This window comes from Maylandia zebra, linkage group LG2, assembly GCF_041146795.1.
Source record: "Maylandia zebra isolate NMK-2024a linkage group LG2, Mzebra_GT3a, whole genome shotgun sequence".
NCBI classification, from domain to species: domain Eukaryota; kingdom Metazoa; phylum Chordata; class Actinopteri; order Cichliformes; family Cichlidae; genus Maylandia; species Maylandia zebra.
In genome coordinates, this window is record NC_135168.1 from 33,251,432 (window position 1) to 33,395,065 (window position 143,634).

The 143,634-nt window shown below is 42.6% G+C and overlaps 6 protein-coding genes across 11 annotated transcripts in view; 1 reads left to right on the forward strand and 5 right to left on the reverse strand.

Moving 5' to 3' along the window:
* Positions 1 to 17,673: 17,673 nt before the first annotated feature.
* efnb1 (ephrin-B1) lies at positions 17,674 to 76,262 on the reverse strand. Its single transcript, XM_004563272.5, has 5 exons — positions 75,203 to 76,262; positions 49,496 to 49,773; positions 28,268 to 28,360; positions 22,937 to 23,047; positions 17,674 to 20,713 (listed from the first exon to the last, which is right to left on the reverse strand). The coding sequence occupies exons 1-5, from the start codon at positions 75,316 to 75,318 to the stop codon at positions 20,322 to 20,324; spliced, it is 990 nt and encodes a 329-aa protein (XP_004563329.1). The 5' UTR covers positions 75,319 to 76,262; the 3' UTR covers positions 17,674 to 20,321.
* Positions 76,263 to 88,280: 12,018 nt separating this feature from the next.
* On the reverse strand, positions 88,281 to 113,671 carry stag2b (STAG2 cohesin complex component b). Of its 3 annotated transcripts, none has more exons than XM_023154539.3 (34): positions 113,470 to 113,671; positions 111,297 to 111,421; positions 111,140 to 111,221; positions 110,881 to 111,024; positions 110,680 to 110,776; positions 110,392 to 110,468; positions 109,999 to 110,203; positions 108,720 to 108,871; positions 105,349 to 105,422; positions 105,116 to 105,239; positions 104,878 to 104,976; positions 104,638 to 104,717; positions 104,369 to 104,476; positions 104,123 to 104,234; positions 103,891 to 104,008; positions 103,689 to 103,792; positions 102,766 to 102,858; positions 102,578 to 102,667; positions 102,238 to 102,441; positions 101,813 to 101,883; positions 101,612 to 101,699; positions 101,389 to 101,469; positions 101,198 to 101,290; positions 100,726 to 100,900; positions 100,496 to 100,635; positions 100,185 to 100,286; positions 99,922 to 100,070; positions 96,619 to 96,747; positions 96,163 to 96,389; positions 94,943 to 95,165; positions 93,704 to 93,808; positions 93,493 to 93,622; positions 92,520 to 92,594; positions 88,281 to 90,224 (listed from the first exon to the last, which is right to left on the reverse strand). In XM_023154539.3, exons 2-34 carry the CDS (start codon positions 111,335 to 111,337, stop codon positions 90,201 to 90,203), a joined length of 3,816 nt encoding a protein of 1,271 aa, XP_023010307.1. In that variant the 5' UTR covers positions 111,338 to 111,421; positions 113,470 to 113,671; the 3' UTR covers positions 88,281 to 90,200. The 3 variants fall into 3 exon arrangements, with proteins under 3 accessions (XP_023010307.1, XP_004541208.1, XP_076747438.1); XM_004541151.4 differs by having other exon boundaries at positions 93,493 to 93,619; positions 113,470 to 113,670; XM_076891323.1 differs by lacking the exon at positions 113,470 to 113,671 and adding an exon at positions 113,113 to 113,359.
* Positions 113,672 to 114,415: 744 nt separating this feature from the next.
* Positions 114,416 to 119,235, reverse strand: xiap (X-linked inhibitor of apoptosis). The gene is made up of 7 exons (XM_004541149.6): positions 119,078 to 119,235; positions 116,782 to 117,070; positions 116,122 to 116,671; positions 115,907 to 116,006; positions 115,697 to 115,775; positions 115,222 to 115,261; positions 114,416 to 115,130 (listed from the first exon to the last, which is right to left on the reverse strand). The coding sequence occupies exons 2-7, from the start codon at positions 117,019 to 117,021 to the stop codon at positions 114,937 to 114,939; spliced, it is 1,203 nt and encodes a 400-aa protein (XP_004541206.1). The 5' UTR covers positions 117,022 to 117,070; positions 119,078 to 119,235; the 3' UTR covers positions 114,416 to 114,936.
* Positions 119,236 to 122,436: 3,201 nt separating this feature from the next.
* Positions 122,437 to 128,640, reverse strand: psmd10 (proteasome 26S subunit, non-ATPase 10). 4 transcript variants are annotated; one of them, XM_014412098.3, is made up of 7 exons: positions 128,465 to 128,640; positions 128,243 to 128,338; positions 127,192 to 127,290; positions 126,896 to 127,042; positions 124,867 to 124,917; positions 123,089 to 123,255; positions 122,437 to 122,862 (listed from the first exon to the last, which is right to left on the reverse strand). In XM_014412098.3, exons 3-7 carry the CDS (start codon positions 127,219 to 127,221, stop codon positions 122,709 to 122,711), a joined length of 549 nt encoding a protein of 182 aa, XP_014267584.1. In that variant the 5' UTR covers positions 127,222 to 127,290; positions 128,243 to 128,338; positions 128,465 to 128,640; the 3' UTR covers positions 122,437 to 122,708. The 4 variants fall into 4 exon arrangements, with proteins under 4 accessions (XP_014267584.1, XP_076747441.1, XP_014267582.1 ...); XM_076891326.1 differs by lacking the exon at positions 128,243 to 128,338; XM_014412096.4 differs by lacking the exons at positions 128,243 to 128,338; positions 128,465 to 128,640 and adding an exon at positions 127,399 to 127,664.
* nxt2 (nuclear transport factor 2-like export factor 2) lies at positions 127,846 to 136,317 on the forward strand. Its single transcript, XM_012924710.3, has 4 exons — positions 127,846 to 128,015; positions 128,100 to 128,186; positions 135,734 to 135,878; positions 136,018 to 136,317. The coding sequence occupies exons 1-4, from the start codon at positions 128,001 to 128,003 to the stop codon at positions 136,200 to 136,202; spliced, it is 432 nt and encodes a 143-aa protein (XP_012780164.1). The 5' UTR covers positions 127,846 to 128,000; the 3' UTR covers positions 136,203 to 136,317.
* The window catches only part of acsl4a (acyl-CoA synthetase long chain family member 4a), a 9,835-nt gene continuing 2,514 nt past the window's right edge, over positions 136,314 to 143,634 (reverse strand). The window contains exons 3-15 of the mRNA XM_004541146.5: positions 143,395 to 143,572; positions 143,158 to 143,267; positions 142,632 to 142,770; positions 142,395 to 142,545; positions 142,064 to 142,187; positions 141,416 to 141,487; positions 141,175 to 141,314; positions 140,906 to 141,078; positions 140,548 to 140,622; positions 140,265 to 140,453; positions 139,993 to 140,107; positions 137,694 to 137,851; positions 136,314 to 137,592 (exon numbers count right to left, since the gene is read on the reverse strand). Coding sequence (XP_004541203.1) covers positions 137,435 to 137,592; positions 137,694 to 137,851; positions 139,993 to 140,107; positions 140,265 to 140,453; positions 140,548 to 140,622; positions 140,906 to 141,078; positions 141,175 to 141,314; positions 141,416 to 141,487; positions 142,064 to 142,187; positions 142,395 to 142,545; positions 142,632 to 142,770; positions 143,158 to 143,267; positions 143,395 to 143,572 — 1,782 coding nt within the window. The 3' untranslated portion in view covers positions 136,314 to 137,434. The remainder of the gene's footprint in view (positions 137,593 to 137,693; positions 137,852 to 139,992; positions 140,108 to 140,264; positions 140,454 to 140,547; positions 140,623 to 140,905; positions 141,079 to 141,174; positions 141,315 to 141,415; positions 141,488 to 142,063; positions 142,188 to 142,394; positions 142,546 to 142,631; positions 142,771 to 143,157; positions 143,268 to 143,394; positions 143,573 to 143,634) is intronic.

A 143,634-nucleotide genomic window follows, 5' to 3' on the forward strand; every position in this document is an offset into this window, starting at 1 on the left:
GTAGAGTGAGCGAAGTTTAAAACACACCGATACCCAACGCAAAAGCTGGAAATAACATACCGTGGATGCGTCGCCATTAAAGCGAAATATATGCAAGCGCACAGCATGGAATGTACCAGTGTAAAGTTAATAGAGTTACATTTAGAATAACAAGCTCGCTCAACCTTGTCATGGTTCGGTCGACGCGAAACTGCACCCAGAGCTGTGTCTCTAACAAGGCTCTGTCTTTGGAGATATTTTATGTAGATTAGTTATATGCTAATTTGAAGCATGACCTCACTGTTTGCCAGAGAAAGTCTGTCTCTCTTTTTGATCTGCATATTAATGCCCAAAGAGTCGATGGAAGTTGAGACATGAAAAGGTTTAATAAAATCAGCAGGTAAAACGCGGCCTCATAATTAATCCAGCAAAGAGGAAGTCTTCTGCAGACAATGGCTGCACCTCAGATTCATAATTAGGCCCTTTATTGATATTCCACAGCCTCTCTGGCACATCACCTGAAACAGTGATTAATCTTTCGCGGTAAGAAAAAAGCGAGACGTGCTTAACTTCCTCCTGTACGACTGGCTTAACCGAGCAGAATCCTGAATTATCTTGACCAGAGTCATAATACACCCCCCTCATCCCCCGATCCCCATGCGATAAATACACAAACTAGCAAAACTACTAACCAAACTCATTTTTCAGCTCCAAGCCCAAACGTAGATGGAGTTCACGGGACGGTGCAGCGGCTTTGTGTGTCATTGCGTTTGCTCTGCCTAACCTTTCCTGACACCTGGAGTCAGGGACCCCCCTCTAAATGTGTAATATTCAATCTTCCTGACAGCTCTGCTAATGACCAGAAGGAACCAAAACAGAGGTAATAGGTGAGCCTCAAAATTGCTTTCAAATTATCCCTGATAATGATTCCCGTCCAAGTAATAAACTCTGCTGTGTGAGCGAGTGTGTGAGTGGCGGTGTGTTTATGTCGAGGGGGGAATGTTAGAATGGCAGGGCTAATTATCAGCACTATTAAAGGTAAGTACATCCAGCTGCATCCCGGACAAGTCCTAATGAAGGACAGCAGACGAGCTGGACTCTTTCATCTGTCTGCTGTTGTTGGTCAATATCCACACCTCTGGACCACCGGTGTCTGTGCCACTCTGCTCCGACTTGGAGGAGAGAATTAAACATTGCGCGGTGACAGGGGTCGTATTTCTTCAGCGCCTGCTTTCTTTTCCACTTGTCAAGCAAAGGGCGATTTTGTGATGGATTATAAAGTTTTCAAATGAAAAACTTGTTGTGTTAGGTTGATTAATTCTCTTTTGTCCTCTTTTTTACCTTCTTCACTGGTGGATATAATACAGCCAGCCTGACTTTGTCTATCTGTGGTTTATTCTTTATTTATTATTACTTATTTATTTATTTTTGACAATGGCGTTAAAAACGTACTGTCGTCACTCTTGAGTTGGGTTGCTTTCCCTATAATTAAACCATTAAAAACCCCAGTCTGCACTACATAAGAGTAAAACTGTACTTTATCTGTTGAGCATTTAAAATTGCTCTTTAAAGTCCTATGATTTATATATATATCATAACTGGATCAAGATTTTAATATACCTAGACAATTAGAATGCAATACAAAGGTATTTGGTGCTTGTATAATTTTGTCATCTGTCCAAAATTACTTCCATAAGCTTTCAGATGGTGCCTCACCAAACAGCTCCAATAGAAGGATTTTATTAGCTGTGTAAAGTTTGGAGGACAAGCACAAGAAAACACGTGAAATATGTAAGCGTATAAATAAATGTACCCCAGTAATATTTTATAGACAAGGTGCACATATATACATATATAGTAAAATCGTGTTTCCCAAATGCTTTGTGCTCTGTAAAAAGCCCCTGTAGGCTGTGGAGCCTTGGTCTCTTTATCTTTTTTGATAGGGGATTTAAGGCGTAACACAATAGGCAAAAAATGAAGCGTACAAAAGTGAAACACACAGACTTCCACAGACATAAAACCAGTGTTACTGTTGGAAACATGTCATGAAGTATTCAGTTACGAAAAATGGTGTAATGTCAGAGTCCTCATTAAGACCCTGAGAGGCTACGATACTCAGTGTATACCTCCAGAAGTCTGATGCAGGGTATTGTACTGTAAGCACTGTACAGCTAAAAAAAAGGAAGAAAAAAGGCTGATCTGGTAGCTGTTTGGAGTGTGGCTCGACATGTTCTTACATCTGCTATTTTCCTGATCCGCCACCCTTGGTATTGAATTCTGGGGTACGTGTGATTTTTCTCATTTTGCCTTTTCAGATAGCGCTCCCATCCCGTTACCATCACTTTCCAACATCTCCAAAATTGTTTTTTCTTCCCTTTTAAAAACATTCACGGCCTATTTGTGTTTTCTGATCCGTCACCTCTGTGAGATTATCATTTATAAAGAATTGGCCAGGTTTAAACACAACAAGCGTTCAGAGGCTGTGCTCAGTGTTAAACAGACACCGACACGGATTGTTGGTAGCGGACAGGAAATAGCAATTTTTGGTGCAAAGTCTAATTTTTGATTCGTCACACTATTTCCACCTCTGCCTCTGAGAGAGGGAGCAGTCATGAGGCAGGATGCTTGTCAGGAAAATGTGCATTTCAACCAACCCAACAAATGGGAGCTTCAACCAAGTTGTTGAGTAGTGACCCATAATGCCGCAGTGCCACGCCAAGCACACAAATCCCAGGTAACACTCAGTCAGAGGCTGTAAGTGTTAGTTAAGCTTACAGCACTTTGTTTGTTCTACTTGGAAGCCTGCAAATGTTTTTCATCAGGGTCATGGGTGAATATGGGGTCAGGAAGTTGTTTTACTTCCAAAATCTATGCAATACACTGATTTTTTTGTGCGCTGCAAATGATAACAAAAACACTTATTCCCCTTTAGATAGTGTTACATGACTATATAGGAAGTCCTGGCTTAAGATATCTTGTTCCACTGTGTAAAGCCTGCAGATCTTTTCCCACTATCTTCTTGTAGGGTATGTTTGGTGCCAAAAAAGTAAAGAAATAGCTTTTAAAAAATAGCCCTGTTTCTTCTGGACCGCAGCTCATTGTATTTACAGTGCTTCACTGTAGTTCGTAAGCCAAACAGCAATCCATCAGTCTCTATTTCTCCTCTAATGCATGTAATGTAGCAGTTTGTACATTTCTAATCAGTGCTGTGTATACATCACTGTCAGCATTCAGCACCCCACCGACTTGTTTCTTTTCTCAGATTACAACCGTTGTAGTCGGTCGTATATTTCCAGAGCTCGTGAATTATGAATGATAGGAAATATTTAAAAAAAACCAGCACAGAGCAACAGTAGAAAGAGCTTCTCGATCAGTCGTGTATGCATGTGGTCTGTACTTACCTAAATGAGCCCAGAGCTGTGCACAGTCTAACTGTCTGACCTCTACGCTGCACATTTATTTTCCAAACATATGTTGGCTATTTCGGCAGCTCTGGACTGTGAAACTGAGACAGGAGGAGAGAGGTCTGTCGAACATGTGAGCATGATCTAACTGGCTGTGAATACGGGGCAAATGGACCAGCGGTTAGCGGTTGAGGAGAAAAGCTAGCAAACTGACTGACATGTTTTTGTGATCCAATGCAGATTTTGCAGAAGTGCTCTGTAGGACTGCGTAACCCCGGGCCTTGGGGCTATGAACTTCCAATCATTTCCGAAAATGCATGAGCGCACACGCACACACAGCCACACACAATCCCCACCAGCATAAACACTCATGAGGTACAGCTGTTCTACTGTGTCTGATATTAAATGACAAGGTGACTTGGTGTCCTGTGGGCCACCTGAGAAGTAGGGCTCTGCAAGGGGGACACAGCAATCTATTCTCCTCAGTACTGAGAGGAACTTACTCAAGCAGAGCAGCAGTTATTTCCCCACTCTGCTCTGCCCCTGATCCCTCCCCGTTTGCCTTCAAGTCAGCACCAGTTAGCAGTTCCTTCAGTGTGTGCACGCGCGTGAGCATGTGTATGCGAGACCGCGCGCCGGGCTAATTTCTACCGCCGTGCACTGCAGTGTGTTACGAGCATTCTCCGGGATATTGATGTGCTGCATATTAGGGAGCCGAGTGAATCAGTGCTGTGCGCTGTAAATATTCTATTGTCACTTTAATGCCTCTGTCAATGGCTTTGTCCGGGGTAATTCTGTCCCCCGTAGCGTCCACACACTTCATGCGCACACATGCAGACACTGAGACTGAAACAGAGAAAATGAAGGAAGAGAGATGGAGAGGATACACACACACATACACTTTGCCTGAGGTTTTTTTTCTTGCCGTCACAGATGATCAGGCCCAGCTCTGGCTTTAGCACAGCTCTGGCCAACCCCGGGTCCTGAAGCCAAACTGTTAAAAGACATTAAGTCAGCACAGAGACGCGCCACTGCTTCCTCTCTCTGCTAACCACAGGACAACTAAAAGTGTGTGTGTGCATGTGCGCATGTGTCTGCGCTATGAAAACGGAGAGACTTTGGGGCTAAGATCTGCACACATGTGTATCCTAATGAGTCTTTGCATGTACTACCGCATGTGTAGCCCTCTCCTTGCTGAGGTCAGATAAAGCGGGGGGTTTGGTGGGGGGGTGGCAGAATATTTGGAGCAGCCTTCCGGTCTCTCTGGGCTCACCACATGCCTGTCGCAGCTCAGTGAGCAGACTGTGAAAAGCTTATGTAAATGACGAGCCGCTCAGATGTGAAATCAGCTCTGTATTAAATTGTTTTGTTCCACTTGTCAGAGCTGATTAGTCCAAAAGCTCTCCAAAAGCTGCACAGGTATTGTGTTGATTGTATTCATATAGGAGCGAGTGCAGAAAGAAATGCGTGGAACACCTCGGGGAAGAGCATCTGTGTAGGTAGCGGGGTACAATTGCCCTCTCAAGTGTGATCACTAGTCAGATATCCGATGGCAGATTAGTAGATTCTGAAGATGCTGGATGGCCCCTCACAGATGCACACTGATTGAGATCTGCCCCCATACGAATCCAGAAACACTCCACTTGTCTCTTCAAAAGAGGCCGTTTTCACTCCATTACAAAGCCCCAGATCACAGGCTCCATTAGTCTAACCTTAGTTCACTTCTGAGAGAGCCTCAGAGCTACATCCCCCTACCTTGCCTTCCTCTGTTGCTCTCTCTCTCACACGCACATGCACGTACACGCTTCTGGGATGCAGCACAGGTGACATTGTTTTTTCAACTGAGTATTCGAATAGTGGGGGAGAAATTAGAGTGAAAGAGTGGGAGAAAGCGGGGAAGCAGGTCTAAGAGACGTGTGCAGAGAGAAAGAAAGAGAGGGGGAGAGAGAGAGGCAGTGAGAAGATTGCAGCACTACGTCTGGAGGGCTCCCAGCATAAAGCAGGTCTTTGAAAAGGGCAGACAAAGAGAAAAGGTCTCGGCCAAATACCTGAAAGAATGTAGAGAGGAAAGAGGAGCGCGGCCAGAGGGAGATAAGGCAGTTAGCCGCACACTGAGGCCAGCTCCTGTGTCATTGGATCGGGTTACTCCTGCTCGCGTTCGCATGTGCGTGTGTCTTCGCATGTGCTCATCTGCGCGCTCGTCCATTTGAGCCGGCCGAGCTCGATGCCGACATTCCAGAGTGGTCTGCCTCTGTTCACGGTCCAGTGAGGTCGCTGACAAAGCTGTGATGGGCAAGGATGTGTGTGGCGCCTCCGGGGCGAGCCCAGGTTGGTCAGACAAGACCCCCGCGCTGCAGATGTGAGCATCAGGCCAGACTACAGGGTAAAAGAGGTTTAACAAAGTCTCAATATTTCTGTTAAACCCAAGAGAATCTAGGTTCCTGTGCGTCACTTTTTTCTTTTTTTCCAAGCTCTTCTCCTGGGCTTCAAAGCATCTAAAGATGAGAGCCTTCTTTGAAAATGATTTTCAAGTCTGGGCTTTATCGGTGTGTGGGAAATCACCCTCTAGCTATTTTGTAAAGCTTAGGCACCTTTGAATATACTAACAGAGCCTAAGGATAAAGGGATCTACTGAGCTACCATACTGGCAAGGCAAAACGAGGTGCAGACCAGCTTCTCCCCGTGTTGGGGTGGCAATGACAACAAATCCGTCAGGATATTAGAAGTGGATAATATGAGTATCGAAACAAATCTAAGCAGTTATTAGTTGTGATTGAGGTCTGATAGCAATTAGTCTCGCTCCGGCACACAGACTGACTCCTGTCTAATGATGTCATTGACCTTGTCACCTACTCGAGGTCAAAGTGTCCATGTTAAACCATGCGTAATGGTTCCGTGTTTAGACTACAAGGGCCCGTCCAGCTAAATAGTGATGGATCGCTTCTTCTCGCTGCTGGTGGTGTGTGTTGCATCAGATGATACGGGTCTCAACATGATACGCAGTTGATTAAATCAATACTCCAAGGAAATATGTGGTGAGCTCAATTTCAGTCCAATAACACAGGGGTTTTAGGTGCACATGTGAGAGCGCGCGTGTCTGCGCATGTATGTCTCTCCACGCGCTCCCCTGAGGAGCATTTCCACAGCACACAGAATAAAGGACAAGGACATTGTGTTTGTTTGCAATATGCTTTTTCAAATGAGGTCATCAGCAGGAAAAAAAAGAAAAAGCTATCAGTGATCATCTGAAAACACATGAAAACAAAATTCCCTTCCCTATCAGCCATGACAGAGCGGATGACAGCGTGGTTATTTACTGCCCGGGGTGTCAAAATCATAAAGGCGAGATGGAAAAATTACAAAAAACCCAAAGTCGGCTTATGCAAAAATTGGAGAATATTTTGCTATTTTCTCTCGCTTGCTCATTAGATTTGCTTGTGTGAACTGAATGAGGGAGGCAGTACATAAAGGATGCCAAATTTGGATGCAGAATAGCAGATCTGAAAGAATTTCCACCCATATGGCCACTGCTTTCTGTCTGTGAGCCGGACAGGTGCTGCCCTTAGGCAGTGAACGTTAACGAATGCAGGCACGCTGTTCAAAACACGAGCAAAACAGGGCTAAAAACAAGAACAATCATTTGTGCTATTTTAGTCCTTACCTGTATTTTGTTGTTTTCTCTCTTCCCTTTTTTCTGCCTCAGCCCAGCGGTGACCCACAGCAACCCTCAGCCTAATGACTGCTGCAGTTTAACACTCATTAAAGGTGGTCAATTAACCAGAGGGCTCAGAGTCACTTTCATTAGGCGACTTGTAAAGGTCTATTTTAGTCTGGCTTTAAATACAAACATAAGGGGGGCAGACAGGACGGGTTGCTCGGTGCCTTGACCTCCAGTGCTTGTAGCTTTAGATGCAAGAAAATAAGGGTTGGAGAGGGGGTCGGTTAAAAACCTGCAAGAGGAAGAAAAAGAACCTCAGGAGAGTCATTTGTTTTGTTTATTATTTGTTTTGTTGAACTGGATTCTGTTGGTGTTTTATGGAAACAAACTCAAATGGTAAAAAAAACAAAAAAGCAGAGAAATTGCTGAACAGAGCACAGAAAATGAGATCTCATGAGAGTGAAGATGAAAAACAGAGCCATCTGCGCCGAGGGTTGGCTCTCTAAAGACGATCTGGTCTCATTTCAATCCTTTGTATCACTCCTTTATAGTAAATCAAGAGAGAGACTTTTTTTTTCTGTGGTTTTTAAGTTTTTGCGTGCGCGCGTACTTATAGATGCTCGCGCTCGACACAAGACCAACCACGTTAAGGGGGAATGACTGTTTTTTTCCCCCATTCCTGTAACACATCTTAGAGAGAGAGTGTGCGTGTGAGAGGGGAATGTGCGGATCTGGTTTTAGGCAGAAAGCGTCTCCTGGTCCCAGGCCTCTGGAGTCATCAGCCTGTGAAGGTCAAGTCTGATTCAGAAAGAGACAAGGCAGATTGGCATGGAAATGGAATCTGCTGTCTCTGTGCCAAACGTCCAGACTGACTGACTGGCCTCAGCCTCTCATCACATCCAAGTCTATCCTCTCATCGCACCGTGCACTCCTCCTCCTCCTCTCGCGGACGCCTCTGCATACCAATATCAGAATAAGACAGCGGAGGACGGGCTCTGAAACAGGCCTGTTTTATAATCACGATGTCAAACAACGTCCGCATGAAAAGGAAACACGAATACAGCTGTTAGTCGCAGCTAGGAACCATCTGCTAAAAGCAAAACTGTCTCTTCTTGCTGCCTTTTTTTTTTTTCTTTTGCATATGGCAGATTTAGCCTTAAGACATTTCTGAGGCAGTTATTTCATAATGAAACAAGAAATGCACTTATTGTGCTAATGGATTCATAAGCAGCTGCTGCTAAAAGATATTGTTCAAATGTTTATTATATCTTTATGAGAGACAGCAAGTTAGATGAGTTGCACGATGGCTAATGGCTGGTGTGCGAGTGTGTGTGTTCTGCTGTTGTATGTAATGAGCATGCGCTTTTGATATGAATGAGTGCAGTGAGGCATGAGATGAGTATGTGCCTGCTGGTATGGAACGAGTCCTTGCACTTCTTGCGTGTGTGTGTGTGTGTGTGTGTGTGTGTGTGTGTGTGTGTGTGTGTGTGTGTGTGTGTGTGTGTAAGCGAAGGAGAGAGGGAGAGTGTTCACTGGGCTGAAATGGGTCCCTGCCCTTCATGAATATTCAGCTGCTCTCCCCCCACCACGTTCTACTGATGTCTCACTGATGTCAGCTTGCGTGTGGGAAAACGAGTTGGCCCAGTAAAACAGCACTCCCCTAAAGCTGTTCTTGCTGCTGCAAAAAAAGGGGATGTGCTCTCTAGGTCATCCCTGAAAATGCAGAAAAAAAGGGAGAAAAAAAAGTGTGCCGGTGCAGAGCCAGTAACAACATACAGATGAGTGAAATGTTCTTGATCTCATGTGGCACTCCTAAATCTAGGGCAGCACTTAGGTCACATGTTTAGGTCAGTCACCCTTCACTCAGAGATCCTCTAATGCATCCTGTCAAGCATCGCGCAGCCGCGGCACGTCTGCGGACGCTCTCTTGATACTTCCCGGCTGCTCTTCTCCGTTTTTCATTTTTTTCTCTGTGTTTGTTAAGCTAACAAGCGCCGATACATACGCTGTCTTCAAGTCGGGTGACATTGAGAGATCCTTCACCGTGCTGCTGACTCAGAGACGTTATTATTCTGTCACTGTCGTTGAGGAACAGATTTCCAGACAAAAACACAGTGGCATGCACAGACACACACTCCACTCTGCCCCCACAGATGTTGTTCAGTATTTAGGTCAGTTAGTGTGCAGATGGGTGGTCAGCGACGCTTGTATTAGCTCGGGTTTACAGGAACTGATACAATAGGCCAGTCAGCTCTCAGTTGCCACCCTGGAGAGACCGGAAGTGCAGCTCTTTATAATCACAACGGACAGTGTTTGCTCACGGACACCAAACAGCATTAAGGACCAGTTAATGACTGTAGCCAGAAGATTTAGACTGCTGTGAAAATTTAATATACTTCTACAGTACTGTAGCTGTGGAAATAAGATTGCTCATATGACTAAGTACAGCTTACAGCATGTTCCTAGAGGTAGGCTATTCCTTTTTTTGGTATTACTCTGCACGGGGGCCATAAATGCACAGACCACTAAGCAGAGACTGGCATGCGGTAGAGGACAAAACATTATTACTGTGTGCTGAGGAAACTGGCAATCAAATACAAATGGAAATGCAAAGCTATGAGAGAGAAATCTGTGCGATAAACTAGGACAAATTTTTCATTTAAAAAAATTATCCCACAGGTTTGTATGTGTGATATGAAGTTATAGAACAAGATACATAAATGAAATCCTATGCCAGCAATTCTCAACGAGTCATCACAGAGCCATATACAAACCAAAAAGATATGGAATACTTTGAGGACTGGCGTTGGCTGTTAAATGCATTGCATTGGGATGGTGGCGTTAGTCATGCGTTTGCACAAGCATGACCGCAATGATTCTTCCTCGGGCTCAGCTTTGTGAGGTTTATCTGTGGTGACACTGTCACTGTGTGACCAGAAAGCAACCACCCATCCATTTTGCAAATGGACTATGTAAAGGTCATGCATGTAGTGCTGGCTGACTGGCAAATGCACAGCCTGGACATGGAGGGGTTAGAAAATACATATAGGAGACAGACTGGTCAAAGGGGCCTGAAGTCTATGACAGAGAAGAAAGCAAATATTAATCGACCACCGATGCATAGCAGAAGGTAGGGATGCAAAAAAAGTGACAGGAAGAAAAGAGTCCAAACTACTATACAAACATGAATGTAGCTGAAACAGTAACTCATACACAATGTAGGCAAACATCTGGACTAATTATTTGCAGCTTAATGCAGCATTTATCAAACACAATGATGGTAAGGACATAATGCTGAAATATGTCAAGTACATATAGAAGGCAAATTACAGGTAACTTTAACAGTCTCAGTAAGGTGCTGGACAACAATGTGCTGCCGGCATTGATTCTCTAGTGCAGTGCTAGAAGGATGAAAGACCACTCGTCCAAATAATATTCCCTCATTTGGTGTTTTGATGTTGTGTGCAGACAGCATAGTGCACCGTGTGTTGCGCTAATTAAATCTGATGCAATCTAGTGGCTGCAAAGGGCATACCCACCGGCCACTTCATTAGGTACTATCACTGGGTTAAACCCCCTTTGCCTTCAGAACTGTCTTAATTCTTTGTGGCACAGAGTCAACAAAGTGCTGGAAACATGGCTCAGAGGTTCTTGTTCATTCTTACATCATATCACTCAGTTGCTGCAGATGTGTCAGCCAGCACATCCCATTTCCATCCCATGGAGGGCATTTAAGTACAGCGAACGCCCCATCCTGTTTTTAATATTATAACTTTATTATTTTTAATCTCTGCCTCTCTTCCACAGCACATATTTTCTCCTGTCTCTCTCCATTCACCCACAACCAGTTGTGGCAGGTCAATGCTGCTACCTCTCTTCCTGTCAAAAGGCAGTTTTTCCTTCCCACTGTTGCCAAGTACTTTTTCATAGGGGGTTACAACATACAGCACCTTGAGGTGACCATGTTAAGGTTCTTACTCAAAAAAGTAACATATTACACAGTACTCTTAAACACAGTGGAGTAGGTTATTCAATTGCTCGCTGGAGAAAAAGTAATGCACTGTTAAATGCACTCTCTCATAATTACTAGTTTACAATATTAACCTGAGGCTACAGTCCCACACACCAACACAAATGGGTACCCCTTTTTTTTGTGTTCATGTATGAACACAAAGCCAACAGCACAAAGCAAAAATGAAAACCAACCCAAGAAGAACTCAAAACAATCGCCACAGTGATTCTACTTTAAACACATGAACAGGTAGAAACGGAGACTTTAGCCCAACTGCTCATCAACTTGTTACCTGTTGAAGTTGAGGGTCTGGCTGCTGGGCAGGGGTCAGGATTCACTCAGCTTTAACATCTCTCTAGGCTCTTGGTTAGCTTAGCATTAGCATGCTGCCTGTGCAGATGCTTGCAAATAGAGGAAGTTGCATAACACAGGTGTTTCTGTCCTGGATGCAGATTACATTCTACTGTTGTTATCCTTTTGTTGAATAAAAATAAAAAGTAGTGTCCACATCTCCACTCCTGAAAAAATGCACATCACTCTGTCATTTTTGTCCTCCTGGCACATAAACTGAAATCAGTGCACAGGAAGAAAAGAACGCATGCTTGTTTGCTGTTTTTCTTTCTTTCTTTCTTTCTTTGCTCCCTGCGTGCAGATACTTTGTAACGAAAGTAGCAATATAATTGTAACAGTTTCTAATGCATTACACTCCACACATGTGGGAGGCTGTGGTGTTTAAATGATGCTCAGATGGTACTAAGGGGCCCAAAGTGTGCCAAGAAACTATCCCCACACCATTACACCACCACCATCCACATTGACTGTTGATATAAGGAAAGAAGGGCGCATGTTTTCACATTGTAGCAGAAATCGAAACTCAACAGACAAGGCAATGTTTATGCAGTCCTCTGTTGTCCAGTTTTTAGTAAGCCTTTGCTGCTTGTACCCTGAGTTTCCTGTTCTTACAGGAGCGGCGCATGGCGTGGTCTTCTGCTGCTGTAGGAGAACTGTTTCAAGGTTTGATGTGTTGGCTGTTCAGAGATGCTCTTCTGCATGTACCTTGGTGGTAACAAGTGGTTATTTGAGTTACTGTTGCCTTTCTATCAGCTCAAGCCAGTTGGACCATTCTCCTTTGGGATCAACAAAGCTTTCTCACCCAGAGAGCTGCTGCTCAACTGGATATTTTCTTCTTTCCAACCCTTCTCTGTAAACCCCAGTAGATCAGCAGTTTCTGAAATATTCAGACCAACCCATCTGGCATCAACTTTTCTTCCCCATCTGATGCTTCTGTTGCTTCTGTTTGGTCGACATGCCTAACAAAACGACTGGTGAGTGTATATGATTTAGCCATTATGTGACATTAATGCCATACGGATAGGAGCATTGCTGTTTTAGAGACATCTTAGAGTTTCATTAAAGGTTAAAGGTCATCACTTACATAAATTTGTATTGATTTCCCCTCTTTCTATGGGGTGTGCCAGCAAATGCTCCCCAAAGACTTACGGAGCCGTCAGATCCCCTCACTGAATGCACCCAGAGTTAATCTTCCCCACTTTTCAGCCTGTATTTAATTTGTGTTTAATATTTTTTGGTAATTATATTTTTTTGTATATTTTTGTAGAGTATTCTCAAGGGTTCTGGAGACTTTGTGAAACATTCAATTCATTCATTATTCACTTCAGATTAAATACCCTCAGGTTTTTGAGCCACTAGTTGATGGTTTTTGTTTAATAGTTTCTTATTGCTATTCAAAATCTCATTTTAATGTTTATTTAGTCAAAAAAGTTTCTATTTCATTCAATGTTTCTTGTATTTCTTCAATGTTGTAAAGTTTTTGTTTAATTTCACTTAATATTCTCATGTTTTTGGCTCAGTTGGGCATTTGAGCAGTGATTTTTTTGTCATGTTTGTCGTTCTTCAGTGCCCTCGAGTTCTTACTCTTTCAGTAATCTCCATTTTTTATGATTAGGCATTTTCAGATTTTTGTTTATCACTCATGCAGACTCAGGAAATGTAAACATTTCTCAAATATTCTGGTGTTTTAATTCCAATTTTTTTATTCCCCAGGCATTCTTTAAGATTTAAGTTTTCTTTCTTGCTACCCATCAGTCACAGGGGGCCAGGGCGCAAATGATTAAGCTCGAGGTCCTGAAAGTAAAGTTTCGTAAACACCAGCAACACATGAAGAGAAAAAAAGGTGCCATTATTTAAAAGTAGAAATGTATGTCTGTATTTGCAGGGGTGACTCTTTTGTAGTGTTACACATCAAGAGCGGTTTGAGTGAAAAGGGGGGAAATGAGAGAGACAGAACGAACCAAAGCTTCAAGGCATAATACTGTAATTGGAAAATTGTGCAAATGCGTTTTGGAGTCATGTTATATAAATGGCCAGCAGAGATAATGCCTGAGATTCGAGGCATGGCCTAATTGAGAGTAGGAGATGGAGGAGGAGAGGGGTGTTGATGCTGAGGGGGCAAATGAAGTGTGGGTTTTAAATTGGGAGAAGAAAATGTGGATGGAAATGGCGTTTTCAAAGACATGGGAGGGCGGCACAGGGAGAAAAAGAGCCGTTTCTCTTTAAAGGGGAGAGGAGGGAAAGAAAGAAAGGGAATAATTCCCACTTTCTCCCTTGCTCTCCACACCTGTGACCCAGCAGCCAAGCGGCCCCAGCTATTTCTCCAGGTTTTTTCTTTTTTTTTTAATGCATACAAGTCTCTTTGGTTCCCTCACTCTGTATGATTGATGAGTCTCGGTTAGACCTGGATCCCTGCCACGGCCCAGGTCTGATCAGGCATGTTCTGGTCATAACAATGCCATCAATATGTGGCTGACGGCTGTGCTTGTGCATGTGTGTGTGTCTGTGCATATGTGAACGTGTGTTTATAGTGAAGCATAAAATAGAAACATACTATAACCCTTAAGAACCAAGATGCTTTAGTGGAATTTCCGTTTCCTGCCCCTCCGAGGGATTAAAGAGGAATGTTGTTTAGACACAGTTCCCCCCACTGATTGGAATTTGAATCACATTAATGAGCCCTTTCATGAATGATCTAAATGTTACTGTTTGACTAATGAACTCTCTTTTCATGTCTCCCCTTCCCCTCCCCTCTCGGTTTCCCCTTTCTTTGTGCCATCTCAGGTTTCCTCCGTAACTCTGAGATTGAGCAAAAATCTGCTTGATATTTGATGAGCAGCATGTGATGAAAGGCATTAGAAGGCCTGCATTATTTATGAATGGCGAGTGATGCATTAAGTCATTAAATATGTATATGTACATTACATGAGAAAGAACATGTCCCATTGCATGTCATATTGATTCTGGTCTGAGTTACGAGTCTTCTGTATGATCCCTATGAAAAAACATTAAGAGATCGCACACCAAAATCAGTTAAGAGCTCTATTGACCGCCTTTCCCTCTGGATCCCCCGGTCACAGTCGAAAAGTTGCAGAGTTCTGAACTCACTTGCTTCACCAGATCAAGGGTAGCATCTGCACGCGCAGCAGATTTTGTGAGCGAGCGGATTGTGTGAAATAACGTGAGGGGGGGGGACTAAGATGCGGTGCCAGCTTACACCGTTTGAGGAATCGCACCAATGTTCCTAAATTCTTTCCATCATCTGGCGCGGTGTCGCTTTTCTTCTCCAACTTTATTTTTCCATCTGTGGCTTCGTGGCCTTGTCAGAACTGCAAAAGGCTTGCCTAGTAGACAGCGACGTAGTAAGCGAAATGATAAAAATCTGAGGGAGATAACCACCAGCAGAACTGAAAATAAATTACTTAGTGCAAAGGGAGAAAAAAAAACCATTAAGCAGTGCTTCTTCACCTTAAAAGACCCTGCTCTTGTTTAGTTTACATCACTGGTGACAATAATTAGTATGGTGGCCGCACGCTGTGAATTTCTTAATGCATTTTTTTTGTCAGCTTGAAAATAAAGTTCAACTCCATTTCACAAATAAGACGTGAGTTTGCTTGTTGGGCTTGCTGACTAAGTGTGACGTTAGACTCTCCAATAATTCAAATCTTTTCCACAGTCAAAAAGAAAAATCTTCCTTGGAAGTCTTCTTCTGAATTAGTATTCATGGTCATGGATGAATATGTAAGTTAAATTGTTCCCAAGCCACCACAAGCTGCTGGCAGTTTCTGCTTTCCCAGGTGACTTGTTTCATCTATAAAGATGTTCCAGCCGCCATGCTACACGATTAAAAAACATAAGACATGCACATACTTACATCAAGTGGGAACTCGTGAGGACGGGGTTCAGCTGCTGACAAGTAAATAGACAATACCGAGATGCAATCAAAAGGATGAATTACTGCACACTACAACCACTGTATGCTGCCAGAGAGTCTCCTAATGCTGCAGCAACATATGCAGCGAGGACACGAGGCTAATATTTGATTTAAGGAATGACGAGGAAAAATGCTGCAGTGCACGCTGCAATGCTATTTTTTCCCTAGGATTTTTTTTCGTGTGTGTGTGTGTGTGTGTTAGTGAAAACAACAGAAGAACCCCCGTGGCAAATCCGTGCACACACACACACAAACACACACTTGCAGAGTCACAAACACAGAGACATACACAGAAAAAACATGCAGTCACACACAGTAGCTCAGTGGGGGGAAGGATTTAATAAACCCACAGTAACATGGATCTACGGGGGTGTCTCGGGACCGAGCCAGGAAACCAGATGAATGTACCTGCCCTCGGGCACAGAAGGAAACAGCAAGGGTTGGGTGGGTGGACTGAAGTGAAGGGCTATGGTGTGTGTGTGCATGTGCATGGGGGGGGGGGGGGGGGGGGGGGAGTGAAGCCACAGGCACATTAAGCCTCTCATTGCCCTGACTTTTTCTTTCTTCTGCCATCAGTCTCTTCACTCGCCCACTCTGTCTCTGCTCACATCATCAGCCACAACGAAAGCCATGCCCACAAACACTGATGTGTTTGTCAGAGAAAATGCCCAATCACTTTAATAGCATTTCATGCCATCTCCACTTTCACCAAGGACTTGGAGTTTGCTCCTCAGTCGGATAAATGGGGACTGTAATTTCAGACAAACGCAATGGAAATGCCGAGTGCAGCCAATCAGATGTAATCATGTATGAAGAAATGTAATTCTGGAGGACACTGGGGCAGAGCGGGTTGATATGGATATTAGTTACTATGCAAAAAGGCGTGTCCATACTCCCCGAATATGAATTTATGAAGCCTGCTTGTGATTTCAATCTGACTAATGTATCAGAACAAACCCATCTGTGCAGCACTGACCCCTGAGGTGAGGGTTTTTGGAGGGGTTTGGAGAGGAGGGGGCACTGAGGGGGAAATGCTTCGAGCGTGGGCGACTGGTTTGTGCTCCCACCATGTACGAAGGTGGTCAGTGGGAAGGCAAATTAAATCTTTTGCCCACATTCATAAGGCTTTGAAGAAGGGGGGATGACAAAATGAAAAGAAAAAACATCACTCCAGACCAAGTTCCATGGGAAAAATTTTATTTATCAATATGCGGTAGTTTCCAAACTGGTGGAACGTTATTTCCATTGTAGCTGGTGCCAACAGGTTATGCTGAGAAGCTGCAGAAAAAAAAAGTGAACGGCAAAATGAAATAAAAAACAAAAACTCGACAGCTGTGATTCAAACAAAGGGAAACGAATTCAACAGGTTCTGCTTACACATGCACATTGAAAAATAATACTGTGGCTTTGAACAATAGCAGAAATCAACCTACAGTGAGGCTCGTGCCACGAGCGACCAGCATCCTTGTGCTAAATTGGGAAGGGAGTGATGACAAAGGAGAGGGGCGGAGGGAGGGAAAGAGAAGGAGAGAGCATCTTTAAAACAAAGGACCGCCTGGGAGATAATGAGTGGTGTAAACCAGATGATTTATTGGCGAGCGCAGTACGGCCACACACTCATACATGGCCTCCTTTTCTCCTCCTTTCTCTCCCGCTCTCTCTACATCTCTCTCTCTTTCTCAGTCTGGCCGGACAGACTTATTAAAACTGAGGAAAGATTCATCTTTGCGGGCCCAGAGTGTTTTACATCTTATAATGGAGTGGAAGGTGCAGGTAACTCAAAGGCAGTGGAATAACAGTCTTCATATGCAGAGTTAAGTGGCGTCTCCAACAGGGAAGGGCCTTATCACTCACAGCTTCAGCGTGACGCATCCTTTTCAAAGCCACTCTGTGACAAAGCTTCAGTCCTGAACAGCTTCTAGTACAATTTGTGTTTAATGGCAATGTAAAAAATAAAATAAAATAAAAATCTGAACCCCATTTTTTTCTTTTTAAAACACATGTGGTAACAAAGACTTTTCTTTATTTTGACAATACTGGACAAAGCTGCACAAAAAAAGGCAGCTCATGTGAACTTTTGCAATATTAACTCTAAAGGAAAAAGTAAATAAAAACATGTTGCAGAGACCAAACAAAAAAAAAAATGCAAGGATTCATACAAAACACACTTTAAAAAGACAGCTATTTACAAACATCCTCCATTACAAAAATCTAATCTTAATTTTTTTGTCCTTGTGAGCAGTGTTCGGGTGAAATTACATCTTAAATTGGGCTCTATCCATATATTTACATTTACTGTTTTATACCCCTCCCACCCCGCCCACCCCGCCCCCCCCCAAAAAAAAAAAAAAAACTCGAATAACATTAAGTGGTTTACTAGAATGAATGAAAATGAGATATGGGTTTGTGGTAATTTGGTAATGACTCCCTAAGCTGGTGTAGGTGAACGGATGCGCGGCGATCCGAAACAAAAATATTTGATCTAGATGTGTTTCGCAGAGGGCCGCTGAGGGCTGCATGCTGAGTTAAAACACAGGACCACAAAAGCACAAGCAGCTGTTTAGGTTGTTAACTCTGAGGTTAACGACACGCACAAAAAAAAAAAGCCACTGGAGTCTTCCCAGAGTCTTCAAGCTGGGCTGCCTTTTAACTCAGCAGTGTCTGTCGGTGGATGGCAACGGTATGTGGCAGCGGATGATGGGTGTCTCTACCGGTGAATAAACATTAACCGGCAGCCTGACCGTTTGACTGGAGATAAACCTGGACCCGTCAGTCTTGGTGTGTTTGTGTGTGTGTGTGTGTGTGCGCGCGCGCACATGTGCGTCAAACGTCAGCTCATGTCTGCGTGCCGAGGAATGGCTGTCCTTATCTGCTCCCCTCTCCTCTCGCACATCATTAACCGGGACTGCGGCACTCTGTACTTTGGCAGCCACACTGTTTGGAGCACCTACTTCCACAGTCCCAAAAAAAAAAAAAGTCTGTTCAGAGGCTGGACCACAGAAGGGTACACTTACACACACTCACACATGTGCGCATACGTACAGAAATAAACTGCAAATATAAGCACAAATAAGCACTCACACATATGAGCACCTACACACATCCAGCAGCAGTAAATCCTGTTTCGGTGCCGCTGCCCTGGGCTGTGTGATAGCTGGTCTGCAGTGTCCTCGCTGGCTGAACACCTTGACTGTGGAATAATTTGCGCAGCATTTTTATTCACAGCACAACTGGCGAGAGGATGGAGGGGGGTGAACGCTAAAAAAGCTACCTCCGCCTCACCCGTCACCCCCTCGTTCCCACCGCCATCACCCTCGCAGGTTAAAGCCAAGTCACAGGAACATTTTCTCTTCTAGCCGCCGCTCTCACTCTCTCTGCTCCCCGGCTGGTGAGTGTGGGCATGGAGATGGCACACAGATTAGTCACACGCTGGCGACACCGCTAACTGTGCACTCCACTGACTCATCCACAGATGGCAGCCAATTGGCATCTGATAATACTGTAGCTCTGTGTTCAGCTGTAGCTCTCCATCCAACTTATATATAGGGCATCCTACCTATGTAGGCCAGCCAATCAGTGCCAGCCTACGCCCACCTTGCCCAGGCAGCGAGCATGAAATTGTTTGATGCTTACACTGTGGCTCCAAAAGCTAGAATAAACAAATATCAACCTGCCTGCTGTCTTAAAAACAATCGCCCTGAAAGCTCATCAGACACAGTAAAGATCAGTGCCAACTGGAGCACTGAAAGGGTTTTGCAAGAGCTCGGGCTTGTCTCTCTGCAGGCGCGTCGTTCTGTCTGTGTGTGTCATTTTTGAAGCTTGCAACAGTAACCTAGTGTTCTACCTCTAAGCCAATAAGGCTTCTCAGATACCAAACGGGTCTGGACATGTCCAAACACACTAATGGAAGACACGCCCTGATAAAACACACACACAGAGAAGTTGTAATGGTAAAGCTCATATCAGGCCAGCAGAGATAGGAGTATTCCTGGAAACATACATACTCACGCATACACACCTTGACATCAGCAGTCCAGGTCAAGGTAATTCCTTACGGGGAAGGAAAAGAAAATAAGAAAAAAAATGGGAGCAGTGGATGATATGGGCGATGAGAAGATGTAACTCTATACATTGTGCACTTGTAGGAAAAGTCTAACAAAATACAACTGCTTTGTGAACTGAATCGGGGTTCAAGGAAATCCTCCATCAAAAATAGTAAGGCAAACATCAGAGGTGCGAAGGGAGAGGAACACATTATTTCACACACTGTGTCTGATACCTGAGCTATCTGGAGAGTTTCCTGGCCCAGCACGGAGCCCCGACTAACACACACGCGCGCGCACACATGCACAGAAATGCACGCATACACACACACACACACAAACACACACGTTTGTTTTGTAGTTTGTTTTTTTCCAACACTTGCACACAAACTGCAGGCCGAGCGGTGTTCGGGCCTGCGTCTGCCTGCTCCTGCCTTAGTGTGCTAGGGTGGTGTGTTTAATTGGGTGTAGAGCAGACTTTGGGGAACTGAGATAAGTTATATCCCGTCCCCACAAAGGGACAGCGAACGACGAAGTTTGAGTTCCATCTGTTGGTGTCTCTCCCCCCCCCCCGCAACCCCACCCTCCTCGCGGTCAGAACACAGCTGGGAGAACGGTACGGGAGGTGGGAGGTGAGGCAAAGTGGGGGGGAGGAGGAGGAGGGAAGAAGGTGGGGATTGTCAGGCAAGCCAAACAAACAGAATAAACCTCTGTCTCTTATCCGTCAGCTCCTAACCCCGCTGGTTACTGGTCAGTGCACGGTTCTCCAGATTTGTGCAGCAGGTGGTAGAAATAACACGGGCTTGAAGAAACAAGTTCCCCGAAAATGCAAAAGGAAAGTGTCCTTCCCACGAACATAAGTCAAGCGCTCCTCTCTTTTTTTTCCTTCTCTCTCTCTCTTTCTATCTCCTGACCGCGACACCGGCTGCGCAAAAGCGCGTCAGACTTTGTAGTAGATGTTGGCGGGGCTCTGCGGCGGCATCTCCTGGACGATGTAGACCGGGTGGCCATAGTCGCCGCTCACCTTCTCATAGTGAGGGCAGTAGTTGTTCTCTGTCCGCAGCGGAATGATGATGTCGCTGGGCTCCGTCCCAGCCGTGCCCCCCGGCAGCTTGGGGTTGGACAGGGTGCTGAGGGACAGCGCGGAGGGGCGGGGCTGCGAGTGGGCGTTTTTCCTGGCCCGCTTGCGCATCTTAATGAGGAGGATAACGAGGAGGAGGATGAGCAGGAGGAAGATGATGCAGCCGACCCCGATGACGGAGAACAGGGCCGCTTTGGACCTGAGGATGCCCTCTGAATCTGAAGACCCGGACTGGTCCTGATTCATGTGGTCTGGAAAACACACATAAAAAGAGAAAAAGGGGGTTTAGGGACTGTATAAAAAAATTATTACAGTGGATAGAAGGTCAGGAAAATCGAGAATATCGTAATTTATACTTTTTTCCGTCTGACTTCTTGCAGAAAAAAACGACAAGTCTTTTTATCTTTTTTGGGGGGGCCCATATTTCTGCTATTTCACATTTTGCATTTGTGAGATTTATTATTCAAAAAGATCAAATGCATACATGAGAAACCTGCTTGTCATGCGCTCTGCAGAGTTGCATTTGGCCATGTGTAAAGAATATGTGGTGGTGGTTGTGTGCTTTCCATTCGGGGAGGAGGTGCAAAGCTATCGCCTCTTGTTGCTTCACTCATTTGGTGGCTGGAATCGGCCTAATCTCACTATATTCAGAAGTACACAGTAGGGGGGGCTGGGGGTAACAGTGTGCAATGAACATATTAATAAAAGCATCAAGCTTATTCCGTTTTCCTTTTTTTTGGTGGTGAATAAGGCTGAGCACCCACCACCACCACTGTAATTTTCATATAGTCCCTTAGAGACTGCAGACCATTTACAGTAAGCCCGTCCTGTCGTGTGCACATCTTGCAGTCTGAATCGACTGCGAGCACGGCTCAGTTTGTTGTTTGCTCAACATGACTAACAGCCCCATTGATGTAATCTAATTGAATCAGCTCAATCAAGAATAGGCCTCTAATGAAATCTGTAGTCATCACTCAACATAACAAAGATTCCGGCCATGATAGGATTTGTGCCTGGGCAAGTCGTACGACATGTCAAGGTTTATATGGCAAAGGCCAAATGAGATATGGAAAAAAATGAGCATCTGATTTTATTTGATCCCTTTGTTTAAGGGGTTCAGGGTGGAGGGGGAGGCGAGGTTGGTTGTTACTGGTTGGAAAAGAGAATGACTGGCTCCTCCAGTGACTGAAATATGAGAAGAACCAAATCTGTTTTCCATGTATGCATGCAGCTGCTGCCAAAGAGCAGCACTCGCCCCTCTCCCAGCACCACCTTTTTACTGTCCGTGACCCCCGCACAGGCACACAAAAGTCTCATAACTCCAGAGACTGCCATCCCCGCTTAATGACTGTGTCTCCGCAATCATCTGGCCACTCCTGGACTTAACCATTTAGCGAAGGAGGGGCTGGCTCTGCTTTTGTTTTCAAACTTTTTTTTCATGCCTTATCGCAACCAAATGGCATCAAGGAAAGCTACCAGTTCTGGCCTTATCAGCGAAATCAGAAACTGGAGGAATTTTCTACACTCTGGTTGCTGGAGAAAGCTGGAAAAAGAGGCTGTCAGAAATGTCATTCCTGAAATATCTGCCCCTCAAACCGCATTGCCTCGTCCTTCATTCCGCCCTCCACTTCTTCACTTGACATAATCACTGATCTAACAATGGCAGACAGGCAAAAGCCCAGGTATGAGGAAAAGTGACATTAGGAAATCTTTTTATAGAGCAACTAGTGTCAAATAAGCAATTATTAAATGAGGACAGCTTATCACATTGGGACAGGCAGAACAGTCTGTACTTGGAGGAAGTTTGTAGCATCGAAAGTTGTGGAGTAAGTCAAAAAGTTAGCACGGGGAGTGATCAAAAAAAGAAAAAGAAAGCAGTCCCTCCTGTGGGAAGCAGCTATGAAAGGTGCTGGTAAAAACAGGAAACAAGGAGGGCCCAGAGCATCCGAGGAGGCTCATATGACTTCTTCAATTATCGCTGCCTCTAATCTTCATTTATCTGCAATTCTAATGAGGTTTAAAAAGATATATAATAAAAAAAAGTGTGTCTTTGAGTCTCCTTGGGTGCAGTACACCCTGTGTGTACAGCATGAATAAGTAAAGTGAGCTGTATTTGTTTTACGGTGGCGTTTCATGTTGTTGGACTGCACCTGTACTTTTGGGGAGTTTTATTACCTGTGATTTTACAAGTATGTTAGCATGCTGACCCCCAAAATCAAAGGACTGCTGGAGGGGTGAAAAATCCATATGAGAGAATTCAGACTTCATTTTTTACTTTCTCTTTTGAGGCTAAATGTGACTAATTATGAAGAAGCCTGGAGGCTGTGAATATTCTCTCCCTCTCTACTTTTATTTTCTTTTACATTTCACAAACCTTTATTTTACTAAAATATTTGCACTCGAGAAACTAGAAAGCATTTTTAATGAAGTGTTAAGCTGCAGTTTATGGTAATAATATCAGTCAGTCTGCTCACCAGTGTTTCCTGGTATCTCTGCTCCCGGCCGATCCTGGTCAGGCAGACTGGGACTGGACTCGGGTATGGTGTTGTCTGGAACCTCCGGCACGGCAGGGTTTGCATTTGGAACTGTAGGAAATAAAACGCACACAGAAAAACTTAGCCTTGACGAGCTGCATATGCTGAATTACAATGACTTGTTCTCTGCGACGCCACGGATTACTTTTATTATCTTTTGATATATCTTTTGTGTTGGGAGAAGGTTATCTTTGCGTGTGTTGAAAGCGTTTCACAGGCAAAGATGAAAGCACAAAAAGAGGAAGGACAAGTTAGCAAGTGTCTGTGAAACACGCCAACATCCCTGTCCTGCTGTAAAAAACCCAAAAAAACGAGCTCACATCTACATCAGCAGCTCCTTCAGCAAACACTCAGACAGCCATTTCCAACACTGACACATTCATGAGACACACACACACACCGCCATGCGCACACACCAATGCACACACCTACAATATACTTACAATACACTTAGGCATGGCAGAATGAGGGTAAAGTAGTTATATATTAACTTTTTATTGTTTTACATTATTCATCACGTTAAAAGGCCATAATATGCCTTATTTATTGCTTCGGCTTTAACTCTGCCAGAAAGAGGCAGACTTCTGAGGAGAAGAGAATAGAAGGACAGGAAAGAAAATGGGGGAGACAAGGAGAGGAAGGGATTGCATAAGCTTTGAGGTGAGGCGCAAAGGAAAGAGACAGTTTATCTCTCTGTCTGTTGTGATCTCAGCCAACACACTTTGAAGTCTTTGTGCAGTAAACACTGGTGGGTCCACAGCGTGGTTTTTACAAGGGCAGGGTCGGCAGACAGAAGACAGTTATAAGCTATTACCGTAGCCAGCCAGATGGATGCCACAGTACACTATCAGATGCTTCTTCTCTATCAGGCCTTATCTGCATCTGCCCAAAGGGCTGTTCAAGGGGCGTGTGTGCGAAATAGAGAGGAGGGCGTGTGAGGAGGCAATTTACATTCGAGTCCCCCATGGCAAGTTTGTGTGTGTGTGTGTGTGTGTGTGTGTGTGTGTGTGTGTGTGTGTGTGTGTGTGTGTGTGTGTGTGTGTGTGTGTGTGTGAGTGAAAAGAGCCTTTCAGTCTAGGAGTGTACTTCCTATTTCCACCCCAGCTTGGCCAAATCAAACTAGAGAATGAGCAGCGTGGGGAGTGCAGGGGGAGGTGGTGGTTTTGGGGGGCGTCTGGCAGATATGATAGAAGATAAAGGAAAACAAAGAAGGAAAGAAATATGAGAGCGTTAATTCGTTTTCTTCTTCTTCTGTTTTTTGGAGCATAAACCGCACTGTTCCCCCATGTTCTCCATGTCCACACCAGCCCATCGCTGCTTACTGATTGCAGCGGTGGTGAACCTTAGGCGTGAGCTGTTGTGCGCTGTCAATAATTGATGAGGAAAGACAGGAGTGAGAAGTGGGAACATTCACGCATGGCAGAGGATATGAGAGGACACAGTGATCTGATTCACTCCATGAATATAGCCACAACACTGTGTCAACCACTGAGCATGTGCAGGGAGTGTTCTAATGTTCTGACCCATTTTTCGAGCGTGTACTGCTGACATTTCCCTTAGCTATGCAGACAGCAACTACCTCAGAACTGCCAACCCACCAGAAGGAGGAGGAAGGTGGGGGACGAGGAGGAGAACGCGAGTGAGTGAGGGAGACAATGATGGAGCGATAGAAGGGAAAGACAGATTTTGCTGGGGAGAGAAGAAGAGAGGGAGAGAAAACATGAGGGGGAGATGCGATCGAGGCGGTGAGTCAACACATTTCTAATGAGCACATGAGTGACACGAGTGTAGCGGAGGGGATAAGAGCGTGCTGAACAGCAGCGTAGGTATAAAAAATAGGCTTCCTGCTTCCCCTCGAACGCCCCCCCTCCAATCGGCTTCTCTTCTTTTTGAAGACAAAGGAAAGAATGCGAGGCATTTAAAAAACAATTAAATATCAATGTGTCAGAGACGGATGACTCGACGTGACTCTGCCCAGACGTGTTGTCACAGTGAAATGGAAATGCAATGCAAATGTAGCATTAGAAGAATGTGCACATATCTCACAGTGGAGTGAGTCACCAGAATACAATCGTGGTGAAAGTGCAAAAGGAGTACAAGGGGACATATGGGAAGATCTTGGGGATCTGGCAAGAGGAGGAGCTGGCATTCGAGCTACAGATACGCAGGGAATGTGAAGCAAACAGTCAAACACGGCAGCATCTGGGGTCAGAAGCAAGCGGAGCCCAGGTTTTAGCATTTGCTAAAGCAAAGCCTTATGTGACTGCAGAAGATACGAGTATAGGAGTGTAAATAAGGCCTGCTTTCTGTAATGATTAGTCCACTGAAGATTTTAAAGCTGAGTCATTTAAATGTCAAGATACTGCAGAAATTACATTTAACCATGGAGTAGATCAATCTCTGAGCCAAATGTATTCAATTTGTGTATTAATTTAAAAACTGATTTCTTTAGTAATTTAATTCCAAGTCCATGAATTTGTGTTAAAGCCTGTCGATATGGATAAAGTGGTGTGTTATTAGCTGAATATACTCCAGTATTCAGCACTAATAATTGTTCGCTGGATTACAGATGGTGAAGGTAATATCTTAAAGTTAACACTGCAGAGTATGCACATTATTTATTTTTATATATATACATACATATACACACACACACACACACACACACATATACATATACACATATATACATATATATATATATCAGATAGAGAGATTCATCTGTCTTTAGTGAAAAAAGAATAATAATGTGAAAAAGTACACAGCAGCAAAATCAAAGTTCCTGTCAACGCTCTAATTTCTCGAGGACCTTCTTCAAATAGTTACTGGGTTGGACGGGAACATTATACATCAAAAGTTCCGCCCGCAGAAATAGATTTAAAAGTAGTAGCAGCAGAGCCAACAGCATCTTTTCTATCAAGGTTTTTAGGGCACATTGATTGTGAGTGACAGCTCGCTATGGACCATTTTGGAAAATGAGCGCATCGCTCTGGCGAAGTTGAGGAACAGCCAGGAGGTACAGGAACACACTCCGGCTGAGACAAACTTTCCTCGAACTTTCCTCGAAAAGGACATTTCCTTTCAACTTTGATTAACGTTAAACGATGAAATTGTTTCCCCCCCAGTTAATAGCGTGGCGTAAAACCCCGCACTCATGCATCCGTGTTGTCATTCTGCGAGGGGATTGCAATCCCAGGCTATTGGATGCTCAAATTGACCTACATGGAAAGATAATGCAACGGCTGTCTCCTTGTGAGATTGCTGTGGGTATTTTTCACTGTATTTGCTGAATTTGTTCCCACTCAGACCTTGCTAGCATCAGCAGCTTGTTAGCTTCTATTCTCTCTCTCTCTCTTTCTCTGGCTGCCAGGATATGCTGCTGTCATCTCGCAAGCCAGAATTCAAATATCTGCACACAAATTTGCAGACACACACACACACACACACACACACACACACTGGAGATTTCTCAGCGAGACTGAGCGAGTTTATTTTTGACGGGATGTTGGGATCGAGCTTTTAAGCTGGAATCAGATCACTGTGGCAGGCAGATGTTCCTCTCAGATGGTGGTTAGTGTCTCTTTCGGTCAAAACAACCAAACTGAGGATTGGGGAAATGTTTACAGAGTAACACATCTGTGTACTGTATTCTGTCAAACTCAGGATATGGATGTCCACATATCAAGTAAAACTGCGTATAAAAGTGAAATGTATGATGCAAACCAAATGTTGCGACCAAAGATATCCAAACAAAGTGAGCTTGTTTACTTCTAGCATTTTTAGATGACTTGCCCCGACCGTGCACTTACATACCAATTTCAAACACATTTTCGTTCTGTGATTACTGTATAAGAATCACAGCCGAGGAACATCAGAGGCCGTTTTTTACAATTTGGAACTGGAGTCATTCCTCATAGATGTTTCTCATTTGGTTGTTATTCCTCCGGGATCTCATTTTCCACACTGTGCAAAAACTGTTTGTGGATATTTAAGATGTATTCAAAAAAATTCAAAGTGTACGAGTGTAGAGATGAGCTAATGGATAAAATCAACCATTAGGGTAAATGTAACTTTATATGGTAATGACAATCTATATTGAGGTAGTGCTTTCTTTCTTTCTTTTTTTTTTGCTCTGTTCAAGTGAAAATGATGACAGGAATTCAATGGGTGGCAAATCAGGTCAGTGACGCACGAATCCTGAAAATTCAATAGTGTAATCTATAAAGTAGTCCTGGTTATTGATTTACAATATTGCCTGTAACTATGTAATGCAACACAGATATCAAAGGGGTAATAACTGCAGTATTTCAGCCTGCCCTAGAGTCCAAAATGAATCAATATCTACTGATTTTAAAGTGATGCCTAAAACTGAAATTTATTTTTTTGTAATAATTAAACGTTTTCTTAAATTGTGTTTAAAAAATACGCAATTTTGTAACAATTAATTGAAAGCTACAAACGACTTCACATGCAAAGCTTCCATAACAGCTCATCAAATAACTGATGAAATATAATAAAATACAACACTTCTTCTGATAAAAGCTACAAGATACGAAAGAAAGTATCAAATAATTATTTCCAAGGTCAAGATTAATTCAAAGTTTAACATGTTTGAATGAAATTTGAAAACGACTGGAATTAACTTTCAGCATAACTGTAAACAATTTGTATTTAATTAGCCTAAATATCTTTTTTTTTAACTATTTGGTAAGTTTTTTGTTTTTTTTAAGAAAATTGTTCATATTGATGATCTCACCGTGTTTTTATTATCTTCTTTTACAACTATATTTTTTCTAAACTACCACAAAATACTGCTTTAACAATACTATTTTGATTTTTTTCTTAAATATTTTAGAATAATAAACACAAAAAAAATAATAACAGGTTAATATCAGATCATCTTTTCCTCATTATACACAGAAAAGTCCAAATCTAGTTTGTAAATGTTAATTTCATTTTATCTGGAGCAGCTCGTTTAGATGTCAACATTTTATCGAGTCCCATCATCGCCACGTCGCTCAAACTCAATAAATTAGGTACTTCCCTCAAAGAAGTCAAATAAAAAAATGACAATAATATTAACCTTGGTGGCCAATCTATTTTCTAGCGTAACTTAACAGCTCCGCAGAGCAGGTCTGGTCGGAGGCCGGAGGCAGTCGTGTCACACTAGTAACGCACGGCGTTAAATGAAAATGTCACACCAAAGTGAAACATCGCTTTGAGGCAGAAGCGCTGTATTGTGTTCTACATGTGAGGTGAGCGCACATTTACCTTGCCCGACTTTCATGATGACTTTCATGGCTCGGCTCTTGCACACGCCTCCCTCCCGGTTCTCGAGGCCCTCGACTGTACCGTTGGAGGTTGCTGGAGGGTAAGAAGGAGAAAGTGGGGGGGAAAAAAGAGAGGGAGAGAGAATGAGAAGAAGTGGGAGGACGTTGATGGAGGGTAAAGAAGAGAAAAGTGGGGGTGGGGGTGGGGGGAGAGAAGATGACACACCGGTTAATGAGCACGTCCATAACGCACAGAACTAATCAATATTTACGACAAGCACTGATTAGCTGTTCCAGTGATTAGCCGTTCTCATCCTCAATCAACCGCCGGCTTCTCTCAACGGTGTGTCTCATTAACACAATAAAGTGAAGTCAAATGAATGGAACAACATTAGAGTCTACTGAGGGAGGTGGGTGCTGAGGTGAAGAGAAGAAACATGGTCAAACCTGCGTGTGTGTGTGTGTGTGTTTCTACTTGTGCATAGTTTAGCAGTGAGGCATGCCAGCAAGACTTCCAGCTGCTTGCCAACTCCTCCAGCAGCTTACTCCCTCTGAGCCACATGTGTCACTACTTGCTGGTATTGCAGCGAGCTAAATGCCTCCCTCAGTGTGTGTGTGTGTCCATTTTTATATTGGTGCATGTGTGCGTGTCAGCCTCTCTGCATTTGTTTCAAAGCGCACGCTCGTTCCCTAAGTTGAGCGAGGAGCTCAGGGTTGAGGGCTGTTTATTCAATGTCACATTCACTTCAGACACCGCGATACAATTGGCCGTCTATTTTAGGGCCCATGATAATGACCTAGGGAGACAGAGTGTGACTCTGACCTTAACACTGGGCAGCTAAGCACACGGCTGTATGCGTGCTCGAGTGTGTGTGTGTGTGTGTGGGCATGCGCCTGTGTGGGTGCATATGATGGCAGCTCTAATTTTGGAATTCCCCAAATGATCTCCATCTCCGCTTAGTCTGCCGTTTCAACTCACTCCCTTCCTCTGAAATGCTTTTGTTTCTCTTCCTCGCATTATCCGTCTTGCTCTCTCTTTCCCTGCTTTTTTTCCCCTCCGCTCACTTCATTTAGTTTTTTTTAAGTCTTCTTTTTTTATCAGCACTATCTGGCTCTACCCCTCCCCTTCCCTCCCTCTTAACTCAATGACCATCTCCCTGGGTGATTGCCTCAGATGGCACCCTCATTATGATGAGATAGTCTTGGAGAGGCTGCTTATCTAATGATGACACAAAGAGAAGCAGACTTGGCAACAGGCAGGGGAGTTGGGTGGGTCCAAACAATGCACTACAAACACGGCTGGCACGGTGCATCAGTGTTTCTACACGCGTTCCCCTGCTAGAAACTGATGTTGTATCGCTCTGTGTTGAAATTTGGCTCCGGAGCGACGTAAAAGCTCATCTAGCTGATTCATGTCCCATCACTCCTAAGTGTTATTAATGTTGACATTTTGTTGCCCTGTGGGATTTCAGCTTTGTGCTTCGGCAAAATTGAAGAAAACCAAATAATGAATTGCACTAATATTATGCTACATTATCAGATCGCACTCAAGAGTCGGCGGCAAATTTACAACGAGAACCACAACATTTTGTCAGCGTGGCCGGAGAACTCGATAATTTGCAAGAATGATTGTGATAACATCATGTCAGGGGCTCTTTGGCAAAATCCCCCTCGCTGTAGACTCAACACGACTGAGTGAACCGGACACCGAAATATATACGAGGGGGCCAGAGGAGCCCGGCGCTGCGCAGGACCAGAAAAAAAATAAGAGCGAGAGAGACTTGAAATTTACGTGGGGCATTAATGTGAAAGAACACTCACGACTAAGTGAGTCTTATGATTTATGTAAAGTCTACACAGGGACTGTGTCTCTTCTAAAGGGAACATTCAAAGACAGTGAGGTGAACAGGCCTGTTTCCAGTCTTGAAGGCGCACACCCGTCTCCCAGCCCCCGAATGGCCCAGACGCTGCCACAAATGCTAACCTCATCCTGCCATTTTCCACCCAATTTCTTCTCTTCGTTCAATTTTTAAATTTCCAGGGCAAGGTTATACAAAAAAATGAGCTCTTTGAAGATCAAGCTCAAAGGCGCTTGAATAATCTGACTAACAGTGAGCTTCATGCTATGAATTTTATATCCTCTCCAGGAGAGCAAATCTACTCAGTGTTAACTTACTCCTGTCATCTAAATTAACTATTCCTTCAGGCTGGCTGAACGGGCCTGTGCAGTACTGATGTGGCATAATGATAAGTTGCCCCTCTGGGGCCTCTGTTTAGCCAAACAACTGAGACTGAAAACAGAGCAGGATTTATAAAGAGATGATTGCTTTATATGTTGTTTGCATTCAGGCCATTTAAAAGTCAAATAATTCAGCCCTTTACTGTACCAGTGGAAACTCATAATCCGATTAAATGTGTCCAATTTTAACCACATTTCCTTATGTGAATCATTTTTAAGTATTATTCAAGATGGAAATCAACTAAAGAGACAACTGTTGAGCGCATTTAAAAACCTGCACTAAATCTCGAAACTCGCACACCGTTAAGAAACGTGCATTCCTGTGTTGCTTGATATCGGTGCATTCACATCTATCATGTCAAAGATCAGAGGAAAAAAACCTGCCAGCCATGTTTCTCAGAACCCCCAACCTTACTCTGCAAATAAAGACATACTGCCAGCTTCCTCCTCTTTAAATCTAAAAGCCTTTCGCTCATTCTATCACTTCTTCCTCTCACTCAATTTGTCCTCCCCTCTTTAACCCTCCCTCTCTTTCATTTCATCCCTCGCATACTGACGTTAATCCAAATCTGGATTTTCAGATATTAAAAGGCCGACGGTCGTGTCGCATTTTGGAAAGAGGAAACTGGGGAATTGGGTCTTCCCGTGTGTCTCGGGCAGAGATAAAAACACACGGGGATAAAGGAACGACAGCATGAAGAACAAAGAAACTCCCAGTCTGCTGCTAATGATTTGGGGGAACAAACTGTTTCAGAGTGCAGCGGTTCAGAATACAGAAAGAGCTGGTCATTGCATGAAGGAATGTTGCTTTTTTTTAATAAAGCCGACGGCTCCAAAGAATGGCTTTTGTATGATTTAAGGCCCTTTTTGTGGGTGTGGATCACTGGCCACAGAGTGACTAGTGGGGGGAACAAAAGATCTACAGCTGCTGAAGTCATAAGAGAAACCAGGTGCCAAATGTTGATGTTGGGAAATATCCACAGCACGAATGTATCGGCCAAGGAGAAGCATTACGGGGGTAAAAAAAAGAAAAAAAAAAGAGCTGGCCTGGAAGAAAGGCTCCCGTTCCAACGCTACACACGTACAACTACTGCACACATTACCTAAAGCATAACCCATTAACATGCATATGTGAATGTAGGCGCTTGCAAATACACCAGTGCACACAGACTTCACAAGGACATACAGGGTAGAGTGGAAGGGCTGCTCCCCGAGGTGCTCTGAAGAGAAGAGTGGGAGAAGTGTGAGAGGCGCACCACTGACTGGCCAAGACAACGCGAGCTAAGGCTAGAGTGCGAAGCGGTGGTCTATATTTATTCTCAGGTCTGCTAAATGAGGTCACTCAGGTGGTCCTGCTGAATACATTCCCCATCTCTATCATGAATCATCTGCTGCTTATTATTCCTGTCCAGCCCGGGGGGGGGGGCTTGCTTTCATACAGCGCAATGGGCTGTGTGTCCGCGAGTGTGCGTAACGCTGCTGTGTGTGTGTCTATGCGTGCAACATCTGCCCAAAGCACCAAACCAGGGGATGGATAGAGCCCATGTGACAGACAGAGAGCAGGTTGTTTAATGAGAAAGTGGATGAGAGGTGACATTCATTGGCTACCTTTCACACACACCACCGACAACACTCCCCACCCCCCCACTTCCATTCTCTACAGCATTCAGACTTCCACTTAGACGAGCTGAGCAGGCACTGGGTAGTCACAGTAACCACCAGTAATAATGTCTATATTTTCAAAAAAAAAGCTAAATACATAAACAGGCACAACCACAATCTGATCATTTACACTTAGCATCAAGGAAAAACACCAGCACAAAGAGCTTTTTCATCAATTTGAGGCAAAAGCAGGGAGCTAACGCAGCTGTGGCAGGTATGAGTGTCTGCATCAAACAGAGCGTCACAGCAGAAATGGCTATTTCTCATACCTGCGACTTTCCTATCTCGGCTTTTGTTTACATTACCGAACCAGAATCAAAGTGGTGAGAAGGAAAAGAGGGCCTATTTGCACAAAATATTTCACTCCTGAATAAGCACAGAGAGGGTTAGATTAGGTTTATGCGCCTGATTCCAGAGATAACCCACCCCAGCAGATCTGGCATGCATGCAAGAATGCATGCACACACTCACACACACTCTTCCACAGACACAAACACAAAGTGAGGTTGGCAGACTGGAAATAATACTGGGGGATCTAGATGTTTGCACTTTGAACCTTTTCTAATCCTTAGTATTAGGGCATGGCTAAAGCCTGATTATGGTGGAATGAAATGGATCTAAATAGATGTCCCAACCCATCAGCCTTCCATTTCTTTGTCCTAGAAATAGAAATGGAAATAAGTAATCAACCTCCAACCTCTCACTGGCCGACTCTCCCACGTAGCCTCCTCCGCAGGTTTGGCACCAGCAAAGAAAATTCATTCAGACTTTTCACATCATCTCTGATGAATTGGGTGCTCTCTCAGCCTGGCCGAGGCTTTTTTTTTAAATTCCCGTGTTTCTTTTCAGTAATAAAACCTGACAGACAATATAAAATAGTGATATCTTCAACGCTAGTCCCGCGCATTTTTTATGCCATTTTGGAAATTCAATATTGAATTTAGGTTAGAATGAATGTGGTTTTGAGTAATGAGGGTGGACACAGATGATTTTCTCATCTTCACATTCAAAAGCTTTTTTTTTTTTTTTTTACAATTTACTCTTGCAAGCATCACCATGCACCAGCTCTGGCATTACCACGTGCTGTCTGCTCTCAGGAGCCACTTTGCTGAGGGTACAGAGAGCAGGTAGCAGCAGCGTTAGAGACGAGGTTTGAGGCTGGTTAGCGGCCCAGTGCACACAACTGTTGCTTAGCTCACTGCTTCAGTATACAGCCAGAGGGGGAGCTCCTCTCCTGTGCCCTCATTAGAATCCTCTCTCTCTCTCTCTCTCACACACACACACACACACACACACACACACACACACACACACACACACACACACACACACACACACTTGAAATGGTTGCAAGAAATATATATACAGACATGTAAGAACTTGGGCCTACAGAAGTGAACAGAGATGATGCATACACTCACACACACACACACACACACACACACACACACACACACACACACACACACACACACACACACACACACACACACAGGCTGCCTGTGTAGCCAAAAGATCAGGCGGGACTTAAGAGCTCCTCCGGCACCAAAATTACAGGGTACCTCTAAATCCTCCCAGCAGAGAGCACTATGGGATGGCGCAGGGTGGGGGGAGGATGAGGAGGAGGGGGTGGGTGAGGTGCTGTGGGGCTGTGAGAGAGGGAGGTGAAGTGGAGAGGTGTGTGTGTGAGCACATGTGTGGTGATCAGGGAAGGGATGGAAAGAGGAGTGCGTGCAGGGGTGCGAGGAGGGGCGGGAGACGAAGCTGGAGATTCCGAGAGAGTGTGCGAGCTGGACAGGGGTGAGATTTGATCTGTCTGAAGTGTGCGTGTGTAGGGGTTTGCAGGATGGGTGTGCGTGCATATGCCGGTGAGGGAATATGGAAGGAGGTGATGAAGTGAGGAGTTGAGAAGGAGGAGGAGGAGGAGGCAGGCTCCGTTTGGAGAGAAGAAGTGGGAGGTGATCTCTCTGTGAAGTAAAGGAAGCATATGTGTGCTGGATTGTGTGCATCTGAATATTTGTGTTCATTACTGTGTGTGTGTGTGTGTGTGTGTGTGTGTGTGTGTGTGTGTGTGTGTGTGTGTGTGTGTGTGTGTGTGTGTGTGTGTGTGTGTGTGTGTTTCGGCCAGCTTGCTTCTCTCTCACTCACACTCAACATTTCTCTTACACTCTCCCCTAAGTATTCAGTTGTGTGTGTTTTTTGGCTTGTGCAACTGGATCCATTTGAGTAAACTGTGTGAGTGTGCACATACATTTATGTGCATTGGAGCTCACATTTGTAAAAATGTGTACAGATGTCACTGGGAATATATATGACTTTTGCAACTTTTTTATTGAGTGTGTGTTTTATGTGTAGGTGTGTGGTCCTAGATTATCAAGACAGAGGTACGGCATTATGAACTTCCAGCTAGCCCTACAGGGTAAGTGCTTCAAGGCTACTTATGACAGCTTTTAACCTCTGCAGAGGACCTGTCAGCGGCTCCAAAAGTGTCTGTGTGTGTGTCTATCCTTGGAATGTGTGCGTCTCTACAAGACTCCACAGCCTGCAGTCACAGAGAGCTTCTGCATCATTTAGCTGTGGGTGTCTGCGTGTCACCTCTACACTGGATCCAGTGGGGCAGAGTTTTTACACCACTGCACTTTCCACTCTTCATTTCCCAGCTCAGCATGCTACAAAACCCCTGTGCTCCCACACAGCATCAAACTTCCCCTCGTGTCCACACACACACTTGGACGAAGATAGAGGACGTCACTGTCCCGTGCGCGATCACAAGTAGTCTGCACGCACACACATACACACCGCACACCTACACGCAAACAAACAAAAAGTAGGCACGCGGTGCAGGGCCGTCTGTCGGATCGGTAGGAGATAAAGGATGCAGAATAACAGGAGGACCTTGGGGAGCAGGGCAAGTCATCTGTCTCAAACACGAACAGACTGAGCGCGCTCCAACATGACATGATGTAGACAGACTCTTCTTAGAGCACATCACATCCTGAACCTCTCTCTCTCTCGCACCCCACCCAGCACGAGCGCATGCAGACACATCCAAGGCGCACAAATTTGCAAACACACAGGGAAAACAAACGCGGCCTGCTCAAAATGTGCAAGCATGCTTCAGAGCCTGAGCCCACACAATCTGACAGGTGCACACCGAGGGAGTGCAGAATTCTGAATGCAATCGATTGTCACAATAAAACTGTGCAACCCAATGGAAGGCGAGGCTTAAAGCTCCTAATACTATAAGCTGTTGCATACACTATTAAAAGTTATGAGAAGCAACGACGGGGCCAACAGCATTCAATATAAATTTAATAAACCACGCCGACAACTACAGTTAAAGCCTACCCACAGCTCCCAATGCTCCCAATATGGGGCATTTTTTAGATATTGGCTATTTCAACTTTTACCAGTTATTTTAGCTATAATATATTCTGTTGTGTGGAGAAGTTGCCAGTAGCCCACACAACCCTCCCTAATGACAGAGTAGCTAATTGGCAGTAATGGCTCTTTTCACCGATATCATCGAGCTGCAGCCACAGAAAACCTCAGCAGTTTAACACTAATCATTTGCAGAGAAACAACTGGGGGGGAAAAAGCCTGAAGTAGTGGCCTGGAGTAACTCTCTTTGCCTTAGATGACCAGCATCTATAAATGTGTAATTACACAGGCTTAACCATTTGAAAAAACAGACAGTTGTGACTGTTATTTTTCTTTGTTTGCTGTTGTTCCTTGTCAATAAGGTATGTTTGTTTTTTCCTAGGTACAGCCTTAGTGGGCGCACACACACATTGTTCACCTGTTAGTTTAGTGTATTCAAGGGTGCTACACGAGCCACGGGTGACACACCTACACAGACACACACACACAAACACACCGTTGCCTCTGAACTCCCCCAGCAGACAGCGCATCATTTGACTAATAGCAGCTGAAATGTTGCGTGTTCAGAGAAATAAGTAGAGGGGAAAGTAGGTCAGAGAGAGAGAGAGGAAAAAAAAACTGGCATTTCACCTTCCTATCGGTCCGAGCTAAAGGTTAGCAGGGATGCTGCACATGCTGGGACACACACGTGTGCGCACACACGAGCTCTCTAAAGCTAAAGGTTAATATGGTTCACATAGGAGTTGCTGAGTTGGTGTTTATCTCGGTCTTAACCATTATGTCTGTGTGCACAAGGCTTGATTGCACGCCTGTGTGTGCAGCTAACAATGAGCATGAGTTTCATCCCTGTTAAAGACAGAAGCCAGTTCTGTATTTGCTGTCCCGTTAATCCCGCCGGAGACTCGGTTTGCTTTCTATCGCTGTCATCTTCCAAATGTCCATTAATCCACATTAACAATCCATCAACATGACTTCTAACCGCGTATTTCAGTTCAAATCTTCATTTGACTGATAACATCCTCACTAACTTCTAATCTGTTCTAATTTGTTATGAGGAACCTTTTTTTCGCAGCATGAATGATCACTTCAGGTTGAAATAATAATAAAATTAAAAAAAAAAAAAAAACCTCCCTTCAACATTGTTGCAATTTCATTTGGTCATGTTCACTCTGGGAAGTTATGCACAAAGAAATGGAGCATAATATTCAATTTTCATTCTCTATTAACTGTCATTTTATACAGGGGGGGGGGGGGGGGGGGAGCTGGGGAGATGCCAAGAGAGATGGCAGGCAAAATAGACAAGTATCTGTTGAGAATATTAAGAGTAACTGCCCTGAAATGAGCGCCTCACATGAAATGTGTCAAAAATCGTAAAGGCGGCGATAAATCAGAAAGTAAAATTCAATACACGGGATGAATAAGGTATACCAACAGGGGATCTTCAGAGGAGAAGAAGTGGTTTGACGTGTGAATTATGTCCACTACTAAGCCACGCATTCAGACTTTTATTTATTTTATGTTGCGTATTAAGTATTAATGTTATGACTGTTAGCCCATCTTGAGGAATTAAACTAGCAAATGAACATTTGGCTGTGTGAGGCATTTAAATGAAGCCAGTTTTGGGACAGATACCATTATCCATAAGAAAAAAAACAACTGGGCATCCTTTACAAAAGTCAGAAAAACGTCATTTCTGCATTAATGGAAAAGAACGGCTGTTTCTTATCCCACACTGTGACCATAATGAGGGAACCACTGGTCTGAAGATATTCAGCTTTTCTCAAGTTTTGTCCTTACTGTTGACATGAGAGCTGATTACTTCACAGGCTGCAAAGGACAAGGTCTAACTGCGGTTTTATATGCTATAACTGTGAGGGACACCTTTTCACTATGCCTCAAGTAGAAGAAAACTCTTTCCATAGCACACTGCTGCCTTCTTTGCACAAATGTTAAATGCATGAGGAGCACATTTTTATTTGAATGCACTAAAAACTGTTTTTCTCCAAAGCAAATGCATTAACAATGCTCTTGCTGAACGCTGAATCCATAAATTGTTTTTGCAAAACAAAACTGCAGCAATCTGGCCTCATTCTTATTGTACTGTTAAGGGGGGGGGGGTGTACAACACTGATTATCCTATTATTTCTCTCATGAAAATGCCTTTGTATTTAGCTTAGCCTACTATAAATCCCAGTGGTTATGTCCTTAAAAACATCCCGCAGCATCCACATTAGTGGGTGGTAGTGCTATTGTGAGGTTGCACATGTGTAATCAGGAGGCAGATGTACAAACAAGGTCCCCCAGTAAGCTCGATCCTCAGCAGGATGCTCATTGAAGTTTTTTTTTTTTTTCCTCCGTCCTGCTTCATTTGTACTGCTAATCACACGAGGTGAACCGTGGTTCACCCGCTAAATCCCGACAGATGATAAACCTGATCCTCGCTGTCTTTTCTCCGGCCTCTGTGGTCGTCTACAAAGGCCGATATGGGACTCTGGACTCCAGAAAGGAGTCGCCCTCCTCGATCCACCTCTGAGGGCGCACGAGCCACAAATCAGCCCACGCTGGCTGATAAAAGAACCACTGGGATGGATCGGAATGTGGTGGGAGATAGCAGTGTCATGTCAAAGGCCGTGAGGGTCCAAAAAAACATAGACTAGCTCTAGGAGCCATCTTTGAGTGACCTTGCCGCGAGAGAAACCAGAGGTGAAGCAATGGAACACGTCGACGAACTCGACGTTCACTCACGCTGACGTGTACAAAATGTTTGTAATGCATTTACATTTTTAAGTGTGCGAGGCTCTCGTGTGTCTGTGCGGCTCTCTTATACCATATCCATTCATCCTCCCCCAAGAGAGGAGCTTCATTTTCGCTGACCTTTTCAATACGGCCTCCAGAGGAGAGTTATGACAGCTGAGTGAGCCCGGTGTTTCTCGGCACAATAACACACATCAAAGATGGAGAAACCAACAAACAAACAATAATTCCTACTGCAGGCGCAGCGTTTCCCCTCTCAAACAGGCGATGCAAAACAAACCAAATGAGGCAATCTAAGTGAGAAGAAACCGTACCGGTGGATGGGGAGGATGCAGAGTCCAGGCACTGACCCAGGTGAGAAAACTGCCTTCAGGCTAATGATGCTGCTTGTATAATAATCAGGTGTGAGCAACATCAAAAGGGAAAGATTCAGCTAAACGTGGATTAATTGTTACAAGATGTCAGAAAGCAGCTTCCATCAAAAAGCGGAGAGATATTACTCAATTAACGACAAAAACAACCCCCCCGAAAAAGAGATCCTGCAATAATAAGCGACTGGAGCTTTTTCTCGCTCAGTAACTAACTGATGATGTGTTGCAGCGATGGAGAGATTATAATGTAAAGGCAGTGAGATAGAGGGCAGAGAGAGAGATGTCAGTGAAAGAGACAGAGGGTGTACTTGTGATGGAGGACAGAGTCGACGTCGGTCCATCTGTTGTCCACAAAAACAAAATCTGCAAAAAGCAGAACAAAGACAGACAGAGAGAGGACAGTGCACAGGTGTGTGGGCGTGCACGTGTCCCTGCGATCGTACACGTGTGTGTGTGCCCGCATGTGTGAATTTTTGCACATTAACGTGTGAGCCTGTGTGCCTGGGCCCCGGGGGAATCTCCTGTACCTGCTAACATGGAGGCGACTGAGCAAAGCTGACTGCAGCTAACATGCAGTGTAAAACGCACACGGTCAAACCTGAGACACATGGTGGCACATGGGCAGATGGATTATATATTATATACATATATATTTTTATATACATATATATATGTACATATGTTTATATTGGGTTTTTTTTTTGTTTTTTTTTTTAGATATATAGCAATATTAAAGTGGGTGTGGGGTGTATAATGGAGCTGATGTGAAAAGTACCAGGGCTCCAAGCAAGGCTCCAAAACCGCAATTCGGCTCCTCGAGCATTGAAGCCAGGCTTGCAACACAAGAAGCAGGGAAAGAAACACGCTTTTTCCTCCCTTTCCCCCCGTTAACCACCCAAAACAAACCCAATCAGAAAAGCACAGCAGACCACAGAGAACATGCTGCTGATTACATCCTAATATGCACAAAGGCAAGCAATTGACACGCATATACAAACATGCACAAACACAAAACACACACACTGATTACATCCTCTCTTTCTCCTCTCTCCTGATCCTTGGTATCGTTTACACGGTAAAGACGGCGCTGATCGAGGACCAGTGTTTTTTTGGCACAGGCCAGCAAAAGAGCTCAGGAGCTTAACCTCTAGTCCGATGAGCGGAGAGAGACTGAGGCTCAGGATCCCCCACCCCCCCACCGCCCTACCACCTTGGTGCCCCCAAGCACAAATAAACAGCTACAACACAGACAGACACACACAAAAATGTCTAGCTTACTCGAAACAGTTTCCTGAAGAATCTGTCACTGTGCAAGAGGGATGGGAGAGGGTGGAGGGGTGATCTAAGGAGGAGAGAAAATAGGTGGAACAGCAAAGGCGGATGGAGAGGTAGATTAAGTTGCACGGAAGGGGGTTGGAGGGGGGGAGGAAAAGACGAACAGAAAAGAGACTGAGAGAAATTGGACCCATGGGTTTGGGGAGAAAAAAAACATGTACGAAATCATCGAGTCGCTGCAAGAGGCGGCGCGAGCCTGAACTCAAAACGCAACACATATTCATTTGAAGACACGTTTCTTTTCAGCATCCATCCATCCAAACAACCAATCGTCGTGGCACCCGTGCACAAGCTCCCGACAGCGTGCACGCTTTTCACTCGTGGGACAGCTGACTGAGAATATCTCGTGCTGAGCTACAGCACAATGCATACAGCGGCTTCTATTAGGCAAGCAAATCTGTGGAGAGGGAGAGAGATGGAGGACGGATGTGTGCGAGCAGATTGTGTTTTTGTGCAAGCATCTATTTGCAATCTAGTGTGAGCTTATGAGTATATATATATATTTGAATTTGCTTATGTGGCTTTGTGCTTATTTATGCCTGTGTGTTGGGCGCGCATGCACACACAAACGCACACGCCTCTTGTGTGTTTGTCTGCTCCTGTTACTGTGTTTGTGTGCCTGCGGTCGTGCTGGAATGGAACACGGACATTTTGCCGCTGAGCTGAATTCACAGAAACGGGTTTGGTCCTGGCCTGCAGAGCAGTATTTAGACTCTGTATTTATGCGTCGGACAACCACAGCAATCTCTATCACCGCCTTGTGATTCATGTTTGTTTGCTTTGCTCTGTGTTGATTCGATTCCATCAAGAAGTTGCCCCCCTCCCCTTCTATCTCGTTCCCCTAAAACTCTTCCCACAGAAATGTTCACGCCATACCCGGTCAGAGTTTCATCAGCCACCCGTCATCGGAGCTGACCAAGCACGCAGTGGGTTTCCATAGCGAGGATGCGACATTAAAACTAACAGCCTCTATAATTATACATCCATATTTCTCCGATGAGTTTGTGTAAACAAGTCCGGGCTCCAGCTCGGGGGAGGCGGACTTCTTGGCAGGCCCTGGCTGAGGGTGCCACTGAATGGCTGTCGGAAAACAAAGCCATTTCAGAGTGTGCCTTGGAAAAGACAAACCGCTGTTCTAGGGATGGTGGAGAGGCAGAGCAAGCTCCATCTGACAGACACAGAGCTGTGATTTGAGCTCAGTTATTGGCCAGAGAAGAAAGACACTGAGAATATGTGTTGTTGGCAACGCAGAGGGCAAACAACCTCAGACAATCTCTGATGGAAAGGAAAATATGCATTTCCAGAGTGTTTTAGATTACGGGCCTTCATTGTTTTATCCCGTGTTTCTGCTTACGTGTTTTTTTTTTAAAGCAATACGCCATTGTCCAGTATAATTTGCCTTATGGACATTGACGCTCGTCTTTCCATGTCCTACATTTACTTTTCCTAATCATCGCGGACTCCAAAAATGCAGCTAACCAGCAGTCTTAATATGCCTCTCCTTCTTTTTGCCTGAAGCTATTTTAGGGGTTGTAAAAACCACAGAGGTAGTTTCAGCATAGAGGATGAAATTAAAACAAGCCCAGGAAGCCACGTTTGACAACTGAAAATCGCTCCTGGAGAAATAGTAATTCGACAAATGAGTTTGTGCTAGATGAGAGGGTTGGAAAAAAAACTAAAACAAAACAAAAAAAATCAACAGTGTTGTTGCTTCTGAGTCAGCTCTGCGGTCTCTCGTGGCCTCTGTGCTGAGAGGAGATCTAAGATAGCGGTTAACAAAAACGACTTGAACAGACTTCCCACAGCACCTGCAAATGCACACACACACACACACACTCACACATATAAAACTTTGAAACGTGAGAGCAGAGGACGGATGGTTTAAGGGGTGGAAACGAGGAATGACATCGCAGGAAAGAGCAGAGCGCGAGGCCTCGCATCCGCGCAGGATAAAAATATTCTAATAAGATAAGCGCGGAGCACAGCCGAGGAGGGATGAGTGTCTGCGTTTGGGGGATGCACGGAGAGGACTAATTGAGATGAATACATGAATATATCAGCTTCATCTAGAAGCAACGGGTTCAGTCGTAACCAATGGTTACCATTCAGTTGTACAGTCACATGAGCAGCCCCCCCCCCCCCCTCCACTTACCAAATAGCCCCCCCCCCCCCCCCCACAGCCCTTCAATGCCCCCCGCCTCCGACTCTAAACAAGCTCCTCTGTAATAAACGAAAGGCAATAACCAGCGACAATCATGCTGTGCCTGCTAACCCTCTCTGAATGAAATATCCAAAGGAGAGCTAGCAGAGGCGGCCCGGATAGATTTGCAAAGCAAGCAGAAAGTCATATATTACACTGGCACTCTAATAAACACTGGGCTATGTTCACTCACGGGGGGAGGGTGGTGGTGGTGGGGGTTAAATCTCCTTAGTCCAGGCCATGATGCTTCACCGGTGATAACCTGACCTGTTAGCGGGGTTTACTTTTGAAAATGGAATCCTTTAAAGCTTACTGATTAGCCGCTTTAACCTGTAATCAGTAACATCAATGACAGTTATTTAGTCAATCAACAACTATTACTCTCTACGATCAATACTCAATAACTTAAAACACACACTGAACTTAATCATGTATGATTACATTTAAGGGTTACTCGAGGCATCTTTTGTGTTTTGCTTGTTTTACAAATGCTATTTATAACTTTTGAATCAAAAGGATGTTAAAACTGCTTCATTAATATTGCTTTTAGAGTCTTTTATGCTTTTAAACTGTAACGTTTTACAAAACAGGACAGACAGAAATGTTTGCCAACATTCCAAATTATTATTTCAGTGCCTGTTTCTTCAATGTCCACAATCTGATAAATATGCAATGAAACAATACAGCTTTTGTTCTCTACTTATAATAAGTATGTAGGAGAGGCCATAATTGATGCAAAAGGAAAATCCTACACGGAGCCTCTTGCTTGTAATTAAAATATTTCAGTGTGATTTTTACAGAGGGAGGCTACCAGATGTTAACAGTTATCATTTCTTGACAAAAAAATCATTTAATTGCCAGTTAAGAAATGTGCGAGTTATTTGCATCTCTATAATCTGACAATCAAAATGCCTTTGTGTAGTTTAAATGCTCCGCTGACAACTGCAGCTGCCTTGTTTCTGAGTGCCTGTGATTTGATTATGGTAATTTTATGTTAACTCTAAAAGATGACATTTAACACTTTTTTTTTAATCAGATTACTGTTATTGCGCTACATCATAATCGAGCCACTAGTGTCGATGTATATTTATTTGGCTGTGTACGTGCCTTTGCATTTGTATGCGTGTTTCCAGCTTCCTGAAGTTGTGAACCTTGCATTAGTGCATGCGAGGTATGATAGAGAGTTTATGTCCTTGCATGCAAATGTGGGGCAAGGGAGGATCTTGTGATCTTCTGCAGCCGAGCCCAGGGTTTCATTCTCAACCTCCAACAATTCCAAGACCAAAAAAAAAAATTCTTATATATGCGAATGTTATCCAGGGGGAAGATGACTGCTATAGGTGGTGGTTGGATGGAGGGGTATTATGTGTGGGCTGAGTGTCAGTGTGCGTGAGTGTGCGTGTCAGTGTCCATGATGGTACACTGTGATGGAGAGTGACAGCTGTCGGGAGGCATCAGGCTTACTCTGCCCCGCTACACGGGAAGAGGAGAAGTGCACCACGATAGGTTGCCTCCGTCTCCTGCCTCGTGGCCCTTTTTCCCTTATATCTAGCAGAGCTTTACCGGCCCGGTTAACCACTGCAAACGTCTAACCAAGCAGTCACGCTACATTATCTCAATGAGGAGCGAATGGGAGAGAAAATGAAGGGACTATTTTTTTTTGGCTCCTGCTAGGTGACATATAAAGAGTGCCTGTGTATATATTTGTACAGGCGTGTATGCTTGTCCTCCCTCTCTCTCTTACCGCTCTGTTGCTCATTTTCCCCATTATATTTCCTTTTCCTTTAAAAGCCTCCTGTCTAAAATCACCTCTCCTGCCTCTAACCCCTAAACGCGCCGCAGTCATTTTGCTCACAAACAGCTCGTTCAAAATCCACGTGTTTAGACAACGCAATGAAATATAACCAGTTTGTCCGCTTTTACACCTGGATGGGGGGTGGGAATGTGTATGTGTGTGTACATAGCTGGCATGGAGGGAACTGAAGGTCTGGGATTAAGATCAGTGCAGGGTTATCATTACTGACCCCCCTGCTGTGTTTCCGTGACCCCTTGGCCATGAATTTTGACCTTTAAACCCACCACGACTCCTGTAAGAGCGGGGCTGGGATGAGTGGACGGGATCCCCTGTGGTGATCACCAGAGTCAACACACACACGCTCACCATTTGGTGCTTACTTTACCCCAAACCTTTTGTTGCTTATTCTGCCCCACGGAAAGAGACGAGGTAAAGGATGGGAGTGGGGGTGTGCGAATGATAAAGGGGCTAACAGAGCCACGGAGTCAGACTGGAGGTCGGGTGTGGACAAGAAAAAGACTGCCAGTAGATTGAGTGGAATGTCCACTCCCCTGTGCGTCTTCTTCTGATCTCAAACGGTGTCTTTCCCGTCTGACCGTTAATCAGAGCAGATAAGCCAGGTCATTATACACAGAGCAGATTTACACCGCTCTGCTGGCTGACCGGACCACATTCCCACAGAGTCACTGGGATAACCTACTCACATCTTCTAGGCAGGGATAAGCTTGCCTAAGGGGGCCTCAACACACACACACACACAAACACACACACACACACAGTGCACTGCTGCACAGGTAAAGCAGGCGGTGCGTTCAATGCAGGTGCTTATTCTCTCTTCTCTTGCTCCCTCAAGGAAATGCACACATAACACACACACACACACACATATGCGCCAGCCACACATGGCCATTATCTAAATGATAGATGAAGTGTGTCATGGTGTATGCACAGGCTGCGGTGGAATAAATAAAACAAGCTTTTCCTGTTGCAAAGGACAACAACATTACCATAATACCAAGACAAATACTACATCCGATTACTGCTGACACGAAAACGTTACAGTATATGAGCCTAATAATGATCCACCATCAGGCTGGATTCTGCACGACCAGACTCCCCCGTGAAGGATTTACAACTGCTTCTGTGAGAAAACACTATGGCGAGAGTGTTAAGTGCTCCTAATGCTTACATAAAAAAACACACATCAGCAGGAATGCTGTTACGGAGCAGAGACACAAGAGAACGTTGCAGAAAAGCTCATTCGAGCTAAAGTAAAGCTGATGTTCGCTCAAACCGCAGTCGAGATGCACGGAGATGTATGAGCCATTAATAAAGTTCGCTCTAATATTTATGAAGACAATATGTGGAGAAGCTCTGCGAACAGCTGGTTAGCAAAACTTTGAGGAAGACGCCCAAAAATAACAATAAAAAATGCCCAAGGTGTTATCTGCAAGATATGTGGGCGTAATAAAGCTCAAAGAAATATTTCTAAAAGTCCACGAGATGCGTTGCAACAGCAGCCCACCCCTCTCTAAAAACGTCCCTTGATAACATCACAAGCTTCATGCTTCTCTGCATCCCCGTTTGTGAGGGGGAGTTCGCAAGTATCGATTGAACCGCTACACATGAAAAGAGAAACATATGTGCGATTTAATTTGTGTGTGTGGAGAGTGTGAAAAAAACAGAAGCCACTTGTGAGACTAAAATCTACACATCTGAACTTTTGAGATGTTTTATACCCAAAGTTACATTTTATACAGTTAAACCATGCAAGGAAGACTTATGTTCTTATTTGGGAAAAATGTAACATAAGGAGATTAATCGTGTTTTGTGAATATTTGGAAATGTAAAAAAATTAATTATGTGTTGGATAAAACACTGTTATGTATCACGCCTCATTAGAGGAGACTGGTACTGGGTCCATGTTTTCCTGCAGTAATTTCTCATTGTGCCAGTCATCCTCTGGCATACGGCAGCTTGTTGCATGAGTTTAGACAGTGTGTTTCTAATGTCAGAGTCATCTCTAATAGTTTCAGAATAAATCACAGATGCAATGAAGACTTTGACTGACTGTTTTCTGAGACAAGATCAAGCAAAACTCGGCGTCTAATTTTAGAAATGTTTTAAAGTCAGACAACTTAAAAAAAATAAATACTAACAGAAGATAAAATTAGAGCCTAAGTAAGCAAAACAAGGCCTTATTTTCCTTTATTAGCTCAGTATGTTATCATGTGCAGAATCCCAAAAGACAAAAACAGCAAGTGTTTCATCTTTTTGCAGATTGAAATCATTAGCTCCTTCCACGATAAAGACGACATTTGATGACGTTCTGAAACCTCAGTGTATATCAGTAAACACGTGGTGGTGGTGCAACTTCTGATGCACATCTGTGCTGATTCCTGCTTATGACAGAAACAGCTCAGTTCAAATAAGAGCTTCAAGAGTTCCTCCTAGTCGACTTTCAGACTGCAGAGCATTAAAGAGTGGTTCTAAACAAACATAATATACAGTAAAAATGCATGTTGTCTTTCGACTTTCCCGAATAAAACAAATTAATGTTGTTTTTTTGATACGCTCATGCACGATCTGCCTCTGCAGCTCGGCTGGCTTATCAACAGTTAAAAGATGTCAGGTGAGATTTACTGTTACCACCAAGCCAAAACTAACAATGAATGTCTGCTGCAGTCTTATCAGAGTGCATTTAAGTGTGAATCATATGCTTTATGTTTTTTTAGATCGCACCAGTGATAGAACTCCTCCAACGTCAGCCAGAAACTAAGGCTGTTGAAGACATGATAATCCTTGTGTTGAAGGACGGCAAAAGGACAGTGAGTTAATAAGACATATACAAACCAACCGCCCCTACATGTTAAACTGTTTGCAATGAAGTAAAGTACCTGAGATAAAACCCCTGTTTTCATTTCTCTTTGAAGGCTTTGAGAGTTTAAACTGGAGTTGCCAAGCCTCTTCTCATGCTGGCAAGGCTAGAAACCAAAAGAGGATCTATAATAGTTGCTTTAAATTCATAATGATTTTATCTTTTAAATGTGTCAAAACTGCACTTTATATCTGGTTTTTCAGGTGTGAGTTTTTCAGGTAAATACAAATAATAAATGAGGTTTCAAGGCCAGATGCTCCACAGTCCATTCTCTGAATTTTTAGCAAGCTATATTTGATGCACAACTACTAACAGCTTCAATTCTGATGACTCGAACCTAGGGACATCCTAAAATCCCAAAACATGGTATTCGATGTATTTAGAGAGAAGCAGGAGGAGGCGGCCGACCGGTATTGGTATCTTCCAGGATTATCAGGACAACTTCTCCTATTCCATCAGGTTTAAAATGGTCCTGTTCATTTTGAAATTGCACATTTCAGCCCAAGATCCCAAAAGTCTGACTTGTTTCTAAATCACCCCCTGTCAACCTTTTTCCAGGGTTCGGAGTAACAGGATTGAGGTTTTCTACATTCTCCAGGAGAAAGACCTCAAACCCACCAAAGAACCAGACACTGCTGTGATTCTGGATTTTCCGGCTCCTCTGACCCCACCTGTTAAACCACTGGTCATTACTTCAGTGCTAAATTACTCAACCAGACACTTGGGTGAAGCAGATTTACACAGCCAAGTTTAGAGGTAGATGCGGTCCCATCAGTTTTTTCCCCCTGCTGAGCCTCAATCCTTAAAGGAAAATATAGTACGTAAAGGAGCAGTCCAACCACGAGAACTCCTTCCAGCTCTTACACCCATTGCTAACTCTGAGGTAATTACTACGGCATCAAATTACACGAGCAGGAATCTGTGTGAAAGGCAGCAACCGCCACCCAGTACAGTGACAGACCCAGTTCCTTTGACACCCTCTACTAAAAGTCCTTTACTCATAGACAGACAAGTGAGGTTACAAATTAAAAGATCTGTCCTAAAGCCAACCAGAGAGCAAGACTCTGCTATTGTTCCAGCGTGACTGCAAAAATAGTCACCTATAATAAGGAAGCAGTAATAATTTATTTTGACAGTGTCTAAAAAATATGTGTAGGGGAAAGTTTGCACAATCTACAATCTTTAATTTTTTTAGTAAGTAAATTTAACACTACACAAGCATTATTACTAAACAAAATATGGTAAAAGTACACATTAGATGGAAGGGCAAAAAACTTTAATTCTACAAGTTTGTAATTTCTTAATAATTTTCCAGAATATTTCCCAAAAATAGCTTTACAGTTTTACTTTACTTTTGGCACTAATTACAGAGAAAATACACATTTCCGTAAAAGAAAAGCTACATTTAAGCCCAAACTGTTCACTATTTATTTATCTTTGCAAACTGAAGTCTCCATATATGTTCAGCTGCCTCTCTGTGACAAATTTGGCATTATCGCACGCCCATCTGTCTGAAACGTTTCGCTCTGGTGATGAAAAGGTACGCTCGAGTTAGTGGAAGCGATAAAATAAGAGTGCAACAAATGCACTGTATTTTTGCATTTCCATCACGTAGAAAAAAAAAGAAAAAATAGTACTTTTTTATTTTTATTTTTTAGGAAATGGAATGAAATATTACCTCATATTATTATAATATAATTGCATTCTAATTGTTTATGTTGTGTTAAATTAACCTTTATTTAACTTCAATCAGCAGCGGTTAAATATAATAATATGCACACAAATGCACGTATGTAAAGTACATATACACACATACATGTTATAAAAGACTGAGGTCCAACATAATAAACTTCAAAGCTAAACAAACTAAAAACAGTGTATTAAGTCACTGTCACAGTCATCTCAGACCAAACAAGGGCAGTAATGTTCAGGCTTAAAAAGATTTCCAAAAGATTTGAAGCCTTTTCTTCTGTATGAGCTCGAGGAAAAGCTAGAATAAATAAGTCAACAGCTTCCTGTGCTTTTTTAAGACAGCTGGCGGTCAGTAAAACAGAAACAGACAAGTGTTTATTTTATTACTGACGTTTTAGCAAAAAAGCAATATTTAAACCTAAAACGCTGCATCTAGTGGGAACTGCAATATAGCTGTGTTGTTCTCTGTAAAACAGCAGTTTGAAAGAATAAAGTAGAATCAGGCTGAAAACTTTAAGTGAAATATCGAAACAGTGCCCGAGCGCAGAACTAAATAGCAGCAGTAAATCTACTCGGTGACTTTAGACGACTGCAGAAAATTCTATTTTTCCCACCACAAAAATGTAAAAAATAAAAAACCCAACATTCAGCAGTCAGTCAAGGTTGCCACTTTAAGGTCCCGTAATGATATGGAACATTTCCATCCTAAACACCTAATACCGCTCTGCTCTCTAGCTGCTGCTGTGGTGCTGCTGCAGCGGCCATTAAAATGCAGTTTTCCTAGGAAACTCCCAGGTGTGACTGTGTGTAACTGAGTGTGAAGCAGAGATTATTACTCAGATCGTTCAGTCGGGCCTCTGCGGTTAAATGAAGGTTAAAAAGCTAAATATCAACAATAAATCATCTTTCACGACAAACTTACAGGTGATGTAGTAGTTGACGTTCCTCTTGAATTCCAAGCCCATGTAGTTGGGGCTGAACTCCTGGAATTTGATGGTGAACTTGATGTCCTTCTCGGGTTTGTTACAGTTGACCAGGACGTTAGGATCGAGGACTGTACTGCAGCTCTCCGCCTGCTCCCTCTTCACCAGATACAACTTGTAGTATTCGTAGTCTGTCCCTTGGTCCGCTTTGGGACAGATGATATCCAGCTTGTCCCCGATGTCGGGGTAAATCACCAGGCCTTTTCCAGCCACAAACCTGAGAGTGGGGAGGGGGGGAGAAAAAGAAAAGAAATTGTTACAAACACATAAAAAACTAAGTCTGGAAAAGCAGCCGCATAATTCAGCAACAGTTTATACAGCCTTAATACTTTGAGCTGTCGGAGTTATGGGTTTAGATTTGTCTGGCATGGCCTTTTAGGCAGAGTGCAGTTAATTTAGCCCCGCAAAAACACTACATGTAGCAGCTTGACATTGTTCAGCATTAGTGTGTTTCACACAAATCCCCTTAAGTTCCTTCTCATACTTGGATATGAATCAAAGCATACCAAAAGTTTGCGAGAAGGGAAACAAGATGGCCTGACACAAAATGGCCGCCACAGAAATGGCCGTACGGGTCGGATTACATCACATTTTTGAAAAAAAGCTTCTTCATGATTTCAGATTTTTTGAGTTTTGGATAATACCAGCCTGTCGGCGTGGTATTCACATGGCATCTACTTCAGTAGCCTGCATCTCTGGAGGAAAACATTGTACCAGGGGTCTGCTGGGAGCTTACAGCTTCCCGGTTCATCTTCCCCTCTGCCGTGATCATCTACTGAAGGATTAAGATAATCCATCTGGCCTTACTGTACCTCTCCACCTCGCTCTCTGCTGCCAACTCAATCAGATCAGCTCTTGTTCTCCTTTATTCACTAAAGGTGGGGAACAGGAGGAGACCCAGTGTGTGTTTGTCTGTAAGTGTATGTGAAGAGAGGAGGCGGAGGGGACACGCCAAGTACTAAGCAGTATGTTTGGGCAGTGGTGTGTATGTTTATGCACGCCTGCCTGTGTGTGTGTGTATGTGCGGTCAGAAAAATGGGCTGAGGTTGCAGTCTGATGTGGGGTGGGGGCTGGACGGGCTGAATCATTGTTCTGGACTTGTTTGAGGCTTAAAATGTCAACATGGTTCAACTCTGCTGTCCCAGTTAGCCAAGCATTAACCCAGACAGCCGGACTGACCACGGGTGTGTTTATGTACGTGTACGTGTCTGTGTGTGTGCGTGCGTGTGTCATGGGCGCAGACAGCGAGCACAGCAGCAGGGCTATCTGCTAGATCTGCCCATGCCAGCGGATTTAAGCAGGATTTAGCAACGCGCAATGCATTTGTTGTTTTTTCTGATCCCTTGTGTTTTAACAAGACATCAGGGGTTGGGCCCCTCTCTGTCCCCCCCTCTCTCTCACAGTCTCTTCCCTCTTTTTTTTTTTACCCTTCACAGTGTAATCTCACCTTATCTACAGCCCCTCATTTCATCGTCACACACATCATTTCACCAGTAAATAACTGACTCCTCAGACAGCCCCGGATGAAAGTAGAGAACTGATGCCTGATAGTGTAAGTGCGCGAGTGTGGTCGAGCTTATTGGGGGGAGGCAGCGGCAACGGCGGTGGTGCTGCGTGATCACCAATCTTCCTCTGATGATGTTAAACGCTGGCAAACACCCACCCATTGTAAGAAATGATCTTTTAAAAAGTCTTCAATCTTCAGAAGAACCCCCCCCCCCCCATGAAAATTAACATGATTGGATTAACATTCATGGCCATTCATCTCAGACAGGGTCATTACCAAACATATGAGTTCATTCACAAAAGAGATATGAGATATAAGATAAGAGACATGCAAAGTGGTCGAAATCCTCTCTGTCAGCCCGGCTGAATATGATGTCATGAAAGCATGTGTGGGATGGTGGGTATGTGGGGGGGGGGGGGGTCTTATACAACGCTTGGAAGCGGGTGAGACGTTATTTGGCCGCCATTGTCTGAGGCTCATTGGGGTGGAGGTTGAGGGGAGGGGTTGTGCAAATTCAAGGGCCGATAAGAGAGAGGGAACTCGGGGTATCCTTTTGTCCTACGTCTCCCGACAATCTGCCCATTTTCAGCAGCAACAATTTGCATGCGCTTGTGTGCTCGTGCACTTGTGTGTATGCGTGCATCCATATGTTTTCATGCATGTGCGTGTGTGTGTGCGCTGTGCCCAGTTACACGTGCGTACGTCTATGAAGACACAGACACAATCAGTCTCTAATTGGATCTACAAGATGCATCAGTGAGGCATAAACAAGTTTCCATGGCAACATTAGGCTTTGTTACTGACCACCCCTCCCCACCTTCTTGCTATTCCTCCATCTACCCCCCCAGCCCCCTCTATTTCTACTCCACAATCTCATTCCCCATTGCTTTATCCTTCCCTCTCATTCACCTCCTCAACATTTCCCTCATTCCGATTTTCCCTCATCACCACCACCACCCCTTTCTCCATCCTCCCCCTCGCTTCTCTCTCTACACACACACACACACACACACACACACACACACGCACACACACACACACACACACACACACACACACACCTACAGAAAAACAAGCATGAAACCACAGAGCAGGGGGGGAAAGGAGAAAGAGGAGGCAAACATCATGATTACACTGCTGTTTGTTTCACTCAACAAGTAGCTTGCAGTTTCTGTTTTCTTTGTAGGTAAATTGTTGGCAATTTTTGGGTTTTTTTTGATCAAATGTTCTGATTCAAACATTTAAAAGTCTGGCTAGCAACTAAAACGAGTAGCCTCACACTGGACTCCTCGCTTTTACAGGCCATTTATTCCGTTATCAAAGCGAGCCGCAACCATTTAGATGAATAATTAAGATTTCCAAAAAATCTTAATATCTTAATATCCCTGAAGGATTTCATCGCGAGCCGGCCCCTGTCATTGATTCAATTTTCCGAGCAGGCCTCCTAGTTGGCAGTTAGATAGCTATCCTAAGTGAATGCTCCGCTTCTGTTTCCCAGCCTTTGTTAACTGTCTGCTATAATGAGGCTCTGGCTGCTGTGGAGGTCTGGAAGCGCCATCGCAGATGGGAAAGAAGCAACATAAAAGAAATAGGGCAGCAATTAGTGTTTAGCCCAGTTTAAAAGCCCTCCACTTGGCAAGCTGCGGCCCAGCTCCAGTCCAGGATGTGAAACTAAACTGGTGGGCTGGGACTTTGTCTCCTGTTTGTCTCTCTGTTGGCTTAATCAGCACCACTCCGGTGCTACACACAGCCACGCAATGAAGAGGAGGAGACGAGTGACTGAAGATTATTGTACTTTTGAGGAGGTCGAAAAGGGAAAAAAGGGGGTTGGCGGTGGGGTGGGGGTGAATTGCATCTTTCATTCATGTTGTCTGGAGACTTTTTAAGACCTGTTGATGAAAGAAGGTTGAGCGCACAGAGGAAGAGCTGTGCAGATACAAATAATGTTTCTGGGAAATGACCCTGAACGTGAGAGAGCCTTTATTCCCCTCATGTCAAACGAGGTGGATCTGCCTGAACCAAGCAAAATAAAGAGAATCATTTTCAAAACAACCAAATGAGGTTGGTTTTGTTTCATCTGGATGGCTCCACAGCATGCTGAATCCTGTAAAGAGCTTATGCAAACATACCTACGCTGTGGTGGAGAGGGAACAGAAAACAACGAAGCAAAAAGAGAGGAGAACCCCCCACCCTCCCACCCTTTTCTTTTTACATTCCACTGGTGAATATGAGCACATGATCTCAAATATGCTACACCCCCCACCCACCTTCCCATATGCGCACACACACACACACACACACGGATGTGAGAGCACACAAAAGCACTGTGGGGTGCATCCTAGGCCTTCCCAGCCACCCCTATTCAAGCACCCTGCCCTCACCGACTTTCATATAAAACGCCGCCTACACTAAGGCCCACTCAAAACCCCTTACAGAGCCTCAATCTCCCCCCACCACCGCCATGTTCTCCACCCCCGTCCAGTCAGCCCGAGCCTCTGCCCCGAGCGTTGCGCTGGCAGGCAGCCTTGGCCGCTGAATGAATGGACCCGAGGCACAGGAACTGAGAGAGAAATGGGCAGAGACGGCTCATATCAACAGAATGGTGTCAAATTGATTTGTTCCTCCTGAGCAGCAGCTCGAACATGCCATACATATCAATTAAAATCAATTACATTTCTGCGACGTATACACAGTTAATTCCTCCGTGCCAGGCCCCAGATGCAGGCACCGGCTCTTCTCTTAATGTCTCGATTTTGCAGCTGGGCGCATAATTACTCTCTCGTTCTCTTCAGCCTTTACAATACATAAAATCATGTAAAATAACAAACATATGCACGCTCTCCACAAATGACAACAGGTATTCAATTCCCCCTGATATCAGCGTGGTAATTATCACACCAGGAGATCTGTTCCCTCACCAATTACTTCTTCTCTCTCTGCATTATCCACACAATCAGCATGGCCGCCCCCACCCCCCACCTATTATTAGAGATTACACTTTCCATACGGCGTGAGACATTTCCTAACATTTCAATCAATACTCCATAAGTTTGCCGCTCAAACATACTAGAGTCTCCCTGCAGTAAAGCACCCGTGTGACACAGTTATGCTTAAGTCTGCAAAGAACACAAAGCCGTGTTATGCAAAGAGCATTGTGGTTGAGCGCTTGTGTAAGATAGTGTGCGGCGGCAGGGATTTACAACAGATTCATTCACTCGAGGCAGTCTATGTTTTGTGTAATCACAGGGTACAAATGCGTCCTGTTCTCATTCAAGTCAATCAATATTAAATAATTGCCTGCTACCAGGGACTGCTTTGGCCTTTCATTTCCCTCTAGGTGCAGCCAACTGCTTGCTCGGCCTCGCAATGAAAACATTCAAATAGCAGGTTCTGAAATGGCTTCGCTCTTAATGTGGCGGCACGCCGCATGGTCGTTTCAGGCCAAAGAGAGTTTTGCCACTAATTCACGTGAACGACGACAGAACCAGACCCCAAACCGGTCCGAAGCTTCGAGAAGGTGAGCTGGTCGCAGGGTTGCGCTTGTAGCCCGCAGCCCGACCCCGATCGGTTGTATACATAGCTGGCTTCTGTCAGGCTGTCGCGGGGGCAGATGTTCTTAGGGAGGCCTGACTATAAACACACGCGCATAAACACACGCCCCGCAGTGTACACACACAGATTTCCTCACATGTCAAGCACAGTAAACAAGTCGCCTCCAATGCTCACCCAGGCCCCACACACACACATAAAGACACATGAGCAAACACAAGCATCCTGAAATTAAGAAAAACAAGGTCCATCTGGCCCCAGAACTGTTTAGTAAAGCAGGAAGGATTTGACCCTTATTATAGAAAAAGAACAACAAACTAGCCAGAGGGTAGCGATATTGGATAAACTATAAACTCCGGTCCAAGCTGCACTGTAGGCCAGACTTGGCAACAGTGACTTGCTGAAAAGTAGAAAGCTTGGTATTTTCCCTCCGGGCTGTCCCCATTAGAGGGACATAAATGACGATGTCAGAGGCAAAAAAAAAAGACAGACAGAATATCCTGAATTCCACCCTGCAGAGAACTGCTTTTGTATGTGTGAACACAGGCTTCCTTTTTCTCTCTCTTTCTCACAGAAACACACAAACACGACACTAGCTTTAGTTAGCTCAGTCAACAGGCTGGCATGCAGAGCAGATCAGATCCCATCCAGCGTGGCTCATAACAGTGGCAAACGGATGAGCTCCAACGCAAGCGCACACACCCCTCGTGTTCAAAAACGAGCCCCGTATGCTTGCCCTCTATCACTGTCACATGAAGGGCTAGCATAACACCATCAGCGGCTGTAATGAGCTAACAAGATGATGCCCAGATGGCCTTGCCACAAGTAGGACAGAAGTGGACGTTGTTTCCAGACGAACAAGCTGAAGAGCACTGTTGAGCGAGAGGAGTGTCAGAAGTCATTAGGGAGGAGAAAGAGCATAATCTGTTTCTTCTTATGGCCTCTGTGGTTTCTGTCGGAGCTGAGCCCATCCCTCCCTAAGAGCAGGGGAGTTAAGCGAGCATGGGTGTATGCGGCGTGATTGAACGGCATCCACGGTATCGCTGACAGCAAGAGAAGGCCCAGACTGTTGCTCTCTGGGCCTCCACTTATTCATTCTTCAGCTCGGGGATTGAGCTCTTCCAGCTGGAGGGCTGAAGAGAAGAGAAGAGAAGAGAAGAGAAGAGAAGAGAAGAGAAGAGAAGAGAAGAGAAGAGAAGAGATTTGGCTCGGCTTGAGAGACATTGGGTCAGTTTCAGCCTGAGTTTAGCCCTCATTCTGAGGTTGCTCTGTGACCCAAACACACACAAGGCTCTTTCCTCTCCCCTAGCCCCTTTCCTGGCCACAACACAACACACACAGACACACACAGACACACACACACAGCCAGCTGCCTCCCATCACTGAGGAGCAGCCACAGATGGGCTCTGCATGCTCCGTAAAGATCTCTCCACAGGCCCAGTCTACAGTCACAGCCAAACCCGCCTGGCCCAAACTCACTGTATATGTGCTTGTGTGGCTGTGTGCAGATTATACATGTGTCCGTGCAGGCCTGAGTGGGTGACGGTGAGCAGGCCTGTGTGCCAGACGCCCCGATTGAGCCAAAGTTTGCGATGAATGTGCGTGTAAATGAGGTGTGGGCTGCTGGACGATCACAGAGAGAAGGATCCCCGAGGACGAGCTGCCGCAGGGCAGAGAGTCGAGAGCTGGACCGGGATGCCGAGCAGACCGAAAAGGGGGAGAAATCAGGAGAACCTCCCAGACGAACAATAGCATCCCTCACCCTCACCACGACTGGGTTTCACTCCCACTTAAGGGAGCACAGGAAGAAACCAGGGGAAAGAAAAAAAACATAACCATTATCAAACCCACACAGCTTGCAAACATGCTACCAGAGGCCTTTTTGTGCTTGGTATCTCTAACCCCATCAATAAGCCCTTAGAAAACATTTTCATTAAAAAAAAAAATTGCTGCTCAGTCACATGCACTAATAAACACATCCAACACACACACACACACACACACACTAAAACGTTAAAAAGTTATTTAATTTCTGTTCAGCTCAGATACAGCCAGTCATGGTTAAATTCAATTGCTAACAATTGCCCTCCTATCTCAGCATGGTTAAAATTACTTGAGGGATCTCAGTTTTAGACTGAATAATGAAGCAATTAAAAAAGCTTATTGAGGATGAGGGTCTGGATATGGTTTGTTGCTAATTTTCCAAACTTGTGCTTCTAATAAAAGTGGCTCTTAGAAACACCGTGATGAAGTGCAGCTGCCCGGTTTAGAAATATTCTGGCACCCACACATCTGGGAATCAAATCAAATCACCAAAACACACTGGACACCCATTACTAATGTGGTTTTTCCTCTGAGGGATAGCTTGACATTTTGAGAATTTTGTTTATTTGCTTCCCAAAAGGCTAGCTTAACCTAGCATAAAGTTCTAAACGTCATAAGAGAACATGTCACTTTAATACTTCAGTTTATAAACATGAGATATGATCATTTCTAAGACCTTAAGGTGCATTTAGGTTACCCTGCTCTGTCCTATGTGACAAAAGTAAGTAATTTCTCTGTTTAAAGTAAGCTACATTGATACTTGCTTGTTTTCCAAAAGGCTAGCTTAACCTAGCATAAAGTTATTAGTACAATAAGAAAACATTTTGGTTTTACTCTCCAGTTTGTGTCATATAAAAATGGAATATGATAGTTTTTAAGACCTAAAGGTCCATTTAAGTTAATTTGTGACATAGGGCAGAATAGCTAATTCTCTTGATTTCTATTCTTTTTCTTTAAACACTTTAACGCTTGCTTCTAAAAATGGTTAGCTCAACCTAGCATAAAGCTTTTGAATACCAAAAAATAACATGACATTTTCACTTCAGTTTGTGTCATATAAAATGAGATATATTGTGATAATTTGCTTATGCTTGCTTGCTAGCTTCATAAATAGCATAGTCTTTATCATAATTCTTAGCAAGAAAGAGCAGGTGATTATATATTCCAAAAGGTCAAACAGTTCCTAAATGAATCTGCCATAATGTGATAATATATTAAGACTTGTGCTCTTTCTTCTGAAGGATTACTTGACTTTTTCAAAATTTTGTTTATTTGCTTCCCAAAAGGTTAGCTTAACATAGCATCAAGTCGTGAATGTGAAAAGACATGATATCATTTTAAAACTGTATTTAGTGTTCTATATAAAAATGAGACCTGATCATTTGTAAGAATTACAGGTATATTTTAATTAATTTTTTCACATAGGACAAAGCCGGACAAACCATTTTTCTCAATTTCCAGTCTTATGCTAACTTAACCCATATGGAAAAGATATATATAAATCTTATAAAGTTTGTATCTGTCTTGTGTGAAACTTGTATGAAAAGCATAAAAGAGTGAGAACAGATATAAGATCCTTAGAAAAATTATATAAATGAAACTTGTATGTTTTGGATACTTCCTAAAATAGTATACAAAAGTAATGAGAAAGTGGCCTTATATGATTCACTATATGAAGCAAGCCAAATCTGATGCAAGTCTTTTATAACTTTTTCCTATTTCTTTCCCATATGGGAAACAAGCCTGATGTTCACTTTGATGCTTGCTTAATTAATGTAAAAAATAATTATATATTCCAAAAGGTCAAATAGTTCTTAAATTAATCTGCCCTAATGTAATAACATATTAAGACTTCCAGAGTTGGGGTCTTATAGAAAGATTTGAGTTTGCCTCTATAGAATACAGAAATGAACCGCATGCAGGTTGAACTTTACAGCAGCTCTTTACGATCAAAGGGGAGCTACATCTATATTTTATAAGCCTGTATGTTGTTAACAGGTGTTAATATGACACAGCTACAGAAAATCTGGAATACTGGAAAGACACCAAAGCCTTCCTGGAAGAACAAAGGGAAGACATGGTGCACAGAAAGCGAATCAATCAATCTCTGCCAGAACACGTCTGGCTTTGACAGCGCAGCTCTGAACCCAGAAGTAAAAGATAGCACGCAGCAAAGTTCAAAATACTTCCATTGTTCATCTGTCAGTGTGAAAGACAATTGCACGGGAGAGGGAGGAAAAATACTAACACAATATTTATCTTGTGTCCCCTTCCATCCTGACTTACTCTTTTTTTAATGTATTCCTGCTATTGTGAGGAGTGCTGGGAGATGGATGGGTAGAGGAGTCCGGTAGGTGATATGTGTCTGCTAAAAGCACTGTGCAGTCACTCACACATTTCCCCCTCCGTCTCCAATCTCGAGGAACGGCAATAATTCAGTCACCAACAAACAGCACCGGGGTTTTTTTCTTCTTCTTCTTCTTTTTCTTTGTGGCATTTCAATTGTCGGTGGTTGGTGGTTTTTCTTCTGCATTGTTCTTGAAACTGCTTCCCTGGGAAACTGGGAAAGTCAAACAGCTGACGAGATGTCACCTCATGAACTCCCTCCTTAGTTTCACACACTCACAAACAACCACGTCGGCGATCTGACACACACTCACCCGGTCTCTCTTTTCTCCTTCCACAAACACGCACACACAATTCTAAGGATCTCTCATCAACCGCGTGTCAAGCTCAATGACACACATCTCTGTCTAAACAGGCCATGAGCTGCTGCCTCTCACAGGCACTGGCTGTTGCCTTTCAAAGCCGGTGACTCTTGATCATATCAAATTGGACATGCGAGTCTTATGAAGGCTGCCGGTCTTCGCTCTTTGTTCGCGAGTCACGATAAAAGTCTCCCAGTGAACGTCTCGGGGTTTATCTTAGAGTGTGGACACATTCCTGAAAACCTTGTTTTCCATTTTGCCTCCAGCAGCGATCACTAAAAAAGTATGTGTGTGGTGCAATAAAACTTAAATTTAACAGTCATTTCCCCATAGCAATACCTGCTCACTGTGCATGCCCGTACCTGGGCTTTGCACATGCCTGTTGCGACTGGCGTTATATGAGAAGCACCGACCCGAGGAATCATCCGGTTGTTTGAACAGGGTTGTGAACACACACATTCTCACATGTGCATATATACTTACACATTCTTTAAAAGCCAACAGTAGCGAAACAAGAGAAGATAGGCCTCTCTGTATGCAGCTGACAGAGTGAATTACACAGAGAGCTAAAAACCACCGCTTCCCGTCTCACCCAACAGCACTGGATGGCTTTCAGATGGATTTCTCCGAATCTTGTACAAACAGTGAGTCAATATCGGGGTAATGGCCTATCGTTGAGGAAGAACAATTCACAAGTGATTTGCGGAGAAAATGTGTGTTTAGGGCACTTTGGACCGCACTCTGTCACCCAGCCGTAACTAGGACGCTCTGCCAACAGGCTCCATTTGCAGGGCTTGACAAGAGTACTGCATGCAGGTATTTGAGTATTCTACCCGACCCCTTAATATGTGCAGCCATTCCTCATCAGAGGCAGGCATCGGAAAAAGAAAAAATAATAATAATAAGAGAGAGAGAATTCCCACTGATGAATAGCTGATAATTCTGTTTCTGACGATTCAGGAAGCCATGAAATCAATGACAAATTTGCATTATGAGCAAACGTACACGACGTTTTAATCCTTCCGCACTTTGCCTCTGATATTTATGCCTGTCGCGGGCGCTTTCATTATCATAGAGCGTGTTTAATATTTCTCAGCTGCGTGAGAGGGACCGCCACACTACAGATGATTGAGTGTGCTGGATTTAGTGTCGTTCTCCTTCCCTTTCTCCAGCTGTGACCATGTACTTCAGGACATATACACACACACAGACACGACAGAGTCAACCGAGAGAGAGGGCACCAGAGAGAAGGGGGGAAAAAAAAAAAAGAGGGGAGGCGGGGAGGAGGGAGCAAATCTGAGGACGTGGTGCCAACCAGAGAGGCCCACCGTGCCTCAGTCCCATCTCTCCAGCTGAGGGCTTTGATTCGCCTGATTGTCTCCAATATTGAGACACACAATAAACACAACACTTGGCGTCCATTTGCAATTCTAATCAGCTCCTCTCAACTGGCCAGGACAACTCGGCTAGAGCCCTCTGAGATATCACTCATCTGACTGCAAAATAATGACACAATCATCGCCATGGCTACGCTCCTACTACATCCCATGAGCGGCAGCACAGAGAGGATATTAATACACAGGAGCACTTGGAGAACCAAACGAATTAGCAAAGAGATTAGCCAGATACCGGGTTAATGAATGTGCCACGCAAGGAAACGTGCTCACACCCACCTCCTCTTTAAAAAAATGAGGAGCAGCAAGCGGACAAGCTAGCAGGTCTACACCTGTTTCCGCAAGTGCATGCCGCAACAGGTTTGCTAAATAAACTATCTTCTTTCAACGCGAAATTCCGACTATGTAAACTTAGGCTGATTGTTTCTGGATAAGGCAGCGAGTTGTTAACTTTGACAGCACTATCTGTTTTTCAAATGCTCTGCAGAGTGCAGAAAAAGCAGCATGCGAGCTCCGATGCGATCATTATCGAGTGAAACCTGAGCCTATATGTTGACACGGTGAAATACTGTGTTTCCTGGTGTTAAGAAGTTAACGTAATTTAGGACGTTTACGATAAGATAAGAGCGAGGGGGGAACGAGGGGTTTATCCTCAACAAACTGTCCCAAAAATCCTACATCTGTGAATTCTAAAAAGCCCATCTGTTGGCTCTTCTCTCCCGTGCCGTTTGCACCGACTTGACAACATGACGGTAATAGATGCTTTGCAGATAAATGAAAGCAAAGTGACATGCAATCATCCAGCGTTTTAGTAGCCTTGATGTATTTGCTTTAACACGCAGGCGGAAGATGAGAAACTGAAATTTATTTCAGAAAATAACAGGCAGGTCTTATGAAACTGGTTATTAGACTTGCAAATCATTCCGATGATTCATAACCGGGACCATGCTCGTATGACCTCGTTTTTGTTTTTTATGTTTGTTTGTTTTTTCCAAGCATGCACAAGTGCATGCCTGCATAGGTTCATTTAAGTGTGTGTTGGTTTGTGAGGATTCTTGCAGGGGCATGTGAGCGACAGCCTGTCAGTGAAAGCGATGTCATTATCTGGCTGATGTCTGTGTGAATTGTGACCGGGTGCAGGGTCACATCTCTAGTGGGAAGCTGACACTGCGGACAGGAAGCATTACTTTATGATTTTCCCTCCAGGAGGAAAACACTCATCACAATCAGCGACGCTACTGTTCAGGCCTCGTTTAGAGGTTAATTCAATATGGGCAGCATGCTAATGACAATAGCATGACGAATGCCTACATCTTAAAACCCGCTTTTTACAGGATACATGTTCTTTAAAATAACATAGTGGGGAATTTTTTTATGCTTTGTTCTCAGTGCCTTGAAAAAGAAGAAGGGAGGGAGGGGGGTTCAGGCAAAGCCCTTCCCTCCCTGTTCTTAGCCTTTGACTTTTTCTGTGTAACAACAATACACGGGGTTTTAGTTCAGTGTCCTGCAGTCGATCTGTTAGGCCACTGATAAGAGAAGCTGATGGATAGGTTTAATCAGCCAAGCCCAGGGATCAAGACCACGGGACAGATCAATCAAATGCTGTGTGGTTTCTAAAAGAAACTGCTTTTATCAGTGTCAGAAAGGACTCTCGCTGGATTTTTTTTTCTTTTTTTGTGTTTGCAGGAGGGAAGAAAGCAACATTAGCAAAGTAAACTAAATATAAAGAAACAAGGGAATGTATTTCAGGTGCATGAGTGGAAAGCTACACTAACTAAGCCCGGCTAAAAATAAGTGCAGCAGAGCAGAAAAAGAAACATCTGTAATCACTACGCTGAGATTGTTAAAACTCCTTGAGGCAACTCTCCGACAAAGCATAAAACTAAATGTCCCTGGTCTCTTATATACTAAACACCTCCTGACATAAACAGAAATAAAATGTAAAAAAACCCAAAACCTTCTGAAACAGTGAAACTAAACCTGCACTGAAATCAAACAGGAAGCACAACAGAAAGACTGAGAGCTATCTCCAGCGCACAACAGATCTCTGTAGAAGAGAGCAACGATGAACTGTAATAACTAGGACGCGGTGCTTTTAATACACAGCTGCCTTCCATTTCTTAAAAGAAGCTTCTTATCGGAGAATTTGAGTGACAAGCCTATTCTCTCGCTTACAATCTCGGGCTCATGATTGTAAAAGACAGCTACACATGTCCCATCAAATCCAAGACAAATTGGTTCCTCTTTCTTCTTTGCCTTGGATGGGAGATCTTATCCAGGCGGACATGCTTAAGTTGTCAGTGGGTTTTCTAAAACCCGTATTGAACGGCATATTGACTGATGCAATCGCGGAGACACACATCATTAGGCTCATTAACAGCGAATGTAAAAAGGGGAGGACGGCCTAACTGGTGCAGCGGGAGTCTGTGTCTCCTCTGATAACACTCGCCTTTAACAAGCGGAGCACGCGGGCAAAGATGCAGGCTGTCGGTATTAAAATGAAATGTATGCTTGTGTGTGTGATGCGTCTGCTAATAAATAGCTTGTTTGACATGACGCTGTTCTCATTCGCGCAGTTTGCTCTGTGATAACCGGTCGGATTGTGGCCTCGTAAAGATGCTCCATGTGTTGTTTTAGGAAGCCATTACAAACTGGGCCGTCTCCATTACAAGGGCTATCTGATCATTATTACTGCCATCTGTAACGCACACTCAAACCTTAATCTGGGCGAGCCAACCACAGCTGACTCCTGAGTTGGCACGCACGCACATCCATACTACCTTCCCCTGTATGTGCGTGTGTGTACATCCAAACGTGACACGGCAGCTGTTGCCTCGTCACATTGCAGGCCCTTGGGCTCGACACATTTTACTCCAGCCTACTAAAGCAAGGCTGAGTGGAGCAGCGCAATCCCATTGAAGCCACTGACTTGCAAGTCTCTTTTTGAGAGGCCGAACCCCCTCCAACACCTGTGCAATGCAATCGCAATCTCCCAGCCAGAGCTGCTCCCACCCTTCAAAGGCTCGTCACAGGACGCACATCTAATGCAGAGAGATGGCCGGTTAAAGCCTCAGCCAGGCACACCGCTTTGAAGCGACTGCTCCGGCCCCACCAAAAGAGAAGCCAAATCATTTCCCTTCCCTCTACCCCCGTCCATTGTGCGAGAGGTGCACCAGGCGCTCTTATTCGGTGGCCGCATGTGGGGCGCCTTCAAAGATCACGCCACTCCATTCCAAAGCAGGGCCACTACAGGAAATGAGACTCTCCCGGATGCACGGGGGCTTCTCGGCGATAAATACAGTGGGGCAAAAAAGTATTTAGTCAGCCACCGATTGTGCAAGTTCCCCCACCTAAAATGATGACAGAGGTCAGTAATTTGCACCAGAGGTACACTTCAACTGTGAGAGACAGAATGTGAAAAAAAAATCCATGAATTCACATGGTAGGATTTGTAAAGAATTTATTCGTAAATTAGGGTGGAAAATAAGTATTTGGTCACCTCAAACAAGGAAAATCTCTGGCTCTCACAGACCTGTAACGTCTTCTGTAAGAAGCTTTTCTGTCCCCCACTCGTTACCTGTATGAATGGCACCCGTTTGAACTCATCATCTGTATGAAAGACACCTGTCCACAGCCTCAAACAGTCAGACTCCAAACTCCGCCATGGCCAAGACCAAAGAGCTTTCGAAGGACACTAGGAAAAGTATTGTAGACCTGCACCAGACTGGGAAGAGTGAATCTACAATAGGCAAGCAGCTTGGTGTGAAAAAATCAACTGTGGGAGCAATCATCAGAAAATGGAAGACATACAAGACCACTGATAATCTCCCTCGATCTGGGGCTCCACGCAAGATCTCATCCCGTGGGGTCAAAATGATCATGAGAACGGTGAGCAAAGATCCCAGAACCACACGGGGGGACCTGGTGAATGCCCTGCAGAGAGCTGGGACCAAAGTAACAAAGGTCACCATCAGTAACACACTACAACGGCAGGGAATCAAATCCCGCAGTGCCAGACGTGTTCCACTGCTGAAGCCAGTGCATGTCCAGGCCCGTCTGAAGTTTGCCAGAGAGCACATGGATGATACAGCAGAGGATTGGGAGAATGTCATGTGGTCAGATGAAACCAAAGTAGAACTTTTTGGTATAAACTCAACTCGTCGTGTTTGGAGGAAGAAGAATACTGACTTGCATCCCAAGAACACCATACCTACTGTGAAGCATGGGGGTGGAAACATCATGCTATGGGGCTGTTTTTCTGCCAAGGGGACAGGACGACTGATCCGTGTTAAGGACAGAATGAATGGGGCCATGTATCGTGAGATTTTGAGCCAAAACCTCCTTCCATCAGTGAGAACTTTGAAGATGAGACGAGGCTGGGTCTTCCAACATGACAATGATCCAAAACACACCGCCCGGGCAACAAAGGAGTGGCTCCGTAAGAAGCATTTGAAAGTCCTGGAGTGGCCTAGCCAGTCTCCAGACCTCAACCCCATAGAAAATCTGTGGCGGGAGTTGAAAGTCCGTGTTGCTCGGCGACAGCCCCAAAACATCACTGCTCTCGAGAAGATCTGCATGGAGGAATGGGCCAAAATACCAGCTACTGTGTGTGCAAACCTGGTAAAGACCTATAGTAAACGTTTGACCTCTGTTATTGCCAACAAAGGTTATGTTACAAAGTATTGAGTTGTATTTTTGTTATTGACCAAATACTTATTTTCCACCCTGATTTACGAATAAATTCTTTACAAATCCTACCATGTGGATTCATGGATTTTTTTTTCACATTCTGTCTCTCACAGTTGAAGTGTACCTCTGGTGCAAATTACTGACCTCTGTCATCATTTTAGGTGGGGGAACTTGCACAATCGGTGGCTGACTAAATACTTTTTTGCCCCACTATATATTCATGCATTCATGTATATTTCAAATAAGAATTTGACTCAGCCCGCATAATGCACATGGCAAGGTTCAGACTTTGAGATTCTTGACATGCATGAGGCGCTACAATCAGGAGTGTATAAATAAATCAGAAAACGCAGCAAACAGAGCTCCTAAAAGCAGCAACACAGGGCCTGAGCTCGGCGCGAAGAAAAGGACTCGCAGAGGTTTGTCTGAAAGAGAAAAAGCTTTCATCTCCGAGACAGCAGAGGAGAAGAGAGGAGTGATGTGATGGATGTTTGGGCTGTCATGTTTCACAGCTGGGGGGGGGGGGGACTTGAGACAGATGAGAGGAATAGCTAAAAGTAGTCAAACTTTTCAGGGCGAAGGGGAAAATGGAAGATGAGACAGCAGAACAGCGGATGGAGCGCCACACATTAAGATTAGCCGGTTAAAATCGCAGTGTGAAATCTCGTGCTACGGAGCCTCGAGGGGCAAAACCGCCAGAGTAACTCGTTAAATGGAGCCGACGCAACGCCGACGGTCGTGTTCTCCGAACAGTTCATAAAGGGAAGCTGAGAGGTTTTGGAATATTGTGTTTGCTTTAGCAGACCCTAACTCCGATTTCCAATATCGGAGAGATGATGAGGGACTTCCACGGCTGAGCACATCATGGGGGAGAATAAACACACGTGTAATGGGAAACATGTGTGTGCGAGATGAAACGGCCTCCCTCATATGAATGGGATGAAATATAGACCTGCGTCCTGCCGGGCTCCAATCAGGGCCGTAAGAACTCGGCATGGAGGGGAAATGACGGACCCCCGACGGGCTCACACACACACACACACGCACACACACAGATACGGATAAGCTGCCAATATGGTCATTCTGGAGCAGATTCATGTGGAGGCCAGAGTCTGACAGTGACATCTCCATTCACTCCTGAATTCTTTTTCGCTTCCCAACATGCATGGGCACACACACACACATGCACACACACATGCACACAGAGCTAGAGGCCATGGGAGGAGGAGGAGCAGCACTGAGGCATTAAAAAAAAAAGCCTTTCTCCCCGCCGTGGGTCTCTGTGGGGTTTAGCATGGCATTATGGGAAGATTAGACTTTAGAGTGCTTTACTATCTGATGTCATTGTTGGTTTTACGTTGTCTGGATGGCTTGTGGAACTCGGACCCGATGGCAGGCACATTTCTCTCCAGACAAAATGCTCGGGGCTGCAGTTGTGATTGATTACAGGTTCCTATTGTATCTGTCTGGTATGGCTCTGTTGGAAGAAGAATTAGTCAGACAAAAAAAGTCATGGAAACGCTACACATTTGACTCCATCAATCAAGTCAGCAATCAAAATAATTCAATTAAGAGACTTAAATCCCGCTGGCTCACCAGTCCCTGCTCCAATAGCCCAGAGACAAACTCAATTTACTGACAACCCATACATGATAGCATTAACTCCACTTTAAGGCTCCAATCTTTTTCCATTACTTATGTTTTCTAAATATCAAGGGAAATTCAGAGGAAATAGCAGAGCTATGGTGTTTACGAGAGACGACAAGTTGGAAAAAATTAAATAAACAAGAGCAGCTTCAAATGCATAATGAAATTGTAGAAGGGCTGTCCGGACAACTAAGCTAATTTGCAAGTTGTTTAGAAGGCAGACTTATTTGCAAAACACAAGAAACTTTGCAAATGTGTTTTCATAGGCCGTACATCAATGATGCAGGATTGCAGACAGACTGGGAAGGGAGGTTGCTGAATATGTGTGTAATTGTCTTTTTTCCCCCCCGTTTCCGAGGTGTGAAAGGGAATGCAGGGTTGCGCTGGGGCGTCCCGGGGAGAGGCGATTGAAGCGTCACTCACAGCTGCCACACAGAGCCCCGGCGCACACCAAATCCCAGGCCCGGGCTTTTCCCGGGCAGAGGGGCCGGGGCCGGGCCTGGGAGCAGCAGGAGTCCCACAGGCCTTTTCTTCCAACTCCTCTCACCAGCACAAGGGGGACCAGGTCCCTGCTGGGAGTTTGCTTAGAAAAGACTGAGCCAAGACTTGGCAGAATGGGTTAACGGAGGCATACACACACACATATACACACACTATTTCAAATGCTTTTTGGGGGCTGTCTGTCTTGCCTGTGGGCATGGTGGGAAAAAAATGAAGTAGGGAAGAGAAAAAAAAAACCCCAAAGATAAATCAAACTTCCAGTTAACAGCTGAAAATTTGGGACACGCAAACGCAGAGATGCAGAAAGAGACGACGAGCAAGAGAGGCACTGCTCAAACTAGATTACCGGAGAAATGAGTGGGGGGTTTTCTGCTCGATGCCCGGGGAGCCTAATAGAGGAAAAGTCCCAAGGATTATACACTGTGCCATTTCCACGCTCGCCCTAATAGTCTCCATGTCCTGCCTCTGTATGCCATAGATGGATTATGATGCTTTATAATTAACATGGGTAAGGGGGTTGTTACAGACCGCCCATCTGCCACGCTGACACACTTACGGGGGGTATCCCTTGGGAAAAGGAGGCCGCTACCACACTATTCCATTACTTTATCATTCTATCATTCTATTATCCTACCACTCGATTCAATTACCCTGTCACTCCATTAGTGTACTCGTAACAGTGAACAAAGAGCTCCGTGATGATCATTAATGATATGTTCCGAGCCGGTTGTGGCGTGGTCATGCTTCATCCAGGCTCTTCTTGTAAAAATATGATCTTTTACAAAGCACGGCTCATTTTTGGTTCCAATTAAGATGTCAAACGTAAATTGAGAAGCTCGTCGGCAGCCATAAGAAACATCTAAATGTGATACACTTTATTTTATTATTCTTTTTTGGAGCATGCAAAAGATTACTTGCCTTCATTTTCTGCAAGAAAAAACTGAGGACGTAAACTGTTACTCGACTTGCAGAGTAAAAGCATTTTTTGTCAATAATACACATTTTTTAGTGTTGAAAGTTCCAGCAAAACTTTTGTCCAACCAAATCTATCGTTTGATTAATTAAGTTGAAACTTGTAAAAATGCTACAATTTTCATTTGTATTTTTGTTTTGGAGTTTTTAAAAAAAAGGCGAGAAACCGTATAACCCTACATCGCAATTTATATTCCCACCTCAGTGTTTTCACCAATTTTATTTGTTAATAAACACGCACTTCCTCCCCTGTCCCACACATTTTTGCGATTAGTCGCTGGGCTCCGTCACCTCCTGGCACAGTAAATGCAAACCAATCCTACAAAGGTCTTTAGTGTGCCACAAACTCGGAGGGGGAAACAGATCCCTCGTCGCCTGTATGCCGGTGACAGCCCCTGACGTCTTAAAGAATGTGCGGTGCAGCTGGCTGTTGAGGTTGCCTGCCCACTGTTAGGGAATGGCATCCGATGAGGTCTGCCTCCTCAGCACAGAGGGGTTCTATGAGAAAGAGTTAAGTCTGTGAGGTCAGTCTGGAGGAGGAGGTTACGAGTTCCCCGAGTCGGAGCCGTGGGGGTAATGGTTTTAGAGATGGCTGTCACACAGATCCGTTCCACTGTCCAATACTGCCGCTGATCTCCACCAGCCCGAGTCTGCTTGCTTTTCAATTGCTCAACTTCTCTCTCCCCGTCCTCCTTTCTTCTTTTCTCCCCTTCTTTCCTCCTTGCACTGACACATGGAAGTAATCTAGGATCTCTATGCTGGACTCAAAGGATGTGCGGTTGAGCCCGGGGCTGCATTTCGACGCTCTACATTAGCTTCCTTTCCTCTTCTGTTTAATCCCCTTATATTCAACTGCTCTTATTTAAAAGAACTTAGCTGGAAAACAAAAGGCAGACTTTGCCCATTCAACTTTTTTCTCTCTCTCTCTCCCTCTCTCTTCGTTTCCTGTAACTCTGCATCCCTTCCCATTTTTCTTCTCGAATCAGCTAAAAGCACAGGCGAGGCGACATGTAGGACTCTTAAGGGAAGCCTTCCAGCACCGTCGTCTGTGCCTCTGCTTGGCAGAGCCGGAGCTGATGGGAACTTCCTGGTCGCTGCCAGCCAGGCCTCCGTCTAATGAAGCTGGGTCGCTAACAGCCTGTAAGGCAGCCACTGTTCAGCCACTCTACACTCATCCACCACCCGGCCCTCGACACTTTCACAGGGGCACACTGGCACGCTCCTAACACTTCCTTAATGCTCCGCTGTGGCTGGACAAAGAACAATGGCGCACGGACGTGCACTCTTAAGCACTCCTTCACTTCCACGAGCTCAAGAGGAAAAATAAACAAGACTCAGACTGATTGGAATTTTATTTTATACTCAACTGAACTTACAATTACTCTTTAAATAAGCATCTATACACCCTATTTTTTCCTTTTAGGAGGTAGGATCCTTTATTGGGTACAAGCAAAAGAAGACAAGGCAGGAAATACGGGACAGAGAGCAGGGGAGCGACTCCCAGCAAAGGAGGCAAGCCAGTTGCGGTGCTGCTCGGCTGAATTTGCACCCATGTGGTGCACGCCCTAACCACTCAGCTATCATGACCCATTTAAATGAATGTGGTGTTTATCCCAGTGAAGAATTTTTTGTTGCATAATGCACTTTGCTGCATTTGTCATTGTTATCAGTGACTCACAACTCTGACTCACTAGCAACTGTCACACCTATATGAAAATTCCCCAAATGTAAAAACAGTTTTTACTCCAGGGCTTTGGTAACAAGTTCCTATCTGTCATCCCCCCCCAAGCATAAGTATATTAGATGTCTTATTTCACAGAAACACTCCAAAACAAAAAGTGTTAAAAATGCTAAATCCTAACCAGCTTTTCTTGTATGAAAAATTTATTTAATTAATTGGTGGTGGGGGGCAGGAATTAGGCAATATGTGTGCAATGTGTGCATTTTGCTGATTTTTTCTGTGCCGTTTCTGTTAGTTGATGTGTGTGCAATATTTCTACTAGTGTCAGGTTACAATCCTGAGCTGCAACTCCCCACATAAACAAAAAAAAGTCAATACACTTGATTTGGATTTTTGCCTGTTTGTGTAGCTGTATATATATTTAAATAGAAGTACATATGGTAATATTGTGATATGACACGTTGCCTGCGGATTTAGATTCTCGACGTCAGTAAAGTTGCTGTTGATTGTGTCCAGTCACTGCTGTTTATGTTCTTGTTCTGCTAATTGACTAATCCTTCCAGGCATTGTCCACTCTTGCCAAATGATTCACTGCTTTCAGCTGCTGTCCCTGTAATATGTCTTGAAAGAAAACCAACTGGAACTGTGGGTCACGACGACCAGTTGGAAAAACACACACACACACACACACACACACACACACACACACACACACACACACACACACACACACACACACACACATAGAACAAAAAGACGGAGGAAGAAAGAAAGAAAGAAAAAATCCAAACAAATTAGTAGCAAATGCTACTTTTCCCAAACTCGGGGAACAAAAGCTTTGGTTTCGTGTGCACCACTGCTTGAATATAAAGAAATGAATGCATCAATAACACAGCAAAACAGAATGATCAGCTTTCAGTGATGTGGCAGCCAAAACCACCAGTGGATAAAGTGAGTCCATCTGGAGCAAAACCATGATGAAAAAGCTGCATTGTTTTCCTCTTTTTCTTCTTCTTCTTCTACTTCTTCTTCTTCGCTGAAATAACCTAAACGCCCTGCAGCCCTCTTTCCCGAGCCCAGGTGCCTTGTGTAGATAACCAAATGAAGAATCTGCCATTACCCACACACACCGCTGAAACAACAGTCGTGTCGACACAGAAGCACGCGTGTGCGCGCACACACACACACAGACACATAAAAGCAAACGCAGCTGTCCTTACAGCGAGACACAGGGACCCTTTACAGCACTGTGGGCCAGTTGCTATCCAGAGGTATTTCTTATTGGTTGGCCCTCTCTCGTTCTCTCTGAGTGGGGCTCAGGCTCTAAGTCCTCTCTGTGTGTAATGAGATCTCTATCAGAGGGAAACATGATCAGAGTCTAAAGGGTGGAGAAAGGGGGAGACTGTGGGAGGCAAAGAGAGAGAGGGAAAAGGTACGTATCGCGAAGGGGTAACGGGGGCAAGCGGCGGGGTGTGAGGCAGGGAAGAAACAAAAACAGGCCTCTGACCCTCCCGACAGTGACCGCGGCTGCACGGAGCAGGAGAGGGGAGCGCTCGCTGGACTCCAAACCAAATCCTGATTCTCGTCTGAGGCTGCATCCGGCTCTCGCTCAACAGGTTTCGGCAGTTTTCAAGTTGTGCCGTTTCAGTTTGTTTTGTTTCACTTCCTCCTGAAAGTCGGCATAGCTGAGCAGGTGAAAGTGGCAGATGAGTCAGTGTCTGAGAACAAACCCATTGAAATGATTGCTTTTGTAAGAGGCACTTCCAAGATAAGGAAGACATTGTATTCTTCTCATTACCTCATGCAAAGAAAAAAGAAAGAAAGAAAGAAAAAAAATCTGCCTAATTAGCTTATTGTAAAACACTAAACATGAAAACAAAACCAGCAGCAGTTAAATTAAATTATGCTGTGATGGAAATGTAGTGAACCAATAAAATTGCTGCCTCATCATCTCAAAGCGCTTTGCAATAAAAAAAAAAAAGCCACAAAAATTCCCTTTTTTTGTTTTGGGAAAAATTAAACATATTTGCTAAATGTCCCAGTGGTAATAAAGTTTAGCTTAATTACAAGCCCACTGAACCATTTAACCACGCAAGCGTGATATAAAGCAAACCAGTCAACTGTTAAACTCTGAGCCAGACAGCTGAGGTAAAGGGACAGCAAAGTAAGTCGAGTAAAGTAGAGACTCACAGGCTCGAATCAGGAGACTTTACTTTTTATCAAACGCGAACGCTCTTTTCGTTTTTACCCCCCTTTCTTCTGCTATTTTGCGTCCCTTTGTGGGCTTTGACACAGAGGCCAAAAAATAAAAAATAATTCATGCAAAGTCTTTCCAAGCCTCACCAAAAAATGCAAAGAGTTCAAAAGCAGTGCAGCAGACTGTTGCCCAGCCTGTGGCCGCTTCCTCGCTGCATGTTTTTAGAGGTGTGCAACTGTGTTTTCCATCTCTCCTCCTCTCCTTTTCTTTCTCTTACCCCTCTCTCACCACCTTGTTTGTCTCCTGAGCTGCTGCAAACAGGCTGTGGTAGTTACAGGTCATGAGGTAAATATTAGCCGAGGAGGGCTGGAGGACGTGCAGGAACCGCTCACAGCAACCTTGTCAGATCATCATTAAATTGGCATCACTGCAGTGTACCTCAGCACAGTGTGAGTGTCAGTGTGTGTGTGTGTCCATGTATGTAGCACGCCTGTACATAGCGGCGCTAGCTTCAGCCAAGGCGATGGGACGTGATCAGTCATAACAAAGTGACATTTCGTGGCGTAATCCCACTCAGCTAAATGAGAACTAATCCGATTTGCTCTGATCAAATGTTAGACTGTTCTTTACCGGCCGGGGGGACGCTGACACATCTCAGCCTTCTTCTTCTTTTTCTGCACGGCTGCTCCTTCATCACCCCCCCCCCCCCCCTCCCCTCCCACCGACACCCCTACTTTGCCACTTCACTCATCCGGCCTCAAATTAAATATCAAAAAGGTATGATGCATCCTGCAGCACAAAAAAAGAAGAAGAGAGAACGAAAACTCAAGCATGTTTCCTCTTGTTATTTTTCTCACAAGACAGTGCTACCGTGATGATGTATGCTGCCTGTTCAAGCACGCTGGGAGGAAATCAATTAAGCAAACCCCCAGTTATTGATAATACAGGAGGCGGGAGTGATGGCATCCTCACATGAAAATCCATAGCAGCAGGAATGCACATAAGCCTGCACAAACACACACACCGTAGCGGCCCAAACCTGCTGGTTTCCTAGACTTTGCCTCATAACTCATGGCCTGTGGGGAGGCACTGGTATTGTTATAGTTTTTGTGTGTATGTAGTACACTGTGCAAGCAGAGGGCCAGATTAATTTATTAGCTGAGGCAGCAGCGCTCCCAAAAGCAGGAACAGGAAGTAAGACATCGTAAATCTCGATAAGTCACCAGATAGTGTACTGTACATTTCTATAGGCTTCTTCCACTGTTATCGCTATAGAGTAATATAGGCCAATACCGAGAGATGGAGTTTAGAGGAACAAACAGTGAAGACTGATGCTGATTCCTGCGCAAGCACACCCACCCCATCTCTTTTTCTTTTATTGCCTATCAGCGAGTGCTGCTGACTGATACATTTCAGAGCAAAAACAGGTTTGTCTCTCTCTCTTTTTTTGTTATTGTAAAGCCTGCACACAGCAAGATAATTGTCTATTGTTTTCCAAAAGGCAGAGCAGCGGGATAATTAGCTTGAGAGAACACTTTGCAGAGTGCATTATTGTTCCACTGTGAACTTTATGAAATATTCAGCCGTTCGTGGGGATTTTACAAGGAGCAGAGTGGAGAAACAGATGGAGAAACGATCTTCCAGTCCCTAAAATCCCAGCATGGTAACCTTCTAAGACATTCCCTTCAGGTGACATCATCAATCAATAAATGTCTCCCTCTATTTTTTTTTTTTTACTCTTAACTAAAAAGTGTGGATTTTTGCATGTGTGTGTGTGTATCTTTGTCTGATGACGCTCATTGTTCCACTACTTCTGCAGCCAAATAAAAGCTGATGGGCCGTAGTCTTGCCATTAGGACCGGGCCACACACACACACTCAGAGACACACACTTCAATGAACATGGCAGCAATATTCATACCCACTGACTGCACAACGAGCCTCTATGACATTTGACATTTGGGGGATAAATCATGGATTCACTTCAATGAGTAACTTACAGTTATAGGCTGGTCGAGCTACTCTCCATTTCCCCCCAGTGCTGTGAGCTCGAATGAAGGTCAGCTCCAACCACACAGATCTTTCTCTCTCTCTCTCTTTTTCTCTTTTAGTTTATTTTCCCCCCCTTTATGAATGCTTTCCAACATGATGTAAATGTGGGAGTCAAGTCTAAGTGGGTGATAATTGTTACCAGAGCGTAATCTATTATCAGTAGTCTGGGCTCACTTTACTTGTTTGGATGGGAATAATATGGATTTTTAAAGAAAGTGTCTGGCTTCAGCTGCTGACTTTTGAAAAACGTGTCCTTGATTTCATGGGAAGAAATTGCGCTGGATCCAAGCCAGGGTAATTAAGAAAAATACAATTATTTTCAATCATTTGCTCACCTGATATCTGGAACCATCTTGTTATGCATTTTTGTGGGGAGAAACTAAATTCAAACTTGGCCACTTTGGACGGAGTGTGGCCCTCGTACGCCTGTTGGGAGGAAAAAATATCCTGCGCTATAGCTGAACACACTTGGCGTGGTTTACTTGACTTTTTCACCTTTATTCTTTGCACCAATTATGAGTGGATGAACTTCTCACAGCCCTAGAATAGCCGTGATTTAGTTGGAAAATAAAACGGTGGGTGCAATATTGCGAATAAAATTGCTATAATTACCCATCTTAATGTGTGATTTAAGCTGGGCCCGTTGTACATTGTATAAGCATGTACTTAACGGTGTTTCTTCAGTGTTGGGAAATTCCCCACTGGGAAAGACGTCAACGCCACACTCTGCGGCGCAGAGAGGACAATTAGAACTAAATAAATTGTGTTCTTTTTAAGATAATTGCCACATTTAACAGAACATTTAACCCAACGTGTACACAATGGCAACTTTTCCATAAATGTTAGCCCTCCATTGAGCGCGCACACACACTCACACACACCCATAGAGTTTGACACCCTCGTCCAAATGAAAATGCAAGACTTACTTGGGATTCTGCGAGCTCCAGATTATAGTCTCCAGCGACTTAGCCGAGGGTAACGCCGACCTGCACATTATTGTAAAGATCCAGAGGTAATACTTCCAACAACCGAGTCCCGCCATTCTGATAAATGCACAAGACGAGTGAGCCGAGAACTCTAGAGCTACGGACGGTGCGCTTGGCAACCTTTATCTGCGGTTCGCCCGGTGGGAAGGTGAGCTACGATCAGTCGGGAGCATGTGAGGTCGATATCAGATACATGTCCTTGTGTCCGACTTCTTTAGATCTGCTCCAGACCCCGTGTCCTTAACTGAACTGCCGTGCGAAGGAGCCCCGGTTCTTGATAGGATTTGGAGGAAAGCAGCAGCAGCAGCCCACCGAGTGTCCTGGTTGACCTGTGGCTGAGGCAGTAGAAAGAAAAAACACGACCTTTTCTTTCACTCTGTGGACAAAACTCAGCGATCCCTATGCGTGGAGCGGATCTGACCAATCGCGCAGTTTTGCCAAAATCTGGCGATGCGGCTGTCGGTGGAGCGCCGCGCCGCGTCTTTGTCAGAGCTGCCCTCGGTGGTGCGTGTACCTGTCGCCGTTTATAGCCTACAGATGACCACATTCATCCATCAGTCACAACTCCGCAGCACGCCAGGAATCCCGAGGTCCACTTCATTCCAGTGTTATCTTTCACTCTTCCGCCCCCCTTCTTTTGCTATTCTTCCTCCCCCCCCCCCCAAAAAAAAGGAATTGAGTTTCTATTGTAAATATTCCTCCTGGCTCTCAGTGGCGTTACGCGTGCGTGTTGCGCTCCGGCAGGGTCGCTTCTAGTCCAACTCGGGCATGCTGCGTGGCCGGTGCGTAAAAATACAGTCCGGTCTCCCCGCTAGTTTATTGCTTCATGAAACACACACAAAAAAGTGCCGAGGTAAGATTAGACCTGCTCCCCTGCTTCTCGACGTGGCTCCTAAATCAGCTCACCAACATTTCCACGCCGGTATGTTGTTTTTTTTTTCTGACCGTCTGTAACACTGTGCACTCCGCTGTGTGCGGCAGCCCGAGCTCAACTGTAACCCGAGCTGAACAGAGCGCATGAGGAACAGCCCACTGTGCCAGCAGCGGCCAATCACAGCGCTCTGTCCGAACTTGGAAGCAGGAAGCGAAGGCATTTAAGGGACGTGGATGGGTAGATGGTAGGTAGAAGGAGGGAGCGAGAATTGGTGAGGGGGGCGGGGGTGTTATTGGGTTGACCCCACATCTCCACCTCCCCTCTCACCACCACCTCGGCCCGAGCCATCGACCCAAATTGAAATGGACGTTGGAGTTATTCGTCATACTGAAAGCTTCGGTGAGGAAAACGAGTGCACCAGTGTGTGTGTGTGTGTGTGTGTGTGTGTGTGTGTGTGTGTGTGTGTGTGTGTGTGTGTGTGTGTGTGTGTGTGTGTGTGTGAAAGTGCTTACAAGAGCAAAACTTTGGCCCCTTTAAGTCCAGGGCTTGTTGTTCCCAGTAGATAACTAATTACTAATTGGTCCATCAAGAAATTCGCCTGGAGCGCCACATTTATCATTTTGGTTATGAAGGATTGCATTTGTAACATTTTCCCTACGACTAGTCTGTTATTTCTGCTATTTCTAGCTGTGCCGCTGTAAATATATTGGTTTTATTCTATATACACAGGATTACAGTATCTGTTCTTTTGGCCCCCTTCTTTTTCTTCTCTGAAGGGAATGATGATTAATGGTCTCTTTGGATCTCTTTCTAGTCGTCCTCTTTTGGGATAATGAACTGCATGAGAACTTAGTCTCCAGTGTCAATAGACAATAGACGGTCGGTAGCCTATAGTCACTGGGCCATTCATTCACTGAGGAAGAAATGCTTGACACATAATTGATCATGTCCATGTCTGTGCCCCCTTTGTGCGCGCATATGTGTGTGTGTTTGAGGGAGAAAGGAGAGAAGAGTTCCCCTTCATTTCCTTGCATTTATTCAATCAATGCTGCCCCCTAATGGCTGTGATGAAATCGATTCTCAGACTACAGGTGGGGGGGGAAGACTGAGTCTAATTGGAAAGGAAATAAAGCAGACATTTAAAGACACGTCTTATGGTTTCTGAAATTATTTTTTTTATTACATCCTGTGGCGTGTTGACAGCTCATAAATCTCTGTGAGACAATAACACAGGCTTCCAGTGATTATACACCCTAATTGTCTGAGTAAATTTATATTTGTGCAGTTAATGTGTGCGCATCCTCAACAGCAGCAGTTGCCACAGAGTTGCCATCTTGGATGCCTGATGCTTTACCAATCAGAGGGTCATGGACAGATGCCACCTGTGTACAACTTTGTGGACTGCCACACATGGTGCCAGCAGTTCGTGAGAATAGTGATGTAGAGGTTTGTTAGCCCAGCAAAACATTATCCATAGATTTGTCCTAGGAATGATCAAAATTAATCTTTTACAATAGTATATGTAGATTTCAAAAGAAAAAAAATGTTATATTCACTACAATATGTGAAACATGACTGACTGTCCACATGCCTTTACATAAACAAAAACTCCTCTGTGCAACAAGGAGTGTATTGAGCTTAGCTTTCATATTCACTCACATCATAGAGAACCCATTTGAGTGTTTTTCACCCTTCCTACAGCTACCTATGAGATACTGGCATTTTCAAGGAATGAGGTCATTGTGTTAATGTGTATAGGTGGCTGTGATTAGTGCTTCCATAAATAGCCTGAATGTACTTTCATATCACAGCAGCTCACGCACACACACTTCAAAATGGAGAATGCCCATGTCTAAGGGGTTTTTTCATCGCTGATTGGTAGTAATGTGTAACCTCACATTATTTATTTCAGCGCAGCTGTTTATCAGCTTGTTATCCAGGTATGTTTTTACTGCTTTTCTAGTGTGTTTGTGATCAATATCAGATGATACTCGCTGTTGTACCTCTCTTTCGACCTCCCACAACCTGTTACATCTGATTTTCAGTTCAGTTCTTAAGTAATTTAGCAAACCTCAGCCCCTTCCTCTTCCTTAAGAATGCCTAAATGACACCTACCCTTCTACTGAGACTCTTTCCGATGAGGCTTCAGTCAACAGTAGTACAGATATTGCTCGTCTGCTGTAGGGTTGTTGTCGTTTTTTTGTCTAGTTTCCTCAAAAATTTTAAGGCCACGCTAAACACCATGTAACAATATAACAACTTGTCATCTAATAGCTCTTTAAGAATCACCTTGTTGATGCAAAAATACAGTTTTATGTCGGTCAAACTGTTTTTCATAGATTCAGTTAAACTAATTATGTGTTTTTGCAAGAAGTAATAAAGTGTCTAAAGATACAATTTAAAATTGGTTTATGTTTGTCTGTTTATGTGCAGACACAACACTGGTTCAGCCCACACGTTAAGTGCCTTTTTGCTTTAAGAGCTTGAATGATTTATAGATCAGGTCAGTGTTGAGCGGCTTAACAAACAGACAAACAAACAGAAGCTTCCTCGGAAAGTTGTCAGGTACAAGGACTGGACTGAAAATGAGTTAAAAAGCAGTCAATGTCCAAAGAAAACCTTGGAATGACCTTCACAAAGCCTGGAGAACTGTGGCTCAAGACCACTTTTTAAAATATTACAGGAAAGTCTGGCTCCTTGGAAGCAGAATATAAAGAAATCAGGGGTAGCTCAACACTTGTGCACAGCACTGTAATCATGCTTTTATTCATTTAATATTTAATTGGTCAAATGTGTCAGAATGCGGTCAATTCACAGTTCAAAACACCTACTACCACGCTGACACGCTTATAATGACCAGGCAGATACCAAGTAGGTGTCCTGCTTATTCACCCTCTCACTTTTAGTGTTGCAAAGTTCAGCTGAGGCTGATTAAGAACGTCACCACTTTAGCAGTTATTACGTTGTAACCCAAAGTACTGGATTAATTGAAATTTTGACTGGATATTGGCACAGACACACGTGAAAGGATTACTAGAGTATTTCTATCCCGCTTTAGGGAACACGAGCGCGCAGCAGATATTATTGCAGTATATCCAATTGCAGTGAAGACTTTTTCCTTAAAGATGCTTCTGCTGGTGTTAAAAGAAATGTCAGGTGATTGCCATTCCTCCTCTGTGGGCCATGAATGTCTATATGAACCTGCAAGGCAACACATTCAGTAGTTTTAGAGACTGACTGGCAGTCAGCTTAACATTACACTCCCCAAATCCTGCTACCGTTCTTGCTATGAATACTATATTGTCATATAAAGCAGGAACACTGTAATTTCTCCCTTTTTCAAACTGAAGCGATTCTTTGGTTCTGAAACGTTCACAGATTTATATGAAATTCATTGTGTCGTCATTTCTTACAGCTCGTAAATGGGAGAACGGAGAGACATTTGCCGTCGCTTTTGTTTTCTTCTCTCTGAATCCAAGATGAACCCTGCTGTCGAGCACATAGTTGCTTCCCAATCTGATATTTACACTTAGCAAACACTGAAAGTATGACATCATGGTTCCAGGATGAAGCCGCTGCGGGCTCGTAATTCGTCCAGCAACCTCACAGGGGAAGTAAATCACAGTTAAAACGCCCTCCTCTCGCTTTTAATCTGCCCTTAATGAAGTCTGGCACATTTCCCTTTAGTCGTGGCTCCATGACACGACTGTGATCTACAGGCCCAGCCCGGAGACCAGAGGCCCGTGGCCTTGGTAAGTGCTGTGGGAGAGGTGGCTTGAGCCGGGGCTGCGCGTCCAGGTATGAGCCGAGCCCCTTTGGCATGCACGGGGTCAAGTGGTTAACCCTCATTATCTGGAGAGGACGAGGAACATGTGACTGGGACGTTCCAGCTGCAATCAATATCGAACAGTCATTAACCGCAGAGACAATGCATCCTCACACACAGAGACGCCCGCGCACACCCGAGCACTTAGTGGCACATGTTTCTCGTCCATGTCACGTACTGTAAAGTCTCCACCAAAGGAAACGTAAGGGCATAAACACAAACAACACTGATCCACTCCAAACACTGAGCCATTTTAAACGGTGGGAAAACTCAGCTAATGTTAACAGGCTATTTTCAGAGGCTGACACTTGAAGGTTGTTGTATAAGCTTTTCCTGCTGCTTTGATTTAACTGTAGCGGCAGAGAGGCCAATCACAACAGCTGGGCTATCCGCAGACTTACATTTCCTGTTTGTGGTATGCTTGATTGCTGTCCAGACGTCTTCCTCCCTTCTCTTCTTATGCTTGCTTCAATCTACCTCCTCTCCTTTACTCGTCTCAGCCATCACGACTGACAGAAAAGCACTGATTACACACAAATAACAATCTGCTTAAAACATGTCCTCCACATATTACCATCCCAGTATGAGACGCAAGTAAAACCCTCTTCTCTTCTCTTCTCTTCTCTTCTCTTCTCTTCTCTTCTCTTCTCTTCTCTTCTCTTCTCTTCTCTTCTCTTCTCTTCTCTTCTCTTCTCTTCTCTTCTCTTCTCTCATAGTAGTAATTAGGCTTGATAACCACCCAAGACAATAGATATTTCATGTAACCATCTTTGTCGACATATAAACATCCAGGAATCTCGATAGCAATCCTGATTAGTGCCTGGTTGTGATCCTCCTATCTTAACTTGCCGCAGTTCCCTGCATTATACCTTTTTAGCCTCTCGGATGAGATTAGAATTTGAAAAGGGAAATTGTCCTTTGATGCTTCATATCAAAGAACTAGACAATTCCCATTGAAAAAACGGGTAGAAAGTGAAGACATGTGCTCACAAACACACACACAGACACGCACACACGCATATGTTATTAACTCACTGTGATTATTTGTTAGCGTAAGCTGCATTTTGTAGGCCTGTGGCCCGGAGGGTTTAGAAAAGAGCTAAACTGATGGAGAGAATATGCCAAATGCTGGCCTGTGGGGGTGTTCTGTCTATTCTAATAGAATTACCAGCCTCTGATAGATGAGTCTTTTCTCCGAGGCTACTTGTCTGTCAAACATTAGGTCACACTCAGCTTCCAGACTCGGAATTGGGGTGGGATGGGGTGGGAGGGAGAGAAGAAGGGGGCTCAAGGCGCAGGAAAAAAATGTCTGGAGAGGTGCCTCACTCCCTGCCAAGAAAAGGAAGGCAACAAAAGTGAAAAAGGGTTAGAGAGGGAGGGATGGGAGAGGGGGGGGAGCGAGGGTGGGAGCTGGTGAAAGAGAGTGAAATGAGTGAAAGTGGGGGTTAAAGAAAGAGAAGAGAGCGAGCAGGGGTACAAAAGGGTGCATTCGAATCCACTCTAATTAAGGCCCGTGTGATGGACAGGACCTGCGGACGTGCCTTCTTTTCTTTTTTGAGTGTCTGTGTGTGAGGGGACAGTGTGACGATGGGAGGAGCCGGAGCCCTAGTAGAGATGTCTACTGCCAGCACCCTGAATGGGACAAAGACCTGAATAGAAACTTCAAAGCAACCTCTGTGAGCTCGACCCCCCCCCCCTTCTTCGCAGTCCCTTGGCTGTGTGATGGTCAACAAGCTCCTGCTCAAGTGTGTCCGTGTCCGTGTGTGTGTGTGTGTGATTCTGTTTGGCAGTCTGTTATTTTCTGACTGCTACATGCATTTCTTGGCAGCTATGCGTGCAGTGTGGATTTCAAAGTGTGTCTTTCTGCCTGGGTGTGCTTTTTGTCTTATGCGACGATATGTGCGTGTGCGTTTTAAAGAGCAGACTGCAGGATGCAGATATAATTGGAGCAGAGGATCTGACTCATTGCTCTCTCCCTCTGAACTGAGCGCCGGCTCTCTATGGCAGGGTTGGAAGTGAAACAAGTAGCCCACAGAGCTGACGTGTTGAAGAAATTATTGTCGCTAAATGATACACGGGGATTTAGCTTCTAATTTGATCCCAGTGTCCTTACTGATTTTGGCCTGCGTTACGATCTTGCGGTGTGCGTCATCTAATTCGATTTGGCTCCGGCTCAGGCCAACTAATGATCTTCCACTTATCACCCCTCTTCTTCTCCCCTGTTGATACTCGTCAAAGTGTCTTTCCCATCAGACCCACCAGCCTCACATGACTCCCGACAACTGCAGCAGAGAGTTGGAATCACTCGGGGCCCCTTCAGAAAAACAGGAAGCCCTAAAGGGTGAGGGCCAGGGCAGGCAGAAAGATAAGATTTATGCATACTTGTGTGCTGTACGCTCTGGCATGCTAACGATCGTGTGCGTGTGTGTGTGTGTTTTCGGATATCTCGTAGAAGTATCTGTCCTGTCTGAACCCTCTTGCACCAGTCAAGTGTCAGGTCAGACTCTAAAGCTCCTGAGATCAACATGTCATTGTTCCTGCCTGGTGTCACTGACATGTCCTCAGTGACATCATCGCCAGGGGACGCTTAGCATATCTCTCACCTCTCTCTTCAGTGCTCGTCTGAAGTAGCATTAGCCTCCGCCTCTAATCAGAGTACATAATAAAGTAGCCACAACAACCTCATCAGTGGCTTTTATGCCCTGGCAGGTGCAGCTCAGCATTGTAATTGTGTAGGCTGCTGCAACTTTGATCACGTATTTATATTTAAAGAGGTAGTATAGCAACCCTGGATGCGTGCGTGCATGTACGCCTTCACAATCCTGGTAATGGAAACATCGTCTGAATGGGCCTTTTTTTTCTTTCAGTAGCACTTGTTGTATTGCATTTCCGAGCAAACGTGCTTCAATTCATGCCATAGAAAACCACTTTGAGATAACTTTATCAGCAGATAGAAAATGTTATCTGCTATCCTGATTATGTCATGTTTTCAGCTGAGCAGCAATAAATAAAGAGGCCGTAAAAAATCCTGGAGGTAGTTTATGGGGAATAATTCCCCTGCCCTCTCACACACACACACATAATGCTGTAATTGTGACACGCCTTTAAAGCAAAGACGCAGGAATGCATATGTGCACATGCCCACGCTCAAACTTGGAAAAGAAAGGAAGCATTGCACCTAAGAACGCACTGTTGCGCAAACACACCTTTGGCAAACAAAGATATACTTTAAAAAAAAGAAGAAGAAAAAAACACTTTAAACCCAGGGAGACAAACTCCTAAATCTGAGGATGTCCTTGTTAGTAAGCAGCCGAGGGTACATGAGTGCTCTCAGCCGCATCATGAAAGCCTCAGCAATTACTCCCATGCTCCCTCGCTCTGGCATAAATCTGCTCTTATCTCGGCTCGCTGCAGGATCAGGGAATATCAGCTCCAGCATCTGCTCCATCTACAAACCCAGCCACTAAAAGCACAACAAAGTGGTTCTGCAGGCATAAATAAAGGAAGGTGGTGGCGGGCGGGAGGCGTACCGGAAGAAGCGCAGGGGGTTGAAGAGAGGGAATATAGAAAGGAACTGAGAATGAGAAATAGGAGGAGGGGGTTGCGTCTGTATCTCTTTAGCATTTCTCTCTGCATGTGTCAATCAGCCAGTCAGAAAAACATAATTCCAGCTCAGCTCAGCTCAGCAGAACCTCTTGGAGGGAAATGAAGATATATGGAGAGAACAAAAGGTCAACAGCATGGGTCATAAGGGGCAACTTTTACATTAGGGAGTATGGGAAGATGCAAAGTTAAGTCAGGGATGTTTTATCTACTGGAGGGGTAATCACCGATGCTTCTTTTATCCAATAAACTTTTCTTTTTCTTTACATTAACATCATTTTTGTCATTACAAGTTTATTCAGAGAGGTCAGTGGATTCTGGGCATGCTATAGACAGCAAAGTTGCTCGCACCTGGCTAAAGTAACAACAAGGACGGATGAACAGGACTCCAAACTATTTTTAGGAGGATGTTTATTTTCCTCACGGTCCGACTGGAACATCTTTCATTCTGGCCTCTTTTTTTTTATCACAGCTGTGACCCTGACCCCCCCCCCACCACCACCACCACCACCACCACTCCGTCCTCCGCCTCCTCCGCCCGTCCTGTCTCCTGTGCCTCCCCGGTTCTCTCTGCATTTCTTCCTCTCTCACTGTCCTCTACTCCCATGTTACCTTGGGTCAGCCACTCCTTTCTCTCTCTGCCTGAGTGTGTGTGCATGAATGGTTAATGGAGCCATATAGAAATGTATAACCATTCCAGTCGGTTCTGCTCAGCGTGCACGCCTGGGAAGTCATAATAGAGATGAAATGTTACAAGGAAATGTTGAGAGGAAATACTTCAGCTCCAGGTGCTGGCTGAGGGTCAGGGGTGAAGAGGTGGCACACCAAGCCTCGGGGTCCCCTGAACCCTGACCTCACGAGACTGATGAATAGCGTGCTAACAAGGACCAGCTCTCTCTTAGGGTGTCTGCACTCTCTCTTCTTGTCTTTGACTACCTCTTATTTTGCTCTCCCAGGAACTGATCTGGCAGCAGCAGAGTAGTAATACTTATACCGGCTGAACCTTTAAAGTACCTCGCCATCTGTCGTCTTCCTTGGATTTATAATTATCATCATATCACATTCAAACTACGCACTGTCGCACTCTTACATAACCTAACCCCTATCTACCAGTGCCTGCAATACTTAAGAATAGATTGAATAAATTATTATTGGGTGAGGTGTTAAATCTTGGCCAGGAGTACAAGTGCTTTCTTTCTAATGAGGCTCCGCTACATCGTCTCTGCTCCTCATCGGCACGGAAGAGAAGCGAGAAAGCCTGCAGCAGGCACATTCACAGGCCTCCCGCATACACATATGCATGCACATACACCGAGTACACCCCCACATACATGCACAAATGGTAATAGTTTAAATGTGGGTGTTGCACACACGAACATGCACATTTACACTCACACACACACACACACATTCCAGCCGCACCCTGGCCCATTTGCAAAGCTGTATCATAAAGCCAATTAAAGAGATGAGTCTTATTAGCAGAGGTGTCTCAGCCCTCGTTCATCACTGGGGTTTCCTGGCAGGGGCTGGTGACATGCAGAGCTCTTCATCATCTTTATGAGACCTGTCTCATCACGCCCTTATAAGACACTCATCCAAACTTTACTGAGACTCATGATTTAGCAGAGCGGGCTTGGCCCACAAATCCATTCAGTCGTCCTCGGGTCACCTTTGAATGCGCTTCAAGGGATTTGAAAATGAAAGTGGAGAAAATGTAGGCCTTGCATGGCACACTGCTAGTGTCTTCTGTCCCCCACCCTCCTCCATACCCTCTCATTGAAAAACCCGTAATCTTGTTTCCTCTTCCTGCAGGGAAAACCTTTATTATCCTCACCGCAGAGCACAGGCCCACTGGGATGAGTGAAAGTGGCTTCACAACAATGGTGTGAAGTGAGGAGAGAAGGTGTAGAGAATCAAATTCCAGGGTAACCCTGGGTAAATATCCTCCTGCTCCCAGCTGAAAACTCGTCTTGTTTTCTTGCTTCGTGAGGTCGAATGCCCCGCTCAGACCTCTGGACCACCTGCAGCTCTGCTGATGACAGATTCCCTCCACACTCTGGACCATCAGTGCCAAAGAGAGACTAATCCTCCAGCTTCTATCCCCCAAGTACAATAGCCCTGTCACTCGTTCACTCATTCAGCATACCTTTAGCCGCTCTGCCTGTGTGTCAATATGAAGAAAACCGACAGGAGGCAGAAGGTGGATTCCCACGGCGCTCTATTCATAGCTTCTCACTGGAATCTCTGACCTGTTCTGGCTTGTCTCATGAAACCTGCTCATCATAATGAAGGGCATTGATCCTACTTCTCATTTCACATTCACCTTGACATCTCAGTTACAGCCCACAGAGCGTCTCCTCTTAGTCCAGGAGAGATTATTTCCCTTTATTTGGTTACAAGATATTTTATTGGATGCCCAGCACATTGTTGGAATGATACGGTTTGGAATGAATGAGGCGCTAGAAGATGAGTCTGGACATTCAAGCGCTGCTGGCCTGTCTGTGTGAATGAGGCCGCGTGCCTAATCTGAGGCCGGCTCTGGTAAATGATTTTCCAGGGTCAGCTGCTTTCCTCTGCCCTTACAAGCTGAGAAGATTACAACCGATGTTCTCATTAATGATTTATCCACGGAATCAAAAAACTCTAGGTTTATCTCCTCGCAGAGTCCTGGAAAAGTCTCAGGCGCTGCGTGAAACAGCTCTTCTTAGGGGGAGGCTTGTGATCAATCACAAGAAAGAGCAGCAATTAATGTAGAGCAAAGATATTTTGAATGACCATGAAATGCTGTTCGGATCCTCTTAGATGAGTTTCCACAGTGAACTCACGTGTATGTGTAAATCAGAAGTCCTCCTTGACCCGCTGAGGTTTCAACACCAGCTGAACTGATAGTGTATGTTGAGGCCTTTGGGTTATCAGAAGTAAATACAGGCTCTAAGTCCATATGAGGCTGTGATTTAAAATCCGCAGCCCTGACCTCTGTACAGCTTTTAACCCCCAAGTCAGCCCAAGCAGATGCATTGCTGTGGGAAAAAGAAAAGGAAGTAAAAAAAAAAAAACAGCTACAGAAAGAAAAGTATAGGGAAGATAATCGCTTTGGCACAGAAGCGTGAGATGTGGAAATAACTTTGACAATTGGTTTGACAACAGCTACACACCAATCCAAGATTCCTCTTTGGTCTCTTTCTGCATGAACACCACTAACAGCATGTTACAAAAAAAGGTTGACAGCTCAGATGACAATTACACAGGGCTGCAGAGGGAAGTGCTTCCCTTCGCAGTATTCTGATAGCCGACGTGTGACAAGCAGACGTAGTGATAGATGAGCCTCTTCATGTATTACAAGCTGGACATGAAGGGCGCTCACTGCCAGGTCCTATTCTGGTACGCCCGCAGTGATCTGAGCGCCTCTTTATTAATCATGCATTTAACACAGAAGTCTCAGTTGCTTTCATCCCTTTTTTTTCCTGCTACCACGCGTCCTCACTTTTATCAGAAGAGGAACACTGGCGCTCTTTGTCTCCACATGACAACTCTTGCTAAAAATGGGATGTTTTTGATAGTCAACACAAAGGTTGTGTGTAGCAAGATGTGTACATTCTGTTTGTCAGTAACTTAGAAGTGCAAGATATAAATCTATATGTATTATGAGTCAGAAAATGTACAGCAGTAAAGCCACTGTAGGGAGAGTGGAGGTCTGCCTTGAACCACACTGCCCCCATGTGGCATGAAAGGTAATACTTTTCCAGCGGTTACCTGTTGTTTACCTGACGTCCTGAAAAACTCAAACTCCCTCAGAAGTAATTCAAAATTTCAAGATTGTAAGTCAAAAATTTTCTCCAACTAGTAATTTTGTAATAACTCAAAATTTCAACATAGCTCTGCTTGCTCCAGAAACAAGCTTCCATAGAAGTGTGTTCAGTTAAACCCATTTCTAACTGAATTTAAATAATGTCCGCTGAACAATTACTTAACTGTAGTTTGTTTCAGTTGTATAAATTAACTCAAGGAATCAAAAGCCTTTTCAAGGATTCTGTTTAAATACAACGGTTTTTATCCGCACTAGAATGTTACGGCTTTAAAAATTAATGCAGTTTAACGGTATACCTCCTAGCCATACTTTAGTCAAATTTACATTTTATTTACATCCGCCATCCACTGAAATTTACATTGTTTGTTCAACAACTCTGTGTTTACCTGTAGTATAATTTGCTTTAACAGTTACTAGCTTGCTAACGGTTTGCCTCCGAGCCATACTTTAGGCTAAATTTACATCTAGACATAAACACTGTTGTTAATTATGTATATCCGTAGTGTTTCTCTGCTTTATATGTTAAAACCCAATTCAAAAACTTAACCGCTAGCTACACTTTTCGTTCAATTAATATTTTATTTATGTGAATTTCCATTTCCTACCTACATCGTTAGTATGAAAGCTAACTATTATCCATATTCTAGTGTTAAGGATAATCGGATTTTCGTTTTTAGATTTACACACTTTGCCTTTTTTTTAAAACTTTATATTAATCAACTGTTAACATGTTGAGGTGCACTTGATACTGTATACGTTTCAGCCTCCTCCACCTTTGGAATCACCAAACCACACCATATTTAGGCTTTGCAAAGAGAACATAAGAAGTCTACTGTGCAGCCCGATTAGTCATAGCTCCATTAGTTGCAGTTTGTTTCTTGTGGTCAAAAGTAAAAAGTACCACAGATGAAATGTGTTGATTTTTATTCAAAAGTTACTGTCTCCAGACAAGTACAAATCAGAAAACAGAGTGACTGAAAGAGGATGGGATAATAGACAACAACTCAGAGTGTAGGCAAGAGTGCTGACAAAATAAAACACAGACATGGCCAAAATGAAGGAAAGAAATAAAATTTTGTATATATACACATGATCTAATAAGAATTTATACCGATGTAGTGGTAAGTAACAAACAATAAACAGTACTTTTTTCCTTAAAAGAATTTTTCTTTTTTACTTACATAAAATAATTAGGCAAAACACATATAGGCTGTTTATCTACTTTATCACATTACATCTGACCACCTCATATTTCATGTTCTAAGAAGCCAATTATCCACCTTTAAACATGACTGATCCTCTGACATGGAAGATTACTGTGAGAAAATGTGACCTCCACAAGCATGTTTAAGGCTTAAGCATGGAATGACTACAAAATAAAAACCTCAGTAGACAAAACATTTCATTAAAACTTGTGTGTGACAAATACATGTCAAAATCTAAGCTTTGTCTAGCTGCCACAGCGCTGCTGAATAACTTTCATCTTCAGTATTGGCTGAATGACTACCTTACAGTTTTAACATTTGAAATCTAGAAGTATTTTGTGACCGGACTCTTTTTTTAAATGTTGAGAAAACCTTAAAGCTGAATTTCACAAGTCTTTTCATTAGTTTTATCCAAACTAATTTACATGTAGGAAAAAAGGTAGAAACCCGAAGACATTATCAAGACAAAGAAAAAATAAAAATAAAAGAACAAAACATAAAAATACAAATTTAAAAATCTTCCTTGATGCATGGCTTTACATGCTTTCATTTTTTTTAGGTTTTACTTACACATTTCTCACTTTGTGACTGAAGGTTGAAAAGTTGAAAATAAGAAAATAATAAACCAAAAGCACATATATAAAATCAGCACCGATTCATATATAACTTTTATTTAAAATGTAGAGATACCCATTTCAACATTATGCTGCTGGATTTTAAAGAGAAAAAAGGTGATTTTCTTTGACCGAGCCGTTATCCCCCAGAGCCCACACAGTGGTACTACTGGGATTAAAAAAGAAGAAGGGGAAAAAAAGCTCATTTTGAGGGGGAAAGGTGTACATATGTATCTGGTAAGATGGTGATTAAGGAGTGATCCAAATCTTGGGCTAAGCTCTGGGACTTACAGCGTGGAGCATTCAGTGGACTCTATAGGAATCTTCACAGCATAAAGGGATCTTAACTGATTCTACATGACATCTTAACCATCTTAACCACCAGTGGTTATTAGGACCTCAACTCAGGGCCAACAACAGGAAGAAGAAACAGACAAAAGGGAGAAAGGGGGGAAGAAAAAAAAAAAAAAAAAAAAAAAACCACAGAAACATAAAGACCTCCATCCACTTGGCTAACACAGTACAAGCAAGCTACTACAGTCCGTTTATAAATTACTACTTCACACCTGGTAACTTACTACAATTGTAAAAAGGGTTAGACATAAACAAAAATGTTTCTTAAGTTAAACACACCATTTCATCCCCATTAAAAAAAAAGAAAGAGAAAAAAAAAAGGAAAACAAAAAGCTATTACTGATTTTTCTTCAGACATGTCTCATCTCTAATAGGTTTGGAAGTGGCCTGTTACGCTATTTCTGAACAGGAAGAGCTTACCCAAGATTATAAAAGTAAATATTTGAAACAAAGTCCTCTCTGAGCAAGCAACACTGAGTGTGGGTTGTCATTGGTCCACGTAAAGTACAAGCCAGATTTTTTTCTTTCCTTTTTTTTTTTTTTTCATTTTTGCCTTTTCTTACAGAAAACACTTCTGTTTTCACTTCTAAAATTCTCTTTAAATACAAAGCGCCTCTTCTCTCATCCCAGCGTCAAAATCATCTGGATATTAGCTTAAAACATGGACACCCCAAGCATCTGGAAGAAACAAACAGAACATTAATACAGACTTCACACTGCACTCTCATGGATGTTTGCATGATTGAATGTCCATCTACATCAGTAATGATTAAAGTCTGACAGAACATGATCGTTTTCAACCAGTTTCCAAACTAAATTAACAGTTACTGAGAAATCCTGATCTTAATCAGGCTGGTTCTGAGCCGTGCAAAAAAATTGGTAAAAGCCAAGTACATCGCAAATGGTTTATATCCTCAGAAAAACCTTAATGGAACAAGATTTGAAGTATTTAGCGCAGACAAAACTGCTCCAATCTGATGATTTAGTTTCATTTTTGTGATCAAAAAGGTTGTTAAAGATAACATAAACCAGTCACACAGGGCTCTACTTAGCCTTACATTGTTCTATAGGGAGTGCAGAATTATTAGGCAAGTTGTATTTTTGAGGAATAATTTTATTATTGAACAACAACCATGTTCTCAATGAACCCAAAAAACTCATTAATATCAAAGCTGAATGTTTTTGGAAGTAGTTTTTAGTTTTAGCTATTTTAGGGGGATATCTGTGTGTGCAGGTGACTATTACTGTGCATAATTATTAGGCAACTTAACAAAAAACTAATATATACCCATTTCAATTATTTATTTTTACCAGTGAAACCAATATAACATCTCCACATTCACAAATATACATTTCTGACATTCAAAAACAAAACAAAAACAAATCAGCGACCAATATAGCCACCTTTCTTTGCAAGGACACTCAAAAGCCTGCCATCCATGGATTCTGTCAGTGTTTTGATCTGTTCACCATCAACCACAGCCTCCCAGACACTGTTCAGAGAGGTGTACTGTTTTCCCTCCTTGTAAATCTCACATTTGATGATGGACCACAGGTTCTCAATGGGGTTCAGATCAGGTGAACAAGGTGGCCATGTCATTAGTTTTTCTTCTTTTATACCCTTTCTTGCCAGCCACGCTGTGGAGTACTTGGACGCGTGTGATGGAGCATTGTCCTGCATGAAAATCATGTTTTTCTTGAAGGATGCAGACTTCTTCCTGTACCACTGCTTGAAGAAGGTGTCTTCCAGAAACTGGCAGTAGGACTGAGAGTTGAGCTTGACTCCATCCTCAACCCGAAAAGGCCCCACAAGCTCATCTTTGATGATACCAGCCCAAACCAGTACTCCACCTCCACCTTGCTGGCGTCTGAGTCGGACTGGAGCTCTCTGCCCTTTACCAATCCAGCCACGGGCCCATCCATCTGGCCCATCAAGACTCACTCTCATTTCATCAGTCCATAAAACCTTAGAAAAAGCAGTCTTGAGATATTTCTTGGCCCAGTCTTGACGTTTCAGCTTGTGTGTCTTGTTCAGTGGTGGTCGTCTTTCAGCCTTTCTTACCTTGGCCATGTCTCTGAGTATTGCACACCTTGTGCTTTTGGGCACTCCAGTGATGTTGCAGCTCTGAAATATGGCCAAACTGGTGGCAAGTGACATCTTGGCAGCTGCACGCTTGACTTTTCTCAGTTCATGGGCAGTTATTTGGCGCCTTGGTTTTTCCACACGCTTCTTGCGACCCTGTTGACTATTTTGAATGAAACGCTTGATTGTTCGATGATCACGCTTCAGAAGCTTTGCAATTTTGAGACTGCTGCATCCCTCTGCAAGATATCTTACTATTTTTGACTTTTCTGAGCCTGTCAAGTCCTTCTTTTGACCCACCATGCCAAAGGAAAGGACGTTGCCTAATAATTATGCACACCTGATATAGGGTGTTGATGTCATTAGACCACACCCCTTCTCATTACAGAGATGCACATCAACTAATATGCTTAATTGGTAGTAGGCTTTAGAGCCTATACAGCTTGGAGTAAGACAACATGCATGAAGAGGATGATGTGGACAAAATACTCATTTGCCTAATAATTCTGCACTCCCTGTAGAAGAGGAGGAAAAAGAAAGAAAGAAAAAAAACCCTTCCCAGAGGTTTTGTGACAGTCTGGAACAAGAATTTAAGGCTGGATATCCAGTCAGACATAAATAAAAATCATTTATACAAGCCTAATGGTTGCTCTGCTCACCAAAAAGAAATGTTGCACTTGGCTTAAGGTTAGTCAGCTCAGCCTGTCAAAATGCACAGCCTTATTCACAACCCAAATAAAACAGGCTAGCAGCTGGTCTAGCTTAAAAAGGCAGGCAATTGCAATTTACTTCCCAACAGTTGTGTCGCTTCACATGTAACAGACGTCAACAAACAAAATATAAGATTGTGAGCAGGATCAGTACAGGATCCTGATCTTGATGCTGCTTACCGATTCATCCATGATAGAAGGGTCAAAGTAATCGGGCTTGAGCTCAGACCTCTCACGGCGGTTCTTGGAGGGTGGCTATGAGATTTAAGAAACGGCATATTTAGTAGACTGTCAAACAACTACTCCCACCCACTGTTAGAACTTTACCCCCATATATTAAAAAAAAGGAGAGAGAAAAAAAAGCAGAGACTGCAGAAATCGACAGAACCAACATACAATACTTAAAAAAAACAAATAGGAGGTATGTAATTTCAGCATGTGTTTGGAACATTCAAGTAGAGTGAATTTAGAGAAACGAGGACAGTTGTACAGTCTTCTGGTTGATTCAACATGACATTTGGAGCCCATCTCATGGAATCCAGCTCCAGCATCCAAGAGGGGTATTAGCCTCGGATCAAATTTTGTTCTGGCTTTACACTCGGCATACATAAATCTGTGGTGTTGGCATAAATGATGAAAATAAATTTGTCTTTTTTGATCATGGTATACCAACAATTGCAATGTACTGGCAAGTACATACTTTAAAAAGAAGAAGAAAAAGACATATATTCTTCCCACAAGCAAACATTTCTCTTTAATGATTTCTGACTTGTGCTAGTTCTATTACAGGCAACATTCAAAACAAGGTGCCTGGTTACATCCTATGCTGGCAGTTTGTGCAATAAAAAACACTTACACAAATGCATCAGAATACATTCTGAACTTAGTTGTAAAAGGGTTAATTTTCTTTGTTAATCTCCAACTACCATCAAACTGAATCATTAAATGACAAAGAGACAATTTAGAAACAGATACTTGTGTAAAATGCTGATTTGCCTTCCAAGACCATTAACAAAAAACAAAAACCGACTTTAATTGTGATCTAGAGTTTCCTCTAGATCACAAGAAGACACAAGCTTGTATCACAGCGCTTTAGAGGACATCTTAATGTTTGTACACCAAGTACAAACTCATGAAAATGCATGTATCTCACCAGATCAATGTCCATGGTGTCAAAGTCCATGCCTTCATTGAGGTCATCCATACGGCCTTCTGATGACATCATCACATCCTCCACAATCGGCTCTTCGTCTTCTTCCATGAGCCCAGTGCCGCGACGACTGCTGAGCAAACCATTAAATAATTACTAAGTGTACCCAGTCTTCAGATTTACACATCGGCATACAGGTGTGCCTGTGACTTACATAGCATGCTGCAGATTGGTCCTGAGCTTGGCATAATTCATGGCTCTTTCTTGCTGGCGTGCCTCCTCTTGCTGTCTTTGAGCCAGCATCCACGTCACCTGGGAACTAAATATATGAGAGCACATTATTTAGCCATGTTTTGACCCACAACTGTCTGGTGTTTTTACTGGGGATACCATGAGGATACAACTTAGTTGCACACTGGCCCGATGCCTGTAAAAACTCAGGGTGGATAAATAAACTAGTCAGTCACTGTCCCAGTAGGACCAACACTTGGCAGGCTGTTAGGCACAACCATTTTGCTACCATTTGCCCTCCAAATTAATAGCATGCAAATGGGCAATTACACTGAACCCTGTCTTAATGTATTTTGGCTCATTCCAGTCCAAACCTTTTCTCAGAGAATAAGTGATGCTCTGGCCTGAATAATCGGCCTGGATATGAGCCTAGATGTATTTATAAAATGTTATAGTATGAAACATCGGGATAAGCTCAAATAACAGATAATTAATTAAAAGTAAATGGTCATTAAAGAGCTTTGAGATTATAGGGTCAACAAAGAAAGAAGAGGGAAAAAACGTTAATGTTGGACTGTGGGGTTTTTGAGTAATTGGAGATGCTAAAGGAAAGTAAGTGGTTACTGCTGTAGCTCCAGGCTACTTCCAGTTTTCTCAGCCTGTACTTTGAGAAGCTACAACTATTCACTACTCATCTTATATAATCTCAACTTAGTTAGAGGCACTATTCCAAATCCTGCTCACTAATATCATGTAGGCAGATTGATTAATTCAATTCTGAAGCTCAGACACCATTTTTCCTCATTGATCTGCCCATTCTCTGCTGATTAAGAGACACATAGCAAATCTGTAAAGACTCCTAATGTGTTTGTTCTTTTCCTAGAGATTTATCTAGGTAATAGGTCATTATCAAAACTGCCCTCATTATTGTGCATCAAAATGCTTCGCTAATAATTTCACACTGATATGTTACAGACCTAAGTAATGTGTTTGAGTCTTTGAACCTATGTGTGGTCTTGCCAACTCAAGTGTACTTGTATTTTATTACGCACTTATAAACAAAGTTTTCAGAGGTTTTGCATCTAAGGACAGTGAAGAATCAATAAGTCCTCTACAGTAAAAATGTTTTTATTTGAAAGAAGCAGCGTGTATTAGCCTGTAACGATTACTGTGCTGAACATGACAGCAATAGTGCAGCAATGAAAGACTGAGGCATGCATACTTGTAATCCATGGATGCCTGGTGGTGCTGGGGCGTCGGTTGATGGTGCTGCGGGTGTTGGTGGGGTTGCTGCTGGTCGTGAGGGAGGGGGTAGACCCCCATGAAGCTGTCATCACGTGCCCTCTTAGGGTCCCGCATGGCAGTGGAGGTGAGATGGGGAGATGGCATCATGACTGGAGTCTGCATGCTCTGCTGCCAGACTTCGCTGCTGCTGCTGCTCTCCTCTGCACGGGAAAAGCCAAAGAGTTTGTTTCAAACAACCACACACATTCTCGTTTTTATACATTTTGCATAAGTTAGCAATGCAAAGCTCTATTGTCCTGGCCATGCTGATTTTGAGGAGAATCAAAATTTAGGATTTTGTTTGGTTGCTATGGCAAAAGCAACACATTAACCCTTGCACCAGGGGCAGGGATTGCCACAGTTCACAGAAGAAGCATACAACTGAAATACAGTTCTGAGCATGTCTGTGTGTTTGGCACTCCAGGAACAGAAACCACCTGGAAAATTACACAACAATGAAAACGGTGGGCCGTCTCTCCCCAGCCTCCAGTGAGCCACAATACTCAGCCGTGTTGTCACATTGATAAAGGCTAGCATATCTACCTATTATTAACCGTTATTCTTGGCTTAATTTGTCCACAATATGAATTAGCATGGCATTCTGTTTAAGTGCTCTGGTGGCAACAGAGTAATGTTCTCTGGAGCTGTAAATTAAGCCATAACATCAGAAACATGAAGTATCACTTGTAAAGGACAAAACAAACTTGATGGTGATTGTATGGAGCTTTTATGCTTTCTCATTTATTAGTTAGGGGCTTTAAAATAACCAAGAAGGCTTGGACTTTGCCTTGGGGCCGGTAAACTCTACTTTTCTTGAAATCAGAGCGATATCCTGTCATGAATAGTTCCGAAGCAAACATACACAAGAGAGGTTTTTTGACTGTTAAAGAGTACTTTGACTCTCTCCTAACATCTGCTGTTTAATCTCCTAACCCCACCCATGCAGGCTAGTGAGAAGACATCTGGGTTAATCTGGGCTCTGTGTTTGTAACATCGTGCCTGGCTGAGTTGTATGCATTTCTCCGATTTAATTCATGTTTATAGTTTATAGAAACCTGCTAGCTTTAATCTTTTTAAACCAAACTAAAAATCAATATATTTTTTCCACCTGCACTATAATTAAGCACTTTTATTTTAATATTCCTGAGTAAACAATACCTTCTGGCAACTTCCTCTTGGCTGCTGAAGTTCCAGCTGTAACAACAGGAGGCTTAGTCTTCTTGGAGCGAACGGAAGAGCCTCTGCTGGAGTAGCCACTCATCACAGACATGGTATCATCATCGCCCCCAGCCTGTAGGGAATTCCTGTAGGAGATGAGAGGAAGCCAGCAGTCCTCTCGCTGCAGCGCCATCTGGAACGTCATGAATCGCTCCAGGTACATGTGGCTGGGGAGAAGAGGGAGGTCATCTTGAGAAAATGAAATACGAAATACACAGGACAAACTTCACACATGAAACCAGGTGCACATTCCAATTGGGGCATTCGAAGCTGCAAAAAAGCTGTCATGCATCAGAAACACCAGTTGCACCAGTTGTCACAAACACCTGTTCCACTGAGATACTGAAGCTTCCCATCCAAAAACAGAGGGGGGAGAAAAGAAGAAAATCAGCTTACACAGTCCTCTTGTCTTGTCTCATAAGCTTGGAGGAGAACTCGCTGAGGATGTCCAAGAAAGCCAGGTTGCGTGGGGGGCTTCCTTCTCCTTGGGGACTAGGCTCCTTAAATGCAAACTCAATACCATCCCTGAGAAAAGCACAGAGGCAGAGAGAAAAAGAAAGACCTGTGAGCAAGGATTAGCAACGTTTTGTGGACATTAAACAAAAAGCAGTTCATCTTAACTGTGTAGTAGAGGTGTGCATACGCACATCATTCATGATAATACCGGTATTTTTTGGTTTTGCCCCGGGTCAATAAATAAATATTATATCGCGATGGTGTAAAAACAAATCACCCTATTACACAGCGGATTACGCTAACGTCGATCATGCAGCATGAAGTTATTAAAGTTGTGAAAGTGACTGCAAACATGGCTAAAGCATCACCGCTGAAGATTTAATTCCCAAAAGAGCAGCTACTTGAGTGGTTTGGAAATATTTTGGATACAAACGAGCAGAAACAGAACAGACCACAATAATATGGAAGGAGTGCAAGACGCCTGTAATATCGAATGGGGGAAAGTACTTCTAAACTTACTTCACCATCTCAAGCATCAGCAGCCAAGTCTGTACCAGGATTGTCTGAAAGCCTGAGAGAAAACTCTGCAGCTAACACTACAAAACTAAAACAAAGTAAGCTCATTCAGCATAGCCTCACCGAGTCTCTAGCTAGTTGTACTCCGTATGATTTTAAAAAACAAACGCTGGAACTAGGGCTGTGCGATATGACCAATCACAAAAATTTCTGTAAATTATGTGAATCTCGGGCAGCTCGACTTGCGTGAAGTGTTTCCAGCTGCGCATCCTTTACCTGGAGTCGAGTGTTTTAACCGATGTATGAAACTATACATTTTTAAACATAAGTTGTAACGGCTGCCGTTTTCTTTGTATTTATTACACAGCGTGTTGCGGGGAAAAGCCTGTTCTAACTTTTTTAATTCTCATCTGTAAATAATCTGCTCTTTCACGTGATTCAGTTTATTTTGAAAAGTCTCAACAGGATCTTGAGCTTTTTTGTGAAAGGTTTATGTGGAACATATCACTCATTCCTACTGTCGTAAAATATCTGAGTTAAGAGCAGCAACCCTGTGCATATCCTTAGATGCTGAGGCTGGAATCACTGGAATTTTCAACATTTAGAGACCTTTCAAAATCAAAAGATAAAAAAAAATAATCTGCTTCAATAACTATTTGTATAATATGGTACCTACATAGAGCTTCACTAATTAGATTGTTAATTGCTCAAACAGCACACTCATTTGTTATTACAGGCTAGCGGTTTACCTTTCCTAAATGTAACAAACTGAGAATGGACCACTGAATATTTTAGGTTATCGGGAGATTTAACAATTCACATGAAAGAAACAAGCCACCAAGAAGATTGAATGCTTAAAACAACCAATTTTCCACCACTTATAACAGTATTAAAATAGATTTCTACCACAGCAATAGTTTGTTTTTAGAGAAGATAGTTGAAATGATAGTAGTGATTAGAGCAGGGCGATATGGCCAAAAATATTTATCACGATATATATTTGAAAATTTGCGATAACGATATAACTGACGATATAATTGATGCGAGACAAAATACAACTCCACAACATTACTAGCGCAAAAAGAAAACCTTCCATTTATTTTCACTTAAACAAGAAGCTGGTTTTTATGTACATTAAAGCTTTATAAAAATGTAACAGTGCAAATGCAAATTCCTTGCTGAAAGTTTAACCAAAAGGCATTTCCAGTAGAAATGGGCTGACATATCCTGAGCATAACCATATATAATATCCACTGAAGTTAAAAAGAGGTGCTTTGCAAAATTAAACTGCAGTATGCAATACGTATTTTTCGGACCATAAGGTGCACGGGATTATAACGCACATCAAGCGAAACAAAGCAGTCAGATAAATCAAACTTTATTAAACTCATTCTTCTTGCTTCCTCCACTTCTGTACCATTGATTCATTAATGTTGAATTCTCTGGCAGCTGCTCTATTCCCGTGTTGTTGCAGTATATTAATGACTAACCTCGTATTGTGGATGGATTATCTCAGTTGTTCTCCTGACTGAAGTTTGGTCCGTTTACAGCACCCTGCCATGCGATTGCATTTGTCTCTAACCATGAAGAACCTTAACGTTAACTTTTATAAGTGGAAAAGTGTTAGTGTTCGTCCTCCAGCTTCCCTGTTTATGTTATGCTAACATAGCTGTGTCGCTAGTGATCACGTAGCACATCATCATATACCAGCTAGCCCAACTTCAGTAACCCTACAAACGTCACTGCTGTTTAGTTTCCTGTCTTCATTTATGTTGGAAGTGATAGCAGAGCTGTACGTTTGATTTTTTTCAGAAATCTCTCAGTCAGAACATGCTATATCATGCTTAGGTAACTAGCGAGCTAACTTCCGCTAGCTTCCCGCTAACTTCTAACTCTGTTAAATGTAATAAATTTTGTTTTAATGGATGCCTGGAAGTTAAACTTCATAGTTACACCTGGTAAAGCAGCAATGCTGATCGTTTTATTAAAGATGAAAGAACTTAGACAGTTTTTAACGCTCAGTGATGCTGCAGTGTTCGTTTGAACTGAAGAATAAGGAGTTTAGGACCCAGATTACTCCCAGATTTAAGAGCATCTTAGTCCGACAAATACAACAATAACGACGGCCGCTTGCATGTTCTGCAAAAAAATGTGCTTTGTCGTGTATCTGACGGACAAACACCAAACCAGTTCCACATCACTGAAGTTGCACCATTTTTACAAACCAATTCTGGTTCATCTGTTTCACTCAACAATCGGCCATGTGCGTATGAAAACAAAGGCACTGCGCGTTTTACTCATATTCTATCGCGATATTTCATTTTCCTATTGTTGCCTAACATTATACCGGTATTACCGTGAACGGTATAATATGGCCCAGCCCTAGTAGTGATGATCCACCATCAGATATTAAGAAAAGTCTGTGCGGCTCATTTCATTCACACGGCTCAAATATGTAACGGTTGGTTGCCATCCTTTATGTTTCTGCAGTTCAGTGTTGTGTTTTTGTTTTGTTTTAAACATGTTTTTCTACAATACTTACTGTACTGGAAAAGGCTAGAGTGTAACATTTCATGTATTAAGCCTCTCCAAAATCCGGAGAAAAAACAACATGGCAAAGGAAACACAGTATTCAAGAAGTAATTTGTCTAACATGACAGTTCCCAGATACGGGGCCAAAATCTAAGAAAAGCTTTGTAACCCAATATGAGCAGAATAAAGCCTTACTTGTGCAGCATGGCAATGGCATCTCTGGTTTTGACTTGATCGAGACCGAAAGTTAGAGAAAAACGACGTGCCAACTCCTTGATTCCACAGAATGCCGAGGAGGAGCGATCAAAGCCATGACCCAGTTCAGTCACCATTTCAATAAATAACTAGGACACAGAGAGATATGGAACATTAGATAACATCTTAACCACTGGGACGCATGAGCAGAAGGTCACAATTATGGAATTAATTAATATGCGAGCAACAGTGTGCACACTGACCTGCTGCAAACTGAGGATGAGCGTCTTGGCACACTGAATCTTGTCAATTTGCCGAGTCTTACTCATAGTCTCCTTGATGATATCACCGTAATCATTGTAATACTGTAAAAGCAAAAAAACAAACAAACAGGAAAAACATTGAAAGGTCGTGAAGAATTTTGTGCGTGTGTGCATGCATGTGCCCAAGGTCAGGACAACAGCAAATGTGTTAATTAAACAACTATTTTTTCCTGTAAGAGTTACTTATATTCACAGTTAATGGGGGTAATACACAACTGCATATTTTTAAAATGACAAATGCTTAAGCTTACCCTCATGTACTGTTTAAAGATATCAGCTCCAGTCCTCATTTCTACCACACAGTAGATAATGAGTTTACAATAGGCAGCCAGGAGGTTTCTTCTCTTGTGCAGAGCTTCAATCTTTACTGCCTCGTCGTCCTGTTGCCCATCTGAGGGGGAACAAACAATTTGAAATCCCATTAGCTACTTCCTCACTTTGGCCAGTGCAGTGCCAAAACTGCACATCTGCATATTCATACCTGTGCTATTTGTGTCATCATCCTGGTCTATGAAGACATGGTTCATGATGAACGAGAGCAGTTCAGACTGTAGTGAGTCCTCTGGAGAATAGACCAGGGGCTCCAGGTGTTCTCTGCCTCCGGACACCATCTGGTGGCTAAAGATGAGCAGGAGATCACACAGGATGGTGAACGCCTGTGGAAAAAAACGAAGAAGAAAAGAACAAAGTTAAAACTCTGTGTGCACAAGCCCTAAACAAAATGATCACAAATTAGATTTCGAATTAAGCAGATACATTATAAGTGCTCTGGAGCTTAAAAAACATCCATTGTAGCTGCAATAAGGGGCAACAAAACCACCACTTCAGAGTTAAAAGGAAAGTCTGTTCAGCTGCACAAAGTCCATGTACTTTAGGTGTTCTTGCTTTGCTTTCAAGTTGATTTTACGCGCACTTTTAAACATGGATAATTGTCACTTTCTCATCTGTGTCACCTGCTCTTTGACAGCTGTGTTAACGTTGGTGAGGTAGCGCTGACACATCATACAGAATGCCCTCATCTGCTTCCTCAGGGTCACCAGATCATCCTGAAACAAAGACAAACGCATTTTAAAACATTACATTTATAGCTGCTTAAATCTGTTAAAACAGCACAAAATAGCAATGAAATATGATTAGACCTCACCTTTCTGGAGCTGCCCTCAGATAACTTGGCCAGGTGCCACAGTATCACGTAGTGGGTACATTGCAGTGAATGGATGACTATCTACTCACAAGGAGTGAGAGAGAAAGAGAAAAAACCCACACAAAAGAAAAAAGAAAAGAAAAAGAAAAAATGTATCAGTATTTTCGAGCATTTAATAAAAATAAAACAAAATTATGCAGAGTAACTTATATATATATATTACCTGCTCAGGCATGTCCCCGTTCTCTATGCCAGTATTAAGCAGCTTGAAGTTGCTGGTAAAAAGGTCCCATCCCGAGAGGTCATGTGCACTGCAAAAGAGTTGATGACGTCTCATCACTTTCAAAAACGTGCACACTGAATCTACCAACAATGCAGCAGACGTAGATAAAATCACATAGAAAATACTTCTGAGAAAACATACTTGTGAAAAGCTGTGATCCTCTTTAGAGTTGACAAAACCTGATAAGCATCATCTTCATCAGCATCTTCACCCTGTACAGAAAAAAGTGATTTTAACAGGTCAAGATCTTTAATGTTATCATAAATAAAAACAAACTGGAGTTTTCAGATTGTCCAGAAAGGTGAAAATTTCTGATGAGCTTCTTTACAAACTATATGGTAAGGTCATTCACAACACATCAAGTATTTTCATCCTTGCTATATATAAGACTTCTGTACAACAGGATAAGTTCCAGTACCAATAAATGAAGAGTTATGAAATGTGACAGAGCTAGAACAGAACACAAATAATGGAGGCTGTGCTCTTTTCATGGTTTATGTTGAGCTAGTTTCTGTTGTACTGGACTTATAGGTATGCTGGACATTTAAGCGCACTATTACTCTCACCTCTTGTAAAAAGTCCTCCAATAGCCTATTAAATTTGTCCACCAGCTCATCCAGCAGCTGGGAGCGGGCTATGTCCACCCTGTTAAAGATTGTGAATTCCTCATTGCAGAGGGCGTGGTAAGTCTTAGAGCAGGACTCTAAAACCTCAGTGTCTGTGTGCTTCTCCACAATTTCTTTGATCTGACGCAGCAGGGATTCCAGGTGCTGGATGGAGGAGAGCGAGAGATAAGAGATATTAGCATCGCGTGTGTATGATAAACAATCACATTAATATGTTAAATACATTAATCCAATTTGTTCTGATCTGATTAGCGCTGTCCGACAAGCCAATTTGTCTTACCTTCTCCAGACGCCCTGTGGTATAAATTTCCAGGTCAAAGAATTGCGGAAGCTGCAACAAGTTAGTCACCTTCTCTCCATCCACGGCATACTGTGGAGCACATAAAGAGCACAATGATGCTGTACTGTTAAAAGTACAACCTCCTTAGGAAGATTGCTTCTAAGAAAGCTGAGTGGATGACGACATACCTTTGCCAGTAGAGGGGGCAAAGCCACAGCAAACAGCTCTGTTATTCTGGTTCTGTCATCCAGCTGAGTCTTCTTCTCTTTAGCTGTCATCACCTGATGTGTGATGCAACCACATTAGACCACACAACTAGTCTCCATTCATCCATTCAGAAAGTGTACTCTGACTTCTTAATACCAAACACCACCATTTAGGGTAAATGTAAACTACATTAATTAATTAATCTTTTTTGGCGCATCTGGGGAATTTTATTTTTAGCTTTTAACTGAATTTCCTAAATAATTTAAGTAGTAAACTGAGAAATCGATGTGTTGTAAACAACTCAGAAGGACTGCATAAAAAGGGCCGAAAGCAGCTGTGGTTAACCTCATTAAAATAAAGAAAGTATGCAAGTGCAGTAGAAACATGACAGAAAGTACATGTTTAGTATCTACAATTATGCAGAGTGAAGCTATGCACCAACTTTCAACTGTTTAAAAAAAACAAACAAAAAACAAAAAAAAACAAAACATGAAGAATATCCCAGAACTGTTCTTATCTCCAAAATCAAACACCACGACAATGAGCAACAGAAAGTATATACATTAAAACAATCTTAGCAAACAGTCTTATCCTCTGATAGCCTACATGTTGCACTTCAGACAGCAAAATTACAAAAAGAAATAAATAATCAAACAACAAGTTGGCTGACAATTATTTGAAGACCTATGAACAGACGTGGATCTGTAGATCTTTTAAGTGGCCGTGTTTCAGAAGGTTCATAAAGAGTTAACCAATTTAACATAATTAACTCTATAATATTACTGTCACCAAAGAAATCCCAGGATAGTTGGCCGATTAGGAGAACAGCACAAAGACAGCATAATCCAACAAACAGACATGACTAGTATTGGCTTGTGATTTTTAGCGTGTCAGCCACTCTTACCCTCTTCCCTGTTCCTCTTCCAACAGGTGGGTGGCACTCAGCAGCCTGGCGTACAGTGCACAGCATGATTTCAATCAAAGCCGTCTCTTGTCTGTCTGTAAGAGCTGCGAAGAAAAACCAAACAGAGAAATCAATAAATCACAATAGTGCTCTCAACTGCATACCAGTACAAAGAAAGAAAGAAAAAAACCCAGTGCCATACCTTCCTCTCCTGGCAACGGGTCATCTAGCAGTAAGCTGATCATACACTCCCAGTCTTTCAGTAGCTCTGCACCACATTCCCAGAGTGAGTCCACTAGGTAAGCCGCATGTTCGTGGAGCTGATGGAATAAGTGTTCAAACAGATGAGGGATGGATCACTGATACTGTTTACAAAACAGTACGCGCAATAAAGACAGAAATGTGAGAACAGAAAATATAGCATGATAATGTACCTCACTCTCCAGGAAGAAAAAGACAGTGGTCTTAATGAGGTTGGCATTGGGACTTTGTCTGCCTCTCCTTTTAGGGGCACCTTCATCTTCCGGTTCTCGGTGGCTGAACAATCTTTGAGAATATTTTTCATTAGTTGGGAATCACATGGAATACTAACTCAAACAGCTGATATACTATTTCTTGGAACTGTAAACAAAAATCACTACAAGCCTGAAGCTAGAAATCTTAACTTATGTCTAACATACTTCTTAAAAAGGAATTCTCCAGCTGCAACTGCGACCGGCCTGTGTGCCGAGTACACCAAGTGATAGACACTCTCACAGTCCTCAGGAGTCAACACCTCATCTGTACTACTGCAGAAACAAATACAAAGAAAATTACAAAGACTTTATCAGTAGCACACATGTACTTGATGCAAATCACAAAATTTACAAGTGCTCAGCCTTGAAGTATAAACTACGTCCCAATCACTTGTGCTGAACAACATTACATATTATCAAAAACAACCACTTACTTCAAGACAAGAGTAAGTAGCTTAATAGCTTGTACTGCTACATCATATTCTTTGTCAAGAGTCATAGAGACGATGCGGTCCTAAACAAAAGGAGAGACAGAAAACTTAATGAGTCATTTTGCCTCGCAAACTCCTGAATTACTGAAAGCATAGTTAAATAAAGACAAGCCCATGGAGTTTGTTTCTCCAAGTATGGAACAAATACAGTTGTGTTTAAGTTGTCCAGCAGGTGGTGCTGACCTTAAAGCGACTGGTGAAGAGCTCCAGTCTGGCATTGAGTTCTCTGTTGTGATAGAGGCCCTGCAGTGCTGTGAGACACTTTAGACGTACTTCACCTTGCTGGAATAGAGTACGAAAGTATCCATTACTGGTTACTGCAGTTATCAACACACTCTTTTTAAAAAAATAAAATAAAATAAATTAAGTATACACCTTAAGAGGAGCTTTTAAAAAATTCAGAGTCCTTTGTATTGCCCACCTTATCGTGCATCGTCCATCCCACATACTTCAGATAGCTGTCGTTGAGGAAGGCATCACTATAGAGTTTCATCCACACTCCAATCTCTTCTATACAGATCGCCCTGATTTCTGCTATTGAATCCCTGTTAAAACATTATTTAATAAAAAAACGAATGAGGGCTGTTAGCAGTCTGTAGAAAAGACAGTGATAACAAAGTTCAAGACTGGATGCTGACTGACGTAAGGCCATACCGATATCTGTGCACAAACACTCCTTTGAATATTGCGTTCATCATGTTTTCAATCTCGTCCTGATTTTCCTGGAGCTGAAATTAAGAGCAGAAAAAACCATGTCAGCGCATTTTATCACACAAACACAGCAACTGACCAGACTGCAACAATAACTGGTGGTCAGGATGCATTGTTAACATAATAAGACTAGTGTGACAGTCAACTATGCCACCATGCTGCGGTGTGGCTGCACAGTGAACTAACAGATGGATGCCCTGTGGGACCTGCTGTTATATAACCAATAAACCCGCCATACAGGCTAAATAACACTTGGCATTATGGGTTCACCACCTACAGAGGAGCAGCAGTCACTATTCTTCCTAAACCAACAAATGTCTGCTCACAAGCTACAGTAATTCCTGTTTACATGGTTATATAGGTTCTTTCATGACTTGGGGAGAGGTCCAAGTTTAACATCAATTGTTGATTTTGTAGAATACTGGTTTCAATTCTTTGAGGTGACCACAAAAAAAAAAGGAACAAATAAAGAACAAACAATATACTGTGAATCTTTCACAAATCACCTGAGATTTCTGGTATCGTCATCTCTGATTCACAATAGAGTCCTTATTTTGAAACAAAGTTCAATTCAATAAATACTCTAGTTCAGAAGAATATACTGTGTATGCAATGACTATCACCCCCCCCCAAAAAAGTTCTGAGAGAAACTGGTCTGTGTCCTCCCACTTCATGGGGGAAATGGGTACAAAGCGCTGTGTTGTTGCCAACACCGTCTCCAGCTGCTGAAACATAATAACCAGTTAAGCCCATTGTGTTCCACAACTCTGCACAGACGCAAGCTCTTACAAATTAAACAAATCAAGGACCAAAGTAGTTTTCTTCACCTAAACAGAGTAGGCTAAAATTTATCTGTTCAAATGGATTTGGTTACCAGGGAGTTTTCAAAGCTTGTTACTAATTTGCTAAATCTAAAATGGATCCATTCTTTACAGTTCAACTTTACTGTGTGCTAGATGATACACATTATTCTCACACATCAATGCTACACTTTTACCTCATTTACATAGCTACACTGGCAATATTTAAAAATCTATAGCTGCTTTCAATTAATGTAATGGCATCTGAATGTGTTGGCTTCGTGTCTAAAGGACTCTGGTCATTTTTCAAAAATGGAGAAAAAGAACATGAGAGTATGTGCACTAGGGCAGACACAGTAACATTTGCAAATCTGCTTGAACAGGGCATAAATCTGAAATGCATGCAGTCACATTAACAGGCAGACCTTGAACAGCAATAACATTTATCTCTCCAACTTCAATTTTCATTTGCACCAAGATTGAAGCATTAGTCATTTCTGTTACTTTCAAGCTGTAAGAGACGTCCTTCTCACAGCCTGTGTGGAAGGGGCAGGGAAGAGATGCCTCTCAGCTGCAGCATCATGCAGCACGTGCACACAGACACAGAATTAAACTTTCAAAAGTGTGGCTCCACTTCAACAGTCAACACGATGCTTGCCAACACAAATGCAACAAGTCTTTTAAACACAGGGCACACCTTTCTTATGCACCGCATCTCTCTGAATTAAGCAATTTTCTGTAATATTTATGAACTTTAAAAAAGTATACATTATTGAAAATTTTCTCAAAATATTGTGATATATTTTTGAGGCTATACAGCCTACCCAACTGCTCCTGTTTTTGTCTAACTGAAGGAAAAGCAGCATTTAATGCAAATAAATGAGGGGTGTTTTCAATCCTTCTTTTCCATAAGCTACTGTCATGGATGACAAACTACAGTTGTAGTTTGTCAGCATTATAACCATCAACAGCATAAATAAAATGCAAGCACAGAAGTAGAAGTCTAGTTAGCGTTTGTCCTGTAAACTTTAAGTTTTATATAACTGTTTAATACTTTAACAAAAGCTGACATAAATCTAAATTCTAATTCATCAGAAACTTGTACAACATTTTCATACATGTGGAAGATGAAGTTTTTTCTTTCTATTTGGGTCAAACATCTCCAGCTGCAAGCATCTCCTTCCTTTGTAGCCTGGTTTTACTCAACAGTATGTTTTTATCTCAATAAATGTGTTGTTTCCACATTTATGGGGAACAGTTGTATATGTATATATTGTATATATTATATACATTGCAAATATCAGTGCTTTGTTGGAGATTGTTGAAGTAGTTCTCTTTTAGGTACGAAACTGTCATTAGAGTGTGACACAATGCTCTTACTTTCAGACATGCCTGGCTTTGTCTCCTTGTTGTACACACAAAAGAACGTAAACAAATGGTTTTGCTACAGTAAAAATATTGCGATAGTAGGGCTGCACGATTAATCGTTAGAAAATCGCGAGCTTAATTCATACTTATGTGCGATCTCATTTCCAAATGACAACGATTTAAAAAAAAAAAAGAAAAGAAAAGAAAAAAGAAAAAAGAGACGACGACGATTGTACCGCATTTTGATCCGGGACGTAATCTGCATGAAAACAAGCGCTCACTCTTCCTGCTCAACAAATGACAAGGGCGGAGCCTTATACCACGTGATACAGAAGCTGGCTGCTAAAATTAGCAGGGAAAAAACAACGGAGAGCACGTCAGGGATGACGAGAAAGTGACTGGAGAAAATCCGTCCCGGTCAACCACCCAAACATCAATAACGGGAACCTTATACAGCGCTTCCCTATACACGTCGAACTCCCGCAGGCACAAACAAATTACGGAGGCTATTACTTATCACCTGACCAAAGATATGGCTCCCATCAACACTGTGCAAAACGAGGGATTTAGGAAAATGATCAACACCCTAGACAAACGCTACACAATGCCGTCCCGCAACTATTTTTCTATTGTTGCACTACCTGCTCTATACACGCAGTGTCGAGCAAAGGTGGAGACGAATTACAAGCAGTACAACATTTGGCGGAAACGACAAAATGTGAGACATTTGTTGTTTTTATGTTTATTTATTGTTTTTATGTTCAGTCTCAACTGTTACGAAGTTGATGTGCAGTTAATAAGTGCAATAAATATTTATACTGGAAAAGAAAATCGTGAGAGAATCGTGATCTCAATTCTAAGCAAAAAAAATCGTGATTCTCATTTTATGCAAAATCGTGCAGCCCTATGCGATAGGATACTTTTAACGTAAAAATGTATACCGGTACTATAGCTGATGATACAATGTGGCAGAGCCCTAAGAAACAGTCGCCAATTATTTTGATACATTACCAAATCACTACTCAAACAAACCAGTTTTCAATGTGAAGTTTAAGTGTCAAACGTACAAATGAATAAACATGACATGTGCTTAATGTAATAAGCTGCATGACAAAAACAAATGCAACCAATTGTTGCAATGCTTACCTCTTTACGTTTTTGCAACAGCAGCTCCAGCCTGTCATTTGCCCTTTTAGCGACCATTTTATTTCTCTCTGCCTCATACTGGCGCTGGGTGTTGTCCATGTTGATGCTCAAGTTTAGAGCTACATTCACCAGGGCTGTCATCAGCTTCATGGCTGTCAAAAACACAACAAAGAACATGAAGAAATAAAATAATTTCTGTTATCTGTAGATTATTTCAAAACTATCTCTCATTAAGTTATGTGAGCTTATCTGACATCAGTGGGTTTTGGTATTAATAATTTGCAATGAAAGTTAGTTCTGATTGCACTACAGAGCAAAATTGCAATACCTTAAATTTAGAGGATGGTGAAATGGTCACAACTGGAACAATATTTGTATTTTAGAAAAAAAAAAAAATAAAAATGTTTGGGTTCCTTTAATTCTGACTAAGTAGACACCTTGAATTCAAGTATGCTTTACAAAAGACGACAAGTCACCAAACTCAAAGCAAATTGATTATGAATAAATCCAGTTTTAGCAACATCTGGGTAACACAGTAGCTTAGGTGCAGAGAACAATCATTAACTAGTGTATTATCTAAAATAACTATCCACCAGCTGAAACAGGCCAGCCTGCCAAGACCAACACTCACACCCAAACAGAAGCACAAAAAAAAGCATACTGAAAGTTCATGACAACAACTTTCCAGATAGAAAAAACCCCTGTATGTTTTATAGTCACAGTACCCACGTGACAGAGTAAGCATTAAGCCTAACAATATCGCCTATGTGTTCTACACAGCTCGGATTATTGTAGAGCATATGATCAAGATTCTTCTGCGTTTTTTTAATGCGTTTAAATCCCCCTTTGCTGCTTACATTTATCCTAAGTGTTCATGTGTACACAACATGCTCATAATAAAGACTTCAGTTGCCCTGCCCTTAGGAGTGTAAAAACATTTAAAAGAATCTAATCACAAAAAATAACTTAAAACATTTGTGCAGGTGGCCCATCTAGGTTGATCACTGGGGTTATTAACTTTAATACTACTATGAAACAAAATGTGCAGACTGTATAAAAAAAAAACTAGAGTTTACACCAATGAAAATTTCTGACCTCATAAATATCCAAGAGCACTACAAATGAGTCTCCAGTTCAAACACAAGGATACAACAAGGAAGAACCTTTAAAACACACAACTTTTCCCAGCTAGCTAACTGTTGTATGCTTGGAAAAGAAGCTATTGATTGTAAATCAGCACAAACACTTAAATATAATTCATAAACACACACAATCTTACCTGCCAGTGTTGAGGTGTGTCTGAAGGCTCGGACTTGGGAATCTGATAGTCCGGTGAGAAGGGAGATGACTGTGTCCATCATATACTCATCATAGATGATACTGTATTGACACTGGCGCACTAGCACCGAAATGAATTCACAAAAGCTTGTTTTGAACTTCTTCCACTGGGGCCCGGCTATGGTTAGAGGGTAGTCACCGCTGTCCTGCAAAGTACACAGAGGAACGACAGTCCTTCACTACAATGACTAGTACAAGTGGCAGTTATCTACCACAAATTAGCAAAGTTTATTGTCCTTCGTACGTACATGAATTCTGTATTTGGCATCTGAAATCAAACTTAAGTGATTTATAGCGAATATGGTGTGATTATTAGTCTAATGTGGTAACTTGCCTCATCAAATTCCTCTGTCATCCGTCGGATGATCTCAGAGTTCTGCATGTTGCGAAACATTTCTCCAGTAACCACACCTGACAGGAAAAAACACAGAAGAAGAAGGAGAAGATGAAGAATAAAGAGGTTAGACAGAAGACAATTTCCTGAGTGGAAAAGCAGAACTACTGATTCAGATGAGTGGAGGGAGGTTCTGCAGGACAACAAAGACTACATACTTCCTCAATATAGTTTAAAAAAAACAGCCAATCGTGTAGTATTCGTACTGAAGCTGAGAAACATAAATACCTTTGCATCCTGAGCACTGGATGAAGAAATTGATGAGATCCAACAGTGCAACATCTCTGTCATGTTTGTAAGATTCAATCCAGTCATCAACAACAGACTGCAAGAAGATGGGGACAAGCACAAGTTGTGTATTTTTTTCCTCTTACTGAGTAAAAGAAAAGGGAAAAAAGGTGGCAATTTCAAAGGGTTTCCTGTTCATACCTGCATTGCACTCCTTCCCAGCTTCACAACCTCAAACAGCATCATGTTTTCCATGCCATTCTCTTGGTGGTGGCCATTTATACGGCCTGCTCCTTTCCCTCCTTTTCCTTTCTCCCCTGCTGCCTTCTTCCCCTTCTTTCCACCCTGGGAAAGTAGTGAAAAAACAAATATAAATCTGAGAACCACTGCAGAGCGTAAGGAAAGAAAAACAATGTGTGTTACCAATACTTGTGCAATGGTCCATTTGTTGCATCTATACCTTTCCTTTAGCTGAATTTGCACTCCTTCCATCAGGATCCTCAGAGAAGTCTGTGTCTGAGGAGAATCGAGTGTCTGTATCCCTGACAAAAACAAATAACTGCATGAGATATCATATCAACCTTAACAATAAATGTAAACTATTAGTAGATACTTACTGAGTATAGGCGAACTCTGATGGTATTTCTGGTGCTATCATTGTTGCAACATCTTCTGGATAACTTTAACTTACGACTGGCTTATAATCCTCACAAAATACAAGGCAGGAGACGTTGCATGTGACCTAGAATATGGAGCAGAATTGTTGTAGAGTGCTACACATGCAGTTTTATTGCACATTTCACCAGCAACACTGAAAACTAAACAAAATAAACACTTTGTGTTTCCAGAAATCACAGCATCTGTAGTGAGCAAATGTTACTTTGATGTCTTTGAAAGAGAGAGTGAGAGAGGAAAAAAGAAAAAAAGGTTTCACATGGTAACAGGGGGCGGACACAAACGCTCCTGTCATGCTCACTGTCCAACCATTGGCTCCCTCCCTTTCTCTGCTCTCCTGGGTTTACAGACAACGTCATACAATCAAGACCGGAGTGTCTTCCTCAATGTCCAAATATGGCACTGCCCTATCCGCCCCATACATATCTCAACCAATCAAATGCCAGTATCAACATCAACAAGATTCTGCAGGCCACAGGGAAACTATTGCATGGTTGTGAAGTGTAAATTAGTGGCACACAGATCAAAGTAGCAAGTAGAAGTAACTTTTCAAATCAGGACTAATACCATGTCCACTCTGAACCAAATGTAATTTTTTCTGTAGCAGTCAGTGAAATCAATAAAAGCCCTACCGAGTAAACGATTCAGTCTGGAAAAGACAAACTCCACCCATTATACACCAGGTTGGGTGCAGTGAGTCCCTCTTTCAGTCCTAGTACACTTAGAGCTAACATACACAACGTTGTCATTCTTCCATTATTAAACCAGACACAATTACTTAGTAAACTTTAAGGCCGACTATCCGATTTAAATCGAAAGTAACGTTAGCAAATTGATTCTTACAATTTCACGCAAAATGAAGGCTCACGCGTGCCAAATTACAGGTTATTACTGTTTACTGTGAATTAAATAGTAAACGTGAAATTGGTTAACATCAGCTAACAACAAAGCAAAGAGTAGTGCTCAATATGATGATGTTTCTATGACTATGTGAGTTTCAGCTTTTCACAGTTAATTCTTGGTTTGAGAGTTTGGTACCGTACCCATTTCCTTGATAGTGAGGGGGATACTGCATGACAAGACGGGATTCGTGCAGACAGAAAAAGTGGCGCCAAATCGGGGAGTGTATCTCATAAACTTGTTAATGCGAAACGACAGTAAAGAATGCTATATAACAAAAAACACGCTAATGTGAAACTCAACTGTGTGAATTTTTCAAGGACAACTATACCACCAACTACCGGCTCCGCTCGCCCCAACGCTGCCGACACGGAGCCGCTCTTCGTCGGTTCCTGTCAAAATTGACGCCGGTGCGCTGCTGGTGCTAGCGCGAGTAGCTAAGTAACCGTGGATTTTTGGCGTATTTTCCCCAGCGTCAGCTAGTTGAAATTTGATGAAGTAAGCATGCGCTACTTAGGGAAAACAAACTATGAATAGCCAAATAAGAAGAACGAGAAGCGCATACAATGCAATATCGTCAGATTTTCAGAACATGCCAGCGTTTACCATTGCTATACTAGTTGGACCATAATAACAAAACAACGCAAGCCTTTCTGTACTAGCGTAAGCTAATATTAGCCAGAACACAATAAGGCTAGTCAGCAATGCTGCCGTGTACATTAACTAATTTCTGTCTACGTGTCACTCGTAACCAGTCTTCGTCCGAAGATAAAGTAAATAATAGCAGATAAACTCCAATGGACGAGCTGAAAATAACTCCCACTAGTTAGCAATGCTAAGAGCTACTGCTAACGTTACCTAAAAAAAACATCACGTCCTTGCGTCCTCCATCTTGCCTCGGGAGTTCCAGTACCGTATTGCATAAGCAACAAACACTTTGTTTACAAATATATAAAGTGCAAGTAAGTCGGTTGTGGCAATAAAACGCTTCGGTCTGTTCCGAGCTACGTATTTTGCGCCGCTGTGTAAAAAATCCAGTTCGTTAGCCTGCTAACAACCGAAGTAGCCATGTTCCGCGAGCTAGCGAAGCGACTTGGTTCAGGCAGACATCCGCGCTCTGCGCTCATCTAAAGCTAGCCTGGCTAGCGAGACAGCTAGCAAAATACAAATCAACTAAGTTCCAGATAGCTCTCCGCCATTTTACAGCTAACTTACCTTGTTGTGAAATGTAGTCCCGGTACAATCGTAACTTTTACTACTCGTATACAGCCTCCGTCTGAATTCCGCCACAATTCTGTAAAAAGAGTTTAAAAGTCGCGGTCAGAGGCGGTTTCGGACGTTCTCTCACCCCGCTTGCTCCGTAGTTCGGTTTGTTGTTTCGACGACCTGGGAGGAGGATATCCTGGTGCAGAGCTACCACCTAGCGGCCACAATACTCGCACTGAATACACGGTTTATAGCCTGACATCTAGTGGTAACTGACGAGAACTGCACGGAAACACTACCGCCTCTGTTTTCCGTGGGCTAGCTTTTCTAGCCATTTGTTTTGTATGTATAAAAGGAGCACACAATACTGACCTAGGATGTTACTATTTGAAGTATCGTAGCAAATCTGTATGGTTCTCGTCTGCAGTTCCCTCCCAGTTCACAGTGACAACTTACACACAAACAAAAACAAACTAAGGAGCTAAGCAACATATAGACAAGGTATTTTGTTTAGCACATCAGATAAGACAGTTCTCCAATTCTGCTGTAAGGGTTAAAACACCCTCCCCTACTGTCCTTTAGGAAGATTGTGGAGGTATGTAAAGACGACACCTGATGGTCCATCACGAGATACTTAATAAAATACAGATCTAATTCCTACAAGATCATTACTCTATATGAGTAATGATTTTTACCATAATTGAAACTAAAATGCTGCACAAAAATTAAAAATCTGTTTCTAAATCTGATTAATTTGGGTCAGTTCTTGTATATTTTACCATCTGCCATCACTTCAGTTTATAGGCAGTCAAATGCCACATCACTCTTACACTTTCTCAAACCTCATCTGATAGAAATGTGACTTTCTAGCTAACATTGCACAATCAGTGCACCGGGATCATCTCTGCAAATACAACACAAAACATTTTGTTTAGTGATGAAATGAAACTCCAAGTCTGCATAATTATTTATTCACACTTAATTAAAGAAACAATAAAATGATTCTTACATTACAATGGTTAACTCCAAGCCCTAAACTTGAGCTTAGAAATGTAAAGGCACAGCAACTGGTTCTATACATAAAACACACAAGTTAAATCCGAATAAATAGGATAAAAGTGGATGAAAATGACAGCAATAACATCAAAGTCAATTTATCTGTGGTAAGTGATGCATTAGAATACATAAACCAAAAGAAAGGCACTTCTGGCAAAATGTGTTTCAAAATAGGAACGGCCCTTTAATGTGTATTTACATCTCAAGGAACTATTTATAAAACCATCTACATCTATACAGATATTTACCATTGTAAGGACTAGGAAAATATAGTTTTACACATTATCATTCTAAGATTTATTAAAGAAAATTGATCCATAAATAATATTATAGGCTCTCTACTTTACAATTACGATATAATTACAATATTATAATGACAGCGTAAAAGCAGCATTGCGTCTGAGCAAGAGTATATTGTTCTCAAGCAATATAGGTCTTGATCTTCTGTGTTATGTCTTGACAGCAGATCGGACACTTGTTGAGGGCCTGTGAACAATTCTCACAAGCAACAAGGTGAGCGCATGGAATGAATACAATGGCAATATCTCTGTCCATGCATATTTTGCACTGTTTTTCCCTCTGCAGCCTCTGTAGTTTCTCCAGTGTGTCCTCATCTGACATAAAATTAAATAAACAGAAGTCAGCACTGCTCAGACTTTGTTTCATGATGTATCTGGGGCACTGAAGTAAAAAAGAAAAATGTACCTTCCATATCTTCTGAAACTGGATTTTGATGACTTGAAGCCTGGAAGCAGAGAAAAACAAAATCCTGTGATTGAGATCACTGAAGACCGTAAGTCCTTTAATTATGACGCTCCTTTCACACGCTAAAATGGAACACTAAGCTTATTTTAACTAGAGCCCAATCTGGGACTACTGATGATTTTTCTGGTGTAGAAAATTAATATACTCCCAAATATTCATATACACCCATTTATACATATAAAGTGTGGTACATTTCCAAAACAAGTTAGTGATTGTCTGTGAAGAACAATGTGAGCCTTCCTGCTTTGCAATCCATGATGAAAACCTTTCTAAACTAACCTTAAGATTTTCAGCACTGTTCAACTTTCATTTGGGCACATACACCAGACCTCTAGTGTTGATATTGACAGTGCTTTAAGGGAATGTTAATTTGTAGTTTACGCATCCACAACTTGTGGAAAAAGCAAAAACTTACAGCTCTGTCGTGTTGTGGTCTTTGTAGCTGGATGCTGTTGACAAATTCTGGCCCTTTGTTTGCCAAAAGGAAGCTGCACCTGTTTTAAAACAGTATATACTTTGATTAAAACAGACGCAAATGCCACAGAACAAAGAAGACAACCTGTGTGTGTGTATAGATATGTGTAAAAGCATATTAAGAAGACGGGGGTACCATAGTTGTTCTTACCCTGGGTAGTGTTTGGCATGCTCCACCCAAGGGTCTTCCTCAGGCTGCCAATTGTTCAAGCCTCCACCGCAATGGAAACACAAGACTGCGTCTCCTCTTCCTGCAAGGATACAAATTACATTTGATTGCATTCACAGCTACCTACTAGAAAATTTAGATCATACATTTTAAAATGTTGCACAATGTTTCTTTAGCCTCAAACACCTGAACATTACCTGTGCTGTAGAAGCCAGCTCTGGCAAGCCTCTCGTGGTCAATAGGGTGCCGGACACCAGCAAAAGTAGCACGCCTTGCCTCAAAATTCTGCATTAAGGCCGGGTCATTTGCACGCAGATTGTTGCTGGCATCCTCCTCTATACCTGTCTGGATTGGGATGTTCCCAACATCATGCCCAAGGATAAAGTAGCAGTTGGGATAATGCTTGCTGTGCTCACTCCAGGCAGAATCTCCTGGTTCCCACCCATTCAGCCGACCACCACAGCAGAAACACTGAACCTTGTCACTCTGCCCCACGTAAAAGAAGCCGGCTTGGGCCAGATCTCTGGGTCTCACCGGAGTACGGTTGGGCCAAGAAGAGAAGGTCCGAAGTCGGGCTTCTTCATTTCTCATGTGAGGAACTATAGGGTAGGGGGCCTCATCAACCACTTCACCTGTTCTCAAACGATATTCCACGTCTCCTACTTCTTCACTGATTAGTGCAGTATTGGAATTCTGGTTAAAACTGGTACGGTGGACGCAGGTGAGAAACGTGCATGATGGAGAAAACTGTGAGAATGAGAAAATTAGAATTGGATCAATTTGGAAGAAAACCAAACAGACAAAAAAAAAGTGAAATATTAACCACTTCCACTTTTTCATGTTACAAGTTTGATTACCTGCTTGTGCTTGTCTACAGGCCTGTCTCCACTGTACCAATTATCCACAGTCATATTACAGCTGAAACAGCGGACACGGTCAGACTCGCCAGTGTAGAAGAAACCAGCCTGTGCCAGTGTTTCCGCAGGCACCTTGTTAGCAAGGTTGGAGCCACGGAATGAGTCTATGCGTCTTGTCAACGAGGAAAAATCGGGCGCATTGTCCGACTCCCAAAGACCATCTTGACTGAGATCACACATGATTGAAACAGGAAGCTGTAGGGATTTGTTAACTTGATGGACAGATGATCTGCAAATAGAAAGAAACAGGATATGTTTGAAAAAAAAATGGTACAGTCTCCTCATTTGCTTGTTTGTTTGTAAACAGACTCTTCAGTGGTTAAATTCCTGCATTTCCATGTCTGGCGCCAGAGAGCCAAACGGCACATCTGCAGGGTCTCTGTACCTTTAAGAGAATGCCAGCCTGTTATCACATGCAGGAACTGAATGTTCCATGTGAGGGATGGGCACTGGAGAGGCAGGTTTGTCTACAGGCACATTGCATATTACACCACATAAAAGGGTTATACTGCTCGAAGATACAATGCAGCAGAGATCTCAAACAAAAGGCCCAGGAGCCAGAATCAGCCGGTTCGGTTCGCTGTACAGCTTTGGAAAATGTGAAAGAAGGAATGTATTTTGGGCTTTTGACTGTAGTTTTACTGCTTTTCCTATTGACAGAGACCTCCCCGTTCATAACACACCAAAGTAATTAAGTAATACATAAACAATAAAATGACAGAATAGTTCCTGTTTTATCTGTCTACAATAATAATGTCTGTTTTTTCTTTTCAAAAAGGTAATGTGTAATGTAACGTGTTAGTCCCCATAGGGAAATAGTTCCTCTGCATTTAACCCATTCACCCAGTGAAGCAGTGGGCAGCCACCAATGCAGCACCCGGGGAGCAGTGTGTAGGGACGGTACCTTGCTCAGGGGTACCTCGGGGTAGCCGTTCAGTGGAGTCGAACCCCCGACCTTCCGATCATGGCGCCACCACTCTACCTACTGAGCTATCCCTGCCCTTTTACTCTGCCCAGAGTTTTGTTTTGTTTTTTGTTTGTTTGTTTTTTAAAGGGAGGAGGCGAGCATTTTCTGTGAATTAACAGAAACTTTCTCTTTTACAATTACAGCACAGTCTGAGAAATGAGCTGCCAGAACTTCTGAAAGTTTATGCATTTATTTCTTACAATTTAACCCTGGAGAGCTGTGCTGACAGGTTTCTTTGATCTACTGCAGCAGTGTTTCTATGGCCTGAAGAAAATCTGAGAAGTACTGTTGAAATCACCCTTCTTTTTTGATACCTCAAGTATGAGATTTTGCAGATAAACTTCTTAACGCTGAGAGTAAGGGTAGTTTCACTGGGCTTGAGGTCTAAAGTGAGCTTGTATGTGGCCTTAGAAGAAAAATGAGTTTGACATCCTGGCAATGCAGAATATGAGGAAAGAGAGCAATAATAACCCAAGGCGTGAAACTATGATTTCAGAATCTTTACATTCCTCAGCGTCATAGTTTGACGCAAATTGGACTTATCGTCCAACGACAGCACACAGTCACCGATTGTGTGCTGGGTCAGATGTTTAAACAGCTGTTTATCAGCTGATACGTTGCCGTATTGATGGGATGCGATCTTTGAACTGTCTTTAGGTGTCTGCATTATTTCAAGTAAATCAATCGCCAGCGTCATCCTTTTATTTTTTTTTTTAACTTGAGCCAAGACTGCATCGTCCCACGCATTAAAATGCTCACTTTTTGACTGACTCGTAACTGCGAACGACATCTAACCGAAAGTAAAACCAGCGACAGGGGAGTTTTCCCACAAGCAGTTCCACGTGTTTCTTTTAACATTTATTAATGATCAAAGTGGAGAGGATATAACCCCAGCAAATTCCAGAAAGGCCCCACAGCTTTGCTTCAGTTGAACACGACACAGAAGCCGTACTGTTTCTGGGAAACGCCGAGAACAATGACAGCAACTGACAGCCAAGACCTCGCTAAACCCACACCGTGTTTTCGTAGAGTTAGAAATTAGTCAATACAGTTACCTAAAAGTGCTTTTATATGTAAAATGTAAACACCCAAAGCGACAATCTTGGACTCTGACCTGTGCTTTGGATCTGTACTGCTAGGATCGTAAGCGGAATCGCGAATGCTAGCTTCAGAGTGCTTGGTAGCTACATTAGCTTAGCCTTTTTACCCAACGCTAGCTAGGTCACCCAGTGACTTATCGAATATAATAACGAAATTTTAAATGTTTACCTTTCAACACAGCTCCTCTGTTTCCTCCAGATAGTGTAGAGTGCGAACACCTCGGAAAGGAGACTCCGGTGAAGTCTTTTGTGACCTCCCTGTCAGGAAGTGAAAACAGCCTTATCAGGTGACGTCAGGAAAGGGTTGTGCCGTGGTGGTTTTCCGTGTTTGGCCAGATCTCTTGGAAAAAGAAATTTTTGATATTAATAATATTTTTAAACCTGGATTACTTATGTAAGAGTCAAATTGCATTAAAATGCTTCTACGTTCTGATCAGAATGGGGGTTCGCTCAAAATGGCTTAGTATCGTCCAGGAGAGCTATGTTTATAAGCCAACAAGCTACATTTGTAGTCCGTTTTCTGATTTAGTTGCATTTCAGCTGTCAGCTACGCCGTTTAATTTAAATGTATCTCCTATCGAATCCGCCAGTCACAGAGCAGCAAGCCAATGCACTTAGGAAAATGGCAGAAATGGTAAAAACGACCTCAAACTGAGCATCAGAATGGGGAAGAAAGGTGATTTAAACACGGTTGCTGGTGCAAGATGGGCAAATCTGATAATAAACTGCTAATCTACTGGGATTTTCCTGCAATACTAGTATTTAATAAATAAATAAAATAAATAAAAAAAAACTATTCAGTGAATGTCAGTTGCAAGGTATGAAGAAGCGTATAATGTGGTGTGAACACCACACCTTGGTATGTTGTTCTTTGCATTTTATTAAACACACAATAAACATTGAGGTAGATGAGACTCAGCAATAGACTACACCCGATGGCATTCCTGTGAGCTGAGAACATGTTTGTTTTCAGTTTTATTTGTCATATGCAAGTTAGCACATGGTCAACATTGTAATGAAATGTGTTTGACGAGCAGCAGTCACTAAGCAGCATGATACAGTAGAAGAAAATATAATAAAATAAAATAAAGTAATAAAAAATAGTAAGGAGCAAAATATTAGAGAGATGTGGTAAAAGAGAAAGATGACTAAATATATATGTATCTATAAATATAAATATATGTACACTAGTGATTAAATAAGAAAATCTTGAAAAGAAATATGAAGGGAGGGCAGATGGGATATTGCACAGGAATGAGCAGCAGAAAATTACAGTATTGCACTTTTAAATATAAATAGCAATAACAATAACGTGGAGTGACCAGTGCAGATTAAACAGAGTACTTGTGAAGCTGCAGGTAGCTTCTGAGTGCGTCCTGTGGACTGTGTTGTGTGTGTTTAAGTGTTGTGGTTGAGGTGTTGTATGGCTTGGTGGTAAAAACTGTTTTTGAGTCTTGTAGTCCGAGCAGACAGACTCCTGTAACGTCTGCCAGATGGTAACAAGGAGAACAGCTGATGTGCTGGGTGGCTGTGGTCCTTGATGATGCTGTGTGCTTTACGGAGGCATCGCTGGAGATAAATGTCCTGCATGGCAGGAAGCCTCGTGCCAGTGATGTGCTCTGCTGCCTTCACCACCCTCTGTAGTGATTTACGGCTGCTGGCAGAGCAGCTTCCGTACCAAACTGTGATGCAGCTCGTCAGCAAGCTCTCAATTGCACACCTGTAAAAATTTGAGGTGATGTTGGCGTTCATGCCAAACTTCCTCAGCCTCCTCAGGAAATAAAGCCGCTGGCGAGCTTTCCTGATAGCAGTGTCTGTGTGAAGGGTCCAGGAGAAGTCCTCTGTGATGTTGACTCCAAGGAACTTGAAGCTGCTGACTCTTTCGACCTTGACACCGTTGATGTGGCTGGGCTGGTGTTCTCTGACTGGTTGTTTCCGGTAGTCCACTATCATCTCTCTAGTTTTGCTGATGTTGAGAGTCAGGTTATTTTCCAGACACCACTTGTACAGTGCCATCACCTCCTCTCTATAGGCCGTCTCATCATTGCCTGTGATGAGGCCTATGATGGTTGTGTCATCCGCAAACTTGATGATGATGTTGGACTCGTGTTTAGCAACACAGTCGTGTGTGAACAGGGAATATAGGAGGGGGCTAAGCACACAACCCTGTGGCGTACCTGTGTTTAGGATGAGTGGTGAGGAGGTGTGCTTACCAACTCTCACCACCTGGGGCCTGTTTGTGAGGAAGTTTAGAATCCATCTGCAGATTGGTGTTTCCAGCCCAAGGTCGACGAGCTTCGTGGCAAGTTTTGAGGGGATGATGGTGTTAAATGCCAAGCTGTAGTCGATGAAGAGCATCCTTGCATATGTATTCCCTTTCTCCAGGTGAGTGAGGGTGGTGTGCGTTGCCAGGGCGATGGCATCCTCTGTGGCTCTGTTTGTCCGATAGGCAAACTGAAGATGGTCCAGTGTGTCAGGGAGGGAGGAGCAGATGTGACCTTTGACCAGCCGCTCCAGGCACTTCATGATGACGGATGTCAGTGCAACAGGACAGTAGTCATTCAGACAGGAGACCACTGATTTTTTGGGAACGGGAATGATGGTGGATGCTCTGAGGGACGTGGGGACCACTGACTGCCTCAGGGAGAGGTTGAAGATGTTGGTGAACACCCCTGCTTCTTTCCGTTTTCTCCAGCAATCATTTGGCTTCCATCAACTTATCCATTTGTTTTTTTGAGCTGAGTCACAAGTGAGAGTTGCCTTCCCAGCAGTTTCATGCTTATTCTAGCTTTATTTTCCTTTGTGGTAGTTTCAGTCATGTTCCACAAAAACCTGCTTTGCTTGTGGGGGAAATTTTCCACTTCAGTGTCGACAGCCTGTCATAATGAAGACACCCTTTGCTGCTTCCTTCACAGCCATTGAGTAAAAGGCAGACTATAGAAAAGAAGGCTGAAAACTTCCGCTAATAAAAATGTGGGCCATAATCTCAACATGTGGAACAGGGAACAAGAAACAAACGCTTTGCAGCACTACGTCAATAGGGAAAACCTGGCCACTTCTGTTTTCCACTCACTGTTCCTTGTATTGGCAGTATTATAAATAACATATAACATATTGCATGAGTACTGCAGGATTTAAATAGCTGTTGTGCTGGGAAGTTGTCAGGTTGACATGCTACATTCAAAGGTACGCATTATTTAAGATTTAGCTTAAAAACAATGAAGCTGCACAACTTTTTATTTGTTATTCAGTTAATCTGAAATCTGAGAAGTCCAAAAACGGTTTGCTTAGGATTCTTAATGTCCAGGGTTTTGGGGTGTGGTCAGATAAAGCTCTGTTGCACTGTTGCCACACCTATATGTCACCATCACCAGGTGAGAGGTTAATACTGTTGCAGGTAGGCAACAATATTTTCAGTTAGTCTTTAAGGAACCTGGGTATAAGCTAATAATAAAAAGAACAAAAATGTAGGAAACATTCACAATATTTTGTGCAATAATAGCTTAAATTACTAAAGGCAGCAGTACGTCATTCATGAACATCACATTTATTAACAGGTTGAACTTCATGTTTTACATTACAATTCAAATTTAATAGAAAATAGCCTGTGGGGTTTGAAAACCTGTGCTCAGACAACAAATAAGATCTGTGCAGTCTCAAAGCACCATCTGAGTCCATCATCTCATCTTCCACACGGACCGCTTAAGGAGGACTGAGCGGGATGGGAAATCTTAGAATGTAACTTGGCGGTTGGTGGTGGGGATTTGAGCTGGAACAAGACGCGTCGGTCAGATAAAGCATCATCCCTCCACGATCTGACGGAGTATGTTCCCAAGACTGCCCTTTGCTATCTGGAGCGGGGTCTTCTCCTCCTTGTTCTCAATGTAAATGCTCGCTCCATGTTCCACCAGCAACTTGGCTGCTTCAACACGCTCCTCATCGCATGCAAGATGGCTGGGAGAAGAAAAAAATAAAAATCAATGCATAACTATAAATACAGAAATGCCTCCCCCCCCCAATGCTAATCACACTGTATAGCTAATGTAATGTGGATGATAACTTCTAGTACTGCTAGGATAAGTAAGAAAACATTTTATTTTTAGGTATAATTAGAGTTCATCTTTGTATTCATATTGCATGATGTTAAAAAAAATTGCATGTGACATATATGTAATCATACAGAGGCGTGTTGCCCTGTGAGTCCTGAATATTTGTTGATGCACTCTGTTTGAGAAGCAGCTGGATGAGCCGGTAGTTGCCCTTGGCAGATGCTCTGTGAAGAGGCGTAGAGTCCAGCTTGTCAGTAGCATTGGGGTCTGCTCCATTTTCCAACAGCAGCAGGGCAATCTGCAAAGAGGTAACCATGTTTCATTCACAAGCTGAAAACCACACTTTTACATCCAGTTATTTCTAGTTTCTATGAAATACCCATTTTCAGATCTCGTCATTTTGGTTACCACAGTCATGTGGAAGTTTCACGTTAGGAAGTGAGACTGAAAGTTAGGACAATCCTGACTGGGAAAAGAAACCTGTGGTTGAAATAAAATCCTGTAAATGTACAATGAAATCCATTCATGCCATGTCCAAGTCCTTGTGAGAGAAGACGATGAAAAAATTCAGTTTCATGATCTTTTATATGCACATTTGATTTAACAAAAAAAATGCATCTTGATTGTTGCAGTGTGTTGGACCCCGTTTCCCACCATCTCAAGTCTCCCATATATACATAGGTCTTTATTAAATCTTTGTAATATTAGCAATGATATAGGTACTGCAGCATACATGCTACAACAATGCCACGATTTTTGAGATAGCTATGTCCTTTTATTGTTATATTATTATCAGTTATATTGAATAAAACATTCTTGTCATCTTAAAAATAAAGCTGCAGATAGTGATTTTTTTTTTGGTTTTTTTTGTTTTTAAATAAAGCTGACAAATCATCTTTTCTTATATCCAAGGGATCCTTCTCAGAGAGCAAGACGGGATGTATTGATGTATTAGTGATGATGGTTCAGAACAAATAAGAAATGTTCAGTAAAACCTTCTAATACTCCAGATAAAAACAAATACGGAAATAAAACTTCATTACATGTCCAGAGGAAAGGTTAGAGTCTAACTGAAAACTGTACATAAGCAGTGAACACAGCGGGAACACATTACAAGCACGTGTTGACGGTATCTTTGTAATACCTCTATGTGCCACAAGGGGGAGACAAATATTCAGCACAACAAGTTTATTGTTAAAGAAAAGCTGTTTTGTTTTGCACATTTGAGAAGTATAAGCAACCTATAATTATATTTTACTTATTCCTACAGGGTTTCCTTAAAAGTACTAAAGCTCATATCTACAAGTTTCATTCTAAAGAGAAAACTTTATGCTGATCTAAGAAAAGACGAAAAGGCACAATCGAATCCTGGTACCCTGGATGAGAACATGTTTCAAAAATTTAATAACCTGTTGCGTGTACAGGGCGTGACTTATAGGTGACAGAGAGTGGTTACTCATAAGCCAAGCCCTGTGTGTATAGGGCGCAGCGATAATAAAGGGGTGGTAACACAGGGGTAATAAGAAAAAAAAAAAGATAACAAGAAACAGCAAGACGGTTGTGGGTGTAGGTGATGGGATTGCTGTTTATCTTGATGTGAGGAAAGTAAAAGCAGCAGACAAAGGTACATTAGTCATACTATACGGGAAGAAAGAAAAAAAATGTAATGAAAATTATCTTAATAAGAAGAGGAGGGCTTTTAGACATTCCAGCAAAGGCAAGCCACAGAATAAAGGTGTGCTGTAGGGTCCAACACCTGCCTCCCCCATGGATGCCCCAGTCTCAAGCTGGCCTCCTGCCATGCTTACTCTATTGAAGTGCATTTATCCCCCTTTCCTGTGTTCTGTTGCACTTTCTATATTTGTGTGTGAAGCACCAGTAGAGCTTGTGTAGAGAACAAGAAACCCACCGGTGTAACCCACCATTCAGCACCCCACCTGTAGCATATTACAGGGCCCACCTGCAGGAAGCGAGGGCAAAATTTGAAAAAATAAATAAATAAATAACAGCAACAGATAAACAATTAATTTGAATTAATATGCAATCATTCCTAATGATTATTACTATATTGAGAGCCAGTGTTATTGTACTAATGTCGGGTAAACTGGGCCCTGAAAAGTCCTACTTTGCATAATTATCTTTTTTCAAAATGCTTAGGACGCATTAGCTCAGATCACATGGCCATAGCTGACTGAAGTCTTGGTGTGTTTCACTTCAGCTTTCAGGGGCTTACCCACTGTGTCTAAGTGTAGAACAAAAACTGATGACATCGCAAACTATGGAAATACCAGCGGGCACCAGTTCTACCCCTTTATGCCTACAGTATAAATCTGAAAATACCCTATCAGGCTTTTAAGGTTGTGGGTAAAAAAGCTTAAGAGTCATCTGCAGCACCAGGAGTGGCAACAGCAACCACAGCCAGGTTTAGTGTCACCCACAGTATTCACAGTGTAATTACTGATGGCACTGTAGAAGTCAAAAAAAATACATACCTCACTGATGCATTTGTTCCAAGGGCACATGATGCACTAATGTATTTGGAGCAATGATGTAAACATTTGAATAAACAGCACATCTTGGAAAAAAGTAAAAAGAACAAAACAAAATATACCAATATATACCCACAAGAAGTGTACTGTTTAATTGTAGTTTTTCCAAGGCTGAGGAGGTAATTTGTATTAAAAATAAATAAAAATAAATAACTAAATGCAGAGTCTTTAATATATTAACACGTGTGTACATGCGTGAGACATGCTTCATCAGTCTCAAAGTTTTTCTCGCTTTGGTCAATGAGGATTTCTCCAAATCATGCGCTGGTCATACTTATTGTTAGCCTGGTATAACTTATAGCTTTATTTAGAACTGTGCAAAACACGTTTGTTGTGTGTTCACAGAGTAGACATCATCAAGACATGACAATAGTAAAAGTGGCCAGTGGGTGTCACTGTGGAAATTGTTTTGAAACCTCAGTACAATCCTGGCACAGCTGCTTCAAATGTTTCACTACTTCACACAGCTGTGCTTTGCCCATCACTAGAAGACACTCACAGCTGTACTTCTCCCCTGAGCTACACCACTGACAACAATTTTAACCAAAAGTTTCACATTTAAATTCATCACTCCATCAGATGTGTTGCCACCGATTTCAGTCCAGTTCTTGTGTAATTTGTCATACTTGAGCCTTTTGTCCCTATTTTCCTTCCTTAAGAATGGCTTCTTGATAGCCAACCTTCAGCTGAGACCATTTCTGAGGCTTCAGTGAACAGCAGATGGGTCAACAGAAGTGCGAGATGCATCTTCTCAGGTTCTATGTCAGGTCTTTCCTTGATTTTTCCTATTTTTTGAGAAAATGACTTAAATATATTGTTGCATTTGTTGTAGATTGCCTGCCACTTCTTTTGTCGTCCACTTGTCCACTTTCATTTAAAGGACATACTGCACACCGTGGTGAGGTTTGCCATGTTTTTGGCGTACAAGACATTTTATGCCTCTTAATCTTTTTTTTTTTTTTTATCTCTGGCATTATTGTAGATTTAACTAAAGAAATGGGAATGAATTGTGTTTTCATGACAAGCTGCTAGTAACAAAGTGCCTAAAGATACTATTTAAAATTAGTTCTTTGCTAATTCGTCTGTTATGTGCAGCCAACACTGGCTCATTCCTTGAGTTAGGTGTCTTTTTTTGTTTGTTTGAATGATTCATAGGTTAGTGTTATGTGGCTTATATGGAAAAAATACTTCTCTGAAATTTGTGAGGTATAAGAACTGGACCGAAGATAAGTGGAAAAAGCAGACAAATGTCCAAACTCTTTTGCACAACACTATATAATTAATTATGTGCAGAAACAAAGCACCACTGAACTAAACGGGGAGATAACACAACTGTATTAACTGACTGCAGAAGTATGGAGGACTAATACTGCAACCTGTGGATGTTACCTCATATCGGTCTTTGGAGGCGGCGTAGTGCAGAGGGGTGCATCCATTTTGATTAACTGAGTTGAGCTGAGCTCCTTTGGATATCAGAGATCTCACGATGTCTTCTCTGCCTGCAGATGCTGCAATGTGCAAAGGGGTCCACGAAGCCTGAGAGCGAAAAACAAAACACAGACATCAGTGGCATCATTCTGAAACAATGTGTTCATCAGTATATCTCTTGTATTAATGGTCACATGGCACCTTATAGGGAAAAGTCTACAGAAGGAAAGAATTAATGTACCCACAAATAAACTTACATCATCTTGCAGGTTCACTTCAACTCCCATGTCAAGAAGAAACTCCACAATATCGGTGTGTCCAGCAGAACAAGCCCAGTGCAGCGCGGTTCTCCGGTCCTGAAATCACAGAAAGTTGTGTTGCTTTAAAAAGAAAATTATTATTCCGATTTACTGTAGGGAAAAACGAATTCCCGCAGGCTGTACTGGTGGGTCATGTGTTCTTACCTGGTCTGTTTTGCAGGCAAGCGTTTTATCTGACAGGATGCACTGTTTTAATTTCTCAAACTGCCCCGTGTAAGCAAAGTTACACACCTCCACATTGGACACAGACCCCTCCATTCTTAAAATATAGCTAAATGTCCAAATAAATATATTAAAGCTTACTGAGGATACTCTTTAGTTATTTCGTTTAATAAACCACAGAAGCAATGACTCAGGAAATTATGAGTTCTCTTTCCGCGCTGGTCGACCTTTTCTTTTCAAACTAAAACTCCATCACCAAAATGGTACTGACTTTGCCACGCCACTTCCGCGTTATTATCCACACAGTCAACATTTACTACCACTATTGTTTCCTTAAAATGTAAAAAACACGACATGAAAGTGGAACTCGGAAGAGAGAAGCTTAAATGAGTCTGAAAGATTGTACTGACATCTTATTTTGGTAGGCAGAGTTGGTGCCCCGAGGAAGTAATACCCAGTGTGATAGATATGTGTTGGTTGCTAAAGGAATAACAAGAGAAGAAAAGAAGTTTGAATTGTGACGTTTTCTCGGTCTTTTTGTAATATTTTTGTTTTGAGTTGTTTCCAATAATTTATCTGTTCATATGGCAACCACCCTGGTAAGCTTTTCCATGCCGTTTCCAAAAAAAACACACGTTAAATCACCGTGTCCAGCTTTGAGTAATACGTAGTTATCTCTTCAGGATTTCAGGACTCATGCCGACCAGTCATGCAGATATTCAGAAGAATTTGTCAACATTTATTACGACTGTATGGATAAGAAGAGGCGGGTGAGTTTTGTTTCTGTAATTTAACTTAAATTAATTTGTAAGACCAAACTACATACGGTGGCCCGAAAGTGCCGTTGTTCCAGATCTACTGGCGTTTAGATCAACTGGCGTTGGTCGAACAGATGTGTGGCAGTCTTGTGTTTCAGGAGCTCCTACCGACAAACCAGCAAAAAAACGGCAAATGTGTCACCTGTGACACTTGTGAGGTTATCTCAAACACACTCCGTCAGTCTTGATGCTGTTGAACAACAAAATGTTTAAAAATGTGGCGAGTTTACCTGGTGATATCCTCATGCGCGACCGCGAAAACAGCAAACAATTAACACCACGCCGATGTTGTTCACGGGACAGCAAGAGTAAACGATCGGGAGACTCTTGTCGTCGTTATCGTTCCCCTCGCACGGTTTATTTCTCCGGTTTCAGCGTTTTTGCTTCACAACTAAAGCGAGCAGTTTGCTTTGTGCACTAACATGGAGTCGAGTCAACCAGCGCCACCTCTGGCCAAGTGCCACAGCCTACAGCCAGATCAACCTGTGACACACATCTGCACCACGTTTGAATTCGTGTCATGCACAACACATTTGTACCTTTCAATTGTGTCTGTTTGTGCGTCATGCAAATAAACCATTGAAATGAATGAAATGATATCATGTATTTATTATCAGCCTACATTTGTACAAAATGCCAAATGACATACACATAATCATAAGAATCACCATCCTGATATCAATACTTTTGCCCATAAGAAAAATGCCGTGAACAAATATATGACACACTAATATTTCACCAGTGTTGTAACATCACATGTCGTTAGCATAGTCTGCCTGTGTCTTCCCTCTGCAAACGAACATTTCAGAGTTGGTTGTGATATACAGTCTGCATAAGTGTGGTTAATCTAATAAACATTTGTAAGGAGATGGCAGTTACTGTGAATGTACAGCAGTTACACAGTGATTAGTAATAAACAGTCAGACAATGACTCTGACAATCTCATTCAATCTTGCAGATTGAATGCACCTTCTGTGGAAAGTGGTACCACACGGTGTGTGTGGACTTCCCCTGTGCAGAAGGCGACTACAAATGTTGTGGGTGCTAAAACAGAAAAAATTTATCCCTGTTGTCTTTGCTTACTGATTGTTTTCAGTGTTGACAATCCACATTGCTGGCATTGCATCTTTCAACATGTTTGTGGGTAGATTTGGATGTACCAGGGGTAAGTGCAGCCACTCAGCCTCTACTCAATGTGATCATAGCAGCAGGTGCAGATGTGTCACAAGTTAATCTAGTAGTAGGCTATGGTAGTAGTGGACTGACTAGTGATGGGCAGATGAAGCTTCATGAAGCACTGAAGCTTTTCATCCAATTGGTTCATCCCAGCGCAAAGCTTCTTGAAGCTTCATTTGCTCTAGTAGGACACCTACTGGACGTAAAAATATTAGTTGGCATGAATTTGAAGAGTGTGGCCTTTTGCACACAGCCTGTAAATGTCAACAACAAAAGTGTATAAAACAGTGTGTAAAACATCTATATTGTAGTGATGGCAGTATACTGTGTATATTTATACTGGCAGTATGGAAAATGATTATTTGGAAATGCTTAAAATGGAAATGATCATTTACTGTGAGGTGAGGTGTGGTTGGGGTGTGGACAGTAGTTGTGCTTTTGTAACGTTGAGGTATGGACAGCTACAGACTGAGGCCTCAGTCCTGCCTGTTCACATTTTATTCTGTAAAAACTAAATTTTCACTGCTTTTATGACCTTTTTAGTAGGGGTGCAACGATATTCGTATCGATATTGAACCGTTCGATACAGTGCTTTCGGTTCGGTACGCATATGTATCGAACAATACAATTTTTTTTTCAATTTTTTTTTTTTTCAATTTTTTTTTTTTTTTTTTTTTTTTTGTGTCCCGTTTGGATCTATAGCCATCAGAATTGTTGTCTTGAGGCCAAGAAAGATGCCAAGAGGATTTATTTTAAGTGGATCATCATATTGGTCCATTTGATTGACCTTTATTATAATTATGAATTTATTTTATTTTCAGTTGCAAACGGGACAGACATGACTGTGGGATAGGACAGGGGGAAAGAATGAAAGAAAGAGGAGGAGAGAAAGAAAGAAAACCAAAGGGGAGAAAAAAAAAGAACAATACAAAATTTGTAATTTATTTTATCAACTTTCCTTCTGACGATGCTGTCTGTGTTGAGCGCTCAGTGAATCTGCATTTGACTACTCCGCCTAGGCTCGAGAGTGCAGCCTAGGCGGAGTAGTCGAACGCAGATTCACTGAGCACTCAACACAGACAGCATGGTCAGAAGGAAGAGCGCAGGGCAAGCTAGCGAGACAGAAGTGGACCTCCCCACCCTCATTCAGATCTGGCGTTTGGAATTATTTTGGTTTTCATGTGACGTATGACCCTGAAGGTAAGCGAGTCATGGACTAAAGTAAAACAGTATGTTGGATGTGCCATGCAATGCTCAATTACATGGGTGGGAGCTAGTGTGTTAGCGCAGTTAGCTCGTTAACGTGTTGGCCGTCTAGCCCCTCTGTATAGGGTAGCTCGTTAACGGAGATTTGCCGTGTTGTGGCGTTAAGGTTATTTCAACGAGATTAACCTGAAAGCACTAGTGGGAACACAACGAATATGACTGCACATTTACACCGACATCATCCTAGTGCAAAGACAAAAAGAACAAGCATGCATGCTACAAACTTTAGCCGAGTCATTTAGACAGCTGTTAGCACAGGATTCTCCTTATGGAGACCTGATATGTTTAATATGCTGCTGAGAATATAGCCCAGAAGAAGCGGATAGTATAGCTTTTATTTTGGAAAGAGACATTTCTCTGTAATAAACTCTCTTTTCCAAAGATGAGTGATTCCTCAATCAGATACAGGGCTCGCAATATCGCTAGCCCGACGTCCCGGGGCTATCTCTCCCCTGCCTGTCGGGCTATTGTAGGAAGGAAAAATATATGTCAATGCTTTTGCATTCTTTCAGAAATGTAGCTGGGTAATTATGTCATTGGGTGAGCCACTGTCAATATGTGACATATTGAAATCGTGTTTGAATTTGCGCTTGTTTTTTTGCTTTCACTTTGCAATTGCGCGAACTGTGTATAGAGAGCGACAGCACTGATCTGTGAGTGATGATAATTTGTGCACCAATTCCTCTGACATCGTCTTATTAATTGTTAGCTTACTATGCAAACATGACAAGTGAAATCTCCCGCAGCTTAAACATGTGAGAGGTTGATCGCGCAGAGAATCGCTGAGCTTATGTGAGTGCGGCAGGATATATATTTCACTACGATGACCTGGATGATTGAGAACCTTCACAGACAGATATATATTTTAGTTCTGCTGAGCCAAATAAGACAGGTCAGGGTGAAGAAGTGACAGCCAAAGAAAAGCTTACCACAAAACGGAGAAGTTATGACAAATCAGACTATAAGGCAAAAAGAAAGTGCAGCTTTATGGTTTCATGGACAAAAGAATTTCTGTGGCTGCAATATGACGAGCTAAAAAACAACACGCACAAGGGTTAGGGTTAAATTTAAAAACTGTACTTTTGTGTTAAAATATATATTTATAATTTTAATAAATGACTAAATTAAAAAGGCATGAACATTTTTTTTTGTATCGAAAAAATATCGAACCGTGACACCAAAGTATCGAACCGAACCGAACCGTGAATTTTGTGTATCGTTGCACCCCTACTTTTTAGTGGGGAGAACATAGCTAGGATTTAATGATTTAACAAATCTTTTAAATCCTTTGTCCTCCACAATGCTAAATGGCTGGGAGTCCTCAATCACCATGCTAACCAGGTCTTCATCTATTTGAGATTGTCTTTATTGTCTTTCCTCAGGAGAACAAAGCACAAATATAAATATCACACACGTAACTTATTACAGTTGTATAATATTGTTATATCATTTAGTAACATTACTGCATGCTATATTATCATTGCATTTGATGGCTCACCTGGTCTTGCCCCACAATCGGTGTTCCCCTTATTCTCATGCAAAGCTCTGTAGTACCTAAGCGTGGATGAGGTGTTGTTGTTATATCCCAGCTCCCTGGCACATAGCAAACACTTCACCTTGTACAAAAGTCAAGACAGCTTAACATAAATTGTATTGCACCATCAGTATTATGAAAATACATCTTCTGTAGAAATTTACCTTGTTGGGAGGAATAAGATCAAAATGTTCCCACACAGGGGAGGACATCCTCCTCTTCTTAGCTGGCGCTATTCTCTCCTGACTTTCTCTCCTCACTCTTATAAACCTCCAAACGGTCTCCAAACTCTCACTAACAGCAACTCTCCATCAAACACCCACATTTTGAATGAAGTCTGAGGGGTTTGTATCTCTGTCATAGCTCGCGGCAAAGTTCGAACCATTTCCTGAACCAGTCACGTGGTACAGCCGGGCAGCGAGGCTTCGGACGTCTCCTCCCATAAATGAAGCAAGCCTCGTTACGCGCATCGCGGAAACGCCCCCTCAATTACTCGACACAAGCTTCGAAGCCTCGATACAGAATGTCACATCACTAGGACTGACCTCCATTTGAAACTGCTCCAGCTGCTGTGTGATAGTGGATCTGCTACAAATTGAAGATCATATGGAAGTTTTGGAAATTAACCCTTGTATTAAGTTGAAGAACACACAATTGACATTGATTTTGTTGCGGGTCATTTAGATCCGTACTGTGTAAATCCACTCAGAATTATCCAAAAACTGCAATAAAACAATAGCAACTTTATTTCCCATTAGATAAACATGTAGAACACAGACATACAACTGTTAGACTTTACATAACTATTTTAGGAACAATTTGGCTTTTGAACTTGCCCAACTTTCTCAGTTTTTCAATGCTCAACATTTTCGATTTTGTCCACATGATGGACAGAATGTAACTGTGTGCTTTCTGCAGATGTACTTCTTGCATTTCTCACAAAAAGTGCTTGTTTTCAAACAGGAACCTTCCTAACTAAGATTTAAAACAAAAGATTTCTACGTCTCCTCCAGTCTCACAAACAGATGACAAACCAAGCGACACACCTGAGTCACTGACTTTCTTAAATCCACTCACTCTCACTGGCTGTTTATTACTAATCACTGTGTAACTGCTGTGAATTCACAGTAACTGCCATCTCCTTACAAATCTTCATTAGATTAACCACACTTATACAGATTGTATATAACTACCAACTCCCCAGCCATGTTGATGGATTGCCTATATTGGCTGGAAATATTAATTTCCAGGGAAAAGACACAGGCAGACTCTGCTTACAGGATGTGATGTGACAACACTAATTAAATATTGATTTGTCATATTTGTCCAAGGTGTATTTCATTGTTATGGAAAAAGAGAATATCAAAATCATGATGACCAATTGGAGTGGTGATTTCTATGACTTTGTGTATATAATTTGGAATTTTGTACAAATGTAGGCCAATAAGGAATATATGATATCATTTCATTCATTTCAAAGGTTTATTTGCATGACCCACAAACAGACACAATTGAAAGGTACAAATGTGTTGTGCATGACACGAATTCAAACGTGCTGCAGATGTGTGTCACAGGTTGATCTGGCTGTAGGCTGGGGCACTTGGCCAGAGGTGGCGCTGGTTGACTCGACTCCATGTTAGTGCACAAAGTAAACTGCTCGCTGTAGTTGTGAAGCAAAAACGCTGAAACCGGAGAAATAAACCGTGCGAGGGGAACGATAACGACGACAAGAGTCTCCCGATCGTTTACTCTTGCTGTCCCGTGAACAACATCGGCGTGGTGTTAATTGCTTGCTGTTTTCGCGATCGCGTCGCGCATGAGGATATCACCAGGTAAACTCGCCACATTTTTAAACATTTTGTTGTTCAACAGCATCAAGACTGACGGAGTGTGTTTGAGACAACCTCACAAGTGTCACAGGTGACACATTTGGCGTTTTTTTTTGCTGGTTTGTCGGTAGGAGCTCCTGAAACGCAAGTCTGCCACACATCTGTTCGACCAACGCCAGTAGATCTAAACGCCAGTAGATCTGGAACACCGGTCATTCCATTAGGCACACATTTCTAGTTGCGCCTCTCTTTTTCCTTCAGTCCCGTCTTAAATCTTCATGGCAAAGATTCAACAAAGTGATTTTGGTGCTTGTGGACTTGACAGCGTCACAGATTTGTCAGCTGCATATCCATGATGTAACTCCTGTTCCACTTTGAAAGGCCAAGTTGGATTGTGATCTAATGACCGGAGGCCATTTTACTACAGTGAATTCATTGTCATGTTCAAGAAACCAGTCTGAGACGGCCTGAGCTTTGCAATGTGATGGAAGAGCTTGTAGTAGTCATCAGAAGATGACTACACTGTGGTCACAAGGGGATGCGTATGGTCAGCAACGTCAGCTAAGATGTGACATTTAAACAGCTGGTACAAAGGAGCCATGTACTAAGAAAATGTCCCAAAAAATCTTAAACTCCAATATAAATGTTAAAGACCAAACGAAAATGACGTATTTCATTGAAAATGTTATTCCAAAAACACAAACCACATTAGCTATAAATTGCTAATGTTGTGCAGTCGTATGAAAAGTGTTAAGGCCAATGTGTGACCCACTCCTTCAATACAGAGTTTAAGTTAAAGTAATGAGTAATATCACAAACTAACCACCTCCAGTTACCAATTTTAATTTCTGTTTCAGATAAATGTATAAATGTATATAAATGTTTAAGTGTACATACTTGTGAGTAATTACAAACTGAATTTCTGTTATTACTGCAGCCTACCTGCAGTACCTTTTGTGGCCTGCCGGGGGTGGGGCAGCCCACACTTTAAGAATCACTGACCTACGCCATCACACCTCCACCATCCTTAACTGTTGATACAAGGATAGATCTGTGCTATCACTTTGTTTACACCAAATTCAGACCCTGCCAAATGTTGCAGCAGAAAGCAAAAATCATCAGATCAGGCAACATTTTCTAGTCTTCTGTATTTTGTCAACTTTAGTTAGCACATGTGAATTGTAGTCTCCGCTTCCTGTTCTTAGCTGACAGGAGTGACAGCCTGTGGTCTTCTGCTGCTGTAGCCAATCTGCTTCAAGGTTTGAATGCATTCACAGATGCTCTTCTGGGTGTTTCATCTTTTACGTTTTTCATCTTTTGGCCATTATAAGTCCTGATATATTGGTCAGTACATCGGTTGGGCTCCAGCTTGAATAAGTACCTAATAATGTGGCCAATGAGTGTAGGTTATAGCATGTTGAAACTTAGCTTTAAAATCTTCTAAGTAAGAGATATTGTGAAGACTTCCTTATTTGGGCCTGTGATGTAAATTTATTAAAGTGGATTCAACTATGAGCTCCCCACTAACCCACAGCTCCTCTGCAGTGAAAGCAGTCTTGTTCTTAAAGTGATAGTTTTCATTTTAAAGATCACAACCTTTCAGTTTCACTAGAGCTAATGAGCATGGTGCTCTGCTACAGGCTGATGGCACTGTTGCTGTTAATGTTCACCATTGTCTGGCTCCCATGTGCTAGAACTTAATCCGGCTCTACCTGGACAAGGCTACCTTGGTGTGGAACGGAAATGCGGTGTCAGGACAGGAAGCCCTGGGCGAGTTTTTTGAGTCACTGCCATCCAGCGAGTTCCAGGTTCAAACACTGGATTGCCAGCCTGTGCACGGTCAGTGGGTCAATCCCAAACTCACATTTGAACTATTAAATTGATCCCCATTAATCATATTGTCTCATTAAAATGTGAATGTAAACCTTTATTCTTCTGTTGCTGCTTTAGAAAATAACTAACTTCTCCTCACTCACAGAGCAAGCAACCCAAGGCCAGACAACACTGCTTGTGGTGACCGGTGGCATAGTCAAGTTTGAAGGGAACAAACAGCGTTTTTTCAACCAGAACTTTCTCCTAACAGCTCAGGCTTCACCCAACAACGATCAGCCCGTGTGGAAGATCGCTAGCGACTGTTTCCGCTTTCAAGACTGGAATAGCTGAGGCTCTGCTTTCCCCTGAAGTGTACAAAGGCTTCAGCAGTGATCACCTTAATAATAATCAATATTGCATTTGTATATTCAGTTTTGTAATAAAATAAAGTGTCATACAACACTGAGTACGAAAAGGTGTTTATTCTTGAAATGTCGAACATGGCATGTGACTGCAATGATGGGAGTAATAAATACACGTAGGTTCACCAAACAACTAAAGTGACTGCCATCGTCTGTGTACTTAAAACTTTTAACAATGCAAATCCACCAACATGATAGTATTTGGAAAAATACATAGAAAACACATTAAAACTGAGTTCAGAGGATCCTTTATACCAAATCGTACAATAACCTATTAACTGAGGTAAAGTACGCACAGTATTACAGTATGCCAGTTGTGACAATAAAGGCTAAGCAGTTTAGTAGTTAATTGTGTTTTTTTTAATAAGGTGCCTACAAACATTTGTCAAAATGTTTCTATACCCCACATTTGACAACTTCATATATTAAAACATTTGTCCGTCTTCCTGAGTCATTTAGGCCAACACATTTTGGTCTTCCTTTCTTAACAAACCATTAAAATAACATTAAAGCATAAATAAAACAGGTAAGAAACAAAATCAAAGCTAAATACACAGACACGGACAAACGACTGTAAATGCTCTTGATCGTGTCGATGTGTCTGCGGTGGGGAGTATTTTTCCTTTCAAGTAAACACGGCATTCAGCCTTTTTTGTAACTTTTCTTTTTTACTGTCTAGCTACCACCTCTGCTCGACTACATGAGAACTGCAGACTGAAGGCACCTTAACATCAGTACTCCAACTTTACAAAACAGCATGACATGCCTCTGTGATCATGGTCGCATTTTTTTCCTTTATTTTTTGAAACATTTTCAATGAAAGCAGCAGCAAGACTTAAGCAACATGTGGACCGAAGGTGCCGTTTCTAACAGCTACAAATAAGAGTCCCAGCAATTTCCAATGGATGGCAGTTGAGAGCTGCAATAGCCTTTCACCCTTCTAATAACAAAAACTGACACTTTGGTGCATCTCTTACAAACAACTTCTCACACATTCACGCACACGGATAAACGGCTACAACTATTTATAGCTTACGCTTTTCTCTGTGAAGCTGTGGAACACAAATAAACTACAGCTTTGTAACCAGAGGAATATTTGCACATCAAAATCGTGGTTATGGTGAAAGCAGTAACTCCTGGGTGGTGTGGGCCTGCTGGAAGTTACTTCCTCCCATACATTCTCTCTATGTGATGGAGATAGTGGTTCTTCAGCTCTTTCCTCTTCAACTTGAATGCATCTGTGACTAGGCCCGTTTCAGGCGTCCACGGCTCTGGACTCAGATGCACCTTCACTGGAATCTCAAATCTCTGGAGTTTAACTACAAGGAAGGAAAGTGATGTTCAGGCACGTTTGGACAAAGTATGGATGAAAGCAAAACTTGCAAAGCTTCTGTTATCGCAATGCTGTGAAAAGACTTACTGTTAGTGGCGACCTCCTTGATCGCCTTCAGGACCTCGCTTTCCATTTCAGGATTAGTGCAGATCTCCTCCCATGTCCCCTCTATGCTCCTCTGTTTGGCCAGTTCTGTGAGCTTTTTCTGATTGGGAACCACGAAGCTGATCACATAGTTCTGATCACTGCAAGGGCACACAATTTAAAACAAACAAAAAAAAGTTTAGAAACTGTTCAACATTACGTCGCATGCCCACCACTGAACAACTACAGACAAAATAATTAATTCAAGTTGCAGCCGTAATCACTTCAGTCTAATTAAGTGCCATATTTAATTGTTCCGATATCAGCTGAAGTCGAAGTGAGCGCTACATTTGTTGATTCAGTCGTCATTAAGACACTTAAACGTCACTTGGAGTTCTCATGTCAGCCGGAGTGCAGGTGACACATCTGAAGTGGGAAGAATTTCATGACGGTTTGGGTGTTCACACTGAAAGCTGTCAGTTCAAGTGCGTAGGCGCAAAAGCCTGTCAGGTAATTATGTATGAACAGTAACAATTTGATTTTATTGGAGCTTGGAGAAGAACTGAGACTGGAAATGATTTAAAGTGTAAACATGAAGGTATAATAAGCACAGGGAAAAAAAAAAAAAAAAAAAAAAAAAAAAAAGGCAAAGAATGACTGCAGGAGCGGTGCTGAGTGATGTGGAATGATAAAAGGAGAAAAGAATTCAAGGAGTGGAGCTGTGAGACACAAGCAAGTGCTGGCAACGTTGAGAAATACTGCTACTGCTGGGATATCCTGAGTAACCATCTCTGTGTAATATTATGCAATATACCATGTTTAAACTGTTCTGACAACACGTCAGTACTGCTGTAGCTAAACCGGGTGCCCCTTTTCAGAAGCGGAACTAAACCTGCCTGCATAATTAGAACAGTACACACATGTTTAACAGACTGGACTAAATTTAGGTTGAAAAATGTTTTCCTGCACATTATGTTTATATTAAGAGCCCAGAAATAAACACTTGCTTAACACTGTATTTGGTCAGAAAAAACAAAATAATAATTTAAAAAAACAAAAAAGAAACAAACACAAAACACCTACCCAATGAATTAAACCTTAGCTTGCTTAATTCGATATGCTAAAATACATTACATGGACAAAAGTGCTGGATGACCTACAAGAGCTGCTCAGCCATGCAAACCCACACCGTGAAGCTCCCCGTGCACAGCGTTTATGCTGATGTTTGAAACTCTGCAGTTATTGAATCAGCAGATCGTTGATGACTTTATAAAACCCTGCTCTGCAACTTTACATGCTCCGAGTTGCTGTGGTTCCAATAATACATTTACAGTCAACTGTAGAATATCTAGTAGGGAAAAAATGTCCCACACTAACTTTGTCCTATTACAGCACCACACTCACATTCAGTGAACTCTTTACAATGACCCACTCTTTCACGGATGTTTGCAAAGGCAGATCGCATGGCTAGGTGCTTGGTTGTATATGCATTTGGCTAAGAACAGAAAACAATGATTGCAAGGTGTGGCCCAATTCTTTTGTCCATATACTGCATTATGTACTGCATTTATTAAACTGATGATAAAGTGTCATTCACATTTTCAAATGGAGATCATCATCTCAAATCCCAAGTGTGAGATAAGTGAAAGACATTTCTATAGATACGCAATCATGTATAGTACAAATAGAAACAGCCTGTAGCTGATGAATATACCATACGTACAAGTAAACATTTCATGGAAATGTCATCTGGGTTGTTTACTAGTACCTTTATCTTTTATTTCATTTCCTGGTTCATTTGCATCAACTGATAAGAAACCCTGAATAACATTTTCTGTAATTCTAACTTTATGCAAGTATCTCGTGAAATAATATTTGTTTGTACCCGTCATATGCAAATCTGTGTTTAGTCAGTGTTTATTAGCACAAAACTTCAGCTGGCCTATCATGCATATGAAACTGATATGAATCTATGACTGATCGCTATAATGTAATTTTTCTCCAAAGTCAAACGTGAAGAATGAAAAAATATTTCAAGAAGCACTCGTGTTCTTAAGTTTAGAGTAAAAACACAGACGCCTGCAGCAGTTGAATATGATGTTTGAACTGTAAACAGCTCGTGGAAAGGTCACCATCTGCAAATTCATTCAGCTGTTTCCCCATATCGTTTATAATCTGCCATTATACTCGTTGATCCAGATGTAAATCATATATTAGGATATGGAAAAACTTTGCCTCTAAATTGCATCTCCTACCATTTTAACTTTCCCTGAATAAATAAATAAAAAAGTAGGTCACTCACCTGTTTGCATAAGCACAGATGTTGTCTATAAGAGGGCAGTTTTTCAGAGCAGATTCCACTTTACCGAGAGACACGTACTCTCCAGCCTGCAGTTTCACCAAATCTTTCTTGCGGTCTTAATGAGAAAAAGTAAATGATAAATGGACTGATTTTTATATAGCACTTAAAAAAAAAACAAAAAAAACCTCTACTTAAGCACTCAAAGGGCTTTATACAATACGTATCATTCACAGTAGCATCCCATCCCCACCCAGAAAAAGAAATATACACACCAACAATTTGTAGACAGCCATCTGGGTAAACCTCTCCTACATCTCCGGTGCAGAACCATCTCTGACCATTTTCATCCACAAAGAAGTCCTGATTGTTGCCTTCACTCCTGTAGTAGCCCATGGTTACATTGGGGCCACCGATCAAGATCTCCCCTCTTGGATTTGGCTTGTCTTTACTGGTGTAGCCACCTGAGTGAAAATAAAAAACACATGATTACGCTGCAATGGAGATCTTTCCATTCTGCAAAAGCGTGTCCCGGCATGTTTTCCCCCCCAAACATACCTTCAGCCCAGTCCCTGAGTCTAATCTCACAGCAAATCAGAGGAGCTCCAACACGACCAGTGCTGATGTCTTCAACTGTAAAATGAAAAACATTTCTTAAGAACAGTCATTTAAACATTATTTTCAATTTAGGCCCATCTGCTTCTATCCTGAGGTATTTGTTTATCCTGTGTGACTATTGGCCAGGCTCACTACAATAATGACTGCTTCCAGTCAGCAAATCACTAGGGAACTGAGGCACTTTAGTTAATCCAACTTAAAATAAAACTGTAAGTCAGGATTTGTTTCTTTTAAATTAAATAATGCCTAAATTTGAACTCATCTGTCATTATTTTGGGCACTCAAAATGTTATCTTACCCTCTGTGATAGTGCCTGCTCCACAGGTCTCAGTGAGGCCGTAGCCCTGGCCCACTGGACAGCAAAAACACACATTCATAAATCTCTGAGTGGCCGGGGACAGGGGGGCTCCTCCAGACAGCATCATCCTCACTCGCCCACCCAGCAGTTTCTTTACTTTCCGGAACAACAAGCTGCAAAGAGAGATCACGCAGTGTTTTGATTTTAAGTTAAACAAGCCAATCATGTTTTAGTGCAAGGGTCACAGGAACGCATAGGATGCTTCTTACGCATTGCAGAGTGGTGCGTCATAGCCCCTCCTGATCTGCTCCAGTTTATAATTGTAGCCCAGTGTAAACAGCATCTTCTGAACAAAACCCATTTCCTGCACTTTGCTCATCACGTTCTTGTTGATGCGATCCATGATTTCCTTTTTGGACCAAACATATAGGAGTTATTTAGACACCAGTTGACAAACAAAATAAAATAAAGAAAGACACAAACAGGATAAATAAAAAACAAGGTTCTTACTGGCACAGCTGCCATCAGTGTGGGCCTGAGCACAGAGCAATCTCCTTTACTTCCCTTCTTTATCCTGGTAGACTAAGGAGAAGGAAAAAAATAAAAATTGAAATATTGTCCAACTTTTGTAATGTAACTCCTCCTCAATCTGCCCTGCTTCCCACTGATGTGACTAATGTGGCCACAGACTACAGAATCTAATCGACAAAGGCAAGATCAAGTCACACTTTTGTGGACAAACTCATGCCTCAAGTTTTAATAAAACCAGACATTATTAAAGTGTTTCTCATCATTTCCAACCGACTTGTTGCGCAGTTAGCAAAGCTTCCAGTGGGCTAAGTTAGGCATCTCCTTTAAGTAAGATTAAAAAAATAAATATAAAAAGCTGCTTTTTTGGAGAGCTACTGTTCGCCATGATAAACACGATTCACATCTGGTTTTGTGAACTCTCGTTTCCTCAAATCTTTACAATGTAGATAAAGTGTGGACCGATGCCACGGCACGCAATCGTCACAATGGCCACTTAAACTGTGAAAAACAACAGCTTGAAATAAACCAGACTTTTCATCTAAATATTAACAGAAACACCACTAAGAGTCAATTAAAATATAGACTACAGTGACAGAAACAATGCAACCTGGCGTCGGTGCTGCTTACCTGGTCTGACAGTGTCTGTGGGGACGAATAGCCAATCCGACAACCATATGTGACACAGGAGATTTCAGCTGTCATTTCCAGAACATGAGCCAGGGGCAGATAGGCTATGTAGGTATCATTAGGCCTGCCACAGTAGAATCATTGAAAGTCTTGGTTAGGACCAACGATTAGTAGACATTTTCAGTTCCTCTTTCCAATGTTTACACTGAGGATCTTTGACTGCACTTCCTTAGTTCCAATTTGAACTTAAACTTTCTTTTTTTCTTAGATTTCTTCACATCTCCAAGTAGCCTTACTAAAATACAACAAATCAGCCATTGCTGCAACTCACCCGAGCCCAGGGATGCGTTCACACTGGCCTGTCATTCCTGCAATTAGGTTACTGTGGACAATGACAACTCCTTTGGGTCTGCCTGTGGAACCGCTGGTGTACATCACAACGGCCAGATCGGATGGCCGGGGCTCAACAATTGCCCTAGCCACTGTAGAACAAAGGAAAGCGTTACCGTCTTGTACTGTGCCTGAAATAGGACAAAAAGCACAACCAGAGTGAGTCAGAAATACACACCATTCTCCGGCTGCCTGCCCATCTCTCGTACGGACTGCATGCTGCGGATGGAAAGCCCTGCTGGGTAGCCTTCTGTGTTCATTTTCTTGTCATCCACATAAATCACATGCTTCAGGTTGGGGATCTGTGGCAGTACAGTCTATGCAGAAAAAGCAAAGAGTAAAAATGTTACAGGAGGATGCCCAAGTACAAGATTTCCTTCTATAAATAACATTTTTTAAAAAGTGATAGTCCTTTGGGATTTTCTTTGTAACAGAAAGCCAGTAAATGCATCTTTAAAAAAAAAATGCTTTAACAAATCAATTCTGTGTTCCTTATTTCATCCATGAAGCTGTGGACAAAAACATTATTCTGGGCTTTCCAAACTTTAATGTTAACAATTTGCTACATCTTAAATTATAATCATGTGATGATAATTGAGGCTGTTAGATGGTAAACAAAGACGTCTCATGAGAATAATCATATCACTGCTTCTCTTGTTCTTAGGAGTGGTGGTTGGACCATGTGCTGTAAAGGATTAACTCACTTTCAGCTTAGTCTCAAGGAGCTCCACGTTGGTGACCAAATGTGAAACACCCGTCTCATTCAGTCCAAAAGCAATCGCCTCCTCCCCCAGTGTGGCGTAGAACGTCACCACTGCAATAATAATATTGTTTAAAAAAGGATCTCAGTGAGTGAGATAATTAAATTATGAAACACTTAACACAGCATTCACGCTATCTGACCCCAAAACCTTGGATTGAACGCGCTGAGATATACTTACGTGGGAAATTGTGTCTGAAGCATGCCTGAGCAGTGATCATCCACTCTGCCCTGGTTTCACAGAAGACTGCAATAGTGCTTTTGGGTTGCTGCCCCAAAGCCGCCAATCCACTGCCAAACTCACTGACTATGGAGTCGAGTTCATTGTAGGATAACCATTTGTACTCCCCCAGGATCAGCTAAAAGGAGAAAGGGTCACATAAATAACACCGAACATCTCTGATCACTTACGCATTTGTCA

Bases quoted from the DNA above. Each gene is read 5' to 3' on its own strand.
- efnb1 (XM_004563272.5), bottom strand. From the start codon at position 75,318: ATGGCGGGACTCGGTTGTTGGAAGTATTACCTCTGGATCTTTACAATA. The intron at 28,361-49,495 runs GTAAGTTTGTCG...CTTACCCTCCAG, and splicing joins CGTCAACTACTACATCACCT to CAACCTCCAACGGTACAGTC. The intron at 23,048-28,267 runs GTAAATGTGCGC...TATTTCCTACAG, and splicing joins CATCATGAAAGTCGGGCAAG to TTCCAAATGCAAACCCTGCC.
- stag2b (XM_023154539.3), bottom strand. From the start codon at position 111,337: ATGATAGCACCAGAAATACCATCAGAGTTCGCCTATACTCA. The intron at 105,240-105,348 runs GTATGGCCTTAC...ATGTTTTAACAG, and splicing joins GTGTTTGTGCACAGATATCG to GGATTCAATAGCAGAAATCA. The intron at 104,477-104,637 runs GTAAGTGGTTGT...TTGTTTCTGCAG, and splicing joins CTACTTACTCTTGTCTTGAA to TAGTACAGATGAGGTGTTGA.
- xiap (XM_004541149.6), bottom strand. From the start codon at position 117,021: ATGTGTGATCTCAGTCAAGATGGTCTTTGGGAGTCGGACAATGCGCCC. The intron at 116,672-116,781 runs GTAATCAAACTT...TCATTCTCACAG, and splicing joins CTGTAGACAAGCACAAGCAG to TTTTCTCCATCATGCACGTT. The intron at 115,131-115,221 runs GTACATTTTTCT...ATTTTATGTCAG, and splicing joins AGTTTCAGAAGATATGGAAG to ATGAGGACACACTGGAGAAA.
- psmd10 (XM_014412096.4), bottom strand. From the start codon at position 127,512: ATGGAGGGGTCTGTGTCCAATGTGGAGGTGTGTAACTTTGCTTACACG. The intron at 127,043-127,191 runs GTAAGTTTATTT...TTTCGCTCTCAG, and splicing joins AAGTGAACCTGCAAGATGAT to GCTTCGTGGACCCCTTTGCA. The intron at 124,918-126,895 runs GTAACATCCACA...CGCTTCCTGCAG, and splicing joins CCTCCAAAGACCGATATGAG to GTGGGCCCTGTAATATGCTA.
- nxt2 (XM_012924710.3), top strand. The intron at 128,187-135,733 runs GTGAGTTTTGTT...CCCATGTGCTAG, and splicing joins GTATGGATAAGAAGAGGCGG to AACTTAATCCGGCTCTACCT. The intron at 135,879-136,017 runs GTCAGTGGGTCA...CCTCACTCACAG, and splicing joins GGATTGCCAGCCTGTGCACG to AGCAAGCAACCCAAGGCCAG.